Source organism: Sorex fumeus, unplaced genomic scaffold, assembly GCF_029834395.1.
Source record: "Sorex fumeus unplaced genomic scaffold, SorFum_2.1 ptg000075l, whole genome shotgun sequence".
Lineage (NCBI taxonomy): Eukaryota > Metazoa > Chordata > Mammalia > Eulipotyphla > Soricidae > Sorex > Sorex fumeus.
Window position 1 is genome coordinate 17,496,117 of NW_026606132.1, and position 144,179 is coordinate 17,640,295.

Consider the following 144,179-nt stretch of genomic DNA (forward strand, 5'->3'; position numbering starts at 1 on the left):
CATTTATATTCATTATACCTCACAAAGTTATTTTTTTAAATAGTATGTCCTTTGACTTTTCGCTTTTTGTAACCCAAGGCTTTGATTTTGCAAAGCAGGTGACAAAGGTAATACCAATCTTTAAAACATGGTAGGTTTTTATTTAGATTGATACACTGAGAAAAGTCCTTATGATATAACAAACACTCAATAAATGCTGCTTATTATTACACTAGATATTGGAACAAGGTATTGTACTGAATCTCAATTTATCTAATATTTCTATAAGAAAGCCTTTCATATGTTCATTCGACAAGTGAGGTAACAGAAATTCAAAGACGTGATGTACAGTAACTCATTACACAGCTAACAATGGCAAAGGTACAACTGGAATACAACACACACACTCTCCCATTAGTATTTGGACTGCAAACTGATTTTTATGCCTTTTACATATTCGCTTTTATAGTATTTCTCAATATTTTAACTTGGAAATAGTTTAACATAAATAATTTCTCCAATTAACTTTAGCATAGGCAATTTTGCCTTACGTAAAACACATCATTAAAATTGGTTATTATTGAACTAATATTGGGCTGGAGCGATAGCACAGTGGGTAGGGCGTTCTCCTTACAAGCAGCCAACATGGCCGACCCGAGTTCGATTCCTCCACCCCTCTCGGAGAGCCTGGCAAGCTACCGAGAGTATTCGATATGCCAGACACAGTAACAACAAAGTCTCCAATGGAGACGTTACTGGGCCCGCTCGAGCAAATCGACGATCAACGGGAAGGCCTTATTGAACTACCATAGTTTACACTACTAATGATATTATTGTAGCACTGCACTGTAGCACAGTCCTCCCGTTATTTATGGATTTGCTCGAGAGGCCCAGTAACGTCTCCATTTTGAGACTTGTTGTTACTGTGTTTGGCATATTGAACACGTCACGGGGAGCTTGCCAGGCTTTGCTGTGAGGGCAAGATACTCTCGGTAGCTTGCTGGGCTCTCTGAGAAGGGTAGAGGAATCGAACCCGGCTCGACCAGGCTGTCTGTGTACAAGGCAAATGCCCTACTGCTGTGCTATCGCTCCAGCCCTATACAAGAGAATACAACTACAATAGAATACAGAGAAGAGGAAGCCTCCCTGGCGAGTGTGTACCAGGGAGTCAGGGAAACAGGCATAATCTAATAAAAACAAGAATTAGATAAAAGTACAAAAATATGACTGCTGCACAAAGAGAAAGGAGTTATTAAATGGGTTAGAGAGGACAAAGATACAAAGTGTAAATAGGACCTGGCAACTGCCAACCTGGAAAAATGAGATGCCCAAGGGGCACCAAGCAAGATTACTTTACCCAATGGGAAGATCTGGGCAACCTCACTTTCTTTAATAAACCACATGGGTTCTGAGAGATAGAAGAGAGATATCTTGCTTTGCATGTTACTAACCCTGGTTCAATCCCCAGCACCACATATGATCTCCTGTGCACCACCACGAGTACCCTTGAGCTATTTCCAGTATCACAAAAAAGGAAAAAAACACAATAATTATAAAAATAAAATGAATAACACTGAGGAATCAATCCCTTGCCTAGATAGAATGTTATAAGGATGAAGTTTCTTTATCTATCATCTTTTATGAAAGGTTATAAGAGGGTTTAGAGAACCTATGCCCTCTGGTCTGGCTTCGTTTCTGTGATATTACTATTATTACTATTTCCTGTTTGCAGTGTTTCCTGTTTGCAGCGTTTGCAAACGCTGTTTGCAGCATTTTTGCATGGCGTACATGCCCAGCACTGAATGTCAGGATCTCTCTATCATTATCCCAAGGACCCTACATTTTCTCTTTAGCAGCTTCAATTTACAGTTTTAATAACCCTAAGGGTCTGTTTCCAATCACTTGCTTCTAATCACTTACTTGCTTCGTTGCTTTATACACTGTATATGAGAAAGATCACCTGGTATTTGTCACAAAATATTACTATGGCCAAAAGATTCAAGTCCCACAATTCCATAGTTGCCATAAGCAGCCTTTGGTGAGGACCAGAAATAAAGTACGGAGGTTAAGGCTGACCCTGGTTTGGTCCTTGCATAGCATATGTCCCTGTGAGCACCACCGGGAGTAATACTTGAACATAGATCCAGGAATAAACAATAAGCATCACTGGGTGTAGCTTTAAACTTCACGGCACAGCTCCTCCACCACCCTACCCTTGTACTCCAAAAAAAAAAATTCCTTTTGTCCTAGACCCATACCACAGATTCTCTTTCCTCCAAAACTGAGGCAAGGAATGACAATGTCAGGACTAAAACTGGCCTCGAACTCCTGATAATTCTACTCCAAATGTTTCAAAGGCTTAAAATCAAGTTTCATTTCTCCTCTCAAGCTTCTCTTTGTTGTGATTTTGGTTCTTGGAGATGGCACACTTCACTGTGGTGCTTACATGAGGTTGCACCCTGACTGTGGTGCATCATGGAGGTCACAGGCATGAGTTGGGAGTGTTTGCACACATTTGCTTTAGGATCCAGGTTATTACAAACAGCAGAGCTACGGGTATCATACACTGCATGAAGAGTCCTGCGACAAATAAACTCATGATGCAATCATGCCTGCAAAGAAGCTGTCCACTACTAAGATAACTCTGTTTAAATTATTTTCCTAAAATGATTTCATAGACCTTAACCATCCCTGTAAGGTGAGTTCATAACCCTTCAGAGGAGACATGCAATCCTAGGCATTTTCTTGCTCAGATAAACAGTATTCATTCTTTTGCACAAAGGCATAAATCTGTCTTACATGAACAACGGTATCCATGTAGTGTGTGCAGGGATACCAGGGCTGGAAAGGTCCTGCATCAAATCAATACTAACATCCTGCCAGCCTCGGTAATGGAGGAGCCATCAAGCCGCATCTTGGACTCACTTCATCTGCACGAGGTGGAAGCGGCTTCCTGCCCCAGGCATGTTCAGAGAGCCCCAGGGATGTTCAGAGAGCCCGGGTTGTCAAGCGGATCACAGGCAAAGCAGACATTGGTTCCGAAATTCCAACGTGTTGAAGACTTTTGTCTTCATTGTGAAACATCAGACGTTTTGGAAGAAAACAGACAATGAAGCAGAAAAGTGTTTATTCATGAAGAAACAAAACGTTTTAAGAACGAACTTGGGATTATCCATAGAGATGTGAGAATCAATCCAATGGAAAAGAGAGAGACACCGACAAGGAAGGGCCAGGCAAAGACAGAATAGAGAGCCATCCAGAAGAAAGAGAGATTAAGTACCCCTAGCAGGGCATCTCGGAAGATGAAGAGCCCTGTGTTGCTCTGGGAAGTTGATTACTATGGGTCTCTTCCAAGCTGCTCCAACTTGGGCATTCTGTGTTGATAAGAGCTAGTGCCAGGGCAAGGAATCCGGGAGGTCCTCTCTTTCACTCAACAAGGCCTTTGCTCCTCCCTTTGAATTTTCTTCAAAGGGGTCTGGACTGTGCCACCAAGCTGACTCCTTAGAGTTTTGAGCTGGCAGCAGAATTAATCCTTTTCAGAGCGTATTTTGTCTCTCATTTCTTGATTTTATAGCTTCCCGAGGTTCATTGCCAAAGGGTGTCTCGTAACTGATTGTCTACCTCAGCAGGTAACATTTATATTTCCAGATCAACTGTAACTCAGTGTTCTTTTGTAACTAGGTAGTAACTAATAATCTTCACTCATTCAATTATTCACCCGACAAATAATAAAACACCTAACCATTGAACAAGACATATTCCCTATTCTCAAAGAGCTTATAGCCTAGAGCAATACATTTGATTTAAAGACTTCTAATGCAATAGTTACTCAAAATGCCTGTTGCAAAGTAGGATCCTGGGCCAGAGCAATAGTACAGGAGTAGGTCCTTGCCTTGCATGTGATCTATCTGGTTTTGATTCCTGACATCCCGTATGGTCCCACAAGCCCCACCAGGAGGGATCTCTGAACCAGGAATAAGCTTAGAGCAAGCTTAGAGTAAGCTTAGGAGGAAACTGTGTGTTTCCCCTTTCAAAAATAATGTAGTCTACTGATTCTCACCAAGATTTACATGACTAAAATCTCTAGATACGGGCCTCACGAATCTACAGATATTAATATGTTGATAAGATCTCTCTACAAAGTATAAAATACACAGATTGATGTCAAACTCATCAAATATCATCAATAGATCATATATTGGCTCTTATAGCTGAAATATAATTTAATCATCATCTAGTATGTCATGGGCTAGAGTGATAGCACAGCAGCTAGGGCATTTGCCTTGCATGTGGCCGACCCAGGTTTGATTCCTCTGTCCCTCTTGGAGAGCCCAGCAAGCTACTGAGAGTATCCTGCCTGCATGGTCGAGCCTGGCAAGCTCCCCATGGCATATTCGATATGCCAAAAACAGTAACAAGTCTCACAATGGAGATATTACTGGCACCAGCTCCAGCAAATCAATGAACAATGGGACGATAGTGCTACAGTGCTAGTATATCATAAGTTTTCCTTTTCTTCAAATGAGAAAACTGAGATCCAGAAAGTATTTTGTCTACAGTAATTCGATAGGAATGTTCACAGTGGAAAACAAATCTCCTCATTATCTTAGCTTGACCACATAATTTATTCTCCAAAGTGGTATAATTGTGAAAAGAAAGGAAAACACATTAACAGGTATACCTGGGCAAGGTATAGAACCTAACTTTCCTGGGAAAACAAGTCCTTTGACTACCATACCAAATTCCCAATTAATGTTTCATAGCCCTGTATTCACTGGGTAATCTAGCACTGAATGTTTTTCTTCATTTAAAACCAATTTCTTATTAACTAGTTGGCAACTATGGTTCACTTGAATTTAGTGAAAATATATGCCCACATTCTAGCTAAAGAGGCATTTAACTTTCACCTCTCACATCACTTTTATAATATCAAAGTAGAAATAAATAGGCCCAAGAAGGCCAAGAGGTAAGCCCTATGAAATCATCACAGATTCAGATAGCAAGAAAACACAGAAGTAACCACATGATTCCCATGTTTTGTCCCATAGAGCAAGTGTATATGAGTAGCCAGCCAACAATTCTGACATGGTGTTTGTGTGAGAAATATTGCAACAGTAAGAATATTGGAAGCTCCCAAGTTGATGGAGGGACAAAACCAAAACATGGATCATATCCAGGACAAAGCAGTGGCAAGCTGAAAATCCACCAATAGCCTTATGAATTTCCACCTGCTCAAAGACTGAGACAGAGCAGGAAGCTAGGACTGGCATGCAGGATCCCAAGGTGGCATTTGTAGCAGGGCACTTATCTGTTGCCCAAGGCAGAGAAGTAATCCTGCCGCATTCCAGGCCAAAGAAGAGAGCTGCTTTCTCTAGGTGAAGGAGAATATTCCTCCTCCCGTGAGCATCTGAGTCCAGACATTCATTCAGACACAGAGTAGAGACTTAATCCAGAAAATAAAGAAAGGTGGTTATGTTGTACATGGTCACTCAATCTCAAAGACAGAGATAATGATGCAAGGTGAGGTATTGGGAACTGTCAACACCAAGGTAGTATTAGTCTGTAGAGGTAAGTTTGAGGGGTGGCTAGAAGCAGCACACTCATCCCATAGACATTTTAACCGTCACGTGAATGGAATGGCTGCCCCAATCTTCACCAAACCAGACCTTTGCACAAGTCCTCAAGGAGCATCAGACGCAAAGTACAGGCAGAGAATACTAACACAATGAATGAAGACAAAATCCCAGAAAGATTCCCAAATACACAAGATCTTGCTTACCCCTCAGGTGAAGACTTCAGAGTGGCAATAGTAAGAATGCGCAATGCACTTAAAGAAGACAATAGAAAACAGCTACGCCAACAAATAAAGTAAACTAATGAGAGGCAGTCTGAGAAACTGCAATCAGATGTCACTGAATTGAAGAGCATGGTCGATGAACTAAAATATTCATTGCAAGGACTCAGCAGGAGAGTAACAAATGCCAAAGAACAAATCGGTGTGTTGGCAGTTAAGATACATGATGGCATCAATAAAGAACAGATGAAAAAAGAGAAAAGTAATGAATATAACATCATAGAACTATTGGATACTGTTAAGAAGAATGATATTCAAATTATGGACTTTCAGTGGGAGAGGCAAGGGAAAATATGGAAAAACTATTGGTCAAAGAAATTATAGTTGAGAGCTTTCCCAGTCTGAAGATTCAGTTATATACACAGATCCAAATAGCCCAAAGGGTTTCTAACCAAATAAACCCAAATTGGAGAGCTCCAAGAAAAGTTGTAATTAAAATGACAAAAGCCAAAAAAAGAATCTTGAGAGCAGCAAGATCAAAGAAGAAGCTTATAAATAAAGAATTTCCGAATACACATCTGACAAGGGGTTGATATCAAGGATATACAAAATACTGGTTGAACTCCACAAGAAGAAAACATCCAACCCCATCAAAAAATGGGGCAATGAAATGAACAGAAACTTTCTCAAAGAAGAAATCCGAATGGCAAAAAAGCACATGAGAAAATGCTCTACATCATTAATCATCAGGGAGATGCAGATCAAAACCACAATGAGATACCATCTCACACCTCAGAGACTGGCCCACATTCAAAAGAACAAAAGCAACCGTTGCTGGCGCGGATGTGGCGAGAAAGGGACACTCCTTCACTGTTGGTGGGAATGTCCACTGGTTCAGCCCTTCTGGAAAACAGTATGGACGTTCCTCAAAAAATTAGAAATTGAGCTCCCATTTGACCCAGCGATACCACTCCTGGGAATATATCCCAGAGAGGCAAAAACGTGTAGCCGAAGTGACATCTGCACTTGTTTGTTCATTGCAGCACTCTTTACAGTAGCCAGAAACTGGAAGAGACCTGAGTGCCCAAGAACAGATGACTGGTTAAAGAAACTTTGGTACATCTACACAATGGAGTACTATGTGGCTCTTAGAAAAGATGAAATCACGAACTTTACATACAAGTGGTACAATATGGAAAGTATCATGCTAAGCGAAATGAGTCAGAAAGAGAGGGATAGACATAGAAAGATAGCATTCATCTGGGGGATATAAAATAATAAAATATGAGATTAATACCCAAGAATAGCTGAGAGCAACACCAGGAGAATTACTCCATAACTTAGAGGCCAGCTGAGTATTCTAGGGGAAAGGACAATTCAGATAGAAAGGGGAACACCAAGTGGAGGGTGTTTGGAGGATCCTCCCAGGAGGGGAGATGCAGGTTGAAAGTAGACTGGACTGAACATGTTCGCCACTCAATGCCTCTTTGGCTGATCACAGCGCCCAGGGGGAGAGAGAGAACAGGGGGGAATGCCCTGCCACAGTGGCAGGGGGGGATGGGGGGATGGGAGGATGGGGGGGAAGGATATTATCCTGGTGGTGGAAAATGGGCACTGGTGGAGGGATGGGTATTTGATCGTGGTATGACCGAGATCCAAGCACAAAATTTGTAAATCTACAACTGTACCTCATGTTGTTTCACTAATAAAAAAGAAAAAAAAAAGAATTTCCAATAAGACTCACACAGGATCCATCAAATAAACTGTGTACCCCAAAAGGAGTGGTTTGATCTAGTAAACAGGTTGGAAGAGATAAATATCCCAACCAGAATACTCTATCCAGAATACCCTATGAAATCAGAGTGAGTGATGAAAAGTTTTATGGATAAACAATGGTTTAAAAAGTTCTTGACCATTAGTTCAGCTTTTCAAGAAGATCCAAATAGTCTACATGAAAAGTCCAAGAAACCCTACTTGGGAATAGTAAGATACTAAAAAAAAGTTGGAGGAAGAATGAGAGAACTATCAGAGTTCTATACAATTTCATTCACTTACTTTGATTTGAGGGGAAGGAATTTAAAATCTTAGCGTCATGGCACTCTCCTTTGTTCATTGCAGTGTCTACATGGCACTCTCCTTTGTTCATTGCAGTGCTATTTACAGTAGCCAAGATCTGGAAGTAACCAAAATGCCCAAGAGCTTATGAATGAATAAGAAGTTGTAATATACACAATGGCATTCTACTCAGCTCTAAAAAAAGATGAAACCCAGGAGTTCACTGCTATTTGAATGGAACTGCAGTCTCATCTGGATGAAGAGAATCAAAGGGAGGACAAATATCAAATGATCTCACTAGTATGTAACATCTAGAAACATTGTTGGAGGAATGCTGAGTTTCCAGTGGTGGGTGTGGAAAAGCAACATCATGGTCCTGAAATATTGATACTAACACTATTGGAAATCATGGTGCCCATACTTAAAATAATAGTAATGAACTAAATCATTAAAATAAAGATGTCTGGGCTAGACAGCTTGTACGGTCAGTGAGAGGTTTGCCTTGCATGGTGCTGACCCCGATTTGTATACCGGTACCATATATAAGGCACCCTGAGCGTTTCCACTTTCCTTGGACAGAGTTGGGAGTAATCATTGAGCACTGACAGGTGTAGCCTCCTCCAAAATAAGAAAAACAACAAATATTTCATCATAATGTTTTAAGAATTTAGTCATTTTTGCTGAACTAGATGTTACATGTGCAACCTAAAGTAGAAACTGGCTTAAATTACTGTGACTTCATGTTCCTTGGCCATCCCTGCAAAACGAAATCGTAAGAATTTTAAATAAGTGAATGCTAGTAAGGTGAGTACCTGCAAAGCAATCAGAAGGGCCTGTGTCATACACAGTAAGGACGTCTTTGTTATTATCACTATTAATAAAATTTGGCACACTGAACTTTTAAAACATTTTGCAGACCAGAAATAAATGTAGGAAGATTAATTAGAGCATTGGACACTTTAGAACAAAGGTCATTATTCGTATTCTCTCAGTGGCTTCAAATCAGGTCAGCCTATGTTTGAATCCTGTTTGAACAATTACCTATATGTCCTTAGGCAAGTTACTTCCCTGCTTTAAAACACCAGTTCTTTAACACTGAAACAAAAAATTGCTACTATCCTACAGTCAGTTATAATTTTTAAAAAACATCAGCACAAGTGAATTCCACAGATCTTTGAACAGTAGACACCTAATAAATATCAAATCATGTGACTTTCAAATTTTTCATTAAAACACCATAATTTGCAAATTTATCTGTACTGGAATTTTAGACTCTATGTTCTGGTACCAATCTCTCCACCAGTGTTCCCAGGATTTTCCTTTGCCTGTCCCCACAGCCTACCTTCTTGGAAGGCAAAATTTTAGATTTGGTGATCATAGTTTGGATCTTATATTTACAGTGGTGTTGGATACACACACATACACACATATGCATGCATATATATATGTGTGTGTGTGTGTGTGTGTGTGTGTATGCCACTTCACTATATCATTGATCTACCCAAAACCCTTGACCCTGCCTCCATTAATTCTCTCCAGTTTCATATTTCACCTCTCAATTTCAAACCTTATCTATCCTTCCCCTCCTCATAATCAAGGGCCATGGATGACCTAGGAACTCCCTCTTTTCTACATTGCATTTCCTTGTCCAGTCATTCTATATACCACAGATAAGTGAGATCATCCTTGTGTTGGTCCTTCTGCTTCTGACTTAATTCACTTACATATCTTCCAGTTCCATCCATGTTGCAGCAAACTAAATGGTTTCATCATTTCTTATGCTGCATAGTATTTCATTGTTTATACGTACCACATCTTCAAAATCCACTTATCTATTGTTGGACACCTAGGTTGATTCTATATCTTAGAAATTGTAGTAAGTGCTGCAATGAATAATGGTGTGCATATATTCTTTTCAATGGAACTTTTTGGGTCCCAAGGGTAGATACCCACAGGTCAGATTACTGGGTAATATGAAAACTCAGTTCTTAGTTTAGTAAGAATCTCACAGTATTTTCCTTAGGAGTTAAATCAGACTGAATCCCAACAGCATATAAGAGTTTCTTTTTTACCACATCTCTGCCAACATAAATGTCCCTGGTATTTTTGATATGTGCCATTCTAACTTGTATGAAATAATAGCTCATTCTGATCTTGATTTTGATTTCCCTAATCAAAAGTGATGATTTTTTTCATGTTCTGTTGGTCACTCGTGATCTTTCTCAGAGAACTACCTATTCATTAACTCTCCCTGTTTTTGATAGGACTTTTGGATTTCATTTTGTTGACTTTTTGATTACTTTATTTATCCTGGATATCAACAATTTGTCTGATGTGTTGAGTGCAAATATTGTCTACCACTCAGTTAGCTGTCTTTTATTTCTAGTCTATGTTTCCTTTTTTTGCTATGCAGAAGTTCTTAAATTTGATGTAATATATTTGTTTATTCAGTTGCATTTGCCAATGGTACCATATCATTGAAGACAACTTTGAAGTCCAAATCTTAGAGGATTTTTTCCTATATTTTCCTCAATGTGCTTTATAGATTCTGATCTGATCTCCAGGTCTTTTATCCACTTTGAATTGAATTTCTGTGAGGTGAAATATGGATTCAGCTTTAATCTTTTAGATGTGATTATCAAATTTGTTCATCAACGCTGGTTGAAGATACTGTCATATATGTGTGTGTGTTTATATATAATTTTATATCTATAAATCCATATATGTATATATATGGACTTGCCTTTGGATATTCATTTCCCATTGGCTTGAGAATCTATTTTTATTCCAGTATCACACTATTTTGATCACTATAGCTTTATTGTATAGTTTTAAAATGAGTAATAAGATGCCTCCCAATTTGTTATTTTAAAGCATGGCTTCAGGTATTTGGGGGTCTTCAAGATTCCATGCAAACATTGATATTGACTGTTATAATTCTTTGAAGAATGTCCTCTGAATATGGTTGGAAATTATCTTGAATCTACATAGTCATTTAGGTAGGATGGGCTGGTGTTTTCTTTTTTTGCTTTTTGGGTCACACCTGGCGATGCACAGGCATCACTCCTGGCTCTGCACTCAGGAATTATTCCTGGTGGTGCTCAGGGGACCATATGGGATGCTGGGAATCGAACCCGGGTCATCCACGTGCAAGACAAACACCCTACCCGCTGTGCTATCACTCCAGCCCCAGGATGGTAATTTTTAACAATGTTTATTCTTCCAATATAAGAGTATGGAATATTTTTCCATTTCCTAAGGTCTTCTCCTATATAGTTCTTAAGCGATTTAAAGTTTTCAAGGGATAGATCTTCTACCTCTTTTGTTAGGTTCATTCCTAGGTATTTTATGTCTTTAACACAATATAAAAAAATCCTTAACAAAATCTTAGCAAACTGAATCCAAAAGCACATCAGAGGAATCATACACCAGAGTAAAGTGGATTTGTGGCAGGGCAGGGTTGCCAGTATGGTTCCAATAAGCAATCAATTTCTAGATCACATCAGTACAAGGAAATATAAAAATCATATGATTACATAAATTGATGCAGGGAAAGCTTTTGACAAGATCCACCCTCCATCCAAAATACTAATACTAATACTAATAGTAATACTAATAAAACCCTGAACGAAATAGGGGTGGAGTGAACTTTGCTCAAGGGAATAATGACTATCAATATCAAACCCATGGCTAATATCCTCTTTAAGGGTGCAAATCTGAAAGCAGCATGTAAACAGCTGGCCCAGTGACCAATCTTGGAGAGAAGGAGCTGCCACGCTGCCCTGGTAGACCTGCTCTCTGAGCAGAGATCACTGGAGCTTTCTCAGCATGAAGAAGACCAAGGCCCTGCCCTGTTGCAGTGCCCGGCATGACCCTCCCCCACACCCACATTTAAACAACCCTGTCACACAACAATCTGGACCAATGTCAAAGAGAAGTAGAATCTGTGTGGAACCTTGAAGGCCCAAGACACCATGCTGCTGAATAATCCTAGTGACTCAGTTATGGGCCACAGTACATCTCCAAGGTTCTCGGTGCTTACAGCCCAGTAGGAGCAAAGAAAATTACTTGGAATAGTTGTGCAGAAGCCCACTGAGCTCAATTACAAACACAATAGCACAGAAGGATCAACTAACACCTACTGACTCAGCAAATTCTCAGATGCTGACTTTAGCAACACCATAATGAGATATACGTTGTAACAAGCAGTGTAAATAAAATGTTTTGTGCCTGTTAAGTGGGCAGGCTGTGGAGGTGGATGGTTAATTTGGACACTGGTGGAGGGAAGATCACACTGGTGGTGGGAATGATGTTGGAATATTAAATATTTGAAATTACTTTATTATGAACAACTTTGTAAGTCAGGGTGTTTTAATAAAGTTTCAAACGGGGAAAAACAAGATAATGAGAAATAAAGGAAAAACTGAAAGCATTCCCACCAAGATTAAGCACAAGAGAAGGACGTCCCCTGTATCTCGTATTTATTCAGTATAATATAAGAAGTCCTAGCATCAGTAATCAGGCAAGAAAAAGGGAAATCAATGGGACCTAAATTGGAAAAGATGTCAAATTATGACTTTGCAAATGACATAAAATACCTAGAAAACCCTAAGTAAAGTAAAGTAAAGGCCCTCCCGTTGATCATCGATTTGCTCAAGTGGGCCCAGTAACGTCTCCATTGGAGACTTTGTTGTAGGTGTGTCTGGCATATCGAATACATCACGGGGAGCTTGCCAGGCCCTGCCGTGCGGGCGAGATACTCTGGGCAGCTTGCCGGACTCTCCGAGAGGGGCAGAGGAATCGAACTTAGGTGGGCCATGTTGGCTGCCTACAAGGCAAACGCCCTACCTCTGTGCTATCACTCTAGAGTGTACAAAAAATTCTACTAGAAAAAACAAACCAATACAGCAAAGTGGCTGAATACAAAGTTAGCACACAAAAATTGGTCACATTTCTATGTACAAGTAGTGAATCAGAGGAGAAGTTATCAAATCATGTGAATTATAGTATCTTTATTACTATAGATCATTAATACCCATTTGATGGCTTTTTAAAATGAGGACTAATGTGGAAAGTTTAGAATTTTGATATTTTTCTTATTTATTTATTTCATTTTTCTTTTTCTTTTTTTTTTTTTTCGTATTTAAACCTAACCCTTAGAGAGGTTCAGAGATAGCACAGCAGGTCGGACTTGCACACATCTGAATGAGGTTCAATCACAGATATCTCATATGGTCCCCTGAGCCCACCAGGAATGATTCCTGAGTACAGATCCAGGAGTAAGCCCAGAGCACTACCAGGTGTGGCCTGCACTGTGGCACTGTCCTCCCATTGTTCATTGATTTGCTCGAGTAAGCCCAGTACCGTTTCCATCGTGAGACTTGTTGTTACTGTGTTTGGCATATTGAATACTTCATGGGTAGTTTACCAGGCTTTGCTGTGTGGATGAGATACTCTCAGTAGCTTGCCTGACTCTCCAAGAGGGGCGAGGAATCGAACTTGGGTCAGCCAGGTCAGCTGCGTGCAAGGCAAACGCCCTACCCACTGTGCTATTGCTCCCAAAAAGCAAAGTTAAGAAACCTGACTCAGACTGACAGTTTTATACCTATACTTTACACAGTTTTATATTTATTTGTACTACCATATTTAAAAAAATATAACTCCTAGCTTACCCATTTCAATATTTTAAACAAGTGAAATCGGACAAATATGAAGATCAGAATGCATTATAAGATAAAAATTTTTGCCTCATAGATACAATAAATTTTGTTTTTTTTCTTTCTTTTTTGGATCAGGTTGATGTAAAATTTAAAATTCATTTTAGAATTACACACCAAAAATGCTCCCAAGAAGATTAATAATCATATTCTAACACTGGATGTTAAAATAATTCTCTTGCAACCAACTTTCTAACCTCTTAATATTTCAGCCACACGAGTGAGATAATGAAAACTAAAGTGGAACTTATAAATTTTAGAAATATGCATTTTTTTGAAATTTGACCACAACCAAAGTCAATGAATAAGATCATTAACAAGCCCTCATTATCTAGCAGTGACCTCTAATGATACTCAGTTTAAATTTGCCTTTTGGGGTTTTAATTGTCCTCATGTGGTGGTGGCTTGCCATTATTTGAATATCATATATGTCATTGTAAACATTAAAAGTCTCATTCAGAGGAAGATTTCAAGAGTGACATTTAAATGAGATCTGACCTTCAAAACCACATACCTTGAAACTAGGGGCATTGAGAAAGTAAACTGCTTATTAAAAGAAAAAAAGACTGACTGTAACTATATGCAATGGTCTGTCAATGGCTATATATGCCCAATTGTGATATTTTGTCAGCGGTGGGATAGTACATCACCTGATCGTGTAGAACTCTGGGTTTACTCCTGGCTCTGTGTTCGGGGATCACACCTCAAAGTGCTCAGGGCACCGAATATAGTGCCGGCGATTACCAACAGGGTTGGTCTCATGCAAAGCAAGCTTCTTAATCCCCGCCATATCTCTCTGACACAGAAAACACATTTTATTATTATTACCACGTTGATATATAAAAAATCCAACTGCTTGTACATTCTCAGGAATTGTGAAGTCAAAGTTGTTTTGCCAAGGATAGAGATGTGTTTGCCCAGCAAATCCAGGGCTTCTGGCATAAACCCTTTATGGAAGATATATTTTTTTCAAAGCATCAGACTCAGGTTAAATATTCTGTACCTGGCTCCAGATCGGTGCTCCACTTAGAAGATGGAAAAATGGTACATACGGAAATAAACCAACTACCGTGATAGAACCCAAGGTTCGGACTTCACTGGCCCTAATTCTTACAAACAGAGGAATTAAACAATGGCAGTATGAGCATTAGGATTTATCTATGAGGATTTGTTTCCAGTTATTTTATGCCCACATTTAGGTATTGTTAAATTATGTCTTAGTAATGAGACAGCTCCCCAAGAGTGATATCTTCTAATGATTACTTGTATATTTAAGTGAGTTCTTATAATAATACTATGTGTCAATGTGGGATAAAAATTCTTATCTCAAAGAGTGTCTATATGTTTGTGCCTATTTACACAACCAAATACATGCTGTATGGAGAACATGCAGAGCTGTGAGTCTTTGCCAAGTCTGCTCTGCTTAAGACGATCTTGGAGACATTCATGAATATTTCATAGGAGCATACAGTCTTAGAAATTTCTAATTGCCAACATAATTTCTTGTAAGTTAGAATATAGAAGTGATACATGAGAGGTCGGAGGCATTTATAGAGGTTGCTATAGAATATATCTGGAGTTTTCAATTTCTGTCCTTAAACCATTACTAGAGTAAGTAGGTTGCCATGCCATCAAAAACTTCCTGAAAACTCACTGTGTGCCAGACACTGTCCCAAGTGGAAATTGTTGAAAAACTAGAATTAAATAATATACTCAGAAGCACGTAGTTATAGAATTTATGGTTATATTAGAATTCATATCTTATTCATTTTAAATAATATCTGGGGACAGAGAGCTAATGGATCCCTAGCAATACCCAAGTACCGCCAGGAGTCACTCTTGAGCACATAGCCAGGAATAGACCCTAAGCCTCCCAAAATGCGACCCATGAAAGAAAAAAATAAATATTTTCATTCTTTTGATATAAGCAAAACTGGAGCGATAGCACAGCGGTAGGGCGTTTGCCTTGCACGCAGCCAACATGGCCGACCCGAGTTTGATTCCTCCGCCCCTCTCGGAGAGCCCGGCAAGCTACCGAGAGTATCTCGCCGACACGGCAGAGCCTGGCAAGCTACCCCTGATGTATTCGATATGCCAAACACAGTAACAACAAAAGTCTCCAATGGAGACATTACTGAGCCCACTCAAGCAAATCGATGAACAACGGGAGGACAGTGACAGTGACAGTGATATAAGCAAAAATTTTTCAAGTCATATCAATATGTTCATGCACTTCCCCCTTGAATGTGCCTGGAAAATCATCTTCACAGAAACAACTGAGTAATGGCATGGACTTACTTTCCATTTATAAGTTTTCAAAATTTGGGGAAGATTGAAAATTGTGTTTCTTCCTCTGACTTCTGTGCTCTGCCAGGTCATGCCTTGATCTTATTCCAAGAGCTCTCTGGTCCTTCTCCCTCTATCACTTGTACTGGTATAAACATGGCTTCTAGCCAAATAGCTTTGGCATGCTTTCCTTGTTCTTGAGAATTCCAAGTTGGCCAGATGTTTTCTCAGCTTGTCTTTTGGACTCTGCGCTGGAGTTCAATCCAGATTTCACATGGAGTAATGTCATACAGAAAATATGCTAGTACCCTATTATAAAAATAATCAGCAGGTTTTATCATTAGAAAGAACACAGGATGGTATTGACAAGTCATCTCACATATCTTAAAGGAATTTTCAAATTTTATTACATTTTATAAATTCTTGGATCCTACGCAACAAGCAACACTTTGTATCTGGATTAGTCCTGAGTGAAATTTTCAGCAAACTAGTATCATCACCTCACTCGGTTAATGCATTTATATTATTTGGTCAGAGATATTTAAATATTAGAAACAGCCTCATGCTCCATAGTGAATAAATATCAAGAGGTAATAAAAGTTGCAGTCAAGAGAAAATTGATGATATGGTTCCATGCACCGAAACAATATATAGATAAGTTATTTAATCCTTTGAAACTATTTAAATAAGGACAAATTAAACTTCATTTGTTTTAAAAATGCTTGATCCAGAAAATAGTTCCAGCCTGAAAATCCAATCATATTCACTTCAGTTCTAAAATAAAAATGAGGATAAATCAGTGTGACATATTACCCATAGAATAAGAAGTCTAAATGGTTGATGGTGAATGTAAGAGAACACTTAGGTAAAAAGACAACCCTCATTTTTGTGTATATCTATTCCTTACAAGATGGTTGAGTTTCTTTAGTAGGAGTAAGATGTTTGCAATGATTCTCTAGGCCACTGTATACAACAAGAGATTTTTAGAGCTGGGAAAGTAGCTCAAGTGGCAAAGCATATATGTTTGGGGATCACACAGGTTCCCAATCACCGCTGTCCTTAAGAAAAAAAATAAAACAAAGAAAAGGGGGAAAAAAAGGTAATTTCCATTCACTAGTTTGGCAAACGTTTTTTTTTTTAAATGGACAAAATATAAAACAGATCTTTTGGTAGTACAAAAACAAGTCTATTTAACCAGTGGTTAAACAGGAAAATTGGAGGTCAATTTTCAATATTCATGTTATTTAAAATTTGTATATACTATGACAAGGGTGCCAAGTTCATTAATTTTAGGCTGCTAATTTGAACACAGAAGACTGTTGGCTAAAATATTAGTGGACACCATTAAAAATATCATTAAGTTACAAAGAGGACAGAAGCAAGAGAAAGGAATAGACTTTTTTTTTGTCACACCCGGTGATGCACAGTGGTTACTCCTGGCTCATGAACTCAGCAATTATTCTTATTCCTGGTGGTGCTCAGGGGACCATATGGGATGCTGGGAATCGAACACAGGTCAATGGGTACATAATTCTTTGTACTTTTTTTGTGAGACAAGAAATTTTTTATACAAACTTATTTAGAAAGATGTGGAGATAAAGAGAGAAGTAAAAATTTGAGTGAGAATACAGGTTTGAAGAACAAGCTTTTAAAGCAAAACAATGTGCTACTGGCTTAACAACAGACACACGGGCCAGTGGTACAGAATGGAGAGCACAGAAATAGAGCCACACATTTATTCTTGAGTAGCCAAGAATATTCAGTGACTAAATGACTATCCAATTAGTGATGGTAGTGGTGGCTCGGGATGAATCAGACACTTACATGCAAAGAATGAAGTGTGTCCCTGATTTTATACTACTTATTAAAAGCAGACAGTGTTAGGACTTCAGTATAAAACCCAAATCACAAAACTCCTACAAGTAAAGCTTAGGAAACAAGCTCCATGAAGTGACCCATATAATGATAGATGATAGATAGACTAGATAGATAGATAGATAGATAGATAGATAGATAGATATTTAAAAACACCCAACAGAAATAAGAGAGATAATACAAGTAAGCACCATCTTTGCACACAACTGCATTCAGTTTAAATCCCAGAAGCAAATATGATTCCCAAAGAAGCCTTCATCAGTAGTGAACCCTGAACACAGAACCAGGAACTAAGCTACAGCTGTATCTGGCCCTTAAACCCTCCCCTCCCCCAAAGAAAAACAACTACAAAACTTAAAGAACACATCAAGTTAAAATGCCTTTACACAGTAAAAGAACAAAATCAATAGGGATTTTGTTCTCTTTATTATCCCATATTATCTCATATTATCAACAAGAGATAATAAAATATATTTGGAAATCATAATTACAGAGGAATTAACATGTAAGGAACTTATACAAACCAATAGTCAAAAATGGGTAAAAAAAACCCCAACTTTCTGTAAATACATTTTCTATTTTCTAAAGAATATGCCTGAAAACAGGCTGGGTTGTGGCTTGGTGGTACAGAACATACCTTGCATGTGTGAGAGAGACGACCCTAGGTTTAATCTAGGACACCAAAGAAAAAGTGTAAAATGAACATATGTAAATGAACAATGGGTACATGAAGTAAAACCAATGTCCACTCATCATTTGAGAAAGGTATTTCAAAATGACAGTGAAGTTATAACCTCAAACCTGTCAGAATTGCTGGTGTTCATAAGACAAGGTAAAAAATGTGGAGAACAGTGAATTCTAGTTCACTATTGGTTAAAATGTAAATTAGTGTCAGTCATGGAAAATACCAATGGAACAGTTTGCAAGGTCTTCAAAATATAAAAAGTAGAACTACCCTTGATCCAGAAATACTTCTTTGTATATATTCCAATGAAATGAAGTCAATACTTCAAAAAGATATCTACACTTCCATATGTACTCAAGTATTATTTATAACAGTTAAGCTATTAAAATCAAATAAGTATCCAACAGTGGATGAATAGATAAAGAAAATGTGAAATTTCTATGACAGTCACACACACGTGCACACACTGAAATATTATTCATCCTTAGGAGAAATATTGCCTTTGGAACAACATTGAATGAGCCAGGAAGACATTATACTAAATGAAATAAGTCTGATACAGAAAGGTAGCAACTGCATATTCTCACTTATCTGTGAAATCTAAAATTAATTAAGCTTGTAGAAATATCGGATAGAATCACTGCTGCCAGCCCAGGCAGTGTGGGAGTAAATTAGTAAAGGTGGTCAAAGGGCACAGATTTCCACACAGATATGTAAGATCTGAGTAAGTTCCAGGTAAACGTAATGTACAGGACAGTGACTATAGGAAACAATACTGTAGTGTGTATTTGAAAACTCCAAATAGAGGGGCTATAGTGATGTCACAGCAGGTAGGGCATTTGCCTTGTACGCGGCCGTGCTGGGTTTGATTCCCAGCATCCCATATGGTCCCCCGAGCAGTGTCAGGAGTAATTCCTGAGTGCAGAACCAGGAGTAACCCCTGTGCATTGCCGGATGTGACCCAAAAAGCAAAGAAAAAAAAATAAAACCGCTAGTAGAGACCTTAAAAGGTCTCACTTGAAGAAGAGGCAGAAGAGGTGATGTAAGTTATCTAAACTTATTGTGGCAATTATTTAACAATATAGACAATTCATTTTATAAAAACTTCATTTCAAATATACACAATCTTATGTCAACTATCTCAATAAATATTTAAAAATTATATTTCAAAGAAAAATTTTGACTGCCCAACCAGTAACTCTGATGTTTAAGTCTTTAATCGATTTTGGTCTGATTTTTGAGCATGGTGTTAGATAGTGATCTAAGTTCATTTTTTTACATGTAGCTGTCCAGTTTTCCCAGCATCAGTTGTTAGAGATACTTTTCTTACTCCACTTCATACTTCTTACTCCCTTATCAAAGATTATATGATCACATTTTTGAGGGTGTATATTAGGATATTAGATATTCAACTCTGTTCCATGGTTCTGCAGATCTGTCTTTATTCCAATGCCATGCTGTTTTAATCATTACCACTTTGTAGTACAGTTTGAAGTTAATGAAGGCAATGCCTCCTATCTTCTTTTTCCCCTGTATTGTCTTAGCTATTCTTGGGGGTTTATTGTTCCCTATGGATTTTAGGACAATTTGGTCAATTTCTTTGAAAAATGTCATTGGTATCCTTATAAAAACCACGTTGGATCTGTATAATGTTTTGGGCAATACTGCCATTTTGACAATATTAATTGTCCCAATTCATTTTTCATTATTTTTTCTCATGCTTCTTTGATTGTATCTCCAACCTCTGAAGAACCCCAGATAGTTATGGGACGATGCTCTTACAGCAGGTAAGGGGCTTACTGTGCACAGGGCAAACTAAGGTTTCATGAGCTGAGTGTTGACCCAAAACCAAACCAAGAATAACAAAAAGAATAAGAGATCCAATTCCAATAAAATGCATTTAGAAGCAAAGCCTAAGAATAACTAGCAATATACTGGAAAATTTAGGATATTCAAGATTACTTTCTTCAGTGATCTATGGAATATTAGGACTGTGCATTTTTCACTATTTTGTGGTAAAACAATTATGTTAATATTAAAAAAAAGACTAAGCTAATAGCATGTTGTCAATTATTGTGATAGAGATGTGCACTGTTAAATAAACTAAGTCTCCACTGACATTCAATCTGATAGTATGGTGAAATAAATAGTGCTTTCAGCCAACATATTACACAAAGATTTGGGTCAATTGTACATCATTTAACACTTTGGATATAAAGTCCTTGTTAAATTGAAAGTGATAAATTCAGTTTGTAATAATTACACATAGATCATATAATTAAAATGTAATAACATTTCAACCCTTTTAAAATGGATTCCATCTGGGATTTAACATTATAGTAACTTGGTGATAGCTTGAAGTATAAACTTATTTTTAACAATTTTCTAAAAATTCTAATTATAGGAAAAACATGGTTCAGAAGTTAAATTATATCAATAATGCAACAGAAATCTCAGATAACTGCCTAACATATATATAAAAGGGAGATACAAGATTTTTTAATACCACCAGAATGTCTTTCTTATCTCAATTACCTCTATATTACATAAAGGGGAAGAGCTACATAAAATATAGATCTTTCAAAGCTGCAGCTAATCCAAAAATAATTCACACTTACTCCGGGAATTCACAACTATTCAAGAAAGTAGTATACTATAACTTCAAAAAATGCTTTCAGAAGAATGTCGTTTTATTTTAACATTCGCTGAACACCCACTAGAAGCTAGTATGTTCCAGATGTATACTGAACAGTAAAATTACTTCTTTTGACTTGCCCCTGATAATGGCTGTCATGAAGGAGTCAGACATGAAAATAAGTCATTTTAGAAAATAGGATGATGGCTATACTCTTCATATACACATAATGACATAGAGTTCAAGGTTAGAAACTAATTCTATATGGTTTGAGGGTGTTGAAAGTGTTGAGGGTTTGAGGGTATTCAGTATAATCTGCCACTTCAAAGTTCATCTTTGACAGTGTCATGGAAGAATGTTAAGGTAGAGTTTGAAATACATTTACATGTAAATATATCCCTTAAGATCATCTAGGGAAAACCCAATACAAAGACAAAGGAGAAGCTTATAGAGTCATTTTATTTTTTTCTTATTTAGTCAACATAATTACCACACCATATTTGATGGGGTTCATACAGTAGGCAACAAATCATAGAGGGATATATATATATATATATATATATATATATATATATATATATGTCGGAGAGTCCGGCAAGATACTGAAAGTATCCTGTCCACAAGGCAGAGCCTGGCAAGCTCCCCATGGTGTATTTGATATGCCAAAAACAGTAAAAAAAAATGGGTCTCATTCCCCTGACCCTGAAAGAGCCTCCAATACATCAGTGTTGGGAAAGACAAGTAAGTAGAGGCTTATAAAATCTCAGGGCTGGGACAAATGGAGACATTACTGATGCCTGCTCAAGTAAATTGATGAACAACAGGATGACAGTGATAAAGTGATACAGTGATATTTAGTCACTGTGAAATTACAAAGTTCTTCATGGTTGGGTTTCAGACATACAATGCTACAACACCAATTCCTTAACCAGTATCTACTTCCCTCCACCAATCCCACCCCCCTCACCCCTCCAACCCCTTCCCCTGTCCCCTCACCCTGCCTTTGCTTTTTGCCTACCAGTCTGCCTCTGAGAGACACTTTTAAAAATAAATTTTGGCTCTATGATTTGCAGTGCTGCTGCTGATAGAAATTCATAAATAACACTTTATCACTTTCAGCACTATGTCCTCCTCCCAGTTGAATGTTTCCCTCCACCATAAATGTTACTGCCTCCCTGCAAGTGGCATGTTTCCTACGGAAGACCAGTTCTCACTATCTTTGAGTATTTGATATTCTACCATTACATTTCTTTATATCACACATCTGAGAGAGATCGTTTTGCATTGGTCTCTCTCCCTCTGACTGATTTCACTCAGCATGACACTCTCCAGATCCATTGATGCAGCAGCAAATTGCATGGTTTTATCTTCTCTTATGATATACCATTGTGTATATGTGCCATATTTCTTTTCCAGTAATCTATTCTTAGACATCTGGGTTGTTTCCAGATTTTTTTGTGAATAGGGCTGCAAGGAACTTAGGGTGCAAACGTCTTTTTTTTTTCCATTTTGTTTTTGGGCCCTTGGAGTATATTACAAGAAGTGGAATTGCTGGGTCAAATGGAAGCTCAATTCCTAGTTTTTGGAGGGATGTCCACATTGCTTTCCAGAAAGGTTGGACCAGTCGGCAGTCCCACCAGCAATGAATGAGTGTCCCATTTTCCTGTATCCTAGTCAACACTGGTTGTCCTAGTTCTTTTTGATGTGTGTCATTCTCTATGGTGTGAGTTGTTATCTTATTGTTGTTTCAATTTGCATCTCCCTGACGATTAGTGATGCACTATACTTTTTCATGTGCCTTTTGGCCATTTGTATTTCTTTGATAAAGTATCTGTTCATCTCGTCCCCCCATTTTTGATGGGGTTGGATCTATTTTTCTTATAAAGTTCTACCAGGGCTTTAGTATCTTGGAAATCTGCCCTTTTTTAAATGAGGGATGAGCAAATAATTTTCTTCGTCTGTGGGATTTCTTTGTATTTTGGTCACCACTTTCCTTGAGCTACAGAAGCTTTTTAATTTAACATAGACCCATTTGTTTACCATCTTTGTTTCTGTTTCCATGGCCAATGGCATGCACTCCTTAAAGATGCTTCTAGCTTCAATGTCATGAAGGGTTATGCCTATATTTCCTTCAATGCGACTTATGGTACCAGATCTGATCAAGGTCTTTAATGAATTTTGACTTGACTTTTGTGCATGAAGTTAGAAAGGGGTAGCACTGTAGCAATGTCCTCCCATTTTTTATCGATTTGCTCGAGCGGGCCCAGTAACGTCTCCATTGTGAGACTTGTTGTTACTGTGTTTGGCATATTGAATATGCCATGGGTAGCTTGCCAGGCTTTGCCATGCGGGCAAGATACTCTCAGTAGCTTTCCGGGCTCTCCGAGAGGGGCAGAGGAATCAAACCCGGGCCACATGCAAGGCAAAAGACCTACCTGCTGTGCTATAGCTCCAGCCCGAGTTCATATTGTTTTGCAAGTGATCAGCCAGTTTTCCCAACACTATCTGTTGAAGAGGCTTTCCTTGGTCCACCTCATACTCAAAGTCATTTTAGTGAATTTTCCTTGCCTAACTGACACGTCCCTTTTACCTCAAATTCTATGCTATTTAAAGATGCCACCTAAAACCACTGGGTGAGTTATTCAGTTTTTCTGGGCCTCTCTCGTGCATACATGAGGCAATGGTGTTATTTATATATTTATTGTTACTTTTCCTCTTATCCACCTGCCTTACAATTGTTTATTTGTCCACCTTGTGAAGAACCCATAGGGGTAGCAGATAGTTTATTTTGTGGCTCATCAGTGTGAAGGAAAGGTAAAGAAACATCTGAGATCAGACTTCAGAGATGAATTTACCATATGGATTGTGGCTCACATTGCAAGGAATAGTTGGGGTGCAGCTAAGGGTAAGGATAGAGCCCCTGAGACTTGACCCAAATGAGAAAAATGGTAGGCGGTCCCTCCCCCGAAGATCCCTCCTTTGGTTTCCAATCAACGATCCCCCTTCCTTCCTGTAAATGTAAGCTCAGTCAAACAATACCAGAGGATTTTTGAGTGATCAGGGCTCCAGACAAAATGAGTGAACATCCTGTTTTACCTAGTTCTCTGCTTTGTGCAAGTGTGTTCTTTACAGTGTGCAAATATGTTCTGGAAGTTCCTCTAAGATGTTTGTTTCTTGCTCCTTAGAGTACGTAATGTTGACCCTGCTGGCAACAAATGAGCTGTCTTTCAGAGGCGCTACTGCAGTGCGTGTCTTTTTTCTGGATTCCCGTACTCACCCATCCCACTCACCTCTGAGTCAGCTTGCCTGCTCCACAGTGGTATACAAGGAACGGAGCAAGGAGAGCTGCCATGGCTGGCCTCTGGGTCAGCCCGGTGACACCTGTGAAGGAAAGGACATTCTGGCTATTGTTGATGTCGGTGGACCTCACAGGTGGCTTATATGAAGTGGGGAGGAGAAAGACGGTCACTTTCTCCTGATTCGCCTCTGCCACCCACGAATCCAGGGTTACTGGATTCTTGTCTAGCCTCACAGAAAATAATTTCAGGAGTAGATGAGCAGTGAAGTCAAACAGATTTTATTTGGAGGTTTTTATAGAGAAGGAGGGAGAGAAAGTGGAAGAGAGTGGAGTGTAATGCGCTCAAGAGAGAACCAAGGCTTCTCCAAGGGTGTAGAGAGCTCCTAAACACACCCTCGCATTAGACATGAAAGCATGAAAGCCCACACCTCAAGAGTGGAGATGCGGGTGACACACGTGCTCGGGCACCACATGTGCTCAGCCATGTGGCCACAAGCAGCACCTGGGCTCAGGCAGCATATGCACATCCTTCCTTCCTTTGTTCAAGGTGCCTTTATAGGGCTTCTCCAACCTTCCCTTAGGTGGGGCTTCTACCTAGGTCACAGTCCATCGCTAAGGAGGTTACCAAGGGAGTTGGGAATGGTGATGGTCTTCTTTGAACTTCGTTTCCTGGCCTTTTGTTTCTTCTGGGGCTTCTCCAGATATATGCTGGAGATAGGTGATTGTCTTATCAGACCTTAGTTCCTGTTTTTTGCTTTTTTATGCTGAAGGTCTTATCAGGCTTTGACAACTTCAAAGTTATTACTTCCGAGGAATTTACTGTCATTGTCTTAGCAGGGGGCCCTTCCCTATCTGGTTGTCTGTCTACATCATTGTGAACAGTGCTGCAATGAACATAGGGGTGCAGATGGTGTTTCTGCTTTGTGAGTGCACAAGAATAGGTGAATGGATAAAGAAACTATGGCACATCTACACAATGGAATACTATGCAGTGTTAGGAAAAATGAAGTGATGAAATTTGCCTATAAATGGATGGACATGGAGAATATCATGCTGAGTGAAATGAGTCAGAAGGAGAGGGACAGATATAGAATGACTGCATTCATTTGTAGTATATAAAAATTTATAGTAGAGGACTAATACCCGTGGCCAAGGAAAATAGTCGCTAGGAGGCGTGAATTGTTGGAATCAACCATCACGTGTGTGGGGGAGAGAGGGTAGGTAAGATAAAGAAGAGACCAGTATGATAACAATAGCTGGGACTTATCATGATGGACAAGATCTGAGGGTTAAAAGTAGGTAAAGGGATATTCTTGATAATCTCTCAGTGTCAATATTGCAAACCACAATGCCCAAAATGAAAGAGAGACAGAGAGAGAGAGAGAGAGAAGAAAGAAAAGTCCCTGGCATAGAGGTAGGCTGGAGGGTAGGGAAGGATGGGGGTGATGGGAGGAAACTTGGGGACACTGGTGCTAGGATATGTATATTGGTGGAGGGATAGGTGTTGGAATATTGTGTGACTAAAATCTAATCACTGTTGCACAGTAATACAATTTAAAAAATTTTTTAAAGGACATTCTGGGAATTTCATGATCAAAGTCATGAAAGAATATAGTATTTGGAGAAAATCCTGTAAACAACTGACAATTCAAATAAGAAATGCATGTGCATCTAAACTTCCATGGAGTTAAGTAAAAATAAGTTTCTTGGTACCACTTGTAAATGATTCTGGTTCATTAGGTATTGCTCAAGAAATGCTTACAAATTATACTAGCTGATTTTGTTGCCGAGTATGTTTGATTCAGTGTATCACAATGATTCCATGACCAGCTTATAAAGTCAACATCTTTTTTTAAAATTTTTATTAGTGTAACACCATGAGGTACAGTTGTAGACTTACAAATTTTTGTGCTTGGGTTTCAGTTATACAATGATCCAGTACCCATCCCTCCACCAGTGCCCATTCTCCATCATTTACATTTTTTTTTTAATTTTTTTCTTTTTTTATTAGTGAAACACCATGAGGTACAGTTATAGGCTTACAAATTTTGTGCTTGGGTTTCAGTTATACAATGATCAAGTGCCCATCCCTCCACCAGTGCCCGTCATCTAAAAGTAGTCGATAGACCAAACATGATTGCCACTCAAAGCCTCTCTTGCAAAACACAGTACCCAAAAGAAGAGAGAGAGAACAAGGGGGAATACCCTGCCACAGAGGCAGGATGGGACGGGGGTGGGGGGGATGAGGGGTGGGAGGGGATGCTGGGACCCGTGGTAAAGTCAACATCTTACAGTGCTGAAGGTGTGATACAGGGGTGGGGGGAGGGGCTGTGCTTGGGAAAAGACATGGCAACTGCCTCTGAAAACCAATCAAAATATTTAAGATTTTTAAATAATTTCAAAGGAATTAGCAACAGTCAACTATCATACAATAACAGTTTCCCTTGTTTTACTCTTTCCCACATCCTTAAAATCACCTATAGACAAGGAAAATGTTCCTTATTTTGTTCCAGATGCCAAACCCTTACTTTGTTTAGGTCAGCAGATAAGATGAGGTATGCCTCAGGAGATCAGCCCAGGGAGGAATTTATTATTCGTTCTGCAGCCCACAAGTCTACAGTTCACCTCTTCTCACCTGTTATATTCCTAGTTAAAAAAAAGTTCTTAACTTTTGTTGATCATGTTGTCTTAAGAACAACAACTACAAAAGTATAAATCCAGTTTTTGTGATGTACAGGCAAGATGGTTGCCTAGAGAACATGAATCCACCATCTTAGGAACTATCAGCTGCTTGTCTAATGATTCTTAATCCATCACCATGTCTCTCTTTTGGTTGGCCCTCAAGTACCAGTGGAACCACACCTCTTTGACTGTAGCACTTTGGAACTGTCCCCCCGTTGTTCATTGATTTTCTAGAGTGGGTCCAGTAATGTCTTCATTGTGAGACCTGTAACTGTGTTTGGCATATTGAATATGACACGGAGAGCTTGCTAGGCTTTGCTGTGCAGGCAAGGTACTCTTGATAGCTTGCCAGGCTCTCTGAGAGGGGCGGAGGAATCGAATTCGGGTTGGCCACATGCAAGGCAAATGTGCTACTCGCTGTACTATTGCTCCAGCCCACCTTTGTGATTACAATTTTATGACTACAATTTTACACCTTTGTGACTACAATTTAATAATTTGCACTGAGAAAAAATTTTCTTTATTTGTTAGAGCATGGCAAGGCACAAAAGAAACTGTGACAAATGGCCTGTTCCATATAAACTCATAATTCTGATTGATTGTCCCAGTTGAATGTTTCTTCTCATCTTGACCAGGCATGCTCATGTATAGGTGGCCAGATACTAAGTTAGGTAAACAGCACCATGGATCTCCTGGGATCTCCAGTTTTTTATTTTCCTCCTATTTTTTATCATTTGTTTTACAATAATGGTTTCTCCAGGACCTATGTTTAACATCACCACCCATCACCAATTTCTGACTAGGACCAGTAGGCTGACTGAGTTGTGCCTCACGCTCTCTCATTTTTTTTTGTCAGCTATTCTTGGGTGTTAGTCTCCTATTTTGTTACTTTATGTTCCCCAGATGAATGCAGTATTTCTCTGTCTGTCCCTCTCTTTCTGATTCATTTATCTTAGCATGATATTTTCCATGTAGTACCACTTGTATGTAAATTTCATGACTTATCCTTTCTAACAGCTACATAGTACTCCATTGTGTAGATGTACCAAAGTTTCTTTAACCAATCATCTGTTCTCTGGCTCTCAGGTTTTTTCCAGATTCTAGCTATTGTAAACAGTGCTGCAATGAACAAACAAGTGCAGATGTCACTTCGACTATACCTTTTTGCCTCTAGTCTAGTCTTCATCCTGAAATAGAAACTGAATTCCAAAACAATAAGTTAAAGCACTCAAGGTCTCTTAAGAAACAGGTTCGCAATTCAAATAGCATTCAATCTGTTTTTGTTGGTCAAAATGAGGCACAAGTCTCTATAAGATATAAAAGGTAAGATGCTAAATTACCACATAATGGGACCTAGAAGGGAACTGAACTTGCTATCCTCAAACATACTCCTTTTGAATAAGGATTATCTTGAGTTGATTATATTTCTTAAACAATAGATGCAAAGCATGGAGAACATTGCATGTGGATATTACCCTTCAAAAAGAACTATTTACATTTATAGAATAAATCTCCATTTCTAAGGGTGTCTACCACTCTGTACAAGGAAGAGGTACTTTCAACCCTCTAGAAAAACTTATCTGGGGACAGGAGATGATACAATGATCATGGCATGTTCCTAGCATACACCTGACATAGATTAAGCGCTAGACACTACATGGAGCCCTTGAACATTGTCCGATGAAACTGTGGCAGACACCAAGCACAACAGGGGTGGCACAGCTAATACCCAGCTCTGCAGGACCTGAGCAGTACTACATTTTCAGGTCCTTGTACTGAAAGACAGGTGGAGTTGGCCAGAAATCTCTGGTGGGGACACCAGGGCATCCTGGGCATTGTTTGGAAGACATCCCTAAAAAAGAAAGAATTAACAAAAATAAATAAAACCTTGTCTTTTCAGAAGACAGACTTAAATCTACATGATTAAATCCTCCTCTATAGTGCTTTACCTGGAACCCTCCTATAACTATGTTCCTACCCCTAAAAGCTTTTCTCATCAGCTGAAAATGGCATTGTAAATAGTGGCTTGGGGTGAGGAAGATTTTATGACAATTTTATAAAACGTTTTCATCTATAAAAATGCACTCAATATATTCTTGAGCTGCTCCTACATATAATTATTTTATTTAAATAAATTTCTTATTGATTATTTATGCTAGTGTTAACAATCTATCTATTACTACTGGCAGAGGGTTCCAGCATATAATGTAGAAAGGCAGAAGGAAATATCCTTTTCTTCACCTAAAGATAGAACTGCAAAGTTATACTGTAGAAGAGCACTGGCCAGGCTAGTGATAGATTAGGGCATTGTTTGCCTATCCATTCACTTCATCACCTGAGTCAGCACAATCCTTTTTTTTTTTGATTCTTCATTTTCATAGATACAGAACCTAGAAAAGCCTCTGGCACAAGTCAAAAATTCTGTAGATGGCTGGCACTTTTTTCTTCTTTTTAAACAGGGTTATGTTAGCATAACAATGTTTCAGAAAGATTCCACTGACAATGCAGTTGAAAATCAATCAGAAGTGGTGGAGATACAAAAAAAATGAATTTAACATGTTAGCAAAGATAGATGAGAAAGATAAGAATGCAGAGTGAAGCAATGTTAATGAAAGAGGGGAGAGTGAACTGGGATTATATTCCACTTGTCATGTAACAACTATGGTCTGGTTTCACGGGTGTTCCGAAGACATGATTTTAGGTCAAATGAGAGCTTTATTATCAACAAGCCTGGAGGTAGGAAGTTGGTGGACTCAAATCTTCAAAGTAACCCTCTTGTCTACACAGTCACAAGTAAGGTTTTTTTATAGGAAAGAAAATTATTTAAGCTGGTACGTAGAAGGGGTCCCCATGACAATGAAATTCCTCAGAAGTAATAAAACCAGTAACACTAAGGCTGCCAAGAAGCCCACCTTGCTAAGACAGGAATTTATACCTGATAAGACTTCACCTGGTGCCAGAGAAGGCTGGATACCCGTCTGAGAGAAGCTTCAGTGGGAACAAAGGCCCCAAGAATGGAATTTTAAAGATCAACTGCTCCCAAGTCTACTCCCTTGGCAACCACCTTTGTAAAGGTCTTTTATCTAGCTACAAAGCCCCACATGGGGCAGCATGCAAAAACCCTTTAAAATTCAACTTGAACAAAGGAATGACAATGCATATGCTGCCCAAGCCTATGTGCTGTTTTCGTTCATATAGCCAAGCACATGTGGTGCCCAAGCACACGTAAGGCCTGGATCTCCCCTATTGAGATATGTACGGGGGCTCGCTGCCTTTGGAGAAGCTCATGTTCTTTCTTGAATACATAAATCTCTCTCTCTGTCTCAATATTTATCTCTCCCTTTCTCTCCCTCTTTACCTTAACTCAAAAAGTCTCCAAATAAATCTGTTTTTACTTCACTGCTCATCTACTCCTGAAGTTCTTTTCTGTGAGAAAGACAAGGACCCAGAAAATCTGAGTATGGTCTAGGATTGGCTTTCCTTTCCTGCAAAGAGCAGTTCCTCACACTAGACTGAGCCCAAGGATTCCAGAGAAATTGAGTGGTGGGGATTAACTCCTGTGCTGAGAAGGACAAGTAGATGTCAGGTATGGCTGCATGGCTACCTAGTAGGGCTGGCAGGACATGTGGTCCGTGCTGAGAAGGGACTCATTGCACACTTTATCAGTCCTAGTCTTCCCAACCGACTCTGGGTGGCAGACATTGATCAGGAGAATGTGAAAATCTCTATCCTCTCCTCATCACATAAGTCACCTGGGGGAGGGGGTCCATCAACTTGACAATCATGGAAGAATATTTTTAGGAATGTTTGGTTGCAGAATGTTGTGCATCAGAATAATCAATACATTCAGCTGAATTGAGCTTTTCAGGAGTTTATATCCTGATCTCAAATCGAACTGCAAAAGATTTCTGATTTTGGTCCTCTTACCCTTTAGGAAAAGATGAGGGGGGAATTCTTAATATCCCTAAACAGAGAGTATTTATGGTTTCTAGTATGAATTAAATTCTTAATGTCTTGAGCCAGCTTTAGTCAAAGTGTTAGAGAATGTCAGTTTAGAACTTAAGGTAAAGGTTCCCATAATACCTTTGAAGTAAGAAGTCAAGTAGGATGGGGGACTTAGGAGTAAGCTTTTGGAAGTTACAAAATCAGAAATCTATCTGAAAATAAGCCAGTCTGTAACCAGCACCAAAGTGCTAAGGTTGGGCCTCCATCTATGGGAGATGACTGTATAGGAACTGAAACCTGATTAAGATTTTGAATGATGGCAGTTCAAAGGCTGGAGCTCTTTAAAAGAGGAGAAGCTTCAACTCTACCATTTGAGGTCTCTCAGCAGCCCAAGGTATATTTTTATTTTTGTATTAATATTTTCTACTCCAACTGCAAAACTTTAAAATATTAATTTTCAAGATTTGAGATGTTCTTAAATCCCATGCTTCCTAAAATCTATTCAGACTGATAACAGACTCTGCATCTCTGCCTTGCATGTTCATAAACAAATACAACTCTGCTGAGAATAGTCAAACATTCTTCCTCTCTTGAAAGAAATAAGCAGCAATTCTTTAGAAAGGACAGAGGTGACATCCACAAGAGTAGAAATAACGATGATCACTTTGAGATGGAGGAGGGAAAAAAATCACTTTACAAGCTAAGGCAGGACTGTGTTCTAATCTCATGGCATTCCCCCTTCAAAAAAAAATAAAAAGAGGGGCTGGAGTGATAGCACAGTTGGTAGGGCATTTGCCTTGCATGTGGCCGAACCGAGTTCGATTCCCAGCATCCCATATGGTCCCCTGAGCGCCACCAGGAGTTATTCCTGAGTGTAGAGCCAGGAGTAACCCCTGTGCACCGCCGGGTGTGATCCAAAAAGCAAAAAAAAAAAAAAAAACCAGAAAAGAAACAGTATGGTCTGAGAACTAATCATTAAACTGTAAAAGTAGCTGTATCTTAGACCTGGAGTGTCAAAAACGTGGCAGCAATTCAGTAGAGTACCCATGGAACTCTCATGATCTAGATCAAGGATTTGTTAGCAGTAATCAGGTCTGGGCAGAAATCACAGCTCTATCATCCATGTTCTCATGACTATACAATTCTCCTGGACCCTAAATGAACACAGAGATAAAAATGGGACTCCTCCAGCATGTCATCATTTCAATAAAAGACAAGCCCACTGTATCAGTGGCAAGTGAGAGTTCAGAATCCAGAGTAAAAATATTGCAAGTTAGAGGCAGCTGGTATGAGTCTTAAATAATATTATGTCATCACAGATCAACAGCCATCACTATTACCATATTTGGGAGATTGCAAGGACATTGCATGTTCCACTCAATCTCTTGGAGAAGGGTTTTATAGAATGTTGATACCAGGAAGCAGAATTCAATGGAGCACATCACAAATCTCCCCACCACACTAGGCACTATCATTTTCTTTTCACAAATGTAGCATAAGTAAAGTTAAGTAAAGTAAAGGCCCTCCCTTTGATCATCGATTTGCTTGAGCGGGCCCAGTAACGTCTCCATTGGAGACTTTGTTGTTACTGAGTTTGGCATATCGAATATGACACGGGGAGCTTGCCAGGCTCTGCCGTGCGGGCGAGATACTCTCGGTAGCTTGCCGGGCTCTCCGAGAGGGTCAGAGGAATCGAAATCGGGTCGGCCATGTTGGCTGCGTGAAAGGCAAACGCCCTACCGCTGTGCTATTGCTCCAGCCTGGGTATAGGGGCGAAAGACTAATCGAACCATCTAGTAGCTGATTCCCTCCGAATTTTCCCTCAGGATAGCTGGCGCTCTCACACGACCACCCACGCAGTTTTATCCGGTAAAGCTAATGATTAGAGGTCTTGGGGCCGAAACAAATGTAGCATATATTGTTATTTTCATTTGCAATTTAATTTTCAGTCATAGCACTCTGATAATTAAGATAAATTTTAAAGGAAAAAGGTATCAACAACGGCATGATGCTTAGAAAAAACAACAAAGGAAGTTCACAGCTCTAGCAGAAATTTAACCATAAATTATCTAGAGCTCTCTCTGCACTGACTCTGAAGTGACCTGACTTCAAACTAATATCAAGGGAAGGAGGCATTCATAACGCTTATGAGAATACGCTATGACACTAAAGTATCTGAATATGAATACTAGCTTTATTATTTACAAGTTATGAAGCTGTTGGCCAATGATGTAGCTTCTCTCAGTTTCAAGTATTCTTATCACTACCATTTGATAAGGGCTCAAATATACTGAGAATTTTCTATTTTCCATGCTCATAAGCACAAATAAGGATTACCTCATTTAATTCTCACAGTAATTTTCTGTCTAGAAGTCCAATGCACTATCCTTTGCACAACAGAGCCAGTAATTTTCTGAAATTGAAATTTGAAGTGTATTTTTCCAAGAGTATGATAAGAACTAGATCAGTTAATTTAAAAGTGAAGGCATTAGAACAGTGCTTGGTACATAATGATAAATTCCAGTTATCATTCTTATGTTATCCACGGCACTATGCTATGTTCATGTCTAGTGCATTGGGTGGCAAAAAGAATACGAGCTAATGCCAAACCTACACACTATTGAGAACATAAGACATTCACAGAAAAATTGTGACAGCAATATTCTATTTCAGAAATAAATATAATTAAGTGTGTTATTGCAAAGTCCAAAAAAAATATCTGGGAACTTCTTGGTCCTAAGGAAAAGTGAGAGTGGAATAGTACAAATAAATAGAATTGTTTCCAACTTCAAGAAAAGGAAATGGTCAAAATTGGCCTTGTCTAGTGAATGAAAGTGATAACTCTAGTAGAAAACCAGGAGTTGAGCATAGAAATAGGGCAAGGCTTGACAGGAAAGTTGACAATAGATTCCAATGGCCTTGATGCGCTGTATTATTCTGTATTATTCTGCAAATATATATTCATCAGTATATCATTTTGATCATTTGTTCAGTGAACAAAATAGTGCCTTGCCAAAATGAAGATGATAACAATATCAGATGCAATGCTAAACTTCCTTTCCTTTTGAGGAAAGAATCAAGTGAATGCTCTCAAACTTTCATTGCCTTTCATTTACTGCTGAATCATCCCCTAAAAATTCATCTAATACACCAAGATTCCTCAGATATCATTTATAAACTTCTGGAAAATCTAGTATCATTTATCAAAAGAAGACAAAATACCTTATGTTGGTAGATAACTACCAACTGTACTGTAGAAATTGTGAATTTACTTTTGCTAAAATTGGAGAAGGGGGGATGGTCCCCTAGCAGTACTCAGAGATCCAAGAGTCACTGTGATACCTAGATTGGTGATGCCCAAGGCTATAGTTAGAGGCACTCATATTGCATCCTTCAGTTTTGTAGTTTTTTATTTGCTTTTTTTTTTTTTGGCACCAGGGAATAAACCCTGCACCTTACATATTCAAGGCAGGAGTTCTACTACTAAGCAACTTGGCTAACTCCGAAGTTGTGACTTTAAATATGTAGAACCTGTATCTGCAGAGTCCATAATTTCTGGCAGTCATGATATTTATTGCGCATCTAGTGTATTACAAGAAGCAGGCAAAGTATATTTACATTTAGTGGCACCACAATGAGAAGCCTAAGCCCAGAATCAAGTTTTACTGCTAAGCTAATTAGAACTATTTGAGGGCGAGAGCAACAGAAGAGCAGGCAGGACATTGGCCTTGTATACTAATACCTGTGTTCAGTCCTTGACAACCCCTATAGTCCCCCAAGTCCTCCATGAGTGGTCCCTGAGCATAGAGCCAGGCTCAAACCCTGAGCATTGCTGAGTGTGGTCCCAAAACAAAACAAAAGGAATGATGAAATAGACATAGTCTCCCTTCTTCATCTCAAATTATGAACACAAATACTAGATGTACAACTCATAGTAGTTCTTCATACAAATCCAAAACAGACAACAGCACCCCTTACTGATGATTTGAAACCTTGAAACCACAGTGATGCGAAATTAAAAAAAAAATAGAAATGTGGCAGAGAGAATGGACATTATTCTAAAAATGAGGGAACATGATTCTTCTACTATCCAAGGAGCTTCCCCTAGTTGGCCCTTATGTCAGTTATTATTAATAATAATAGGCATTATTATTTAGTGGCAATTTCTTTGAGGCACATCAATGAACTCATTTGTTTATTTCATTTATTTAGGGGGTCTCGGGAGGGGGCTTCATTCAAGGCTTAGTTCTGATTTTGCACTCAAGAATCACTCCTGGTGGTGCTCAAGGGACCATATGGGGTATCAGGGATCAAACCCAAGCTGACCACATGCAAGACAATCTTCCTACCTGCTGTACTATAGCTCTGACTGTATGAACTGTATGAACTAATTTAATCTTCACACTCAATTCACATTGATCAACGTCCTATTACCTGAGGAAAATAATATTAAAACTTCACTTGAAACATGAAAATATTTGTAGGTGACAGATCTAAGACTTTTCACTCTAGCTCCATCTCTCCATTTCTACCTGCCCTCTCCAACCCACTCACCTTCCCTTTCCCTTAGTTCTCTGAACACCAATAATCAAATTATAGAAAGTGTTGTGTTTTTTCGAAGAGCCCAGCAAGCTACTGAGAGTAACTCGCCCACATGGCAAAGCTTGGCAAGCTACTCGTGATGTATTCCATATGCCAAACACAGTCACAACAAGTCTCAAAATGGAGACGTTACTGGGCCAACTCGAGCCAATCAATGAACGATGGGAGGACAGTGTTTGTTTGTGTTGTGTTTTTTCAACCTGAATTTTTTTGTTTGTTTGTTTGCTTCAGAAGTAGAACCAACAGTACTCCAGAGTACAATACTCAGTGACCAATCTTGGTGGTGTTTGCCTTGACACATAAAGCTGGAGGTCAAACCTGGGACTCCCATATGCCAAGGATGTGCTCTAGCCCTTTGGCCTAGGTCCACATCCCTCAGTGTCCACGTTTTGTGCATAGTAAATGTGCTTATCTTCTTTTTTTAATCAAAGTTATTCATATAAGACTGATGGACAGTGGCTGGTTACAAAGCATTAGAAATAACACCCAACTCTTTGCCCCTCAACCTCAAAAATCTGTTATCAGTTCAACTCTATCTGCTTCTACCTTCAAGAGGATAGCAACTCTAAAGTTACATTGTCACTATACAACCATGTAAAGAAATTTAAATTTCTCAACGTGTAGAAGGATTAATCAACTACAATACTTGGTAATGGCAAAACAACTTCTCCTGAGTGCCTTTACTTGTTTTCTTTGTAATCTATTCACCTAAGATATATATATATATATATATATATATATATAGAGAGAGAGAGAGAGAGAGAGAGAGAGAGAGAGATGCCTATCTCTTTTGTACTGCCACTGTAGCAGGAGGAAGGAACCTTCTCTGCTTTCCTTTATTTGGGTCTTTCTGCTTCTCTGCTCTTTGATAATAATTAGTTCTGGGAAAGCAAGATTGCTTTTGTTGCTATTCATATTCATTAAATGAGCAGCCACAGAAAACATGGAAAAACAAGGAGAAAGTGGGATTTTGCAAACAGGCAAATTAATGTTGCTATTATAGCACAGCAGAAAGCTGAAAATCAAGCAAAGGAAGGCCTTAGAAGAGAACCAGGACAGACCCTCTTGGTACCCAGTGTCCTAGAGTACTCTCTGCAACACCAATGACAGAGCCAAAGTTAAGTCAGCATAAAGTCAAACATTCCGGAAACTCAAGTTTCACAGTAGGGAGCAATTATTCTAGGTGATTGCGCACTCAAGCTGCTGTAACTTAAAAAGTTGTTTTTGACTACAGACTACTTCACTCTGTTTTCCAAATTTACAGGCTATAATTAGGTATACGTGGACCAAGTACCTGCACAGAATATTAAAAATAATGAGTCATCATGTTTCTTCATAAAGAAATATTCCTTTGTATACTGATGGATCTTCTGCATCAAAGCACCTTTTTCTTCCAAGATACCAACTGTCTTTCTTTGAAACGTATCAATAAGACAGACAGTGCTGGGGGGAGGAGGGAGCACGAAGTTCAATATAAGCCTGGAGGTTTGTTTTCTTCCTTCAAACCCAGGTAGCCTGAGATCTAAACATTGCACTTAAAGACTTCCATTCTTAGAACTATATGAACTTCACGCATGGCTTCTAAAATAACTGCAAGAGTTTCACCCCAGGGATGAAATGGCTTTAGGTGAGGTTCAACATGTATAGAATTCAAGCTTCAAAATGAGGATGCACATTTTGAAGATATCAAAACAGCCGTTCAGGTTCTCTGAAGAATCTTCCCTAGTGGTATAGAGATAACGTCAAGACTGAAGTTGTTGAATCGTGCCTTAGGTTCTAAAGTTTGGGTCCCTTTTGTTATTGTTTCCTGTCAGAAAAAAATAGAAACATGTCCCACAGACATAAAACAACAACTGAAGGGATGAATGATAAGAAATTCTTTGTTGTTTGGGGGTCACAATTAAAAGTGCTTGGGGGATACTCCAGTCTAGTGCTCATGGGTTACTCCCAACAGTGCTCAGGGAGCATGAAACATCAGGGACCAAGCCTGGGGTTTCCACATGCACATCATGCACAGAAGCCCTTTGAAAGATCTCCCTGATGCCTCACAAGAAATTCTTAAAGAATCTGGTACTATTCATGACTAAAAAAAGTTGACAAGAAGCAACATCAATATTCCAAAAGGCAAATTGTACTTCCTTATAACTTCTTATTTTAAGGATTAAGATTTAAAGGATGATAGGAGTGCTGCAAGAGCTTAAAACCTACTTATTGTTGGAGTGCCGAAGACTTAGAGAAAGGGACACACTGAACTATGTATTCCTAAAGTATGTTAGGCAACGCAGTGACAGCATCATTGTGTAAACTCAAGAAGGGGCACGGCACACAGCAGCGGTGGCTCTATCTCTCCCGCCGCCCTGGTTTGGTAGTCTCACCCTTCTTCCCCCACCCCGGGGAGGTCGATGGCGATGGGCAGGCAAAGGAAGGAACGAGGGCCAGACTGGTTGGTCTTAGTCGCAGTTTATTCCAATCGTCTCTCCATCCACACCAGTCTCTCTTCTCTGCCTCTGCGTCCCGCTTCTTCCTCCCCCATGCTACTTCATGCTCCTTCTCTATCCCCCTTCATCCTCCTTCTCTGGAGTCTGGATTCTGCTCCTCCTTCTGATCCCCCAGCCCACTCTTACAGTACAGTTAAATCCCAAAGCATGAGGGGTTGGGGTAATAATTACACATAGGTGTGATCACAATCAATAGGGGTAGAATTCTTTCCCTCAGGGAAAGCTGCTCCTAGGACAGATCCTTGCTCAGCAGGACGACCCACCCTAGAGCAGAATCCCATGGGTGTGTTTCTCCTCTCCTTGTCCGACAAGCATATAAGCATAGATAATATAAATCATTTTGCATGGATACAGTAAGAAATATCTTAAACTTATAGAATTGCCCTCCTAGGGCCATCTCGATCTCAGACTACAGTGCTCAGGCCAGTCTTTCCCGCCCCTAGCAGGATCCTAGTCTCGTCGTTACTATGGATCATGACAACATTTGTCTATGATCAAACTCTTAACTTATAGTTAAGGATCGTGGACTTTGGCCTGGCCCATTTCTATGCCAGGGTAGCTCACCGCTTGCCCTGGGTCCATTCAGTCCCTCGTCAGGACACTGCTTTGGGGTGCTAGGAACTAAGGGCAAATGAGGCTTAAGTTGAGAAAGCAGATGCCTGGGAGTGAATAATATTCAAAGCCAATCAAATCCTAAGTTACAAAGCATAATGTTAACGGTCTTCCTGTATCTATACAAAAAGGGCATTGCTTTAAAGTAAACTGTTCATAAGGCATAAGGAGAAGAGAAAGGCAATATTTCACTCAAACATATAAAATCATAGATTTCTCAGGAATCTGACCTTACAAGTTAACAGAGTCTGATTAGGGGGAAAGCTGATTAACTGGTTGGGGAGGAGAGCATGGGGAGGAGAATTTTTACAGAAAAACGCAATGGAATGGAAGTGCCTCAGGAGCACTGTGATGGGTATAACCAGTTAAACCTAAGCTCCTTGTGGAGGAAGGACAAAGCAATGTCATCCTACACATAGTCATCTTTAACATACCTGGAAAGAGGTCCATAGCTGTAGGATAACACTCTTTTGTCCTTCCTCAGGTAGCTTAGGTTTGTCAGGTCACACCCATCTAAGAACACTGAACTTGTAAGAAATGTCCTTTCTGTGTGGACACAGGAAGACAGTAAATATTATGCTTTGTAACTTGGGAGTTGATTGACTCCAAATAATATTTATTCCTGGGCATCTGATTTCTTGACTCAGTTGCCCTTAGTTCCTAGCACCCCAAAAGCAGGGTCCTGACGAGGGACTGAATGGACCCAGGGCAAGCAGTGAGCTACCCTGGCATTGAAATGGGCCAGGCCAAAGAGCCACGATACTCAACTATAAGTTGAGGACATGATCATGGACAAATGCTGTCATGATCCAAAAGTAAGTAACGACGAGACTAGGACCCTGCTGGAGCTAGGAAGATTAACCTGGCCTGAGGACTGCGAAATGTATAGTGAGATGTTCTCAGGAAGAACCAAACTAAATTTATATCTCTTACTGTGCTCATACAGAATGACATTGCTAGAAATATTAGAAGTAGATTTATTGCAACTATTTAAGTAGATTACTAACTGAGGGAAGAACACACCCTTGTTGGGATCCCACCCTTGGGTGGATCTCCTAGTAATCTGAAGTAATCTCTACAGATGAGATTTTATCCTTGAGTTAATCTCCTGGAGGAGTGGTCTTACCTCTCTTTGTTGATTCGTCAGTATTCAACCCACCTTTATGTCACCGCCTTATATGACTTATATGACTTATATGACTTATATGACTGCTATATAAACTAAGACATAAACTCGGAAAGGGAGTCAGAAGCGAGAGAGCTCGGGCTTCAGAGATCCAGAGTCAGAGCCAGAAGGAGAGAGGTTCTAAGATTGGGGCCCAGGAGAGAAGGAGGCAGAGAAAGACAGGAGTGAAGAGGATTGGAATAAACTACTATTGATATAGACCGGCCTGGCCCTCGTTTCTTCTTCCGTCTGCCCTTGGCCAACAGCCGTTCCGATCCAGGCCACACACAGCGGCTCAAGACCACCGAACGCAGGCGGTGAGACAGTGCCATCCAGTGAGCCCTTGAACACACAACCTTCGGCGTGATAAGATTTTACACATAGCTACAGAGCTGGAAAGTGGCTCCCTATGACCTTTTCTGATTTGGGATCTCATGATTCTATTACTTATATTCTGCACTGAAAAAAGTCTACAGCGCTGTATGATATCTCCATTTGTCCCTGATAAAAGGGTAGGGAGTCGGTAGCATAAAATCCCTTGCCTTTTATGCACAGTTATTATTAGTACAGAATAATGAAACAGGGCCTGATGATCCTATTTTGATTTAGGAGCTCTGGAAATGAATTAAGGTGTGTTCAAGCAGCAAGGGTGCAACTTATTTTTCTCCTAAATGTCAGGTAGTTAAGAACGAGCCCATGTAGACACACTCATTTATATAATCCTTCACCCAAGCCTCACACCCATAGTCATCAGAGATGAATGCGTAATGGTTTCATGAACCAAGATTTCCCTCAAGTCATAGGTCACAAGAAGGAACATAAATAAAAATATTTCACTAATTAAAAATATCTTCTCCTGCAATAGCACCATTTTGGCAGTATTTGCCCTAGTCAGCTCTATTCAATAGCATTAGTTTATACTGAGCTATTTACTCCCCGTTCAGTCCACTTAATCTGTTGGCGAGAGTTTCGCTTGCTTTTCAAAGTTCTGCGCTTACTCAACAAACTCAGCTGCTCTCCTGAATCAAGATTTCTCATTCCTAAAAAGCCTAAAATACTGATGAATGTTTGTGTGTGTGTGTGTCACACCCGGCGATGTGCAGGGGTTTCTCCTGGCTCTAGCACTCAGGAATTACTCCTGGCAGTGCTGGGGGACCATATGGGATGCTGGGAATCAAATGCAGCTTGGCCGCTTGCAAGGCAAACGCCCTGCCCACTGTGTTATCAATCCAGCCCCTGATGAACGTTTTCACAGGCCAAGGGTTTTGAAATTCGGTGTTATTCTTAGAACAAATATATGCTTTCTACAAGAATAAAGTGGGCCCTGAGAGTTTGACCTTTTGCTTTACATGCAGTGGACTTGGGTTCAATCCCCAGAATATCACACAATCCCATGAGTCCAGCCAGGAGTGACCCTTAAAAACAGCACCATGAGTAAGCCCTGAGCACTGCCAGATGTGCCTTTCCACCCCCCAAAAAACAAACAAACAAACAAACAAACATAAAGAATGAAATAAAGAGCTAATGAAAAGCACAGTTAGGGCTGGAGCGATAGTACAATGGGTAACGCATTTGCCTTGCACATCACAATCACAATCACAACCATCCTGTTATTCGTCGATTGCCTCGAGCAGGCACCAGTAATGTCTCCTTCATCCTAGCTCTGAGATTTTTTTAAAAAGTGCCATATTCAGGGCTCTTTCAGAGTTAGGAGAATGAGAGCCTTCATTGTTACTGGTATTTGGCATATTGGGTACCCCACGGGGAGTTTGCCAGACTCTGCCATGTGGGCAGATTACATTCGGTAGCCTGCCAGTTTGTCCAAAGTAAGAATGAGATGATAAGATGTTGCACGGCCGCAATGCAGCCACGTGCTTCCGGGAGCTGGGTTTTATAGTCTCTGAGTCTTGGCCGTTGATGGGATTACATGGCGCCAGGGGGCCAGTTGGTAGGTGTGACCCCCGCCTACTGGAATTTGGAGGATCTAGGTGAAGGATGCTCAGCCCCGATCCAAGAAGACTTGGAGATCTCAGCCCCAGGACCCACGTGCCTTTGTTCCTCTGCTGGTACCTTCATGTGTGCAGAGAGTGGTCTCAGCATGGTGGTGGCTGGTTCTGGAGGTTTTCGGCTGCTGGAGCCCTGTTCGGGGCGGGGAGGAAACCTCAACCCACTCCCCTCCAAGGGGCCCCAGCGAGGACAGCCAGGCGTGGGGGCAGGAGACTCTTTCTGTTCTCTTCCGGGAGCTGGATTTTATAGTCCCTTGCACATGGCCTACACAAGTTCAATCTCCAGCATCCCTTATGGTCCACCAAGCAACACCAGGAGTAACCCCTGAGCATCTGAGCATCACTGGGTGTGACCCAAACAGCAATATATATATATATATATATATATATATATATATATATACAAACAAACAAAAATCCAGTACAGCTAAACTACATAACGACAATCTTTGGATTTTGTTGGGTTTTGTTCTGGGCCAGAGATGTCAGTGGCTTCCTCCCAGCTCTTTGACTATGATTCACTCCCAGTTGTCCTCCAGGGACCAAGTCTCTAGCACAGATCAGTGGTGTGCAAAGCAAACGCCCTGTACCATCAATCTGCCTCAAAGTTTATATGTCATAACGTACATGCATTTGAAAAAAAATCAGCGGCACGTGAAAAAATACAGTGTAAGAACTTTGAGGAAATCAGATGACACAAGTAAATAATTTTTGAGACTCCCTCCACTTTATTCCAGAATCTGACCTGGCACTGGAATGTAGAAGTAAGGAACACCTGCCTCAGGATCGGAGAAAAAGAAAAGCACTATCATTCACTGAACAAAAACCCCCAAGTGAAATTCCACATTTCAGAGGTGAAATGGAATATTTAAATGATCATAGATTATTTGATGATGAATCCTAAAGAACAGGCCATGCACTACCCCCCCCACACACACACACACGCACACATACACACACAGGCCTGGGGGTTCTTGGACAGGGAATGAGCTGAAAGACTGGATCTAAGAAAAATGGTCTGAGGAAAAATTCATTGTTAACAAAAATGATAAACATGTAGCACAAAATAAGGAGATTTGCAAACTCTGAGAGAGGATCTGAGCATTGAAAAATTTTTTGAAATTTTTTTCTAGGAAACATCACTGTGTTTTAGCCATTATCTAAGAAATTCCATCAGATAAAGCAAACAAACTAAGGGCAAGCAAAACACCAGGGCATAATCTGAAATCCTTCTAGAACTAAGGAAAACAAAGCCAATTGCTGCAGAATATGAATCCGCTATACAGCAATCAGTCTCTATGACGCTTCTCAGCTGGTATTTCTGTGGAAGACAGAATAATCATAACAAAAGTAATTTATGAACATACATGACAACAAAGCTTCCTTAATTCAATTCAGTTTCATAAATTGAAAGGACAACACTAGCAAAGACAGAGCAATTTCTATACGTGAAGTTTCTGAACTTTGGGGTTGGAGGGATAGTATAGTTGGTAGGGCACTTGCCTTGCACACAGCTGACCAGGGTTCGAATTCAGTGACCCCCATTTGATCTTCCAGATACCACCAGAACTGATCCCGGAGTGCAAAGTCAGGAATACGCCTTGAGAACCACCATCTAGGGCAAAAAACAAAAACATTTCTTTCCTGAAATTTAAACTCAATGAATCTTGTAAGAAAGAAGTCAGGGGAAAAATTTAATATGAGATCACAGAGACAAATAAAGCAGGCTCTGGTCTAAGAATCTGATCATATATTTATTATGTACATATGAAACTTAGTAATCATTCTACCCTAACATCTTCAACAAAAAAAATATATATGAAATATATAATCTTAAAATCCTGAATAAAGTACCTTGAAAGCATCAAAAAATATTTTTTCTTTTGGGGTTATACTCAGAGATGCTCAGGGGATACTTCTGATTCTGCACTCAGGAATTACTTCTGATGGTGCTCAGGGACCATATGAAATGACCAGGATCAAACCTGGGTCAGCCACATGCAAGGCAAACGCCCTACCCACTGTACTATGGCTCTAGCACCAGGCATCCAACTTTAAAAGCATAGCAACCATTTATTTCTGGAACCTAATCAATTGGTGAGCTTTTTCCCCTCATTACCTCTTTTAGGCCCTTAAAATAGAAAGTCTTTCAAATTATGACTTCTCCTGACATTTTGATTTATTCTTTCAATCATTTCTTTTTCTCTCTCTAGGAAAAGGTATTTTTTTATCTTAAGAAAGATTCAAGTTTAGTTAGGCATTACTTATGGACAGCGATACACATTCAGGGAAATGCTGCATTAGGCGATTTTTTCTTAGAGATTCCAGAAAGCAAATACACAAACCTGGACAATACAGCCTACAATCGCCTAATATATGGTTGACTTCAATTCACAGCATTGTATATGCGGTCTGCCTTGGACCAAAATATCAATCCACCCATTAATTGTACTTCATGTCCTGTAGGATAATATTGGTTTGTCCTTTCTGTCTTGCCACAGGGAGCTTAGGTTTATTGGTTTACTCCCATCACAGTGCTCCCATTCCTCCGTGTTTACTTGTAAGTTCATTCTTTGTGCTCTGCTTCCCCAACTGATCAATCACCTTTATCTCCTAATTAGACTCCATTAACTTAATGTCACTTTTCTCTTCTCCTTAAGTCCTTTGCATAGTTAATTCAGAGCAATGTCCTTTTTGTATAGATATAGGGAGACAGTTAATGCTATGTTTTTGTAACTTGAGAGTTAATTGACGCCAAATGATATTCACTCCTGGGCATCTGTTCTCTTGACTTAAGCCTCAGTTGCCCTTACTTCCTAACACCCCAAAAGCAGGGTCCCGACGAGGGACTGGACTCACCCAGGGCAAGTTGTGAGCTACCATGGCAACAAAATGAGCCAGACCAAAGTGCCATAATACTTAACTATAAGTTAAGAGCATGGTCATAGATAAATTCTATCATGATCAAAAAAGTAATAGCTGGATTAGGACCCTACTAGGGTTAGAAAAGATTAATCTAGCCTGAGCACTATAGTCTGAGTTCTATAGCAAAATGTCCCCAGGAAAGTAACGCTTTCCTTAATGTATCTCTTACTATGTTCATACAAAATAACTAATATTAAGAAGTAGAATTAAGTTGTTAAATAAGATGTTAATTAAGTTATTGGACAAAGGAAAGGAGAAATGCCCTTAAATGGTATTTTGCCCTTGAAAGGCTTTCATATACTGATTTTGCTACTGGACTGGTTGTGGTGGCTACCCTTGATGCGGGGAGTTGGTGAGAGACTAGAGAGAGACCAGGGCTGAGAGTGGGAGCCCGGAGAGATGGAACACGGAGAGATGGAGTGAGGAGAGATGAGCAGGAGAGACAGGAGGAAACAGGAATGATGGGCAGTGTCAGACTAGAATGGGGAGCTTAGTGACACTGGAACAGATACATGGGGAGAATGGAATAAACAGCAACTGACCACCAACCATCTTGGCCCTCACTTCCTCCTTTATCTTTCCATGGCATCGGCCATCCCGGGCGGGGAAATGGCCCCAATTCATGGAACACAGACAAAGAGAGAGAGAGACATAGAGAGAGAGACAGAGAGACATACAGACAGAGACAGAGAGAGACAGAGGGAGACAGAGACAGAGAGGCAGACAGGCAGAGAGACAGAGAGACAGACAGGCAGAGAGACAGAGAGATAGAGAGACAGAGAGGCAGAGACACAGAGATACAGAGAGACAGAGAGCTGCTGGCTTTCCTAGCCACATGGAGATTACACAATGTCCTGCTATTTCTACGTCGCTTATTACTTGCTGGTCTACCAGTTTTTTTCCTAACATTAGTCGATGTGAAATTTCATTCGTTCTAAAAACATATGAAAAGCAAAGAAATAAAATATCTTCTAAACATAACATCTTTTTCAAGAGCCACATTATTCCTCCCCCTTCAAGTTTTATGAGACTTTCTTTGCACGGCTGTCTCCCTCTCCCTACACTTGTGGTTAAGTTTCTTTCTCACCCATCACTGTCTTGCAGCGAGCCGACTTTATGAGTAAACTTGTAAGGACTTTGTACACTTTGGACTTCTCTCCTCAGTGACATTTAGTCTGACTGTAGCTTGGTTCCAAAATTGTCATCCTTTGGGCTAGAAAGATAGTACAGAGGGTAGGGTGTTTGCCTTGCATATAGCTGACCCAGGTTCAATTCCCAGCACCCCATATGATTCCCTGAGCACCTCGAGGAGTAATTCCTGAGTGCATATCCAGGAGTAACCTCTGTGCATCGCAGGATGTGATCAAAAAAGAAAAAAATGTCATCTTTCCTCATCATTCCCAATGACCCACTCCTGGTTTTCTTCCAATTTCTCTGAAAATGAGCTCAGTCCTCATTGTCAGACTCCACACTCTGATCTATTCTTTAAATGCTAGTCTCTAGAGCAGAGCATCTTAAACTTCTTTTCCATCCGTGACCCCTTTTCACCAGAGAAATGTAACCTGGGAGAGAGCTGTCAGAAATATCTCAGATTCATAACACACTCAATTTTGAATCCATTTTTGGGTGCTGTGCGTTCAGACAACTTCTAGGGCTGCCAAATCCGTCACACGCCCCACATTCAGTTCCGTGACCCTATGTGGGTTGCAAGCCACAGTTTCAGAAGTCAGGGTTTGATGGCTGGATAAACAGCTCAAGACTTTGCACCTGCTTTCCACTGAGAGGGTCTGGTTTGATACTCAGCACTGTATGTCCCTCAAACACTGACTGGAGCATCTCCAAAGCACAGAGTGACCCCCAAACCATCACACCCCCTCAAATAGAGAAGCAGATAGCATCTAGAGCACTGCTTTCTCAAGTAGGCGATTCATGGGAACACTGCAGTGATAAAGACCACAATAGTAACCTAGGATACAGTGGGGTGCCTTATCATTGCTTGCTTCAAGAAGTCAAATTTCAACTAAGTTTTTCATAATGGACCCTCATCTATCTTAACTACCCTCTACTCCCCACACCCTTGTGGTAATGTCCACCCATTAAGCAGTCCTCCTGACCCATTTTCCCTGGCCTTTGATAATATATAAAATAATATATATCTATAGATAGATATAGATATATATCTATAGCACAGCAGGTTAGGACATTTGCCTTGCACGCAGCCAACATGGCCGACCCGAGTTCGATTCCTCCGCCCCTCTTGGAGAGCCCTGCAAGCTACAGAGAGTATCTCGTCCGCACTGCAAAGCCTGGCAAGCTACCTGTGATGTATTTGATATGCCAAACACAGTAACAACAAGTCTCACGATGGAGACGTTATGGGCCTACTCGAGCAAATCGATGAACAATGGGAGGACAGTGATAGTAATATCTATCTATCTATCTATCTATCTATCTATCTATCTATCTATCTAGCCTAAAATGAAAGAGAAAGGAAGAGAAGAGAGGTGCCTGCCATAGAGGTAGACGAGGGTTGGGGGTGGCTTGGAGGGGTGGGAGATAAACTGGGGACACTAGTGCTGGGAAATTATACTGGTGGAGGGATGGGTGTTGGAACATTGTATGACTGAAACCCAGTTATAAATAGCCTTGTAAAAATAAATAAATAAATAAATAAATATTAAAAAATAAAGAATAGATGTTAAAAAAAAGAAGGAAACTTTCCAAGGGAGTCATGAGATAGCTTTTATTTTTTTTTTTGAAAAGGGGGTCAGCAGGTTCAGTAATTTGGTAATCCTTAGTCCAGAGCACTGTTTCTCAAACTTCTTTCACCCTGACACTTTGCCAACGTTCTTTCCTTCCTGTGGACCCACTGCTCTACTGGCTACCTTTTAGTCTTATGCCAGGGACTTACCTGTATATGATTTTCATCTATGGCCCCCTTGGGATATACTGGAAGGCGGGAACCTTATGTTCCCTCGCTGAGTTATGCTGATCTAGAGTTTCTCAACAATACCCCTTTCTCTATGTTGTTCATATATGATCTCATCTATTTCATGTCTTCGGTGATCATGTGTATGCTTGGTGACTCCCAGATCCACCCCACTCCCCGTTGTCTCATTTATATCATTTCATCTAAACTATGAATATTATACATCCACTAGTTCTTGCACTTTTCAAAATATGATTCACTTTACTAACAAACTAAAATGTGTTTTTTATATTTGGGGGGTTAGGCCACAACCCACAGTGCTCAGAGGTTGTTCTTACCTCAGTGCTCAGGAGTGACTCTGGGTAGTGCTTACGGAACCTGATGCAATGTCAAGGAATTGAACCAAAGTCACCATATGCAAGACAAGGACTTTATTTCCTGTGCTATGTCTCTGATCCCTGAAATATTTTATTTAATATGCCAAACACTTTGTTACTGTATATATGATATGGCATTCTTTTATATATTATTATTAAATACATATCCAAGCATATATAACATGCATAGAATTTATAAAGAAGAATGAGAAAATAATTTGTCACCTCCAGGAAAACAAATTACATTATAAACCACATATGGAATATTTTAGAGTGAAAAAATGATTTCGTTAAGATTCTTAACTTTTGGGGTCATAGTAGCAGTACAGTGGGGATGGTATTTGCCTTGCATGCGGCCAACCCTGGTTTGATCCCCAGCATCCCATGTGATTCCCAGAGCACTTCCAGAAGTAATTCCTGAGTGAAAAGCCAGGAGTAACCACTGAACATCACCAGGTGTTACCCAAAAAAGCCAAAAAAAAAGAAGAGCAATTCTCGCCTTTGCTGGATTTTGTTAAACTTTATTCACTGTAGAATACTCTACAACAGTGCGTTGGATGGTCATATTTGCAATTTGTTTTCCTGTTGGTTACAAACGTTTCTCCAGTTTTTTGTTCTTTTCTAATTATAGTTCTTTAAATATAATATATGTTATATATGCTTGCAAATGTATTTGGTGATGAATTACAAAAACATGCCTCACTATTATTCTTTAAATCCAGTATATGTTATATATGCTTGCATGTGTATTTGATAGTAAATTATAAAAGTGTGCCACATAATATATTTCACAATCTAAGGTGTGTTTCATATTAAATGAAAAAATGTGGGCAATAAAGTGTATGCATTGATTCACATTCTGAAGAACATCTACTAATACACAAAAGCACAGTGGACTTATGATACTGAGTATATAGGAAACCTGTGGAGAAATGAGTCTGACAGAATCAACACGGGAGCCATCAGCATATATTTTGGTCACTAAAACTCTTGCAGCAGTTCTGCCTTTGGATTTTTATGAAGGGTGTGAAATTAGCATGCGAACCATGGGATGTCTTAGCTCTTTTATCGTACAGCTCGCATCCCTACATCTCTGCTGGCTGACTCTTAGAAGTAAGCCTCGGTAGTAACAGCATCAGCAAGCTGTAAGTTGGAGATAGCATTTCCACTATCACATCTCCCCCTTCTTCTTTTTTTCTTATTTTTTCCTCCTCCCTTCTTCCACCCTCCCTATGCAGTGACATGGGCCTGTATAGAGATTTGAAACTGTCCCTTTGCTGTTTCTGCTGCCTGATTACTTAGGAACCAATCGAACTGTATATGCCCTATGACCAATTGACTATCATGTGTAGGATGAACTTACCAAAAATCCAAACTGCCATAACTGTTATACCTCTCACACCTGAGATCTCAACCCTTAAATATCTCTGCTTGGTTACACACAACTCAAGCCACGTATGATGTGGGTTTGGGGGGCAGACCCATCAGCCCCTCTATATAAGTGAGCAACTAACTAGAGGTTTTGCTGGCCCAGTCTCACCCTCAATATTTCTTCCTTATCTAGCCTCTCCTGCTATGACATCACATTTCAACAACACAGAACAAAGGGCTTAGGTGTGAAGCCTTGGATGGCTGTTTCTCAGTCAGGCTACATAGGGTCACTTGTGGGAACCCAGGAACCAGAACCAAGGGGCATGGTTGAAAATTGGGTAAATTGAGAGCCGTGGTGAAGAAGAAAGTGACAATTGGTAGGACATCGGACCCATTGGAGGGAAAAACGGTTGGAAGGGGAGTCATGATGGAAAAGTATTTTGAAATACTGCTCTAGACCACAGGTTCCCAAATTATTGGTCTATTCAACCCCTTTTTATAAAAAATAAATTACTCTAACCCACAGAAATCCACCTTTTGAAAGAGAGCATTTATAGAGTGCAGCCATTGGACCAGAAGATACCAGAGCCCCCACCCCAATTATTTCAGTGGCAAGAGTTGATATTTTGTTAAATATATTTATATATTTCCCTCTCAGAGAGCCCGGCAAGCTACCAAGCATATCCTGCCCACACGGTTGAGCCTGGAAAACTCCCCATGACATATTCAATATGCCAAAAACAGTAACAATAACTGGTCTCATTCACCTGACCCTGAAAGAGCCTTCAATACCGCACTGTTGGGAAGGACGAGTAAGGAAAGGTTGCTAAAATCTCAGGGCTGGGAGGAATGGAGACGTTACTGGCACCCGCTCGAGCAAATCGATAAACAATGGGATGACAGTGATATAGTGATACAGTGATATTTGCCTTTACTTCTTAATATTTGATGTACTCTTTGGGTGGAAGGGTGCGAATCGCCACTGGTGTTCAGAGAGGGTAGGGTGGGGGCTGAAGCAATTCTTGGCCAGACTGTATGTGCGCCTAATGTTTCATGGTTCAGCTGGAAGCTCTGGTACCGTCAGGTGTGCCAATGTTAGGGGTTGGGGTTGGAGAAGCAGACACTCTATCAGCCAGGGACCAAACTTAGGGCCTCTATATTCCAGGCTCACTGATTCCATTGTCAACGATTTTTTTGGGGGGAGGGGCAGATCTAACAGTGCTCAGGAGCTAGTCCCAGCTTGATAGTTTGGGATCACTCCTGGCAGTGCTCCTGGAGCTGCATGTAGGCTGAGCATTAAATCTCTACCTCCTGCATGACGAGCCTGTGATCAGACCATTGAGTTCTCTCTCTCGCCCTCCATTAAGGTTAAGCATTTCCTAGAGATTTTTAAGTGAATATGTGGGTGAGAGCAAGGGTCACCTTTGTTTAACAGCTGTGTGAACCTGAACAAATCTCTCCCTTTTCAACCATCTGTATTCTCATCTGTAAAACAGGGTCATTGAACCTTTCTCACATGCCATCACAAAGGTGGAAATCTAAGTAGAGTTTCCGGCTCTGGATAATTGCGTCTGAGAGGAAAGTAACTAATTTGATTCACCAACTTATTCACAATTTTACTCACCATGATGTATTTGTAGTCTAACTCTGTTTAGAAGACAGGCTTCATTTTTTTTTAGAAGACTCAGTTAAGGGAATCAACAGAGGAATTAAAGTACATTTCATTCACATTTCAAAACAAGGAATTGTGAAGATTCCCCACACGGTTTCAAAGTAATTTTTACAAGAGAGTAGTGTGGTAATAGAGTCATAAATAGTCTAGTGATTGCAAGAGAGTATTCTTCATTCTCCTGACAATTCCAGAGCAACAGCCTGGTAAAGGCCACATACTTAGTTCTAATAGTTGCAAGACTTCCTTTATTTTAAAAGCATTCAATCAGCCAAAACCTCCCTTTCACTAACGATTTCCAATCACAAAACTCTCTCCATTTCTCATTATGATGCTTTCTGTACTATGTTGCTTGTAGCTCTGCCATCCCAACTATTTTATTTCCGATTAGAAATACACTACCTCTATTTTTTGACCTTAAGAGAAAACAAAATAACTCTAGTCTGTACAGAACATCAAACCACCTCGCAGTATAATTTATCAAAAGACTATGGGCTGTTAGAAAGTTGGTTTGGGCTGCTTATTTTTTTAAAGAGAAAGAGCTGTTTTAATGCTTGCATGAGAATATTTGAAGTCTTATTACCTTTTTTTTTATTTTCCCCGAAGAATTAGAACCTCTGAACTACCTCCGCAGATGGTTTTGAACAATCTCCACCAAGTGGAAGCAAAGCTATTTGAACTTCTCCATTGTAGAATCCGGTGTGTTGCCTAATGGGCTTTCAATTAGCAACTGGATATTCTTAAATGGCCCCATAGGACGTGATCTAATTTTAAACTCCTACCTTCATTAGTGCCCCATACTCAACACCCTTAATCTCCTGCCTAATTTCATCCTCGTCACCTGTTCTCCTACAATGACCTTTATAAAAAGGACCTTAAGGGCGTCTGCACCTTTGTAAATACCCTGCCTTGAGAAGCATCGCTGCCGATTTCAGTCACCCAGAGGACAAAATGTCTGTTCCTCCCCCAAAAGTGACACACACACAAGCCTCTAGCCTGCAGGCCATTATTTTTCTACTCTATCAGCTTTCTTTCCTTCTTTCATTTGGAAAACCAATATTTATCTTTTGCCTGAAGCTTTTTCTGACTCTCTTTCCCGCAGAAATTGTCTTATGTGTTGTTTTCATTTGTTCCTTCCTAGGCCAAAAATATTTCAAGGGTAAAGACCTACGTTCTTTTTTTACTTCTCCACTATTCTACACATCAAGAAAAGGGTTGGTTGGGGACGACAGAAAGATTTGCTTAAATGACATCGTTCTGGATCACGAAGGAGAGTTGAGAAATGTACACACCTCAGTGGGATCACAATTCCTAATGCCTGTCACTTCCCTCTTGAATGATTTGAAAGGTGCCCTCATCCTCCCTTTCGGCACACAGTAGTATGCACTTCTGCTACGCCTCTGTCATTTTCCTTCAAATGTCAAATCTCCTTTTTCTAAAAAAAAAAAAAACTTGAATCACTGTGAGATACACAGTTACAAAGTTGTTCATGATTGAGTTTCAGTCACAAAATGTTTGACACCTGCCCCTTCACCAGTGTACATTTTCCACCACCAATGTCCCAAATTTCTGTACTTCCACCACCCCATTCCTCATTCCCTCTCCAATCCTGACTCTATGACAGGCTCTATCTCTACTCTAACTCTATCTCCATCTCCATCTCCATCTCTATCTCCATCTCCATCTCCATCTCCATCTCTATCTCTATCTCTATCTCTATCTCTATCTCTATCTCTATCTCTATCTCTCTCTCATACAATGATCCAATACCACCCCTTCACCAGTGCAGATTTCCCACTACCAATGTCCCCAGTTTTCCTCCCATCCCCCATCACTCAACCCCTGCATCCTGTCTCTATGACAATCTCTCTCTGTGTGTCTGTCTCTCTCTCCATCACACAATGGTCCCATCCCATCACCAGGGTAGATTTCCCATTACTAATGCAGTTTTCCTCCCACCCTTCTTTACCTAGACCTGAACCCCGCCTCTATGCCTCTATGAAAATCTCTCTCTCTCTCTCTCTCTCTCTCTCTCTTTCTCTCTCTCCCTCCCTCCCTCTCCCTCTCCCTCTCCCTTTGCATTATGCTTTGCTAGACAGGTACTGAAAGTCTATCATGTAAATCCCTTTCCCTACTCTCAGAACTCAGCTCTTGTCCAGAGTGGTCATTTCCAACTATTATTGTCATAGTGGTCCTTTCTCTCTCCTTTACTTGTGGCAGCTTCCAACAGTGAACCGGTCCTCCTCTCCTTGTTTCTACCTTCCTTAGATATTGGTCTCATACTGTTTTTCTTTTTTCTTTCTTCTATCCCACAACTGAGTGCAATCATTCTATATCTGTCCCTCTCCTTTTGACTCCCTTCACTCAGCTGCTAGCTGTTCTGCCTCCTTGGCACTAGGTCATTTCAGAGATTCTGGTGTGTCTGATGAGTCTCATTCTCCTAACCCTGAAAGAGCCTTGAAAATGGCACTTTAATAAAAATATCAGGGATAGGACGAAGGAGACATTACTGGGTCTGCTCTAAGCAATCGACGAACAGGATGGTCATGATTGTGATCGTGGTGTGTCTGGAGTAAGATAAAAGTTCAGCTCTGCTTCTTTATACTAGTCACGTGTTCATGGGCAAACACATGACCTCCACTTCTTAGGTGATTTGCTGTAGGATAACATTGGTTGGTCCTTTGTCCCTTGCCACAGGGAGCTTAGGCTTATTGGGTTATTCCCATCACAGTGCTCTCCCATTCTTCTGTGTTTATTTGTAAGCTCTTTCTTTGTACTCTCCTTGCCCGACCTGTCTATTACCTTTGCCTCCTGATCAGACTCTGTTGACTTGTAAGTGCTGTTTTTCTTTTCTCCTTAAGTCCTTTGCATAGTTAATTCAGAGCAATGTCCTCTTTTGTATAGACACAGGAAGACAGTTAATGTGATGCTTTTGTAACTTGGGAGTTAATTGACTCTAGATAATATTACCTCCTGAACATCTGTTCTCTCAACCTAAGCCTCATTTGCCCTTACTTCCTAGCACACCAAAACCAGGGTCCCAATAAGGGACTGGATGGACACAGGGTAAGTTGTGAGCTACCCTAGCATTGAAATGAGCCTGGCCAAAGTACCATAATACTTAACTATAAGTTAAGAGCATGGTCATGGACAAATTCTGTCATTATCCAAAAAAGTAAAAACTAGATTCAGACCCTGCTGTGGTTAGGAATGATTAATCTGGACTGAGCACTGTAGTCTGAGATCTATAGCAAGATATCCCCAGGAGAGCCACCCTACAAACTCAATGTCTTTCTTAATGTGTCCATACAAAATAACTAATATTAAGAAATAGAATTAAGTTGTTAATAAGGATGTTGATTAAGGTATTGGATTACAGAGAGGAGAAACATCCCTAGGTGTTATTTATTTCTGCCCTTGTGCCTGATGGGCAATCAGGTAAAGCCTTTGATATGTTGAATGTGATACCAGATGGGGTGTGGTGTCTACCCCCCAATACTGGGAAGTTGGAGAGAGACAGAGAGAGAGAGAGACAGAGAGAGAGCAGGGAAGCAAGGGGGAGGATGGAGAGACTAGCTAGGGAAACAGAGGGAGAAGAATGTAGGGGAAGAATGCAGGGGCAGGCATGCAGAGATATAAGAGATGGGATTGTGAGAGGGAGCATGGAAAGATGAGCAGGAGAGACAGGAGGAGACGGGAATGAGGGGCAGTGTGAGACTAGAATGAGGGCTTAGAGAGATTGGAACAGGGACATAGGGAGAACAGAATAAACGGCAACTAATCATCAATCAACCAGCTGGGCCCTCGTTTCCTCCATCCACCCTGGCATTGGCTGTCCAGAGTTGGGGAGTAGCCTGAGTTCACTGATAGTGGACAGCGAGCAAGCGAGAGAGAGAGAGACAGACAGACAGACAGAGACGGAGTGAGTGCTGCACAGGGCTCTCGCTAGCCGCCTGGAGATTATACAATTTTCCTTTCAATTTCCACTAAAATATTTCTTTCATGCGTATATAAAGCCACAATTGTTACATTCTCCAAAACATGGATAGAGATTTCATTTAAGTCCCAACATCTGGCATGATGTTTGATATTAGGAAGGTGATTTTGAAATATTCATTGAAAAAGGGAATACACTTAGCGTGCCAGAAGCAATAAATAAGTGAATAAATGAAATTCAGTCACCCCTTGGTTGAGGACACTATGTTTCTACTTCTTTTGTAGTATTTTGAAGGGTGGCCATCATCCTGGATTTGAATTCTGATTTTGTTTACCTGTACCATTTCATATAAAATATTTTACATGTTCAACTTTCTACCTGGTTATAAGTCTCGGAGGATCAGTGAATTTTTAGTCCTCTTTAAGTTAAACCCCTTTAAAGGTTATCATGATTACATACAATGTGAGTTCCATAAAATGATATTTAATGAAATAAAACTGTGGAAAACAAGCATAACTTGTTTTAGGGGGAAATATTTTCATGATCATTGTGCTGGCGACCTCTTTATAGCTGTTTCAGTGGAAGTACTTCTATGGGCAATGGTCACTGTCACTGTCACTGTCCTCCCATTGTTCATCGATTTGCTCAAGTGGGTCCAGTAACATCTCCATTGTGAGGCTTGTTGTTACTGTGTTTGGCATATTGAATACGTCACAGGTAGCTTGCCAGGCTTTGCCGTGTGGGTGAGATACTCTCAATAGCTTGCTTGGCTCTTCAAGAGGGGCAGAGGAATCGAACCCGGCTTGCCTGGCCTGGCTGTGCACAAGGTAAATGCCGTACCACTGTGCTATCGCTCCAGCCCATGGGCAATGGTACAAATGTGATAATAAGAAAAATCTCTTTCACTTCCTAATCTATGTTTTCCCTTCAACAAGTCACTGACAATTATTGACATTTATGTGCTTTAAGTTAATGGACATGAGACTAGACAACTCACAGTAGATAATGAATGTTTATTACCTTTTTCTATTTTGATACAAAGGGTGCTGTAAGACGATATGTCCTTATTAAAAAAAACTCATTTGGAATAAACTTGTTTTTGTTCTCCAGACTTCATTCCAATAATGAAATTCATTATGAATGCTTAATGGTCATTCCAGGTTGAATTCTTCTAAGGAAAATGTGGTGGAAAAAACCAGCATGAGAAAAAATAAGATAAAATAACTCAGGCTGTTTATTAACTGATATAAAGGAAATTGGTCTAACTATCTTCCCACTAGTTACAGTAATAATATCTAGTACTTATTTGCATATAAGTATTTATATTTATTTATACTTTATTTACATATAAATATTTATAAACAAATATTTGCCATGTTCTAGGTATTGACTAACTAGAACCTTTGCAGAAGATATTTTATTTAATCGTCAAAAATCTTTATATTTGGTGCAGAGACTCAGAGCTTATTCTTTGCAAACAAAGTCCAGGTTAGATCCGAAGTTCCATATGATTTCCCTAATCACAGAGCCAGGAGTAACACCTCAGCAAATACCAGTTATGTCGGGATAATAAAACAGGGAGGAAGAGGAGGAAGAGGAGAGGGAAGGGGAGATAAAGCCAGAGAGAGATCAAAAGGGATAAGGTATTTCCCTTGCATACAGTCTACCCCAGTGTGATTCCCAGCACCATGTGTGGTTGTCAAAGCCCTGACAAGAATGATCCCTGTGCAGAGGCAAAAGTAAGTTTTGAGCACTACAAGTTCGGGCCACTCCTCAGGTTGACCCAACCATTCCCTACACCAAAAATAAAACATTCTACAGAAAGAAGAAGAAGGAGGAGGAGGAGGAGGAGGAGGAGGAGGAGGAGGAGGAGGAGAAGTAGGAGGAGGAGGAGGAGGAGGAGGAAGAGGAGGAAGAGGAGGAGGAGGAGGAGGAGGAGGAGGAGGAGGAGGAAAGATGGAATGAGGTAGCTGAGAGACAGTACAGCAGAGGTAGGGCGATTTCCTTGCACACTGCTGATTCAGCTTTAACCATCAGCATCCCATCTGGTCCTCTGAGCCATCTAGGAGTGATTCCTGAGCTCATAGTAGAGGCAGCCCTGAGCACAGCTGCATATGGCTCAAAATCAAACAGAAAAAGAAGATGGGATAAATTTTAAGCCTAATGAACAATTTAATTAAACAAGAGAATTATTTTTATTCACCCAGTAATAATACGGTTTTTTGGCTCAGTTCTCTCTTCATCCTATAATACACAGCTTACTAGTTACTTCCCACAGAATTCTTGACAGAAGTTCAAAGATTAAAGTTAAACATTCACCCTGTGCCTCACAGCACCCTAACTTTTAGGGCAATTATAATATTTCATTCCTGATCACTTAGAACCTCACCTAGTACATGGTACAAAGATCAAGAAAATTTTATTAAAGGAAGTTTTATGAGTGAGCACTCATTCAAACTCTACAACAAGGAGATACTTCCAACCCGCGTCCCCAAAACACAGTTATTCTTCTTTGTTCACTAGTGTGTGCACATCCCTTAGAGTTCAATGTTCTGAAGTTCCAGGCCAAGGCTGAGTCCTTGTGTTCTAAACCGAAGGTGTCGCAGGATTCAGGATGTAAACCACACTGTTCTTTTGGGGAATGGACTTATTTATTTATTTATTTATTTATTTATTTATACATACTGTATGTGTATGTATTGGTTAAGTGTATCCACTTTTGTGAGAGAAAGAGGATAAGCATTCAGTGAGCATATATTAGATTATGTCCGGCTCAATTAAAGCCCATTATATCATATAAGGCTCACAACCACCATACACACTACACACCTTTGCTCTAACAAGTGTTCATACGAGGAAACTAGAGAGAGAGACTGTAAGTGACTTGGTATCATATCAGACAGTGAACAAGAGACATAATCAGCATTGAAATTCTGACTTTAGATCTTGTATTTCTTCCTGTATGATATTGGCTACAAAACTATCTAGAAAATATTTCCAGTTTTCTGGTCTATAGAATATATATCTAACCACTTATCATCAGAGCTGTGAAATCAAGGTAGCCGGATACAGTATAGAAATGAATGAACCTGATTGTATTGCAATACAACTATAAGAGCTATAAGAGTAGGTAATGACAAGATTTGACCCTTGAATAATAGAGACCTACCCAATGGTGGGCTGGAGCGATAGCGCAACAGGTAGGGTGTTTGCCTTGCACATGGCCGACCTGGGTTTTTATTCCTCTGTCCCTCTTGGAGAAACCAGCAAGCTACCGAGAGTATCCCACCCACATGGCAGATCTTGGCAAGCTCTTTTGGTGTGTTCGATATTCCAAATATAGTAACAACAAGTCTTACTTCGTGTTCCTGGAGCAAGCAGATGTCATTGGGCTACATTAGCACACGATGTGGATGAATGGAGACGTTACTGGTGCCTGCTTGGGCAAATTGATGAACAACAGGACAACAGTGCTACAGTGCTACTCAATGTTAACCTTTCTTCACCCTGGCAACACAAAAGGGTAATGTGAGCAGTTGTGAAAACACTAGATCACACTCCAGAACAAGAGATCCTGAAAAGGCTTCTAACATAGTGAGCTATATCCACGTTTAAAGCTGTTTGACTATTCTTAACCTACCGCTGGAAAAAAAATTGAAGTCCAAAGAGGGAAATTGAGGTTCAAAGACATTCAGTTGTTCACAGTTATATGTCTTAAATGGAAGGGGCAGCGGTCACCTATATTGTCTGCGAGATTTCACCACCATGCTTTCTATATTCTGTTCCCACAATGCCTAGTGGCGTGTCAATTGTAAAAGGTTTCATCATGTTAATTAGACTGATCACTAATATGCCCTTTACCAGTGAGAAACGAATTGATTCCATGCATATTATGTCCCCTTTTGTTCATGGAAGAAAAATATTGCCATTAAGGAAAGTTTCACTTAAGTAATCCATTTTGTCTGACATGTCAAACACCCCATTTATTATTCTGAAGCAAAATGATATCCAGTTAACATTTTCTTGTAAGTTGTTGGGGCTTTGGAATTTTCAACTCTTTATATCACTCTAAAAACTTCAATCAACGGTAACAGTTTTGGCCAGAAATAAACATATCACCACCTCTCAAATAGAAAATCAGTTATTTTTCACATAAATTCAGTGACAGCAGATGAAAAGACTATTTTGTTTTACTTGAGACTTGAGACCACCTTAGGTCGAGAAACCTGCAAAGAATGCTATAAGTCAAAGAATATTAGTATAAATTGGATGGATGCAAAATTTCTATTAAAGTAAAACACTTTAGGGCCCTATTTAAAAGTTGGAGTGTGCTCATCATATTTAAATTCACAGTAAAGAGAACCTGACAGGCTGAGATATTCTAAAATCTACAATAGTCAAATACATGTCTAGGGGAAAAAAATTTAATTTAAAAAAAAAAACCTGTAACTTTTTACTAATGTTCCTATCTGCCTCAAATTCCATCTGAAATTAAATACAGAATAGCTCAAAATTGTTCTTGTATAACCTCCGAGCCTGTGAAAATGGGAAAGTCTTCTAACATGGTTTTACAAAAATCTTTTTTCAGCCCAAATTGAAGCTAGAGTGGTAACATATAAATGTGTTCGTGGGGTGTTTTTCATCTCTTAACAATTTTTAACCAGTTCTTATCTTTGCATTTTGATTGCATGCAAATATCAATTTTCAAAATGATGCAGCATTTTACCAATTCGCAAAATAAGACAAGACCTTTACCGGTTCCTCAGAGCTCTAAGGAATAATCAGCAGGCCTTAGACAGTCTGGGCCCAGCTCTAAATCCCACTTACCTGCTGCAGTTCCTTGCAAACAAGAGGCTATTTGTTTAGCACTTCTGAGTGACTGGTTCTGTCACTCAGATAATTAAAGAGAGTAGAGACATTAGCACACTTGCACAATCAACCAGATCTATGAGTTGTCAGAAGTCTTTAGACCCTTCCTCCCTCAATTGGTCAGGAAGTTAAGAGAAACAGGGGTAAAAGTATCCGAGCTTGGCTCTTGCAATATTTATTTTCACCTCTCTCTTTTTTTAATATTTATTAGTGAAACACCATGAGGTACAGTTGTAGACTTACAAATCTTTGTGCTTGGGTTTCAGTTATACAATGATCAAGTACCCATCCCTCCACCAGTACCCATTCTCCACCACCACTGATCCCAGTATCCCTCCCACCCCCCATCACCCCCATCTCACTCTGCCTCTGTGGCAGGGCATTCACTTTCTAAGGCCCCAGTGGATACAAAGTATTTGAGAAACTGGTGGCCAAAAATGTGTGTCTGGGACAGGAAGATTGCTCCATAGCTGGAAGCCTGCCTCATAAGCAAAGGGAAGAAGGCAGCTGGAATAGAATGGGATCACTAAGAAAATGATGGGTTGAGGAACCAGTCAGGATGGGAGATGTGTGCTGAAAGTAGATAAAGGACTAAATATGATAACCTCTCAGTGTCTGTATTGCAAACCATAATGCCCAAAGGTAGAGAGAGATTATAGGGAATCATGTCTGCCATGGAGGCAGGGGGAGGGTGGGAAAGGGGGGGTGTACTGGGGGTATTGGTGGTGTGGAATGTGCACTGGTGGAGGGATGGGTGTTTGATCATTGTGTGATTGTAACCCAAACATGAAAGCTTGTAACTATCTCATGGTGATGCAATAAAATTTAAAATAAATAAATAAATAAAAAGGTGTGACAATTATACAGAGATTTTTCACTCCTACATCCTATTTCAATTGTTATCTTTCATAATAGATAGAAATTATCATTCTGTACTATGTAGCTATTAGAAAAAATGAAGCCATGAAATTTACATACAAGTGGTACTACATGGAAAATATCATGCTAAGCAAAATGAGCCAGAAAGAGAGGGATAGACACAGAAAGATTGCATTCATTTGGGTAACACAAAGTAACAAAATAAGAGACTAACACCCGAGAACAGCTGTGATAAATACCAGGAGGTTCACTCTATGGCTTCGAGGCCAGCCGCACACTCTAGGGGTAAAGGCAGCTCAGATGGAGAAGGGAGCACCAAATAAAGGGTGCTGGGAAGATCCGCCTAGGACAAGAGATGCATGCTGAAAGTAGACTCTAGACCAAACATGATTGCCACCCAATGCCTCTTCTGCAAACCACAGCACCCAAAAGGAGAGAACAAAAGGGAGTGCCCTGCCACAGAGGCAGGGCGGGATGGGGTATGGGGAGGGGGCAGTGGGAGGGATACTGGGATTGGTAGGGATGGAGAATGGGCACTGTTGGTGGGATGGGTACTCAATCATTGTATAACTGAAACCCAAGCACAAAAACTTGTAAGTCTAAAAAAAAAAAGAGAAAGCCATGGAAATAAATCAGAATATGGGGATGGGTAATAAAAAAAAACAAACACACACACACAAAAAAAAAAAATCATTCATAGTCTAAGGTAATATTCAAAAGAAAAAATTATAAAATATCTCTTCAGATATTTTTATCCTTTATGTTTATATTTTACATATCCCTTTATATTTTGTAATGACTCAAATAATAAATATTTATCTTGGTGTGAAAAAAAATAAATGATCACTATGGAAAAGAACTGAGTGTTGAAAATAGGTAAAGAGATATACATGATAACCTCAGTATTTTTATTGCTAACCACAATGCCCAAAAAGGAGAAAGAGAGAGAGAGGGAGAGAGAGAGGGAGAGAGAGAGAGAGAGAGAGAGAGAGAGAGAGAGAGAGAGAGAGAGAGAGAAAGAAATTGTCTGTCACAGAGGCCAAGGAATGGAGGTGGGAGGAAAACTGTGTATTTTGGTGCTGGGAATAGGACAGGGGGTTGGAACATTATATGACTGAAACAGAATCATGAACAACTGTGTATCTCTGTGGTTCAATTAAAAATTAGTCAAAAATGAGTAAATAAAATAAAAACAAAAAAATTAAAAACTAAAATATAATTCAGACAAATTTAGACAAAGACAAATACATCAATAAATGTTGTCTTTTGAAAGGCACCCCAAGGAAACCTTCTCAAAGAAGAGAAAATCTGCCGATGAACAAACTAACATATATATAGCCCCTGACTTGCCAATAAATATTCAAGGTTACTGGACCATTTGAGAATATAACTAAAGTTAAGGAACTTCTTGCAGGGGATGGGGGGTTGGGATGACAGATGAAGAACACTTGACATAGAACTTTAAGTTCTAAGACCCATCCCCAAAGTCTCAGCTTTTTGAGTGGATTTCTGTTTAACTCCTCACCCCTGGAAGGTATAAAAGCTTAAGGTAGAGGCCAGAGCGATAGCACAGCGGGTAGGGCATTTGCCTTGCACGCAGCCAACCTGGATTCAACCCCTGACGTCCCATATGGTCCCCCAAGCACTTCCAGGAGTAATTCATGAGCACAGAGCCAGGAGTAACTCACGAGCATCGCTGGGTGTGACCCCAAAAGAGCAAATAAATAAATAACTCACTGTCACTGTCACTGTCCTCCCATTGTTCATCAATTTTCTCAAGCGGGCACCAGTAACATCTTCATTGTGACACTTATTGTTACTGTTTTTGACATATCAGATACTTCACGGGGAGCTTGCCAGGCTTTGCCATGCGGGCAGAATACTCTCGGTAGCTTGCAGGGCTCTCCAAGAGGGGTGGAGGAATTGAACCCAGGTCAAAACAAACGCCCTACCTGCTATGCTATTGCTCTGGCCCAAACAAACAAACAAACAAATAAATAAATAAATAAATAAATAAAAGCTTAAGGCAGCAAAAGTGAAGCCCTGGCTATCAGCATAAAAATACCATAGAACCTCTTCAATGGTACCATTTGATTTGTTCTTTTCATTCATTTATTGAGTCCATGTTATTCCGTATGTGCTATTATGTCCTTGCTGTGGGTGATGACGAGCACAAACTCTAGATACCAAGTTTTCGTGACGTTCATATGCTGGAGTGTGCCTCACTTAAGCAATACCAGTATTACTTTTAATCTGTGATTCTCAGTGTAAGCAGTCTACTAGAGCCATATGGAGAAATGTTTTTAAAATCTCCATGACTGAGTCACAGAGCTGCTGTTCCCTCCCTTCCTCTGCACTTTCTGGAAAGTTGCAAGTAGGGTGGATAATGGCTCATCCATCAATAGGACAGATTGGTGGGGAGAAACATCTTGGAGTAAGAGGTGAGTCGGAGTACTGATACTATTGGGAAAACATGAGCAAGCCTTTTAGAAGTCATGGAATTCTCTGTAGTACTGTAGCACTGTCCTCCCATTGTTCATTGATTTGCTCGAGCGGGCACCAATAATGTCTCCATTGTGAGACTTGTTACTGTTTTTGGCATATCTACTCCATCACGGGGAGCTTGCCAACCTCTGCCATGTGGTTGGGATACTCTCAGTAGCTTTCCGGGCTTTCTAAGAAGGATGGAGGAATCAAACCTGGGCTGGCCGCGTACAAGGTAAATGCCCTACCTGCTGTGCTATCACTCAGCCTGTGGATTCTCTAGAGTGCTTAAAATCAGAAAGACCCCAACGGGCATCAGGATTACAATAGTGCTGTGGTAAGAGGTATGCGGATAGAATACTGTAAACTTTTCATTTGTTTTTAGTACAACTAAAACAAAGAAATGAGTGATTGCACTTTGAGACGATTCCCCTGGATAGGAATTCAATGAAATGTTTTTGAGATGATAAGTTATGCCGTATTGATCTTCCACTGTCTCTGCCCATTTGTCTCCCCACTCCTCCTCTGCTAAGCCCCCTACCTCTCTGAATGTCTCTCTTTCCACGAACTGTATAAGCTGTTCTTACAGGGATACTATTTACTCAACCTATGGTCAGTAAACCTTGCAACTAGGCAAAAACGCTTTAATTCAGATATGTACGTTATAAAGGAAACTCAGTTCTCAGCAGTTTCTCAACTCTGATGTTCTCAGCAACTTTTCAACTCTAAATAGAATTTGGGCTGAGAAGCCACGTTCTCACCTGGCTACAAGTATGACACAAATAACAACCAACTCATTCGTGGATCTTCCTGAATGGAAAATAATTGGTTTCCTATGCTCTCCAGAGTTCTAAATTTAGTTTGAAGAATTATATTCACAGCTTTTAACACTACAAGCCCAAGTGATTTACATGCTGAAAAAATTGGTAGAACTGCGTGAGTTTTGTATGTTGTTATGACGTTCTTTTATATTTTGGACTTTTACAGCCTAAAATATGCATATAAATATATACATATATACATATATATTTCACACATAAGCCCTCACACACTCACACACATACACACACACACACACACACATACCTTTTGGGCCATTTGATGCACATTATTTCAGTGTTAGCTGACAGTACATCCCCAAGTTTCAAATTTCACAATTTTGATTGGTTTATTAATTTATACTCTACATGGTGGTTTCTAATTCTCAGCACTACTAGTAACGTACTGTGACAGAAAATGCTTTGCTGTGAGAATGAAGTTGAGGACCTTGTTGGGTGTTTAACACCATGCCTCATGTCTACCCGCTAGATAATAGGTCAAATAAGCATAAATGTTTACACACATTTCCATTTGTTCCCAGCTGGACAAAATCATCTTCGCTTGCGAAGCACAGGTACACACTAGTTCATAGATAAAACACACACTATCAAACGAAGATAAAACATAAGAGGCAAATATCATTTCCAAATACAGAGGAATCAACATACAAATACATGAGGCCTGGGTGATAGTATGGAACATGCAACGCATGAGGCCAATTTGGGTTTTATCCTCCGGTGCCTCATACAGTCTCTCTAGCATGCCAGGAGTAAGCCCTGGGCACAGGCAGATATGACCCCCAAAACAAAAAAAAATGTACATACACATAAAAAAGGTCATAAGAACTAAATAATATGATGTTGTTGAGTCTCACCCATTTTTTTCTGAGATTGTTGGCAGTCAAAGGAGCGTGGGTGATGAAGGAAATAGGAGAAAAAGTCATAAACAGAGGCAGAAACTTACCTGACATACATAAATTGAATTCTAGATATCCAAAAAAGTTTATTTCCTCAGAAAGCTACAAAAACACACAAGCACACAAAACTACCTACCTCTCAGTAATAACCCCATCATTTACATCTTTCCAATTATTCAGAAATCTTAACCCTAAATGAGTGGGCCTTTTTTTTTTATACCTAGCTCTCCTCACACTGAATCTTCTAGCAAATGCAGGCAATTAGAAAATAAGAGTAAATATGAATTCCATCTCTTCTGATCAATCTCTTTTATCATTCCCCCCATCCAAAATTGCACCCTTTTAATTTGTCTCTACATTTTATTCTGTCGCTTTCAATCTTTTCTCAGAGAATTCTTCTGTAATGTAAATCAAATCAAATCACTTTGCTCCTTAAATATCCTGATGGCCTGTTTATGTTCTGACTAATATTACTTCAAGTCCTGCCACACATTGAACTTCCCCAGCATCCAACAGTGTGCACCTTAATTCTAAACTATTGGTAATAACATGCATGGTTTTCTTCTTTTCAGCTATAATTACATCATACATACATATGCCTTGATATGAATTATTAATGCTCACATTTATATAGTCGATATTTATAATTACACATTTGATTACTTAAATTTTAATATTTCTTGCTATTTAGTATTATTTATTGTGCAGCTGAGAGCAGCAGAGATACATACGTCCCTTCCATCAACTTTCTTCTGCATCCCTGGACTCCTTCCTTAAAACTACTAAGAGCATGCAACCGTTATTTTCTTTACAATTTCCTTCACAATTTTCTTGCTAATAAGCCTGCCTCATGAGTGGGGAGAAAAGGCAGCTGGAATAGAGAAGGGGTCACTAAGAAAATGATGGTTGGAAGGATCGGTTGGAATGGGAGATGTGTGCTGAGAGTTGATAAAGGAACAAAAGTGATGGCCTCTCAGTATCTGTGTTGCAAACCATAATTCCCAAAAGCAGAGAGAAAGAGTATGGGGGAAATTGTCTGCCTTGAAGGCTAGGGGAAGGGTCGGAAGTAGGGGGAGGATACTGGGGAGATTGGTGATGGGGAATGTGCACTGGTGGAGGGATAGGTGTTTGAATAGTGCATGATTATAAATAAAACATGAAGGCTTGTAACTGTATCTCACATTGATTCGATAAAATAGTATCTATATCTATCTATCTATCTATCTATCTATCTATCTATCTATCTATCTATATCCACCATAGCCATGCTCACTATGTATCCTTGCTGGCCACCAGTAGACTTGTATGAATAAAGACCAGATTATTCTATGGCTTCTGAGTTAGTTTTTCACTTAATCACTTAATCACTTAACTTCCCATTAATCGTCGATTTGCTCGAGTGGGCACCAGTAACGTCTCCATTTGTCCCTGTCGCGTGCTAGTGTAGCCCATTGGCGTCTGTTTGCTCTAGGAATATGAAGAGCCTCAAACCGATGGTTCATGATCTTGATGAAGAAGTCTGACCATCTGGTAGGTGGGCGGCCACGCGGTCTTTTGACATCCCGTGGAATCCAGTCGGTAACAGTTCTAGTTCAGCGGTCGTCTGGAGAAGAATGGTTCCTCGGAACATGCGATTTAGTTTTTCAGTATCAATAAATCTATTGAGACACATAACAGCTGTATGGGTTGATGCCATCTACAAAAAAAATTAATATTTTGGGGGCTTGAGTAATAGCATAGCAGGTAGGGTGTTTACCTTGCATGCGGCCGGCCCAGGATCGATTCCCAGCATCTCATATGGTTCCCTGAGCTACCGCCAGGAGTAATTCCTGAGTACAGAGTCAGGAGTAACTCTTATGCACCACCAGTTATGACCCAAAAAGTCAAAAAATTTTATATTTTTGAAAGGTAATTCCATGTTGAGTAAGGTAAAATGTCAACTATTTAGTATTTATATAAATAGAGGCAAACAGGGAAGCTAAATAAACAGTTTTTGTAATGTTGTTGCCCTCACAAGGGATGACAAGGAAGGAAGTCATAAAGGGAAGATGTCATGTCTGGGTGAGTAAGACAAGGTAGAATCTACAAACATCAGCTACAGCTGGGGCAGGACACTAAGAAGATGACACATTGCATGGAGAGATATGACAAGTCAGTATGTGATCAAATGAATGATGAAACTCTGGCATAGAGATATGTGTTGATTTGATACTAATGGTAGCAAAATTTAATAGACATCCATGGAGAAAAACATGACACACATTATTTAGGTTGATTCATCAATAGTTCTTCAGAGACTCATTAATTTCTAAAATGAGATTAATCATGGACAGAAAACATGTCTAAGGGATCATACTGAGGTCTTTGCTGTAACTATTATGCAATATCAGTATATTCACAAATGTATTAGCATCAATGTTAGACTTGACATGCTTTGTTTATATGAATACTAATTTTTTAAATTTTGAAAACCCATGGTCCCCTATCTGAATTGTTAGACTACTGGTGATTTTATGGACGTAAATATGAATTGTGCAAACAGAAATAATTGGTGCATTCTGAAAAACTAAGAGGAGAGATCAAAATGTATTGGCTCCATGAGTAGAATTACCACCCTTTCTGAATACATTTCTGCTTTCTCAGTTATTTCATTTGAAATACTGTCTTTACTGTAATATTGGACTCCTCCACAGATGTTCATTGTCTTCACATTTGTATTTCACCAGAAAATAAATTGAATTTTCTATTCAATTAGGTGTATTAATGCCACGTATATTTTTGTGAACAACTCCAGAGGGGGTTAACAGGATTTTTGTAATTTTTATAATTTTTATTTTAGGCTCCAATACTGTTAACGATAGGGTGTCATGCATAACATATATCAGACCCATACCCTCCCCAGGAGTGTCTACTTCCCTCCACTCATATCCCAGTGTTCTCCATATTGTATTAGGACTCCCAGAAAACCCTCCACCATGGTAAGTTGAAGACCAGTTATCTGTTTCTGCTGCTTCTGTTGCCTTAGGGATTTTGTTTTACCCCTACTTTATTTCTTTATAAAGAAAAAGGCTGGAGGGCTGGAGTGATAGCATAGCAGTAGGGCGTTTGCCTTGCACGCAGCCAACATGGCTGACCCGAGTTCGATTCCTCCGCCCCTCTCGGAGAGCCTGGCAAGCCACCGAGAGTATCTCGCTCGCACAGCAGAGCCCGGCAAGCTCCCTGTGACGTATTCGATATGCCAGACACAGTAACAACAAAGTCTCCAATGGAGACGTTACTGGGCCCGCTTGAGCAAATCGATGATCAACGGGAGGGCCTTTACTTTACTTTTTATTTCTTTATATCGCACATATGAAAGGAATCATTCTGCATTTAGCCCTCTCCTTCTTACTGACTTCACTCAACACGATATTCTCTGGATACATCTATGTAGTAGTGAATTGCAGGATTTTATCTTCTCTTATGACCAAGTAGGACTCCCCTATGTGTATGAATCGCAGTTTCTTTATCCAGTCATCTGTTCTGGAACACTTCGGTTGTTTCCAGATTTAGGCTACTGTGAATAGCCTTGCCATGAACATAGGAGTGCAAATGCATTTTCTGAATAAAGTTTTAGGGGCCTTGGGCTATCTAGATGCCAAGTGAAATTGCTAGATCATATGGAAACTCACATATTTTTTAATATTTTATACAGTTTTCAACTTCTAAAGTGAACTTACTTCTAAAACTTTCTAAAGTGCTATTTACTATTTCTATGATACCATAATCTTTCAAAATTCTTACAGTGTGCCTATCAATTTGGAGTATTACTAAATGATGCTATTATTATCATAAACTCACTTTTTTGTTGTTTTAGGGTCACACCTGGTAATGCTCAGGTGTCACTCCTGGTAGTGTTCAGGGAACAATATGAATTTCTAGGGGCTGGATTGAATCCAGGTCCACTGTGTTCAAGGCAAGCACTTTATCCATTGTACTATCTCTTCTGGCCTGGCAAGCTACCTGTGGCATATTCAAAATGCCAAAAACAGTAACAACAAGTCTCACAATGGAGACGTTACTGGTGCCTGCTCGATCAAATTGATGAACAACGGGAGGACAGTGCTACAGTGCTACTATCTCTTCAGTCCCTAAACTCATTTTTTATCTGAAGTAACCGGGAGCACCAAGGGGAGTTTGCCAGACTCTGCCATGTGGGCAGGTTTCATTCGGTAGCCTGCCAGGTTGTCCAAAATAAGAATGAGATAATAACTCCCCGTGGTGTACCAAATATGCCAAATACCAGTAACAATGATGGGTCTCATTCTCCTAACACTGAAAGAGCGTTGAATATGGTGCTTTTTAAAATCTCAGGGCTAGGGTGAAGGAGACGTTACTGGTGCCTGCTCAAGGCAATCGACGAACAACAGGGTGATCGTGATCGTGATTTGAGAGCACTGACAGAAAGTTCAACACTTACATTTACAAACATACTGTTTGTTAATGGAACCAATGCATTATCAATTATCTTGTTTGTACAAATATTTTGAAATTGAAAATGAGCACAATTGACTTAAAACAGTGATTCGATCTACAAGAAAAGTCATACTTCAGACAGTACCAGGTAAACATAACTTTTCCTGCTGCCTGTGTTGGGAATAAATAATCAGCCTCTGCCATGTCCTTCTAATATTAATATAAACATTTGGAGTGGTTGATGCTGTTGCTTCAGCAGTTCTGTGGTTTCAAGTTTTCACAAATAGTAGTTCCACTACAATCTCAAAGAGAAGGAATTGATATTAATGAAGAAGTTGCATTTCAAGTCTGTTTTCTTTCTTTGCTTAGGTGGTAGGTAAGTTGGGGGTCTACCCAGTGTAATTAAAAGGTTATTTGTGGCTCTATGCTTAGGAGAAATCCCTGGAAGTGCTAGGGGGAATCATTTGTAGGTGCAGGAATCAAACCAGGGTTGGTTACATGTAAGGCTGTGTCTCTCTTTTTTTATTTTTCGGGGAGTGTCACATCTGGCGATGCTCAGGAATCACTCCTGGATCTGCACTAGGGGAACCATATGGGATGCCAGGGATCAAACCCTGGTCGGCTGCATGCAAGGTAAACTCCCTCCCCATTGCCCTATCTCTCTGGCCCCATAGGCAGTTAGGCAGTGTTTTACACCCTGGACTATCTCTGGCCCTTCTCTCATCAATTTTCTTGAAACAAATATTGAGTACTTAAAATCTTAATGTTAAATTTTCCCTTTCATTCGGCAATGCATAGCTATAGAAAAATCCCACTGCCCAATTTTTCTTTAAAATGCTAAAAAAATGTCAAATTACACTTTTACGAAAATAAGAATCTAGGGGGACTGGAAAGGTCATACAGAGGGTAATACACTTACCTTGTACAGGATTGACTCAGGTTCGATTCCCAGGACCCCAGGAGGTTTCCTGAGCCCACCAGGAATGATGCCTGAATGCAGAGTCTGGAGAATGCCCTGATCATAGCTGGCTATGCTCCAAAACCACTTTTTTTTAAATGAGAAGACACAAGAGGTAAATATTTGGATTGTTCTCAATATAGAATAATAGAATATGACAAAAGGAAAATATTTCGAGTGTTCCTTATATAGAATATGCCATTAGGGTCCAGCCTCCTCTGCTTTTCTCATATACATATATATTCATATATATATGGAGAGAGGGGAAGAGAGAGAGAGAGAGAGAGAGAGAGAGAGAGAGAGAGAGAGAGAGAGAGAGAGAGAAGGAACACAGACCATAATTGCTAAAGTCACCCGTTAACCCTGACAAGTGATTGGAATGCGGCAGCTTCACATATTTCACAGTTCATCTTATAAATCAAGGAACAAGTAACAGGGGCAGAAGAATCATACTTTTTACATCACTACTTGAGACTACGAGGAAATACTCATCCCAAGTACCATGTGTCAGCTAGTCCATTTTATCTGCAAACATCTTGCATACTGTCTTTGAAAATAAAGGTCAACGAACAACAACTGGGCAACGAGTCTTCACTATACAAGTATCTTACACAGGGTTAGATTGGGGGCAGAGTCAGAAAATGGAAATATAAATGACAATCTGCCAAAGTTAGTCTGAAATAGTTTAATGCAACTATAAATATTAATACTTTATTAAAAACGAAATACCCAGGACAAATATGAAACCACACTGGATTTGGAAGTACAGGCATAAAAAGGGACTCTGCAAGCAAACTATGATGTCTAATTCACTGTCAGTATGATGTCTGATACAAAGACACTGCACATCTCTTAAACTCTTGAATCTGCTACCCAGAAGAGTAAGTAGGTACTTGGACTTTCTTTCACTCTTCATTAAACATCATCTCCTTGTAGTAGCCAAAGGTGGCCAGACTTTTAAATGAGCTCAAAGAATTCTCATCTCCTGCTAGTCACATCATTTGTGGTCCCTTGTCATGGTGAAAAAAGTCTGGCCCTGTGTAAACAGGAAATTGCAGAATTGATGGTATGATAACCTCCCCTTTCTTTCTATTAGATAATTAGCTCTTTACAAAGCCAACTTTCTTGTAGCTAAGAACAACCAAGAAAGAAGTATATGCGGATAAGATCTAAAGTTTCCTTCTGATAACCAACAAGGATTTGAGACTTCAAACTAAGTCAGAGAGCTAAGAAGTAATAAACCATTTCCAAAGTCACTCTTGAGGCTTCAGTCAAGCCTTCACATCATCGCACACCTTAGCCAGCTGACATCTGACTGCAGCCTCCTGAAATAGCTCCAACCAGATCTACCTAACTAAGCAACTTCTGAAATGCTTGCCTACAAACTTGTGAGCGATCCGTCTTTGTTGTAGACAACATACTACATTGGGAGTCTCTTTGTTCTGGAGTAATCAATAGCAGCTACGGACCTCTTCAGAGTTGTGACGGAAGAGAGAAAGCAATAAGGCCATGCATTGGTTGCTGTATTTCTAAGTCAAGTCCTTAAAGACACCACTTTATAATGTGTCTGTGTACTGGCTTCTTGTTGGCCTCATTAGGCGTTCTTTGGAGTATTGGCCTTTGATCTCACTCAGGCAGTACATTTGTGGATGACTCTCTAACACACCATATAAACTCCTGGCTGCAGTATGTCTACATAGCTTTCTCTTGTTTGAGTTCTTTCTATAACAACCAGCTTTTATTTTCTGGGCACTGGTCTCATGGTGACTCAAGTTTCCTGCTTTCTGTGGTGTCCAGTTCGCACAAGAAAAATCAGTTGTGACACAGGTAAAGGTGACATTGAAGTTCACCCAACTGCTGTTCTTTCTCTCCTGTGTAACTACTCCACCCACTCTTAATTTCTCTCTTTTTGCACCCCAGGCTCCTCAGAATAGTATTCTTCCAAGAACACCTTCACTATATTTCATCTGAGCATATGAGTAGAATTTTAGATTGGGCATTTGGTTTTCTACAGTTGGGAGATATTTCTATCCACAGAATATAAATCTTCTCTTAAATACATTCTCAATCTCTATACGTGTTTCTTATGGAATCATATTCCAATTCAAGGTCAGTAGTAAGCCTTAAAATGTCATCCTAAAACTTCTAACAATCCCCTTCAAAATGTTCGGTATTTTTATACATAGATATGGGAAAGGTGAACTAGCCCAATTTTACTAGCTTTCAGTATGTTTTGTAAAGATCTCTCTAGCACTATTGTTCTCAGATTTGGAATTTTATTTACAATTCCCAGAAAATGGAAAAGGAACGATTCATTATCCTGTAACATTCTAAATGGAAGGTTTTTCTTTCTGGTCATGTAGGGATTGGGAGATGAACAATTTATATTTCTGAATAGATAAAACAACAAAATATTTTCAGAGAAGTAGACAAGGTAATCAACCTAGAGATACATAGTGATCTAAAATGAAAAAAAAATAGAGCACCATTAATAGGCCAAGAGAGCATAGAAAACTTTCCAACTCTAAAGATCTTTTTATCAACAATTAAATGTACCCAAACTGCTTTTACGAAAGTGAATAAAATTAATTCCACACCTACACTTCTCTTAGTGTATTTCTTTTTCTTAGTGGCATTTCCACATTTCAATTATAAAGAAAGAATCTCATGAATATCCATTAAATAATACAAAGGAATAATAATAAAAGCCTTCTACAAAAGAATCCAGCTGAGGTTGACCCCTGTCTCCTCCATATCACTAAACCCCTGAAGAATATGGAAACAAATCTGTGGCAGTTTTACTCAGCATAAATTGTTGTTCATGTGTGAATACATTTGTAGCATGCTATCACGAAGGAATTATGCCAACCTAGTACTCTCATGAATAAAATATTTGAAGGTCTTTCTGAATTAAACAACTTGAAAGTATGTGATTAAATAAGAAAATATCGAGAGAAACAATTAAAATTCAAAGACTGAAAGAACAGACCTCTGTACAAATCTATATTCTAAATAACTAATAGAAGCTTTAATTGATTTTAGCGTAATTACTAAATTAATTTTATAGTTAATTAGTAATAACAAAATGATATTATATCACCACCCCAAGTTAAAGGAATTACTATTGGCGAGCCCCACTGGAGCTAAGGGTCCAGGGTCCTCTGTAAGCACTATTCTACCCTGCAGTGTGGAGTTCTGATCTGGCCTTTCAGCATTGTGTGTTATACCAGTTATACTTCCGGTCATAGGGCTGTACCAGATACTGTTCAGAAGGACATGTGGTGTCATGGATCATCAAACTCGGGGTCTCATAAATACAAATCATCTGCTTTATACTTAGGAGCTCCTTCCAGTACAAAAGTACTGCACTGTAGCACTGTCCTCCCATTGTTCATGGATTTGCTCGAGTGAGCACCAGTAACGTATCCATTGTGAGACTTTTTGTGACCGTTTTTGGCATGTGAAATACACCACGGGGAGCTTGCCAGGCTCTGCCGTGCAGGTGAGCAGAATACTCACGGTAGCTTGCCAGGCTCTCTGAGAGGGGTGGAGGAATCGAACCCGGGTCAGCCACATGCAAGGCAAACACGCTACCCTCTGTGCTATCACTACAGCACTGATCTAGCAAATCGATGAACAACGGAAGGACAGTGCCAATCCAAAAGTAAATTGTGAAAATAAATTCTACAGTCTTGGGATGTATTTGTAAAGATTTAGAGGGACAATAGACTGGAAAAATCAAACAGTCTGAGCACATGTTTTCCATGTGGGAGACTTTAGTTTGAGAGCCAGTATCCTGTGACCGCCCCAGCAACAAATTCAACATTTCATAAAAAGAGTAAAACTATGTTCAGGTAATTCACGGTGTAAAAGTTGTCACTGTCACTTCACTGTCGTCCTGCTGTTCATCAATTTGCTGGAGTGGGCCCAGTAACATTGTGAGATGTGTTACTGTGTTTGGCATAGCGGGTACATCACGGGTAGCTTGCCAGGCTTTGCTGTGTAGGTGAGATACTCTCAGTAGCTTGCCGGGTTCTCCGAGAGGGGCGGAGAAATTGAACTCCGGTCGGCTGTGTTGGCTGCGTGCACGGCAAACGCCCTACCCACTCTGCTATCGCTCCAGTTCATAATACTGAAATAATGCATTTGCACCCATTTAAATCATGAGGATTGAAAAATACTATCATCATTATTGTTTAACTTAACATTACTTTGGAAGTTCCTGCCAATCTATTAAAAGAGAGAAAAAAAAAGATACTGGTGACAATGGTGATGATTTTTTTAAAAGAAACTTTACTATTGCAAAATATTTAACTATAGACAGGAAAAATGAAATAAAACACTATCAGATGTAGGGGCACAGATATAGTACAGCAGGTAAGCTGCTTGCCATGCATACAGCTGACCTGGATTCAATTCCTGGCACCACATATGGTCAGAAGAGCACAGTCAAGGATAAGCCCTGAGCATCACTGAGTGAATCCCTAAAACAACAGAAACAGCAAAATGCTGACAGAAATAAAATACTTTTTACTAGACATTAAAGTCAAAAAATTAATAGTTTCCTATATATGAACAATAGTCATTCATAAATGATAGGAGGAATATCCCATTCCTAGTATCAGTTCAAAAATAAAATGCTTAGGAATGACCTTTGATTGTAGGAAGGTTGCATACCCAGAAGTGCTCATGGATTATTCCTGACTGTATTCTCAGGGAACAGGACTACAGTACTCAGGGTACTGTACGCTTGATCAGGGTAAATCACATGCAAGGCAAATGCCCTAACCCCTGTACTATCTTTTCTGCTCCCAAGGAATAATATTACAACGCAAAAGATATACTTGAAGAGATTTTTTTAAGAAACCAAAGAAAAAAAGTCCACATAAATGAAATTATGTCATGGTTTGGCCGAGAATATAAATATCATAAATCATTCAGCCCAAAGATGTATATATTTTGACATAAACTCAATCAAAATCCTCATATACTTTATATAGCAATGATTAAAATTAATTCTGAAGTCGAAGTTGAATACTTTATGAGAAGTTGTAATATTTTTAATATAGAGAGAATTTTACACTTTTACATGACATACAGTTCCAGATTCCATATATTAAGACATTAGAGGTTAGGAAAGCAGTAAATAAATGGCACAGGAATCAAACTCTAATTGTTTTATGATTAATTGTAAAATACTAAAGAAGTACTCTAATATACATTAGTTTACTTCATACACTGTAGTACAGAAGCCCCCCCCAAGTTCAAATGGAAATATTGCTTTAAAATAGTAATGAGAGCGCATAGCTATACTAGGGGGTAAGGTGTTTGCCTTGCTTACAACTGACCTGGGTTCAATCCCTGGCATCCCAAAGGGTCTCCTGAGCATAGCCAGGATTGATTCCTGAGTGCAGAGCCAGGACTCAGCCTTGAGCACCGCCAGGTGTGGCCCAAAAAAAAACAAAAGAAGCTTCCAAATTCAAAATGATACTGAACTCTTGGCACAGAACTGAAAAAGAGGAATATGTTAAGAAATTCTACAAGTTCCTGGATATCAACCCCTTGTCAGATGTGTATTCGGTGAATATCATTTCCCATTCTGTAGACTGTCTTTGTATTTTGGTCACTGTTTCTTTGGAGGTGCAGAAGCTTCTTAGTTTAAGATAGTCCCATTTATCTATCTGTGTTTTCACTTGCTCGGCCAGTGGTGTGGCATCTTTGAAGATACCATTAGCTTCAATGTCATGGAGGGTTTTGCCAACGTTATCTTCAATGTACCTTATGGTTTCTGGTCTGATGTTGAGGTCTTTAATCCATTTTGATCTTACTTTTGTACATGGTGTTAGGCAGAGTTCTGAGCCTATTTTTTTGCATGTACCCGTCCAGTGATGCCAACAAATTTATTAAAGAGGCTTTCCTTACTCCACTTCACATTACTTGCACCTTTATCAAAGATTAGATGAGCATATGATTGAGGAGAGATGTCAGTGTATTCAACCCTGTTCCATTGGTCTGCAGTTCTGCCTTTGTTCCAGTACCATGCTGTTTTACTTATTACTGCTTTGTAGTACAGTTTGAAGTTCGGGAGGTTGATTCCTCCCATTTTCTTTTTCCCAAGAATTGCTTTAGCTATTCGTGGGGGCTTATTGTTCCATATAAATTTCAAGAGTGTTTGCTCCATTTCTTTGAAGAATGTCATGGGTATCCTTATAGGGATTGCATTGAATTTATACAATGCTTTAGGTAGTATTGCCATTTTGACAATGTTAAGTCTCCCGACCCATGAGCAGGGGATATCTTTCCATTTCCTCATGTCCTCTTTTATTTCCTGAAGTAGCGTTTTGTAGTTTTCTTTGTACAGGTCCTTTACTTCCTTAGTTAAGCTGATTCCTAGGTACTTGATTTTCTGGGGCACAATTGTGAATGGGATTGTTTTTTTTCATGTTGCTTTCTTCTCTCTCACTGTTTGCGTATAGGAAAGCCATGGACTTTTGGGTATTGATTTTATAACCTGCAACTTTACTATACGAGTCTATTGTTTCTAGGAGTTTTTTGGTGGAAGTTATTGGGTTCTCTAAGTAGAGTATCATATCATCTGCGAATAGTGAGAGCTTGATTTCTTCCTTTCCTACCTGAATGCCCTTAATATCTTTTTCCTGCCTAATCGCTATTGCAAGTACTTCTAGTACTATATTGAACAGCAGTGGAGAGAGTGGGCATCCCTGTCTCGTCCCTGATCTTAGAGGGAAGGCTCTCAGTTTTTCCCCATTGAGGATGATGCTTGCTGTAGGCTTGTGGTAGATGGCTTTAATTATGTTGAGGAAGGTCCCCTCTATACCCATTTTGGCTAGGGTTTTCATCATAAAGGGGTGCTGGATCTTATCAAATGCTTTCTCTGCATCTATTGATATGATCATATGCTTTTTATCTTTTCTTTTGTTGATATGGTGGATTATGTTGATTGATTTCCGAATGTTAAACCATCCTTGCATCCCTGGGATGAATCCTACTTGGTCATGGTATATGATCTTTTGGATGAGTAGTTGGATTCTATTTGCTAGTAGTTTGTTGAGGATCTTTGCATCTGTGTTCATCAGGGATATCGGCCTGTAATTCTCTTTCTTTGTGGTATCTCTGTCTGCTTTTGGTATCAGTGTGATATTTGCTTCGTAGAAACTGTTCGGAAGTGTTTTTGATATTTCAATTTCGTGGAAAAGCTTAAAGAGCATCGGGAGTAAGTCCTCTTTAAAGATTTGGAAGAATTCACTAGTGAATCCATCTGGACCAGGACTTTTGTGCTTGGGGAGACTTTTTATTACCATTTCAATTTCCTTGATGGTGATAGGTCTGTTCAGGTATTCCAGGTCTTCTTGGTTCAGCCTTGGGAGTCTGTAGGAGTCTAGGAATTTATCCATTTCCTCGAGGTTTTGATGTTCCGTGGCATAAAGCTTCTCAAAGTACTCCCTGAGGATCCTCTGAATTTCTGTGGTTTCTGTTGTAATGACCCCCTTTTCATTTCTGATTCGGTTTATTAGTGTTTTCTCTCTCCCTTTCTTTGTGAGTTTTGCTAGAGGCTTATCGATCTTGTTAATTTTCTCGAAGAACCAGCTTTTGGTTTCATTGATCTTTCGGATTGTTTTTTGGGTTTCCATCTCATTAATCTCTGCTCTGAGTTTTATTATTTCCTTTCTCCTGTTCGGGTTGTGCTCCTGTTTTTGGTCCTTCTTTTAATCATCAGGGAGATGCAGATCAAAACCACAATGAGATACCATCTCACACCTCAGAGACTGGCCCACATTCAAAAGAACAAAAGCAACCGATGCTGGCGTGGATGTGGCGAGAAAGGGACACTCCTTCACTGTTGGTGGGAATGTCCACTGGTTCAGCCCTTCTGGAAAACAGTATGGACGATTCTCAAAAAATTAGAAATTGAGCTCCCATTTGACCCAGCAATACCACTCCTGGGAATATATCCCAGAGAGTCAAAAATGTGTAGTCAAAGTGACATCTGCACTTGTTTGTTCATTGCAGCACTCTTTACAATAGCCAGAAACTGGAAGAAACCTGAATGCCCAAGAACAGATGACTGGTTAAAGAAACTTTGGTACATCTACACAATGGAGTACTATGTAGCTCTTAGAAAAGATGAAGTCATGAAATTTACATACAAGTGGTACAATATGGAAAGTATCATGCTAAGCGAAATGAGTCAGAAAGAGAGGGATAGACATAGAAAAATTGCATTCATCTGGGGGATATAAATTAACAAAGTATGAGATTAATACCCAAGAATAGCTGAGATCAGCACCAGGAGGATTACTCCATAACTTAGAGGCCAGCCGGGTATCCTAGAGGAAAGGGCAGTTCAGATAGAGAATGGAGCACCAAATAAAGGATGTTTGGCGGATCCTCCCAGGAGGGGAGATGCATGTCGAAAGTAGACTATGGACTGAACATGTTTGCCACTCAATGCCTCTTTTGCAGACCACAACACCCAAAAGTTGAGAGAGAACACAGGGGATTGCCCTGCCACAGAGACAGGGGGGATGGGGGGATGGGGGTGGGAGGGATATTATCCATGGTGGTGGAAAATGGGCACTGGTGGAGGGATGGGTATCTGATCATTGTATAATTGAAACCAAAGCACAAAAAATTGTAAATCTGCAACTTTAAAAAAATAAAATAAAATAAAGGGAAAAAAAAAGAAATTCTACAAGTTCCAGAGGAATTTAAAGTGTTAAATATTTATAAACCATATATTTTTAGAAAAAATATTGAATACGTATCTTACTTTGGGGGAAATTTTCTGTCCTTAGATGGAATCCAAGAAACTGCAAAGTGGTAAAATTGAGCTTTGAAAATGGAGTCATTTGGGGCCAGAGAGAAAGTCCAGTGTGCAGAGCTGTTCCCTTGCATGTGGCCAACCAGGTTTCCATCATAAAGCTCCCAAGCCATACCCGAAATCATCGTTACTAATAGATTTGCTCGAGTGGGCACCAGTAATATCTTCATTAGTCCCTGTCACGTACTAGTGTAGCCCAATGACGTCTGCTCATTCTAGGAACATGAAGAGCCTCAAATCGATCATTCAGGGTCTTGACGAAGAAGTCTGACTATCTCGTAGGTGAGTGGCCACGTGATCCTTTGACTTCCCGTGGCATGCTGTCGGTAATGGCTCTAGTCCAGTGGTCATCTCCAAATCTCATTACATGTCCAACCCATCTGATTTTCGATGCCTTGGCAAACAAGACAGCGTTCCTGATTCTTGATTTTTGATGGAGGTGAGAACTCTGGATTCTTTCCCTCATTTGAGTGAAGCATGATACCCCAAGCAAAGCTCTCTTGATTCCTTTTTGGGAGACCCGAATAGCATTCTCATCCTGTTTTCATAGGGCCCAGGTCTCTGAGGCATATGTTAATGCAGGAAGAACAGTGAAATTGAAGAGATGTGCCCATAGCTGGAGGTTTTTCGTCCTCTTAGCTATTTCTTCGATGCTCTTGAAGGCGTTACAAGCTGCCCTCTTTCTCCTGTGCAACTCAGGTGCCAGGTCATTTGTCAAGTTGAGTTCTCGACCTAGGTACAAATAAATGTTGCATTCGGAGATGTTTGTTTGGTTGAGAGTGAATGGAACGTCAGGAATGAAACCGTTTCTCATAAAAACTGTCTTCGTGAGATTTAGCTATAGTTCGACCTTTCCACACTCATGGTCAAAGTCAGCCAGCATTTGTGCTACTTGGCTAATGTTTGGTGTTATTAGAATAATGTCGTCAGTGAAGCAGAGGTGGTATAGTTGCCGACCGTCTATCTTCACTCTCATTCCTTCTCATTCCAGTCATCACATGATGTTCTCGAGGGTGGCACTGAAGAGTTTCGGTGAAATGGTATCACCCTGCCAAACCCCTCTCTTGACATGGATGATCATGATCACTACCTTGTAGAATTGTGAGATCCTGGTAGTGAATCCCTAGTAGAGCTCACAGAGGATCCTGATGTATTGAGTTTGAATGCCCTGTTGGGCTAGGATTTCAATGACATCTTCAATCTCAACAGAATCAAAGACCTTCTTTAAATCAATGAACGTTAGACAGAGCAGCATCTTGAACTCCCAAGAAACCTCAATGAACTTGGTTATCATGTGTATATGGTTGATCATGATGATTCCATTTTGGAAGCAAAGCTTGTTCTCACGGTTGTCCTTCATCTAGTGTTCTGCCAATCCTTTTCAGGATGACTCGAGTGAACAGCTTGTAGATGACAGACAACAGGCAGATCAGGTGATAGTTGCCAATGTCGTGGATGTCTCCCTTCTTGTACAGTAGCACAGTCCTGCTGGTTTTCCACTGGGATGGAACCTTGCATTCAGACAGATAGCATGTGAAGAGCCGAGCCAGTGTATTGATGAGTACTTACGGCAGGTTCTTCAGGTGTTCGGGTCTGACTTGTCTGGGCCAGGTGCTTTTCGCTTCTTTACCGATGAAATGGCGTGTTGGATTTCAGAGGAGAGAACATTGGGAATGACATATCCATCCTGCGGAATTTGGTATATGGGCAGGTGGAGGTGACTGTCAAAAGATCCGAGTAGAAGTCACGCCCTTCTCGAAGATGTGATAGATTCCTCAGGACGTCAGAGGACAGTCATCTTGGTCTTGTAGTTGGTGAAGGACACACGGGTTGTGCGAATGCTTTTCCTGGTTTCTGCCACATCTGCAAGCACTGCTGCTCTTCTCTCATTGAGGTCTTCCTTGATCACTTCTCTGCACTGCTTTGTTAGCTTGAACGTTGGCTTGTGGTTGCCTGAGGCTTGTGCCAAGCCATGTTGGCGAATGAGCTCAAGAGTTTTTGAAGACAGGCTTTTTTTGTGGCTAGGTCTCTCTCAGCGTTCCTCACACAATCATGGAGGTGCTGAACCAGTTGATCACATTCCTCGTCAATGTTGTCAATGACGACATCTCCCCATGTTGCTGCAATAGTGACAGAGAGCTCCCAGTTGGTGGTCGTTCTGGTAGTTATCTTCTTAAAATTTGCAGCCATTTCTCTGCTCTCTGTGAATTAGAATTTTGCCAAGATGGTGGTCCGATCCCCTTTGGAATTTGGGGACAATAGCAACATTAAAGGTAAAAGGTAAAGGCCCTCCCTTTGATCATCAATTTGCTCGAGCGGGCCCAGTAACGTCTCCATTGGAGACTTTGTTGTTACTGTGTTTGGCATATAGAATGCATCACGGGGAGCTTGCCAGGCTCTGACGTGCGGGCGAGATACTCTCGGTAGCTTGCCGGGCTCTCCGAGAGGGGTAAAGGAATCGAACTCGGGTCGGCCATGTTGGCTGCGTGCAAGGCAAACGCCCTACCGCTGTGCTATCGCTCCATTGGTCAGGCAAAAACCAATGATTGAATATGATGTGGTCAGTTTCATTGTGGAACCGCCCACCGTGAAAATCCCATGTCCAACGTTTAGATTTGGCCTTCTGAAACTCTGAGTTACCATGGATGGTCTTGGTCGACATGATGAACTCAGAGAGTCTCTCACCCTGTTCGTTCTATTCTAGGCCATGGGTCCCAATGTGGAGTTCTTCGGATGATCTTCTTAGACTTATTTTGGCATTAAAACCACCAACAATAATCTTGGAGAAGCTGTGTTCTTTTTTTTATAGAACTTCTCCATCTTCATGTAGAACTTCTCAATTTCTCCTTCATCATAATTGGATGTTGGTGCATAGACAACTAAGATAGAAACTGCTGGCAGTGAGCCACTTCTATTCAAGTGTAATCATACGATTCGGGTTGTTAGGCATTCAAATGAGTCAATGCTCATGGCCAAGTTCATGTTGACAAGGACAACGACACCCCGATGCCTCTTTTGTCACATGTTCTGAGGAACAGTTCTTCTTCAGTGTCGAAAACAGCATGATGTGATTGATGTCTTCTCGTGTAGGTTAGACCAATGATGATGTTGTACTTGATCTTTGACCCTTGTACCATCATGTTCTCAATGGATACATCTGATGCCAGCGTACATGCATTTAAAGTACAGACAGTCATTTTTGTCCTTCATTTTTTTTTCTTTTTTTATATTTATTTATTGGATCACTGTGGGAAAAGTTACAAAGCTTTCAGGTTTAAGTCTCGGTCATACAATGATCAAACACCTTCCCCTTCACTGGTACTTATTTTTCACCACCAAGAACTCCAATATACCCCCCTCCCAACCCTCCCAATGACTGTGAGGCAGATGATTTCTACTTAACTCTCTCTCTCTCTCTCTCTCTCTCTCTCTCTCTCTCTCTCCCTCTCCCTCCTTTGATTACATTAATTATTTCGACAAAAGATGCACCATTATTGTTTAGAATTTTTCCCCAACAATCAGAATTGCTTCAAGGGCACTGTGAAATAATTTGATTTCCATAGCTGGTTATGAGAAACATACAATGTCACGTGGACGCTATCATGGCCGCCTGATTTTGGATTTCTGATATTTTAGTAGGTAAGTCTGGAGGGACTTCTGCAAAACGACAGATAATTACAAGACTGGTTTCTGTGCATCTGGTGTTATGGCTGTGCCGGAGAGCTGCTCGTGGGGTCAAATCGTGACCTCAGTAGGGCGTGAAGGATGAACTGGTACTGCACCTCTTCCCATGAGACTGCAGTTGCCCCATCACTGCCGGATCATACCTGGCTTTCCAATAAGCTCTGAGGCGGAGGCCACCTTGCTGCCAGTGTGTGGGGGGGGGGGGGGTTGGGGTGGGAGGCAGAAGGGAGCAACACCCTTTCCCTCCAGGGAATCCATGGTGCCCTAGGTTAACACATGGTTCATTCACTTTGCTGCCACAAGGTGCTGGGCTCTGGATTAAGTCCTTTTGTGTCTGGAGCCATGGCCGTGCTGGAGAGCCACTAGTGGGGGGCAACTTGTGACCTCAGTAGGGTGTGAAGGACGAGCCAGTACCACACCTCTTCCCATGAGACTTCAGTTGCCCTGTCACCGCCAGGTCATACCTGGGTTTCCAATAACCTCTGAGATGGCAGCCACCTTGCTGCCAGTGGGTGGGGAGGAGGCGGAAGGGAGCATCACCCTTTTCCTCCTGTGGAGGCATGGTGCCGTGTCCTTCATTTTGGCAGCCTATTTCGACCTTGAGATTTTATCAGCCACTCCTTCCTCATCCTTCTCAATGCTGCCATATTGGTGACACCTTCAGGGTCAGGGGAATGAGACCCATTGAATTTATTGGTTTTGGCATATCGAATATGCCACGGATATCTTGCCAGGATCTGCTGTGCAGGCGGGATATTCTCGGTAGCTTGCCAGGCTCTCTGAGAGGGATATAGGCTTTTAGGAGCGATAGCACAGTGAGTAAGGTGTTTGCCTTGCATGCGGCAAACCCAGTTAGCCCATGTTCAATTTCTCCATCCCTCTCGAAGAGTCCGGCAAGCTACCAAGAGTATCTCGCCTGCAAGGCAAAGCCTGGCAAGCTACCAGTGACGTATCCGATATGCCGATATGCCAAACACAGTAATAACAAGTCTCACAATGGAGGCGTTAATGGGCCCGCTCAAGCAAATAGATGAACAACAGGAGGACAGTGCAGTGCTACAGGGTGGCATCTAATTGCCCTTGCAGGTGTTCACATGGTTCAAACCATATTTGAACCCTATCAAATATGGTGCGGTAATCTTGGAAGATGGGCATTAATTGTCTTATGATGTGTCTTATGATGTGTTTTTAATTAAATGGAAGAATATAAAACATGAACAGAAAGTAAATCATCCAATGTTTTGCCCTGAAAATCAGGCTTAACTCTTTTACAAACCACAACATCCAATAGGAGAGAAAGAACAAAAGGGAATGCCCTGGCACAGAGGGAGGGTGGGAGGGATACTGCGATCCGTGGTGGTGGGAAATGGTCACTGGTGGAGAGATGGGTATTCAAACGAAATTAATTAATTAATAAAAAAAAACATCAGAATGAAAATGGCAAAACCAGTAAATCCACAATCAACTTGAAAACTAGCCCAAAATTTGACTCACATATAGCATGTAAATAAAGCAGGCACGGAGCCAGGAGTAAGCCCAGAGTACTTCTGGATGTGACTCCAAAATCACAAAGAAAAAAATTCCAAAACTTGGTGAATATATATGAACAAACAAAATATGTAAGTAGTACACGAGAGAGGGCATGCAAATATCTATCAGAAGTGCTGGGGCACCCTATCCCAATAGTTGAATAAACAAGTTAAAAATTTGGAATTTTTCCTCCTAATGTAATGAACCAGATTAATAACGTTTTTGAAATTATGACGGTGATATTGATAAGTGTGTCATGAAACTGCCTTTCTCTCATACACACCGAGTGAGGAAGATGAGCTAGCTATCAGATATCACAAAGTCGAAATTGTTCATATTTTAGCTGATAGTGTATCTGATAGAATGTTGATGGGACTATTATAAGTTATGAATACATTTTTCCTTATTTTGTCTTTCCCAAAGGGAAGTTTGAGTCATAATTTCATCCACAGAATGCTCATTTGCATAGGTTTTTGTATTATCAACTTTGTGAATAATATGTAGATAAAAAGACCGCAGGCATACGACGCACAGAGATGATAAGGAAATGTTCCTGTCTTCCGCTCCCTTTGGGTGTCAGACAGCGGGACTGTCAATATTGTCTTGGTGAAAGCAGCTGAACGCTTGCTGTGTGAGCACTCTAAGCCACTGAGCCCTCTTCTGGGCCCAAAATTAGCTTATCTTTTCATAGCTCTGCTGTTGCCATGGGGGCCACACTCAGCAGTATGCAGGGGTCAAACATAGTCCTCCACTGATGCTATATCTTCAGCCAGAATATTAAAATTTCAATACTTCTCTGTACATAAGCAATTTAAAAATGAGGCCTTAAATATTTTTAAAATACTATTTAAATAAACATGTGTTCACAAGTTTATACACCAGTAAAAAATATTCCAAGGTACTGGAGAGATAGACCAGGGGCTAGGCACTTGCCTTGCATGCAGCCATTTCCAGTTCAATCCCCAGCACCACTTATGGGTCCCTGAGCACTGTCAGGAATGATCCCTTAGCACAGTGCCAGGAGAAAGCCCTAGCACTACTGGAAGTGACCCCCAAAGCATAAAAGAAAAAAATTTCCAAAATTCAATCAATAAATAATCTTTCAGTATCAATATTGCAAACCACAATGCCCAAAAGGAGAGAAAGAGAGGGAGAGAGAGAGAAAAGAGGGAAAAAGAGCGAGAAAGACATAGAGACAGAGAGGCAGAGATACAGAGAGAAGAAAAACGCCTGCCATAGAGGCAGGCAGGGGGTGGGGGGTAGCTGGTGTTGGCACGGTACCTGGGGACACTGGTACTGGGAAATGTACACTGGTGGAGGGATGGATGTTGGAACATTGTATGACTGAAATTCAATCATTAACAACTTTGTAAGGATCTACAACTCAGTGGTTTAATTAAAAAAAGGTTCAATCAATGAAAATGGACAAAAAAGTAGATGTTTCGCAAAGGAAGACACACAAATATCTATCAAATCTATGGAGTGCCCTCTCCAGTATTTGAATAAAAAAATCCAAATTTTCGATTTTTTCCAACTCAAATTAATGACAGTTCTAAAATGATTATGGTGATACTGGGGAGCATAGCATGAAACAGATTTTTTATCATAAAGAGTTCATAGGGAGAATGATAACTCTTTTGCAATCAGCTATCAAGGAGTGTAAAATTGTTCAAACCCTTTGGCACTCAGGTTGATTTCTGATAATCTTTCATGTGGTAAATAGAATGGGTCCCCCAAAAGTTCATGCCCTAATCCCTGTCATTTGTAAAATATTGCTTTCCATGGCAAAAAGAGGCTCTGCAAGTATCATTAAAGTTTTATCTCTTAAAGGGAATTACTCTCAGTTACCTAGGTGACATCAATTTAATGATTACAACCTTTAGAACATAAAGCTTCTCCCTACTGGCATGAGAAGAGATAGAGCAAAAGAAAGTCAAAGATTCTAAGCATGAGGACTTGATACACTTGAAATATGTTGAAAGGGAACACACACTTTTTAAAATGGGATGTATATTGAGAAATTAAGGACTCCAGCCAAAAGTCAGCAAGAATCTCCTTGGTTAACAAAAACCTCAAGGATCAGAGTTCTGCCAAGAGTCTAGAGAGTTCGAAACCCCATTTTCTCCCTTAGTCTCCAAAAAGTAGTGAAGTTCAGCTGCCACCTTCTCTGTAGCTCAGAGAGACCTGAGTTAAGTGTGTGACCTACAAAACTGGCAGATAAATAAACGGTGCTCTATGTTGGTAAATTTTGGCAATTGGTTATGCTTGCAATTAACCTGCTATGTGACCTTAAGGAAATGAATTTTTATTTCTGGCTACAATTTTTTCAAACATAAAACAATTTTAGGTCCATACTTGCTATTACTGAGGTCTGGGCCAAAGGTCAAAGTGGAGATTATATGTGATGTCTCTAATTATTTAATTTTTGTGAATCAGCATATTAAAAATATGTATCCTATCCTTCTATCTTGACAAACATATTCTTAAACTCAAAGCTGAAATATGAAAAACTGTGGTTTGTATTTTATTATACCTGAAAGCAAAATATCAAAGAACTCTATGCACACTTTCTTACAGGTAAGAGTTCCATTGATATGCTGAACATTTTCAAAGAAGCTAGAAATTAAATACTAAAAATAACTATTTATTTTATAACCTTTGTTGCCTTGTTCTTATTCAGAGAAATTACAAAACATGACATAACATACTTATCATATAATCTATTCTTCCTTGATAACATTATCAGACTGAACAACCGTCTGTAGTAACTTTAAAAATTTGCATTTGGAGAAACTTCATAATTCTAAGATGGGAGCTTCTAGAATTATCAATAATATGTATACAACAAGTACTTCTTAGATTTGAAAATTTGCCTTATTCATTTCTCTATTTAGCACAAAGTATTGAACTCAGGATTTCACACATGCAAAGCATGTACTATTTTGCCACAGTACCTCTCTGTCATAAGATAATAAAAAATCTAAATTTTAGCTATGGTATCTGAATATTTTAATAATGGTAAACATAAAAAATCATTATCAATAATAAGCATAAAATGTTAATTTTACCATATAAACTTCTACAACAGTATAATTTCTGCAAACTAAGGAATATCTATACCAATTTTGTATTTCTGAACCTCTTGCTTCAACTTTTATATTTTCAACTGGCTCATTTATTAAAATGCAAAAGTGACAGTGTATACTTCAATTGATTCCGTTCTCTCATAAGGTGAAATTATTCTCTGTCAGAAAATAATATTTTTAGAAATTACTTTGGGGATTATTTTTACCTGAAGCTTCTTCAGAGAATGGCAAACATATTTATTCCATTGTTCTAATTCCCTTGTGCAATATTGAAATGCCACTTTTGTTTTAAATATTTCATGCAGTTTATTTCAATTAATTTTTTCAAAAACTTTTATAATCTAATCAATCCTTCAAAATGTTTGCGAGCTTTTAACATTATTAATAGTAAGCACTGTTCATATCAAAATATCCGAGTAACATAAATTCAAAATAATTCCATTTTCTACCAGAGATACCAGTTTGTTCTTTATTTGAGAAAATGAACCCTGTTCTAATGTATCTTGTACTATGCTTAAATTAAATGTAATTGCTTTGATGGCAATTAGTCACCATTCCTAGTGTGAGTTTTAATAGTTTTAAGAACAAATCTGATGCACTCCTCATCAAGATATTACATTTGGGGACAGGTCCATAAATACGACATATAGGTTTTGAGTTGGTGCAAAACTTTTATCACTTTCAATGCAGTTCAGACCTGTTTTCCAAGAACAAGCTTAAAATATGCATCATAAGTTAACACAAAAAGTGCTTCTAGAGTTTGGCCAAAATTTCCATTTAGTTACCCTCTCCTTCGGAGTTGTTAGAAAAGTTCAAGAGGGATGCCCTCATTTACATGTCATAAATTTTACAGATAATGCTGAACCAAATGGAGTGCTGGGGATTGAACCAGACTGGCACCCTGCAAGGCAAGTGCCCTACCCACTGTGCGGTTTCTCTAGGCTCTGTGTCTTTCTTCTCACCAAAACACCTCATATGCAGACATTTTCCTCATTCTGAAATAGTGAACCTTATGACGGACAGAAAAGACCCCAACGGGAATATTTCCCTGAAGACTCCGGTGCTGGTGTGATCCACACAGTGCGTATCTGAACCGCAGGAACCACTAGTGACTTAGATATTGATTGCAGTATCTGGGGAACTGTTTGATAAGGTACTAATGACTGGAAATTCAAACTGTGTCTGAAAATACACTGTAGGCTGAAGAAAATTGCCTGCCATAGAGGCAGGCTGGGGAAGGGGGTGGTGGCGGGGGGGGGGGGGGGGGGGGGGGAACTGAGGTTATTGGTGGTGGGAAATGGACACTGGTAGAGGGATGGGTGTTGGGGCATTGCATGACTGAAACCTGGGCTCCTGGCGGGGGGGGGGGGATTTTGTTCCCCACATCTCCCACTCCAAGCCTTCTCACCCCCCCACCTCCAGCAAGGCCCTGTGAGTTGAACAACTGGTTCCTTCCAAAGGAGTCCTTAGGGGCTGAAGCACTAGTACAGTAGCGAAGGAGTTTGCCTTGCACTCCGCCACCTCGGTTCAATTCCCGGCACCCCGGAACACAGCCAGGAGTGATTCCTGAGTGCAGGGCCAGGAATCAGCCCCAAGCACCGCTCCAAGGCCAGAAAGAAAACGAAGGGGCCCTTCTGCCACCCCAATGACTCACTTGCCCAGTGAGCCTCAGGGGCAGGGTGGGGTGTGTGGAGGTCAGGCTGGGAAAAACAAAACCAGAAACAAAAAGCTGAGCGCTGCAGGCTGCAGAGTGTGTACCCCCAAACACAATTTTGTTTTTTTTTAAAAAACTAACTAAATAAACTAAAGCTTCTCCTTATTTTTGAATAAATTCAAATGGAATGGAAAGGGGTGGCAGTGAAGTGCCGTATGGGTGTCCCTGCTGTCATCAGTGGCCTGATAAAAGCACCACCTGTGTGCAGGCTGGCCAAGGCATGGCAGAGCACCCTGAGGGAAGGCATTTCTTTGTATTGACCCAGTCTGGTACTTTCCTTTTCCTGCCACCGCTGGCCTATGTGGACATCATTTTCTACCAGCAGGATCTAGCTATAACCTTTTGTTCCCCCCCACCCCCCTCCGTGCAGAAGCATGACCTGACTTTGCTTTCTATTTCAAACTCTGGGCTCAGACAACACCGTGGTCTGTGGTACAACAAGGAGAGGATGAGATATTCCTGTCTTTTTTTTTCAAATTGTAGTTAAATTTATTTACGATTCATGGTTACTGGTTTGAATGTTTAGCTGAATCACAGACATTTTGGAAGACATTATGCAAATAGATTGACCAAGTCTTGGTATTTTACTGGTGAGTTATTTTGATATAGTCTACATTTATTTTCATTCTTTTTTCTTCTTTTTTTAGTGAATCACCGTGAGGTACAGTTACAAACCACAACATCCATAAGGAGAGAGAGAGCAAAAGGGAATGCCCTGCCACAGATGTGGGGTGGGGTGGGGTGGGGGGATGGGAGTGGTGGGAGGGATACTGGGATCATTGGTGGTAGAGAATGGGCATTGGTGAAGGGATGGGTACTAGATTATTGATCATTGTATGACTGAAACATGAGCTCGAAAGTTTGTAAGTCTATTCCTGTCTTTCGTACAGAAGCTTGAGTCATCTTAGATATGGGTGTGGCAGCGACCTGGAAAGATGGCAGTTTGATATTTCCTATGACAAGTCTGCAAAAGATGATGATGCCCCAGAGAAGACTGTCATAAATCTACCGAAGAAAAAGATCTGTTGAGTGACACAGACGTATTACATGTCCGGTGACATTTTTGCCACTACTGGAAGCTTCTGATAGAGGATGGAATCAGCCCACCAACCTCTGATTCTTGCAAAATCTTTAACCATCCCTGATCTCTAAATTCGCTCTCACAGGCATCAGTGGAACTGTGAAAACCTCAGATATTCTCTTTGAAGGCTAAGGAGAGTCATCAGACTCCTGAACAACCCCACAGAAAGGGACTTCATGCTTACTCATTCTCGTTTCTTAGTTTAAAGAGGTTGGGGTTGGGGTGGAAATAGACTATTTTAGCCACAGACTCTGGTCATGGAAGTTGACTGATGTACATGTTAAACAGTGAGGGGGAAGGATGCTAACACCTGGGTCCTTAATGGCAATTCCTCTAGAATAAAAAAATATCCCAAACTCAATTTGGTATCATAAAGAGACAAGAGTAAGATAGAGAATGAGCAGCGCCCAAAGAGAGTTTTCCAATGCTGCTGATGCCCGATTATGCTAGAAGGCAAGTATGAAGAAATACTAACTGAAGCCTTCATCAAAATCCAAAAGACATGTTTCAAAATAATAGATCCATTTTTTTTTTTGCTTTTTGTGTCACACCTGACAGTGCTCAGGGTTTACTCCTGGCTCATGCACTCAGAAATTACTCCTGACAGTGCTCAAGAGACTATATGGGATTTTGGGAATTGAACGTGGATTGGCCGCATGCCAGGCAAATGCCCAACCTGCTGTGCTATCGCTCCAGCCCCTAGATCCAAACTTTTAAAATACATATAATCATGAAAAACTATAAAAAGTTCAATAAATTCAGAGAACAACAGAATGGAAAATGGATGATGCACTGAGTCCACCTTCAAACTATATTCCACAGTGAGAGTAAAACTGAAAATTGGGTAAACACACACACACACACACACACACACACATGCACAGACACCAAAATAATAGTCTCCAGTATATAAATAAACCCACAAATACCTTATAGACTTAATTTTTTACTTAAATCAAGGAATTACAATTGAGAGGCCAGAGAGACAGTAAAGGCAAACACTTTACCAGTAAAGTAAAACACTTTACCTCAAAGCACCTAACCCTGTTTCAATGGTAACACAGTATATGACCCCTGGAACACTGCCAGAAGTGTTTCCTAAGCACAGAACAAAGATTAAGCCCATATTACCACTGGATATGGCCTAGCACCCTTGCTCTGACCAAAAAATAACAAGGAAAGTGTCTTTAACAAAATCTACTGAGAAAAATACACAGCCACCTGTAAAATAATAAATGTAGACTGTGCTCTTATAACATAGACAAAAATTGAGTAGGCAAATTAAGGACTTGAAGACAAGACCTAACACCATAAACTACATGAAAGTAAATGTGTGTAGTAAGCTCCTTAACTAAGGCTGTAGTGAATCCTTCTTTTGAATTCTTCTTTCAATGGCAAGGGAAATTGAAACAAAACAAGATTAGATTGCATTTTGAAAATTAGCTTTACACAGTGAAATAAACCAAAGCACAAAGGGAACCTACTCAACTAGAAATGATTTCCACAAATCATATGTCCAAAGGGTTTTAATATCCAAAATCAATTTAAAAAAACCCTCATACAATTCTATAACATCACACAACCCACACTACTAAAAAGTAAGCGTATGCAGAACAGAAAGACAGTACGGCATTTAAGGTTCAGGCATTGCATGTAACAAACTGGGTTCCATCCTCAGCACTGCAGGGCCACCTGAGCATGAACGTTTGCACCCAGAAGCCCATCAGCACCACCAGAGTAGCCCAGGATAACCCTGGCACCACAGGTCATGAGTGCCAACTCTTCCAAGCCTTTGCGTGCATGCCAGTTCAGAGTTGCCAGGAAGGGTTATCATTCCCAGATATTATTGTCATACTGGTCTCTAATTGTGATGGACAAGATCTGAGAGTTAACAGTAGGTAAAGGGATATTTTTGATAGCCTTTTGGTATCAATATTGCAAACCATAATGCCCAAAAGTGGAGAGAGAAGAAGGAGAAGGAGGAGGAGGAGGAGGAGGAGGAAGAGGAAGGAGAGGAAGGAGAGGAATAAGAAGAGGAAGAAAGGAGGTGGTGGTGGAGGATGAAGGGAGGAGGAGAAGAAAGAAGGAGAAGGAGAAGGAGAAGGAGAAAGAGAAGGAGAAGGAGAAGGAGGAGGAAGAGGAGGAGGAGGAGGAGGAGGAGAAGGAGAAGAAGAAGAAGAAGAAGAAGAAGAAGAAGAAGAAGAAGAAGAAGAAGAAGAAGAAGAAGAAGAAGAAGAAGAAGAAGAAGAAGAAGAAGGTGCCTGCTATAGAAGTAGGTGGGGTGGAGTGGGGTTCGGGTGATGGAGGAAACCTGTGTACACTGGTTGGTGCTGGGAAATGTACACTGGTAGAGGGATGGATGTTGAAATACCATATAACTAAAATCCAATCATGAACAGCTTTATAAGTGTCTATCTCACAGTGATTCAATTAAAGTTTTTTTTTTTTTCAAAAAAAGAATTGCCAGGAAGGGTCTCCTGAGAACTGCTTCTTCTGGACACTCTTTGCCTACTAAGAAAGAATCAATACCCTACAAAGATATTTCACCAAAGAAGACATACAGACAAAGAAAGGTGTATAGGGACTGGAGAGAGAATAGATGTTTGCATCCTCTTGACTCCTTGTCCTTGACATTATATTCTTTAAGTTTAAATTTATCTCAAGGAGACTCTACTCATGATTTCCGCATAATTGGGTCCACTGTCTCTCCGCATTCCCAGCTCAGATGGCTCCATCTCAGGAAAAGGCGGGATTGTCTGTCCCTCCCTAACCACAACTGTCACTGTCACTGTCCTCCCGTTGTTCATCGATTTGCTCGAGCAGGCCCAGTAACGTCTCCATTTTGAGACTTGTTGTTACTGTGTTTTCCATATTGAATATGTCATGGGTAGCTTGCTAGGCTTTGCCATGCGGGCAAGCTACTCTCGGTAGCTTGCCGGGCTCTCCGAGAGGGGTGGAGGAATAGAACTCGGGTCAGCCATGTTGGCTGCATGCAAGGCAAACGCCCTACTGCTATGCTATTGCTCCAGCCCAACCACAACAGTGAATATTAATTTATAATAATAATACACTTCTGTCCAGCATTGACTTCTTTAATCTCCCATGTGGGCTGCCTTTTCTACATTGTAAATGAAAGGGGGTATGACCCCAGCCCCACACCCACCCCACACCCAGGAAACAATTCATTCTCCTATTTGGGTTAAAACTGACAAAGCATTTAGCAGGAAATTTCCTCCCTAGGAGAAAAACGCTAGGTCTATGTTTCAGCACATGGTAACCCCACCAAGAAACTTTGGCTTCTTCTTCGCTTCATCAGGAGTTGAATTCATGCACACAATTAAGCCTTCAGATGGCCAGAGACCCTACAACCCTCCAAACTCCAGCCCTGAACCATCTCCAAACCCATCTCTGCTCATAGTTTGCCCCCTGCTGTATTCAGGGCCAAAAAAACGATCTCCAGCTGGTAGATGAGGAACGGATGGTAGACAGATGGGCAGACAATAATCAACAACCTTTATTGGATATTGAACAGACTTAATACAGGGAAGAGGAACTGCTAGAGAGTGTGGGGGGTGGGCGTTAGTAATAGACTGGGCAACAATGCCGAGGAAGTGTCACAGAAAGGAGAAGTTTAAGGATGTGCAGCAAAGCACTATAATAAAAGGGGTGGCAGGTAACTCGACCAACATACCCTAGTGAAGAACAGGAGTAGATCTGAGCCAAGGCCAACTGCTCGTTATAGAGGAACAGTGATTAACCACAGCAAGTTACAAGTAATGAGGAAACTGTGCCCCTTTTGGAAGTGCCCTTTACCATTCATGTCTCCGAAGCCCTCTCACCTCAACTGAGAAGAAGCCCCTGGGTGTTTAATCAACAGGGCAGCAATATTCAGATGGCTTGCAGGCAGTGCCAGCAAGGGATCCACCAGAGCAAGTTAAGGTGCTTGCCTTGCACAGGGTTAACCCTCCTTCAGTTCCTGGCACTGCACAAGATCTCTCAAGCCCTCCAGGAGTGAACCCTGCCTGAACGTCATCAAGTATGAGACCAGAACTGAAGGAATAAGAAAATAGTGCAGAGCAATAGCACAGTGGGTAGGGTGTTTGCCTTGCAGGCGGCCTACACAGGCAACCTGAGTTCGATTCCTCTGCTCTTCTCGGAGAGCGCAGCAAGCTACCGAGATTATCTTGCCCACGCAGCAAAGCCTGGCAAGCTACCCGTGGCATATTCAATCTGCCAGACACAGTAACAAAAAGACTCATGATGGAGATTTTACTGGGCCGGCTCGAGCAAATAGATGAACAATGGGAGGACAGTGCTACAGTGCTACAGGGTGACACTTATTAGAAAGACAAGAAAGGGAAGTCGTAGAGAAAGGGAAACCCTCACCACTGTTGATGGGAAGGGAAATTGGTGCCATCACAATGGGAAAAAGCTTGGAGAGTCCTCAAAACACAGACAGCAATAGCATATGTTCTATACATTCCAGTTTCAAATACTGATCCCAAAATTACCAAAACATGAATTGAAAAATACATGGAATTTCTATATTTATTACATATTTATTTACAATCACCAAGATTTGGAAAATACCAGTGTCCACCAACTGAACGGATAAACATGTACCTATATAAATAAAATACTATAAAGCTTTTGAAAAATACTATAAAGAATATATATATTCTTTCATATATATATATATATATATGAATGAAACTTCCTACTTGAAATAACATGGTAGCACCTTGAGAACACACTAAGGGAAATGTGTCAGATGGACACAGAGAAACACCAAACAAACAATGCAACAGAAAAGCCAACTCTTGGATGCAGAAGACCGATTGGAGATTACCAAAAGAGAAGGGAAATGAGGGGCCGGGTGAGCATCTAAATGGTTTCAGCTGGAAAGCGATGGCAGGATTAGAGTTACAGCAGTGAACATAATGCGATTTGTATCCGAGTGTCAAAGTATAGTGCTGCACATTTAAAATGGAATTAAGGGCAAATAAATACTTTAGCTAAATAGACTTTAACTCTAGCTCCCGCAAGCAGTGGCACATCATGGGGCCCAAGCATCTGACTGTGATGCCAAGCTTCCAAGCACTATTGTAATGCCCCCCCCAAAAAATGAAAATATGATTTAAAATCTGAACAGAATATTGTAATTTCTTTTTTTTTTCTTTTTGAGTCACACCTAGCGTTGCACAGGAGTTACTCCTGGATTATGCACTCAGGAATTACTCCTGGCAGTACTCGGGGGACCATATGTGATGGTGGTATCATACCTGGGTCAGCCACATGCAAGGCAAAGGCAATACATGCTGTGCTATCACTCCAGCCCCAGAATATTTTAAATTGACTTGCTAACCTTCCTCAATCATTATATTGGAAAACTATAGCCCAGAGAAGTGACTCTTGTCCAGGATCTCAGATATCAACAGTAACAAAGCAGGATTTTTTTACTGGTCCTCTGACTTGTGCACTCCTCCATGTATAATGATCACAGAGAGATATAACAGACTAGCAAGAAGTGAGGTATTCAGGAAAATGCAGAATTCATTATGAAATTTCAAGAAACAGGACTTGAAGCAAAGGGATTTTCTACAATTTCTGTTCTCTGTTTCTGAGTTTCAATGTGCTCTTAATCTGAGGAAACAGTATACCACAGGGATGAATTTAGTAAAAAATTTTAATGAATGGATGTAGACTCCAATAAAACACAAAATGAAGTAAAGTCATATAATGGCTTCAAATGTTGAAAAGTGCTTAGATAAAAGAGGAAATTTAGAGCTAATTTTTATAGAATTTCAATTAAGTTTGACAGCTGTTTCATTACCAGATTTGATACGCTCTAATAATACACTGTAAAATGATAATCATTTTATCAGCAAAAGAGGTTCCTATAATTTAGGTAATAAGATCCTCATAGAAAATATTAAAAATTAATATCATTATTTCCTTGCTTATGCAGTGACTTTCATAGAAATGTTAAGTGAAAATACATAGCTAAAATATGGGATGAATAAGATAATTCAACTGTAATAAATAACCAAATTATATAATGACATGTAGGAGAAGTCTAAATTTGGGGTATTCATTCTAATTTGAGTTCATTTATTGAAACACAAAGGTTTTCCAAGGTAAAAGGCAAGTCGTCTAAATAGTCATAATATTCAAACTGAATCTGATTCAAGAAAAGGCCTGAAGAAACAATATTGATAGCACAGACCAGTGATTGGATGGAAATTATTAGAATAAATGCACAGAATTATACTACTGAATAAAATTGTTGTGCCAGAACCACAGAAGTTTATATATAGAAAAACCCAGCCACAATTTCATAGAACCAGAACAGTAAAAGTAAACAATACAAGATTAAGCACAAAAACAATAACAAAACTAGGGACCTGAAACACCAATTAAGTAAAAATAATAACATGAATTCTTACCCACAAACATTAACATAATTGTCAAGTGTACCATGTTCAAATCCTTCCTTTATGATTTTTATCATAATTAGCAACCAAAACTAAGGTAACTGAACATCACAATTTATCTGGAGATGACTTTTAAAGCTTAGTTATCAATAATTTCTGATTCATACCTGACGCTTTACACTCAAAATATTTTTCTAATAATTTGTCAAAACTCCCTATTCCAGGCATAATTCTTACATAAGTTTCCACATCTTCATTTTGCTCAGAGTATTGTCAATTTCCTGATATGAGAGTTCTTTTTCTTGCCTACTTGTGATTCCAAGATAGCCTGAAGAAGGCCATTCCTGTATTTTATCTTTGGGGCCAGAACAATAACCAACATTGGTTCAAAACAAAGAGAGCTCTCTTTCTGACATAATGCAATGAAAGAACTAAATTAATGTCTCTACTCTTGGTTCAGACTTGATATTTCAGCTGGTTCTGTGATATTTTAATCCAAAGCTCCATGATTATTAATGGTCAATAATTCTTGGCCATTATCACTTTTTCTCTACGTGTTTCACTGTATATCATTGCCATCCTGTTGTTCATCGATTTCCTCGAGCAGGCACCAGTAACGTCTCCTTCATCCTAGCCTGAGATTTTAGAAAGTGCCACATTTCAGGGTCAGGGGAATGAGACCCATCATTGTTACTGGTTTTTGGCATATCAAATACGCCATGGGGAGTTTGCCAGACTGCCATGCGAGCAGGATACTTTCGGTAGCTCTCCGTGTTTATTCAATTATATTAAAATATTATATACAAGGCAGAGAGATAGTACAGGGCTTAAGGTGTATGCATGCCTGTCATGCAGATAACCCAAATTTAATCTCTGGCCACATGCCCCATCAGTCCTGGAGGCAACTATATAAAATACATGCATGTAAAATGTCTTCATTTCTTAAACAGTAGAAATTAAAAAGGGATGTACTGACAGTAAAGAACCAGACTAGGTCTCATTCTTTAATGAGATGAATAGAAAAAAATCATTATACTTGAGAAAAACTGTGATCTTGCAGTTTTAGATTCCTAGTAAATTTGATTTTTGATTTGGTTTTGTTTTGGGGTCACACCCATTGATGCTCAGGGATTTCTCCTGGCTCTGTACTCAGGAGTTACTTCTGGAGGTACTCTGGATATTATATGGGATGCCGGGGATCAAAGAGAAGTTGGTTGCATGCAAGGCCATCAATCTACCTGCTGTTCTATCAGTCCAGCCCCATGACGTAGTAAATTTAGAAATGGAAAGGAGTGGGTATAGAGAACAAGAAAAAAATCTAATACCTTGCATAAAAATTAGTATAAAGTAAATATAATAGAAATATATTTAAATGTAAAACTAAACATAAATGTGAAAATAGATTTTAACTAAAAGTTCTAGAAAATCATGGAAGAAAATATGGATTAGGTGATAAGTTTTTATTTATTTTATTTTATTTTTTAATTTTTATTAGTGAAACACCATGAGGTACAATTGTTGACTTACACGTTTTTGTGCATGGGTTTCAGTTATCCAATGATCGAGTACCCATCCCTGAACCAGTGCCCACTCTCCACTCCCAATGATCCCAGTATCCCTCCCCCCCGACCCCTCCCCATCCCACCCCGCCTCTGTGGAAGGGCATTCCCTTTGTTCTCTCTTTCATTTTGGGTGCTGTGGTTTGCAAAAGAGGCATTAAGAGGCAATGATTTTAGTATATAGTCTACTTTCAGCATGTATCTCCCATCCTGGGAGGATCCTCCCAAAACCCTTTACTTGGTGCTCTCCTCTCTGTATGAGCTGCCTTTTCCCCTAGCATGTGTGTCTGGCCTTCAAGCCATGGAGTGAACCTCCTGGTGCTTATCTCGACTATTCTTGGATATTAGTCTATTTTGTTTCTTTATATTCCGCAGATGAATGCAATCTTTCTATGACTGTCCCTCTCTTTCTGATTCAGTTCACTTAGCATGATACTTTCCATGTAGTACCACTTGTATGTAAATTTCATGACTTCATCTTTTCTAACAGCTGCATAGTACTCCATTATGTAGATGTACCAAAGTTTCTTTAACCTGCCATCTGTTCTCGGGCTCTCAGGTTTTTTTACAGATTTTGGCTATTGTGAACAGTGCAGCAATGTGCATAGAAGTGCAGATGTCATTTATACTAAACTTTTTTGGCACTCTGGGATATATTCGCAGGAGTGGTATTGCTAGGTCAAATGGGAGCTCAATTTCTAATTTTTTGAGAATCGTCCATACCATTTTCCAAGAAACTACTAGAAACAATAAACTTGTACAGTAAATCACAGGCTATAAAATTATTGCCCCCAAATCATGGCCTTCTAAGTAAGTAAAGTAAAGGCCCTCCCATTGTTCATCGATTTGCTCGAGCGGGCCCAGTAACGTCTCCATTGGAGAGTGGAGAATGGGAAAGGATATTCACCCAATACCCAACTGATAAGGGGTTGATACCAAGGATATACAAAACGCTTTTTCAACTCCACAAGAAGAGAACATCCAACCCCATCAAAATATGGAGTGATGAAATGAACAGAAACTTTCTCAAAGAAGAAATTCGAATGGCTAAAATGCACATGAGAAAATGCTCTACATCACTAATCATCAGGGAGATGCAGATCAAAAACAACAATGAGATATCATCTCATACCACAGAGACTTACCCAGATCCAAAAGCAACCGGTGTTGGTGCAGATATGGCGAGAAAGGGACACTCCTTCACTGCTGGTAGCCATGCCGACTGGTTCAGCCTTTTGAAAAACAGTAAGGTGATGAGTTTTTAGACACACGACCAAAAGCATATGAAGAATGGAAAATTATAAAAGTTGGATTTTATTAAATATTTTCCTTTCTGGCATAGCAGGTAGGGTGTTTGCCTTGCACGCTGCCGACCCAGGTTTGATTCCTTCTCCCTCTCAGAGAGCGTGGCAAACTACAGAGAGTATCCTGCTCGCACAGCAGAGCCTGGAAAGCTCCCCATGACATATTCGATATGCCAAAAACAGTAACAAGTTGCACAATGAAGACATTACTGCTGCCTGCTCGAGCAAATTGATGAACAATGGGAGGACAGTACTACAGTGCAACAGTGCATTTTCCTTTCCGGGTACTAACACCCAGAGATGCTCAGAGGCTACTACTGACTCTTTGCTTAGGAATCACTCCTAGCAGTTCTCAGGGAGTCGTATGTTCCTGAGGATTGAACCTTGGTCTCCCACAGGTAAAGTATATGCCTAGCGCCCCTTGAGAACACTCTCTAGCTCCTATTAAACATCTTACTTTGAAAATTAAAAAGCTGATGAATGAAATAGTTTATTAAAAGAATGAAAAGTCAAGTCAGGCTAACAGAAAATATTTGCAAAGGATCTCACTACTAATGGACTCGTAAAAAATATACAAGAAATCTTAAAACAACAGTAAGGGAAACAATACAAAAGATATATAAAAAATACAAAAGTAAGAAAACAACCCAACTAGAAAGAAGCAATTCATATTAAATATTTACAAAAGAGTCCAGAAACATCTCACACTGGGTATGACCTTTGCCTTGCATGTGGCCGACCATGGGTTTAAACCCTGGCACCACATATGGTTCTCCGAGTCCTCCAGGAGTGATCCCTGAGCACAGAACCAAGAGTAAGCACTGAGTACCACCTGGTGTGGGCTCAAAATGAAAAAAAAATGAGAAAACGAAAAGACAGAGTCCAAAGAGGTAGTTCACATTTTAAGGATCTTTCCTTGCTGCATGCAGCTAGAGTCAAGGAGGTAATTGAGAAATTAAGAATTTTCCTTCACTTGTGCAGTTGACACTGATTCCATCCCGTGAACTGCACATGGTTCTCCATGTACTAGCAGGAGCAGTCCCTGAGCACAGAGATGGAGTAAGCCTCAAGCGCTACGTGGTCTGGTCCAAATTTCTCCACCCCATAAAAAGGTAAAAAGGCAAATTTTAAAATTAACCAAATTAAAAGACAGACGCAGAAACAATTAGAAAAATGAATGATGGGTGTCATCAAATATAAGAAATCAGTGGTGTGGGAACTGCCAGACAGTTGGTAAGGCACTTGCCTTGCACGTGACCTACCAGGTTCAATTCTGGGCATCTCCATTTTTCTCCAAAGCCTCTTAGGAATGATCCCAAGCAGAGAGTGAGGGGTAAACCCTGAGAACACCTGGTGTGGCCCAAAAAGAAGCAAAAATGATTCTTACTTTTATTTTAGGTACTGTGGTTTACAATACCGTTCACAATATAGCTTCATGTGTGTCACATTCTAGCACCACATGCTCTGCCAGAGTGTCTGCTGATGTGTGTGGAACAGAAAGCAACAATAAAGAGAAACAAAAATAAAATTAATCAACGATGACTTCAAAAGGCTAATTTTGCCAAAATAGTGGAAATTAAAAATCTTTAAAAGTTATATGACTCAGTGGAAAAATATGCAATGTTCCTGAATTTTATGACTTAATATTATAACTATGATAACCTCTTCCTCAAGCTAACCAACAAATTCCATGCAGTTCTAATAAGAATTCTAGCTGGCTTTACGGAGGAATGAACAAACTCATTTCTTTCTCTTTGCTGTTCCGTATTTTGTTAATATTCATATGCAGTAATAGTAATACTATACTATATAATACCTGCTTGGTATAAGGATAAAATGGGGATGTAGGTTTCTATTAATGGTAAAGAACTTTGGCTCTGAAATTAAACTACCTGGGTTTAAATCTAAATTCTACCATTTTCTAGCTGAATGAACTTGTGTAAGGTACTTAACCTCTTGCCTCAGAATGCATCCCATTTTCTGGGGAAATTAACAGTAGCTTTCTCACAGATTACTATGAGTACTAAAAGAGTTTAGGTAAATTACTTGGATTGTTACCTGGTATATATTAAGAATCAACTACTATTGAGCTAGCACTGTTGTACACTAAAAAAAGAAAAAAGGCATAATAACCTGGCATAACCCTGGCATAAATACATATAATAACAGAAAACAGATGGAAGGAAGGAAAATATAGAGATCAGAAACTGTTTCATGGTAAGGTAGAACCTTGTATCAATTTAAAAAAAAGGATGTCTAAGAAATGGTTTTGAGGAAATGAAGTCAAGAGACTACAAAACCCAGCTCCCAGAAGAGAACAGCACAGAGTGCTCTGCCCCCGCGCCTGGCTGTCCTCGCCAGGGCCCCTGGGAAGGGGTGGGTTGAGTTTCCATCCCCGTCCCGAGCAGAGCCCCAGCAGCCAAAGACCTCCAGATCCAGCCACAACCATGCTGAGACCACTCTCCACATGCATGAAGCTACCAGCAGAGGAACAAAGGCATGTGGGTCCCGGGACTGAGATCTCCAAGCCTGTTCAGATTGGGGCTGAGAATCCTCCACCCAGATCCTCCATCTTCCAGTAGGCAGGGGTCATACCCACCAACTGACCCCCTGGCTTCGTGTAATCCCATCAATGACCAAGACCCAGAGACTATAAAACCCATCTCCCGGACATCTTATTATCTCATTCTTGGAGGAGCGATAGCACAGCGGTAGGACGTTTGCCTTGCACTCAGCCAACATGGCCGACCCGAGTTTGATTCCTTCGCCCCTCTTGGAGAGCCCTGCAAGCTACCGAGAGTATCTCTCCTGCACGGCAGAGCCTGGCAAGCTCCCCGTGACGTATTCGATATGCCAAACACAGTAACAACAAAGTCTCCAATGGAGACGTTACTGGGCCGGCTCGAGCAAATCAATCAACAACGGGAGGGCCTTTATTCATTTACTTTGGACAACCTGGCAGGCTACCAAATGTAACCTGCCCACACGGCGGAGTCTGGCAAACTCCTTGTGGCATACCCAATATGCCAAATACCAGTAACAATGATGGGTCTCATTCTCCTAATCCTGAAAGAGCCTTGAATATGGCACTTTAAAATCTCAGGGCTAGGACGAGGGAGACGTTACTGGTGCCTGCTCGAGGCAATCGACGAACAACAGGATGATGGTGATTGTGATAGAACTCATATATGAATTGATATTATGAAGGTAAAAGGGACTTTAGAAGAAGGAAACAAATTAAGTTCTTTTACCTTATAATAAAGACTTCTTAAACGAGACCTCCACCCCCCACCACCACCAACAACAACAAAAAACAAATATAATGTTTGCAAATAAAACCTTTACACCAAGATGAAGAATTTCTTCTCACTGAAGAAAACAAAGACAGATTTACCAGATGGTTGACAGACCGAAATGAGATATCTGTAGCATAATAAACTGATGAGGAATTAATATTGAAGGCATACAGGACCCTCATGTAAAGCAACAAGAAAGAGTCATCAGATGGGTAAGAAAGATAAGAGAAAACTCATGGATAGGGAAAGTTGAATGACTAAAAGATCCTTGGAGAGTTACTCAACTTCATGTAAAGCCATCAGAACATCAAGTTAGTACATAGAGAAAACCAACAAAACATCGAGACAATAGCAGGTCTGTACAGTACAGTGAACTTTCCTTGTACACAGAAGACCCAGGTTGAATCTGTGACACTACTTATGGTTCCTAGCCCATCCCGGAGTAATCTCTGAGCACAGAGTAAGGAGTATGCCCTGAGCACCACCAGGTGTGGCTAAGAAGAAAAAAAATCCTCCAGAACCAGTGGGATAATGCTGTATCTTATTTTTTTAATTTGTTTATTTTTTTGTTTTGTTTCATTACTTAATCACTTAATCACTTAACTTCCCGTTAGTCGTCGATTTGCTCGAGCGGGCGCCAGTAACGTCTCCATTTGTCCCTGTCGCGTGCTAGTGTAGCCCAATGGCATCTCTTCACTCCGGGAACATGGAGGGCCTCAAACCGATCGTTCATGATCTTGACAAAGAAGTCTGACCATCTGGTAGGTGGGCGGCCACGCGGTCTCTTGACATCCCGTGGAATCCAATCAGTAACAGCTCTAGTCCAACGGTCATCTTTAAATCTCATTACGTGACCAGCCCATCTGATTTTCGACACCTTGGCATATGAGACAGCGTCCCTGATCCTTGATCGTCAACGGATGTCAGAACTCCAGATTCGTTCTCTCATTTGAGTGAAACGTATTATTCCAAGCATAGCTCTTTCTATTCTTCTTTGGGAGACCTGAATGGTGTTCTCATCTAGTTTGCGTAGGGCCCAGGTCTCTGAGGCATATGTTAATGCAGGAAGAACAGTGGAATCAAAGAGATGTGCCCGGAGCCGGAGGTTCTTCGTCCTCTTAGCTATTTCTTCGACGTTCTTGAAGGCGTTCCAAGCCGCTCTCTTCCTCCTGCGCAGCTCGGGTGCCAGGTCATTTGTCATGTTGACCTCTCGACCTAGGTAGACATAGCTATTGCATTCGGAGATGGTCGTTCCATTGAGAGCGAATGGGGCGTCAGGAACAAGGCTGTTTCTCATAAACATTGTCTTCGTAAGATTCAGCTGTAGTCCTACCTTTCCACACTCACGGTCAAAGTCGGCCAGCATTTGTGCCGCTTGGCTGATGTTTGGTGTTATTAAAACAATGTCATCAGCAAAGCGGAGGTGGTGTAGTTGCCGACCATCTATCTTCACTCCCATTCCTTCCCATTCCAGTCGTCGCATGATGTTCTCGAGGGTGGCACTGAAGAGTTTTGGTGAAATGGTATCACCCTGCCACACCCCTCTCTTGACATCAACGATCACTTCTTTGTAGAATGGTGAGATCCTGGTAGTGAATCCGCAATACAGCTCATGGAGGATCCTGATGTATTGGGCTTGAATGCCCTGATTGGATAGGGCTTCAATGACCGCTTCCGTCTCAACAGAATCAAAGGCCTTCTTTAAATCAATGAACGTTAAGCAGAGCAGCATCTTGAACTCCCGAGAAACCTCAATGAGCTTGGTTACCGTGTGGATATGGTCGATGGTGCTGAATCCTTTGCGGAACCCTGCTTGCTCGCATGGTTGTCCTTCATCTAGTGTTCTGCCAATCCTATTTAGGATGACTCGAGTGAACAGCTTGTAGATGACAGACAATAGGCAGATGGGGCGATAGTTGCCAATGTCATGGATGTCTCCCTTCTTGAACAGTAGTACGGTCCTGCTGGTTTTCCATTGGGACGGAACCTTGCATTCAGACAGGTAGCGAGTGAAGAGCCGAGCCAGTGTATTGATGAGTACTGACGGCAGGTTCTTCAGGTGTTCAGGTCTGACCTTGTCTGGGCCGGGTGCTGTTTGCTTCTTTACCAACGAAATGGCGTGTCGGATTTCGGAAGGGAGAACGTTAGGAACGATATACCCATCCTGTGGAATTTGGTATGTCGGCAAGTGGACATGGCTATCGAAGAGATTTGAGTAGAAGTCATGGATAATCTTCTCCATTGCCGTTCTGGAGGATGTGATGGATCCATCAGGACGTCGGAGGGCAGTCATCTTGCTCTTATAGTTGGCGAAGGACAGGCGGGCGTTACGAATACTTTTCCCGGCTTCTGCCGCATCTATCAGTACTTCTGCTCTTCTCTCTTTGAGGTCTTCCTTGATCGCATCTCTGCACTGCTTTGCAAGCTCGGACGTTAGCTTGCGGTTGCCTGAGGCATGCACCAAACCACGCCGGCGAATTAGCTCAAGAGTTTTCGAAGATAGGCGACTTTTTGTGGCTATCTCTCTCTTGGCGTTCCTCGCACATTCATGGAGGTGCTGAACCAGTCGATCGTATTCCTCGTCAATGTTGTCAACAATGGCATCTTCCCATGTTGCCGCAATAGTACCAAAGAGTTCCCAGTTGGTGGTCATTCTGGGAGTTCTCTTTTTGAACTTTGCAGCCCTTTCTCCCCGCTCTGTGAAGTAGAATTTTGCACGAAGGAGACGGTGGTCCGATCCCGTTCGAAATTTTGGGACAACAGCGACATCAGTCAGGCAAAACCGTCGATTTTTGGTTCATTACATTTTTTTTTATTTTTTAATTTTTATTAGTGAAACACCATAGGGTACAGTTGTAGACTTAGAAATTTTTGTGCTTGGGTTTCAATTATACAATGTTTGAGTATCTATCCCTCCACCAGTGCCCATTTTCCACCACCACGGGTCCCAGTATCCCTTCCACCCCCCATCCCCACCATCCCACCATGCCTCTGTGGCAGGGCATTCCCTTTTGTTCTCTCTCTCCTTTTGGGTGTTGTGGTTTGCAAAAGAGATGTTGAGTGACAATCATGTTTGGTCTATAGTCTACTTTCAGCATACTTCTCCCATCCTGGGAGGATCCTCCCAACACCCTTTATTTGGTGCTCCCTTCTCTATCTGAGCTCCCTTTTGCCCTAGCATGTGTGGCTGGCCTCCAGGCTATGGAGAAAAATTCCTGGACCTAATCTCGGCCACTCTACACGTGCAGACAATTGCAAACCAGTTCACATCACTTAAAGGATGCAAGCTCCAGCAGTCGCGCTGCAAACTAAGCATGCAGAGTTCGGATAGGGGCAACAGAAAGTGACAGAGCAAGATTAGGAATACTATGCAGCTGTCAGGAGAGATGAAGTCATGAACTTTGCTTATAAATGGTTAGACATGAAGAGTATCATGCTAAGTGAAATGAGTCAGAAAGAGAGGGACAGACATAGAAGGACTGCACTCATTTTTGGAGTATAAAACAATATAACATGAACAGGTAGATTGTTCCATAACTGGAAGCCTGTCTCATGAGCAAAGGGGAGAAGGCAGCTGGAATAGAGAAGGGGTCACTTAGAAAATGACTGCGGGAAGAACCGGTAGGGATGGCAGATGTGTGCAGAAAGTAGATAAAGGACCAAACATGATGATCTCTCAGGGTCTGTATTGCAAACCATAATTCCCAAAAGTAGAGAGGGAGTATGGGGAATATTGTCTCCCATGGAGGAAGGAGAAGGGTGGGAAAGGGGGGTATACCAGGGATATTGGTTGTGGGGAATGTGCACTGGTGGAGGGATGGGTGTTTGATCATTGTGTGATTGTAACCCAAACATGAACGCCTGTAACTTTCTCATGGTGACTCAATAAAAAATTTAAAAAAAAAGATTAGGGATATGGCTCTGAAGAAGGAGAATTTTCTGCTATGGAAAAACACATCAGAGGTAACCTCGGTGGGTCCCAATAACAGATGAACTCAGCCCTGCTGACTTGCCTTGGCCTGCTCTGTCCTGTTTAATGACCCGCATGCTTGGAACATAGTAAAGAAGCACTTGCCAACCTGTCTTTGATAGAGATTCTAAAAGGGAGAAGACTTCTGCCCTTTTCGGATGTTCTTCTTCAGGAGACCGCTCCTAGAATCTGGGAGCTTCCCTACATACCTTTCTCTTCCCGTTAATGAAATGCCTCCTGAATTAGCACATTGACTCAGTGACTTTCAATCTTGACAGCTTGAGGACCAGAACCAGAGTGTTGGGGCCCACAATGACAGGCCAGCGGGAGGGCGTTTTCCTTGCACTCAACCTGAGTTCTATTCCGGGCAACTGTATAGTTCCAAGAGCACTGGAGAAGTAATTCCTAAATGCAGAGCCAGGAGTAATCCTGAGCATCACTGGGTATGGCAAAAGAAAGGAAGGAAGGGAGGAAGGAAGGAGAGAAAGAGAGAAAAAGAGAAATAGAGAAAGAAAGGGAGAGAAAGAGAGAAAGAAAGAAACAGAGAGAAAGAAAGAGAGAGGGAGAAAGAAAGAGAGAAAGAGAGAGAAAGAGAGAGGGAGGGAAGAAGGAAGGAAGGAAGACAGACAGACAGACAGACAGATAGAAAGAAAAAGAAAGAAAGAAAGAAAGAAAGAAAGAAAGAAAGAAAGAAAGAAAGAAAGAAAGAAAGAAAGAGAATATGAGTGTCTGAGTCCTCTCCAACAGTTTGGTCCAATTAAATGAGCAGCTATCATGCTTTATCAATCCTATTGATAGTGATAAACTCCACCTCTGCCAGCAATGGAGTGGGGTTCTCCTGGTGGCCTGTGTGAAGTGGGAAGCAGGGAGGCAGCAGCCTGGAGACAGAAATCTACTGCATCCCTCTCTACCCTCTACCCTCTAGCCCCCCCCCCCCCGGCCCCCTCGCCAACACACACAGAAAGTGCCTGGGAAAGCTGGAACTGCTGAGAGTCTAATAAGCCCTGGAAGGAATGGCCCTCAAGCTGGAACTGAAGCCTCCGTCCCTTCACTTGGGAGCTGACCTTCACCATCCAGTTTCTAGGGCTGCCTTGAACTGGGGCTGGAGAGAGGAATTGCTCTTTGCAGGAAAGAAAAGCCAGTTCTAGACCTCAGGAGGCTTTCTGGTCCCTCCCCAAGGCAAAAAGAATTTCAAAAGGAGACAATAGTGGATTCCAATGCATTCTTTGAGGAAATAAAGGGAGCAGAGGAGCAGGTTGACAAGATGTCCAGGTAGATAAGATCTGGAGAGAAGAATCACAGCTTCTCCAAATGGAAAAAGCCCAGGTATGGATATTTTCCAGAGCAGACTTGTTCCAATACTCCACACAAGCAGGATTTAATGGGGCATCCCCTGAGGGAGAGCTCTAAGCTACTGGTGGTCCATTCTGGAGTTCCCATTACAGACTTTGTCCCTGAAATTCTTTTTTTTTTCTGTATTCAAAATATTAACGGTTTATTTTCCATTACTGTGCGTCTTATCAATGATAAAATCTTACATTAAAATATTTAAAATAAGTTTTTGTAACTGTAGTTATGGGCTGGAGCGATAGCACAGTGGTAGGGCATTTTCCTTGCATGAGGCCAACCCAGATTCGATTCCTCCATCCCTCTCAGAGAGCCCGGCAAGCTACAGAGAGTATCCCCCCAGACGGCAGAGCCTGGCAAGCTCCCCGTGGCGTATTCAATATGCCAAAAACAGTAACAAGTCTCGCAATGGAGACGTTACTGGTGCCCGCTAGAGCAAATGGATGAACATGAAAAATGGGGGGACAGTGTTACAGTGCTACTGTATTTATGTTTTCCAACTTTAACAGTGCATTGAACTCTATTAATTAAACCTCATGTTTTAAGGTTTGCAAAGAGAAACAAAACCTGATACAAATGTAAAGGTAAAGGTAAAGGCCCTCCCGTTGATCGTCGATTTGCTCGAGCGGGCCCAGTAACGTCTCCATTGGAGATTTTGTTGTTACTGTGTCTGGCATATCGAATACTCTCGGTAGCTTGCCAGGCTCTCCGAGAGGGGCGGAGGAATCGAACTCAGGTCGGCCATGTTGGCCGCTTGTAAGGCAAACGCCCTACCCGCTGTGCTATATATACTATAAGAAGAGGTTTTTAACTTTGTGACTGTTATTTAAATACATGTGTCTTACAAAGGAAAGAGGTGGTATCTGTATTTTTTTATCTGTATAATTTTTCTGAGATAAAATGCATGGATCACTCATGTTGGAATAATCCTGAGTATTTACAAAGTCAGATTTCCAGAATTTATTTATTTATTTTTTTTCCCTTTATTTTATTTTATTTTTTTTTAAGTTGTAGATTTACAATTTTTTGTGCTTTGGTTTCAATTATACAATGATCAGATACCCATCCCTCCACCAGTGCCCATTTTCCACCACCATGGATAATATCCCTCCCACCCCCATCCCCCCATCCCCCCTGTCTCTGTGGCAGGGCAATCCCCTGTGTTCTCTCTCAACTTTTGGGTGTTGTGGTCTGCAAAAGAGGCATTGAGTGGCAAACATGTTCAGTCCATAGTCTACTTTCGACATGCATCTCCCCTCCTGGGAGGATCCGCCAAACATCCTTTATTTGGTGCTCCCTTCTCTATCTGAACTGCCCTTTCCTCTAGGATACCTGGCTGGCCTCTAAGTTATGGAGTAATCCTCCTGGTGCTGATCTCAGCTATTCTTGGGTATTAATCTCATACTTTGTTACTTTATATCCCCCAGATGAATGCAATCTTTCTATGTCTATCCCTCTCTTTCTGACTCATTTCGCTTAGCATGATACTTTCCATATTGTACCACTTGTATGTAAATTTCATGACTTCATCTTTTCTAAGAGCTACATAGTACTCCATTGTGTAGATGTACCAAAGTCAGAATTTATTTTTTATCCGTATAGTTTTTCTCAGATAAAATGCATGGATTACTCATGTTGAAATAATCCTGAGTGTTTACAAATTCAGATTCCCAGAATTTAACAGAGATCCATATTTTTAGCAATCGCAAAATAATATAAATTTTTTATATACTTCCTCTTTGTTTTGGGCTGGATTCATAGCATAGCGGGTAGGGAGTTTGCCTTGCACATGGCCGACCTGGGTTTGATTCCTTTGTCCCTCTCGGAGAGCCTGGCAAGCAACCAAGAGTATCCCGCCTGCATGGCAGAGCCTGGCAAAGCTACCCGTGACGTATTCAATATGCCAAACACAGTAACAATAAGTCTCACGATGGAGACGTTACTGGTGCCCGCTCGAGCAAATGGATGAACAACGGGAGGACAGTGCTACAGTTCCTCTTTTTTTTTAATTTTGCAAGTAGTAAATGCTGGCTCTCTTTATTTTTTAGCTATTTATTTTTTATGTATGTGTATAATGCCTCTGTCCAGATGATCTAACCATGTAGCAGTGGGGATTCAGCATCTCAAAGGCTTTTGGAAAGGCCTCCATGCCCTCAGCCTGTTCTAGGGTTCTGACCAGGTTTTTCCTACATCTTTTACCAGGGCCCACTATCTTCCTGCCTGCAAGAGTTATGTGCCCTGGCTTTCTGGGCTTTCTTACCTGGTTGTTGCAGTATAGGAATGAGCATTTTTTTGAAAGAAGAAGCCTCAGTTTACCTGTACCAGGTGCTGTGAGAAGTCCTTTTTTGTTGTTGTTGCCCCATCCTACATTTTTAGCCTCCTCCAAATTCCTGAGCTTTTCTGATTAATAGGGAGTTAACAATTGCCCATAAAATTCTGCAGGGAGACTAAGATAATGGACAATGCCTGAGGCAGATGCCAGAAAGACTCCAACCAGCCCAACCCCCTGGAGATTCCCAGATTTCTCTTTTATACTTGTCCATGGATAAGAAATACACAGGGCACTTAAACAGGCCTATACAAAATTTACTTTTAACTTGGTCCTATAGTGAAAGAGGAAGCCTCAGTTTACCTTTGCCAGCTACTATGAACCATCCTATTTTTTTTTAATTTTTATTAGTGAAACACCATGAGGTACAGTTGTAGATTTACAGTTTTTTGTGCTTGGGCTTCGATTATACAATGATCAAATATCCATCCCTCCACCAGTGCCCATTTTCCACCACCATGGATAATATCCCTCCCACTCCCATCCCCACCCCCCCCCCCCCCGAACCATCCTATTTTTTGGCTGACCCATGCTGCAGTTTTTTTTTTTCATTTTTTTTATTTTATTTTTTTTTAAATTTTTATTTATTTATTTGTTTACAGTTGTAGATTTACAATTTTTTTTGTGCTTGGGTTTCAATTATACAATGATCAGATACCCATCCCTCCACCAGTGCCCGTTTTTCACCACCATGGATAATATCCCTCCCACCCCCATCCCCCCATCCCCCCTGTCTCTGTGGCAGGGCAATCCCCTGTGTTCTCTCTCTCCTTTTGGGTGTTGTGGTCTGCAAAAGAGGCATTGAATGGCAAACGTGTTCAGTCCATAGTCTACTTTCGACATGCATTTCCCCTCCTGGGAGGATCCTCCAAACACCCTTTATTTGGTGCTCCCTTCTCTATCTGAACTGCCCTTTCCTCTAGGATACCCAGCTGGCCTCTAAGTTATGGAGTAATCCTCCTGGTGCTGATCTCAGCTATTCTTGGGTATTAATCTCATACTTTGTTACTTTATATCCCCCAGATGAATGCAATCTTTCTATGTCTATCCCTCTCTTTCTGACTCATTTCGCTTACATGCTGCAGTTTTGACTTCCTGCAAAATCCTGAACTTTTCCGGACAAGCATGAAATTAACAGTTGTGCATCATAAAATTCTGCCCCAGTATTTAGGTTCAACAGGAGGTTTGGATAATGCATAGTAGCTGAGGCAGATGACCAGACTAGGGTTTGTCAGATCCTTGCATCCTCTGCACCACTTACCAAGAGCCTAATTTTAATTTGAAAGGGTCCAGAGGAAAACCCTGATCTTTAACTTTGCTGCATTTTCTGTAAGCACAGAGGCTCAGTTTTCCTATAAAAGCGAGCCTTAGTTAACTTTGTCCCATAGGAGTTCCTCCCCACACCCCAAGGGCAGTTCCTTTTCCATTCTCTTCTACTGTCCAATAAAATATTCTACTTTCTAATTCCGAGTCTGAGCATCTTTATTATTCATTATTTTCATCCTTGACAAAACATCCAGGGCATCACCAAGGAACATGGACCTGCCATTAATGCCCCAGCATCATGTTCACTGTATTTGCAAAAGCAGCAACATCTGGGGTCCGATGCAGGACCTCTGAGGATGCTTGCACTGGAACAAACTCTCTGCAGCACTTTAAGCAGTGAATTTAACCTTATACATAGATCTCAAATTGGTAACTTTAAGTGAACAAAAAAAAAATAGAAAAAAGCTCTACAGCACAACTGCATTTGCATTAGGATTCTGCAGAGAAACAAACCCAACAGGATACATATAAGAGAAGTCTATGAATTGGTCCATATGATACTGAAGGTTAGAAAGTTTCATTGAAGTCAGTGGGCCCCCTAGGATGGCTTATGTAAGGCAGGGAGTAAAGAGACTGTCATTTTCTCTCCATTCACCTCTGCCACCCCAGGACCCAGGGTTAGATGGTTCTTGTCTAGCCTCACAGAAAAGATTTCAGGTTAGATGAGCAGTGAAGTAAAACAGACTTTATTTGGAGGCTTTTAGAAAGGGTAAGGAGGAAGAGAAAGTGAGAGAGTAACATGCTCAAGAGAGAACGTGGGCTTCTCCAAAAGGCAGAAGGAGCCCCTACACACACCCCAGCATTAAATATGGAAGCATGAAAGTCCACATCCCAAGAGGGGAGATGTAAGCACCACATGTGCTCAGCCATGTGGGTACAAGGAGAACGTGGACTCGGGCAGCCAGCATATGTGCGCCCTTCCCTTGTTCAAGGTGTCTTCTCAACCTGTCCCTATGTGGGGCTTCTACCTAGGTAAAAGTTCCTTGCTAGGTGGTTGCCAAGGGTTTGAGTTGGGAGTGACTGATCTTTTTGAAATTCCTTTTCTGGCCTTTTGTTCCTGCTGGAGCTTCTCTTGGGGAGGGGGTGGTTCAGACTTCTCTGGGCCTGTTGCTGGTGCCAGGTGAAAGTCTTATTAGACCTTAGTTCCTTTGCTCACAAGGTAAGCCCTGATGGCCTTAAGGCTAGGCCATAGTACAGGGAGGAGAGCATTTGCCTTGCAAGTAGCAGACCCAAGTTCGATTCCCTGAATCCTATATGGTTCCCTCAAAACCACCAGGAGTGATTCTTGAATGCAGAGCCAGGAGTAACCCCTGAACATCTCTGGGTGTGACCCAAAAAGCCGAAAAAAAAAAAAAAAAGAAAAAAGGCTAGGAAGTTCTAATAAATCCTAGAAATTCTGTGTCTACTTACCATCACCTTGACCAACCATCTTGTGGAACAACCTGGAAATGCAACTGTGTAAGTTAATTTAAATCTGAAGGCCGAGAAGCAGGAGAAGAGTCGGCTCAAGTGGAAAGTGAATGTTTTTATTTTTGCTTTCTGTTGATTCAAGTCCCCTCCTGATTGGATGATGTCCCCTTCCATGTGTTTTCCAACCGGATCTACCACATCAGATATTAATCTCTTTCTGAGAACCCCTAATTGACATGCCAGAGATGTCATTTTTCCAGCCACCTGCATATCCCTTTAACTCTGTCATATTAGCTCATGGAATTAAAGCATCATACTACGTAGAGAAAAAAGAGTTTAAAATCAACAATAACAATGTATCAAACAATTCAAAATGACCACCTATGTGGAAGAAGGGAATGAATGAAGTGAATCAAGGACAAAGAAGAAAGAATAGATTGAAAGAAGGGCTGAAATCAATTCTGCACCTCTGAGAAGTGTAATTAGTGGTACTACATAGAGGTATTTAAATTTCTGAGTATACTTATACGTGCACACACAGAGTTTTTGGTTACTCTCTGTGCATGGAAGCTGAATCTTGATAGTATCAGGAAGTGTTCCTATGTTTCTTTAGCTACACTCCTCCTATATAAGGCTCCTTAGCCTTTGGGGTTCTTTATTTGCTTTTTTGGGTAACACCCTACAATGTTCATGGGTTATTCCTGGCTTTTCACTCAGAAATTACTCCTGGCAGTGCTCAGGGGACCATATGGGATTCTGGGAATTGAACCCGGGTTGGCCACGTGCAAGGTAAATGTCCTACCTGCTGTACTATGGCTCCAACTCTTAAGCCTTTGTTTTTATTATAGTTGGGTAACATGGTTATGAGAGGGAAACTGGTGGAAATTCACAGGCATTGGGGGCTGTGAAGAAAAGTGGTGATGGATTGCATGCACAGTGAGGTCAGAACCACCAGAGCAAGACATTCTGGACAAAAACATTGGGAAAAATAACATTTGGGTCATTTCTAGGCAAAACACTTTGTTCTCCATAACCATGGCAGTATGGTTTAGTTTGTGGTACCCCGCTTGCTTGTTTGCTTGCTTTCTGGTTATGCAGATGATGCTGGAATAGTGGTTGCAGGTCTCTGTTCATTTGTGGTTCTCAGGTTCTCAGGCCATAAAGATGCTCAGTCTCAGAGATGGAAAGTAGAAAATTTTACTGGAAAGGAGAATACAAAGGAAAAGGAATTCCGCATTTGGTGAAGAACTTAGTATAGGACTAAATCAACTATGGCTCTTTTTGTGGGGGGTTTATAGGAAATCCAGGTTTTGGTGTTATAGGGAATGCAGGGAAGTTAAAGATCAGGGTTTTCCTATACACATTTTAAATGAAAATTGGGCTCTTGGCAAGTTTTACAGAGAATGCAAGGACCTGACATCCTTGTCCTGCCCTCTGCCTCAGGTATTGTCCATTATCTGAGCCTCCTGGTGACCCTAAGCTCTGGGGCAGGATTTTATGAAGGACAATAAACTCCCTCTTTTTTTTAATTGTGATGAATCACCATGAGATGACTGGTTAAAGAAACTTTGGTATATCAACACAGTGGAATATTATATAGCTGTTAGAAAAGGTGAAATTCGCATATAAGTGGACCAGCGTGGAGAGTATCATGCTAAATGAAGTGAGTTAGAAAGAGAGGGACAGATATAGAATGACTGCACTCATTTGTGGAATATAAAGTAACATAATAGGAGAATAACACATAATGATATTAGAGATCAGGACCACGAGGATAGCTCCATGGTTTAGAAGCCTATTAACTCCCTCTTTATCAGAGTCCAGGAATTCTCAGGAAGTCAAAAATGTAGGAAGGGGCAGTCAAAAATGGGACTGCTCACTGAAGCTGGCAAGGGGAAATTGAAGCTTCCTCTTTTACTGGCCACCTTACTTTCACATTTTAAGACAGAACAGAGTAGACATGTTGTTTGACCCGGAGTTGTCAGGGTTCCCTGAATTCTTGGTCCACATGAATAAATTCCACTTTCTCTTCCACCCACCTTGGACTATATTCACAACTGCTTATACTTCTCCCACTGGTTACAATATACTAACATTTTTAGTTATAATTAAAATGTCCACAACATTCCACCACTGTCTTTTAAAAAACTTCATTATTATACTTATGATCATAACACCACTGTTAACAGTGATGGTTTTGGGATTCACAGTTACTTCACCTTACCACCACGAAGTGTCCAAAACCATCTACCAAAACTTTTCTGTTACTTCCACCTTATTCTTCCCAATTCCTATTCTATTTTTAATGAGAATGAAAAAGGTGAAGAAACCAGGTTGTGGTCTCCTAGGGACAAAGTGACCCTCCAGGGAATGATCTTTTATTCAATTTTGGAAGTTTGACTTCCAGTGATTTTTAACAGGCATATTTATAAACTTAACTGAGCTCACGTTCGATATCTTTCTTTCATAACTACTTGTTGAAATGGGTAACACTGTAGCACTGTCCTCCCATTGGTCATCGATTTGCTTGAGCCGGCACCAGTAAGGTCTCCACTGTGAGACTTGTTGTTACTGTTTTTGCACATCAACTACGTCCCGGGGAGCTTTCCAGGCTTTTCCATGTGGGTGGGATATTCTCAGTAGCTTGCTGTGCTCTCCAAGAGTGATGGAGAAATCGAATCCGGGTCAGCCTTGTGCAAGGCAAACGCCCTACCCACTGTGCTATCGCTCCATCCCATTGAAATGGGTAAAGTTCATTTTTTTTGTTTGTTTTACATTGTCTTCTGTTTTTGGTCATACTCAAATGATGCTCTGTTAGGGATTACTCCTGGCTATGCACTCAGGCATTACTCCTGCTGGTACTCAGGGGTCACACAAGATGCCAGGGATAAAACTCTGTTTTAAAACTGATAAAACTCTCTGCATGCAAGGCAAGAAGGCAAATGCCTTGCCCCAAAATCAACCTTCTTAAATTCTTATGTAATGGTCAAGGAAACTACTACTTAGATGTGAAAGGATTAGGAATAATTCTAAATTCTGAGTCTTGATCAAGAAAGTCAGTAACAAGTAATGCTTTCAAAAACAAAACATTTGCTGGAGCCTAGCAATTTATATGCATATTTTACAGAAGATGTTCAAGCTAACTCATTTTCTCCTTTTATTTGTTAAATTCGATAAATGTGTTGCTTTGTATCCCTAGGGAATACCAGAACGAGCCAGACAGTGAACATTTGATCAGTACTGCTAGATCCATACCTATAATCTGCCTGTTCTTCAGATCAGCAGCTTCCAATCAAGTTTAATTGTCAAATATAATTCATATGCTACTTTTAGGTTTATTTCTCTTCAAATAAATTTCAAGAAGTGTTTTCTGGGGAGACCAATTGTCCTTTGCAGAATTGCCCTCTTGAAAGATATCATTACACAAGCAATTTTATCAGGAACTACTAACATTTGGGCAGTTAACATTTTCTCTGCTTAAATATGTACATTTTTTCAATATTTTATTACATACAGTCAGTCAATAAAAAAGAGAAATGAACATGTTTGGCTTTTTTGTACTTCTGGATCTTATTGACATCTGCATGAGATTCACTCCCATAAATTGTAGTAGAACAAGATATTAATATCACCCAGATTGCCTGAACACTTAATTATAATAAGGCAAACTGAAAAATAAGAATGAGAATTACTCAAGAAAATGTATAATATGTAAAGGGTAGCGTGAGCTTTGTGAAGATAATCCTACAACTAATTACATTGTCATTTTTTTTCACTTTTTTATTGAATCACTGTGAGATAGACCCTTACAAAACTTTTCATGATTAGGTGATTAGAATTCAGTCATATAATATTCCAACACCCATTTTTCCACCAGAGTACATTTCCAAGCACCAGTGTCCCCAGTTTCCCTTCCATCACCCCCCACCCCCACCACCTGTCTGCCTCTATGGCAAGGGCTTTGCTTGTCTCTCTGTCTCTGTCTGTCTCTCTGTCTGTCTCTCTGTCTCTCTCTCTCTCTGTCTCTGTCTCTCTCTATTTCTCCTTTTGGGCAGTGTGATCTGCAATATTGATACTGAAAGACTAGCAAGAATTCATTTTCATTCATTCATCATCCTGTTAATCGTCGATTGCCTCGAGCAGGCCCCAGTAACGTCTCTTTCATCCTAGCCCTGAGATTATATTCAAGGCTTTTTAGGAGAATGAGACCCATCATTGTTACTGGTATTTGGCATATTTGGTGCGCCACGGGGAGTTTGCCAGACTCTGCCCTGTGGGCAGGCTACATTCGATAGCCTGCAAGTTTGTCCAGAGTAGGAATGAGATAATGAGATATCATAAAAAGATGTTCAGATAAGATGTCGCGCGGCCGCGAATGCGGCTGCGCGGTTCCGGGATCTGGATTTTGTAGTCTCTGAGTCTTGGCCGCTGATGGGATTACACGGCGCCAGGGGGCCAGGTGGTGGGTGTGACCCCCGCCTACTGGAATTTGGAGGATCTGAGTGGAGGATGCTCGACTCCAATTCGAGTAGGCTTGGAGATCTCGGCCCCGGAACCCGCGTGGCTTTGTCCCTCTGCCAGTACCTTCATGTGTGCGGAGAGTGGTCTCAGCATGGTGGTGGCTGGTCCTGGAGGTCTTCGGCTGCCGGAGCCCTGGTCGGGGTGGGGAGGAAAGCTCAACCCGCTCCCCTCCAAGGGACCCCGGCAAGGAACAGCCAGGCGCAGGGGCAGGAGACTGACTGCAAGAATATTCCTTTTTAATATATTCACCACCAATATAACTAAGGACATTCACAAATATGTGAGCAGATCTCTATTAAATACATGTAAATTAACCCCTGTGCATTGCTGGTGTGACACAAAAAGAAAAAAAATTACATGTAAATTAAATTGAGACAAGATTAGCTATGTAGGCAACTCAGTTGAGGACTAGAGGGAGTATCATAAAGTATTAGGAATTTCATAAGTTCGATGAGCTAAGGTTCACAGCAGCCAATGTCAGAAGGGAATAAATTATGCATGATAGTCTCACTGTACACCAGGTAAAAGCTTGTTTTTCAGAAGGAAATACAACCAAGGATCCTCAAAGAAGGTACTATGTTGCTAGTGATTATGTTTTTGCATGTATACATAAATCTTACCAGCTAACTTTGGAGATGTCAATAGCTGTTGCTGTTTAAGTGCTGCCTTTCTGTACTTGTTGGAATTATCTGGTAAAGAATTTTTAAAAATTAAAACATATTGCAAATGTATTAAATATATTGCAAATATGTTTATTACAGAATACTTCATTGATCACATTATATTTGATATAATGCATGATCATATAACAAAAAAGCAAAAACCAACTGAATATATAACTTTAACAGAGTAATCAGTTTTATTCATATCCTAGAATATTTCCAGCCAATTGAAAGTGTTACAGCAAAAATATTGATTTTTTTTTGCTTTTGGGGTCACACCTGACAATGCACAGGGGTTACTCCTGGCTCATACACTCAGGAATTACTCCTGACGGTGCTCGAGAGACCATATGGTATGCTTGGAATCAAACCGGGGTCGGCTGCATGCAAGGCAAAAGTCCTACCCGCTGTGCTATCACTCCAGCCCCCCCTCAAAATTATTTATCTTTCAGGGACTGAAAATAATAGAAAGGCAGACAAGGCACTTACCTCCAAACAACACGGGTTTGATCTCTGGCACCACATATGGTTCCCAGAGTACTGTCAGGGGTGATCTCTGAATGCAGAGCCAAAAGTAAGTTCTGAGCAGAGCCAGGTATACCCCCATAAACAAACAAAAAAAATCTGATTTGAAAACTTTCTCAAAATAAGTAAAAATATACAATATAAACCAGTATGTATTTTATGGCCTTTGTTTGTTTGTTTGTTTGTTTTAATTATGTCCATGCTGGGGGTGGAACGATAGTACAACGGACTGCTGCATTTGCCCTGCAAGCGGGCTCACCTAGGTTTGATTCCCAACATCCCATATGGTCCCCTGAGCACCGCCAGGAGTAATTTCTGAGTTCAAAGCCAGGAGTAACCCCTGTGCATTGCTGGTGTGACACAAAAAGAAAAAATATATATATCCATGCCTATGTATTGATAAACAACAAAAGCGATCTAAACCAAAAACTGTAAAGTATATCTGTCTGTACTATATGAAAACAGGTAATTTTTTATTTTCAAAATATTTTATTTTCCTTAAAATTGCTTTATTTCATGATATTCTATGAAATCATTTATGTAATAAAAAATTGTAACTCAAAGATCTGGGAATAAACATCAGGGGTACAACATTTGCCTAGCATGTAGGGAACCTGAGTTTAATTCTGAGCACCTCATATGGTTCTCTGACACCAAGCACAGCTGTATCCCTGTTCCCCAAACCTTTTCAAAGTCCCTTTCACCGACTTTCTTTTGGTTTCCAGGGTGCACACGTGGCAGCGCTCAGGGACTAATTCTGACTGTGTTCAGTGGTGTGGTCTGACAGTGCTTGGGGGCCATGCTGTATAAAGAAGCGAACCTACAACTCCTACATGAGAAGTAGAGACTCTAGTTCTTTGAATTGTCTCCTAAATATCTAAAATCTGCACCCCCAGAATTGGTTAAATCAAATGAGGAAAACAATATAGAACAGCAGTTAGCAATCTTTTCTTCAACTGGCCAGAGGTAAATATTTTCGGCTTTGTAGGTACTGTGGAACCTGCTGTTATAGCCTGAACATCACTGTCACTGTCACTGTCCTCCCGTTGTTCATCGATTTGCTCAAGCGGGCTCAGTAACGTCTCCACCGTGAGACTTGTTGTTACCGTGTTTGGCATATGAAATACATCACGAGGAGCTTGCCATTGCGTGTGGGCGAGATACTCTAGGTAGCTTGCCGGGCTCTCCAAGAGGGGCGGAGGAATCGAACTCGGGTCGGCCATGTCGGCCGCATGCAAGGCAAACACCCTACCCGCTGTGCTATCACTCCAGCCCAGCATGAACATAATGATTAGCTAATGCATAAACACACAGGCTGAGTTCCTACAGAAGCTCTCTTACAATACAGATGACAACCCACATGACCTGTGGGCCATAATTTGCTAAATTTTGATACAAACCATCAAAATAACATGGTTAATATTTATAAATGAATATTGAACAATAATGCTCACCTACTTTCCAGAATGTAAATGTAATATTGGTATTAATAAAAATATGTTTTTCATGAAAGCATCTATGATACAATTAGATCAATCATTAATAGGACTCACCAAATTTCTCAGCACATTAAAGCAGTGGAAAAATGGATAGGTCACATCATTTTAATGTGTTGTGGTCGACATTCAAACAGCCCCTTTTAAAGGAACCTATCTATATATTTTGGGAAATGCTATTAGTAATATTTGGCCAGGTTGAACAAATACTTCCAGGAGAATGAGAATGGCCTCTGGATCACAAGAACACTACCTAGAAGATAAAATATATCTTAACATAAATATTGTCATAAACAAAAAATGTTAAGATTATTTTATATACATCAAAGTATAAATATCATTCTCTTGTTCCCATGACAGTGATTGTGTACGTTAATCCTTTTTGTATTTTTGCTAAATTATTGGTAAAAACATATCTGTTATTACTTTAATTCACATTGCTTTATTTATTCACCAAGTTCAACATCTTTTATGTGCTCATTATTGCATGCATATTATCACTATCACTATCACTATCCTCCCGTTGTTCATCGATTTGCTCGAGCAGGCCCAGTTACATCTCCATTGGAGACTTTGTTGTTACTGTGTTTGGCATATCTAATACATCACGGGTAGCTTGCCAGGCTCTGCCGGCCGGCGAGATACTCTCGGTAGCTTGCTGGGCTCTCCGGGAGGGGCGGAAGAATCGAACTCGGGTTGGCCATGTTGGCTGCGTGCAAGGCAAATGCCCTACCGCTGTGCTGTCGCTCCAGCCCTGATGCATATTATAAAAGTGTATAACTGTATTACTTGATTTTAACCTCATGCTAAATGGTGAAAAGTACATTAAGAGCAACAGTATTGCTTTGAAAATTTAACCAAGGAGATTTAACATAGTAAATAGTTAAAACACACATAAAACTATTAGAAAAGAATGTGAACTTTAATTTATAGAGCTTATGATAGTAATTAGAAATTAAATAATTACTTCATACTCATGTATTTGTGAAAATGACTAGAAAACTGCCCAACAAGATAAAAATATTGTACATCTGATCAAAATTGAAATAGAAGAAAACAGATGACCCTCAAATATATCAAACTACTCAGTCATTCCACCCTCTTTCATGTACTATATTTTAGCTTTACTGGCCTCTTCCCTTCTTTCTATCATGGAGTACACACAAACACAGTCAAATCGATACAGTTTTTTTTACTTTCCTTTGCTCTATCAAAACCTCTTCTTTATTGTCTGGCTTTTTGCTTTTTATGGCTCAGTTCATCTCTTCAGAATTCTTATTTGACAAGTCTACTTAAAATAGCTACCTACCACCATCATTCTTTTCTGTACCATTAATTCTCGATGTGCATCCAAGCATGAGAAACATGAGTTTTATTTGACAACTTATTAAAAATGTAAATTTTTAAAACCTACCACAATGCAATGAAATTTAAAAATTCGGAGTTTCAGATCCAGCAGTCTATGTTTTATCAAACCTTTGAAGTAATTCTTTATTTATTCATTTATTTATTTAATTTACTATCTCTTGGCCCCCCAAATCTTTTTGAAGTTTTATAGATTCGCAGTAGGTTGAATTATAACAAAAACTCTAAAGGATATCTCATTCACAAGATTTTCATGCTTTTTTGACAACAGCCTGCTATTTGTCTTAAATTTTCAAACACCTGCAATGTTAAACAGTTGCTGTTCTTGTATTAACTAAGACCCTACAAAGGGATTTATTTTTTATTACTGAGTGTCCCTTGAGTCAGGTCAGATAAAGACAAGCTCTGTAATTGTTTTTTATCCTCTGTGTAGCTGCTAGACAGTGCATACTTTCCAATTTTCAGAACCTCTGTTTTATTGTTTTCCCATTTTATTTTATAAAGAAAATAATAATCTTTATAATAATAAACAATATAATTGTATTATTAATGTAATATGTTAATATAAGTGCACTAACAATATATTTATATCTTATATATTTATATTATGCATTCATATATTGGGCTGGAGCAATAGCACAGTGGGTAGGACATTTGCTTTGTGTGCAGCCAGCCAGGCCGAGTCAGGTTCGATTCTTCCGCCCCTCTCGGAGAGCCCGGCAAGCTACGGAGAGTATCTTGCCCACACAGCAAAGCCTGTCAAGCTACCCGTGACGTATTCGATATGCCAAACACAGTAACAACAAGTCTCACAATGGAGATGTTACTGGGCCCACTTGAGCAAATCGATGAACAACAGGAGGACAGTGACAGTGATAATAATCTCAATGTGCCTTGTATTTGTGGGTCTGTGTCTCCTACCAAAAGATTAGATCTAGTGATAGAATCTGGAGAGATAATACAATGAGTAGGACATTTGCCTTACATGTGCCCAGCTGTTTGCATCCAACATGGCCCTCTGAGCAACACCAGGAGTAATTTCTGAGCACAGAACTAGGAGTAACCCCTGAGCATCAGTAGGTGTGTCTCGCATAAACAAGATTAGTTATGGGATATCCATTTCCCAACCCTGCCATCTCCTCTGCTGGTGCACCAGGTTAAACCACATGGCTCCTACCATATTTCTGAGGAAGTGTGGGTGGTGTTGGTGAGGCACAGGTTTAATGGATACTGGGAAGAACAACTGAGGTGGAACTGGTTCCAGCAAACTCTGTGCAATTACCCTTTGCAGAAGTTGAGGTCCAACATGCCCATGCCCCAGGAATATTCTATAAGTACTGACCAGAGCCAGTCCATGGAAAATACACAGAAGGTACTGATTTCCAGAACCACAAGAGCAGGACACTTCTTCTGCCTGCTAGAATAATCAGCAGGAATCAAGCAAGGATGAATCAATATCTGGAGAGCTTGTCCAAGAAGTGCCCACATATAAGGGAAGATGACCAAAGATGAATCTAGATCAAACTTATTTGAACCTTAGTCAACCCAGAAGAAAAATCACTCTTTTTCTAATACAAACAAAAAACACTGTCCTCCCGTTGTTCATCAATTTGCTCGAGCGGGCCCAGTAACGTCTCCATTTTGAGACTTGTTACTGTGTTTGGCATATTGAATACGTCACGGGTAGCTGGCCAGGCTTTGTCATGTGGGCAAGATACTCTCGGTAGCTTGCCAGGCTGGAGCGATAGCACAGCGGGTAAGGCGTTTACCTTGCACACAGCCAACATGGTTGACCCGAGTTTGATTCCTTCACCCCTCTCGGAGAGCCTGGCAAGCTACCGAGAGTATCTCACCCTCACGGCAAAGCCTGGCAAGCTACCTGTGACATATTTGATATGCCAAACACAGTAACATTTGTCACAATGGAGACGTTACTGGGCCTGCTAGAGCAAATCGATGAACAATGGGAGGACAATGACTTTCTAATAAAAGTAAAAAAATAAAGGTATTTTACCTTTATTTAAACACCATGATTGACAAAGTTTTTGCAGTACCGTTGTTTCAAGTATTCAATATTCCAACACCAGTCCCACCACACTGGATGTCCTTGCCTCTGCCAACATCCCTAGTTTCCCCCCATCCCCCAAGGCTGCTCCCTTATTAGGAACTCATTGATTTACATTCTATTGTTTGTTACAACATATATCTCATAACGACATTGCTAAAGTCATGGTCTGGGAATTTATTGAGCTGTTAGTTGTGAGTTGGGTCTCCTGTGTTGTTTTAACTCATTGAGCTTCATGACTTTTATTCAATTTTCTCATCTCATTCTCTTGTTTCTCCTGGACTATCAGCTTTGTGAAGCTTGGAGGTGTTGCACAGCCACACACAGGCTGCATTCTTCAGGGGCTTTGGAGCTGGGAAGATCAACCAAAGATATGTCTCTGGCGTCTCTGCCATTAGTCCTGAAGCTGGGACGTTTTGTCCAGCAATAGGTGGGAGCTGGATGTGGGTGGGTGGAGTGCTGGGACTTTGGCAGGGTGGGGATTCTCGTCTCACCTAGAGATCAATCATTCCTAAAAATTAAAGCAAATGACCCACGTGCAGAATAGTAATTGGACTCACCCAGGTTCCCTTTTTCCCAATTCTTTCCACTGGAGTGTTCCTTTTTTCAATAGACTTTCTTGAGTTAGTATTCACTTTTGTTTTCTCAGATAATTATTTTTTAACATAAAAATGCCCATGTTTGAGTCAGGGAAAGATATTCTGCCTATAGGAAAACACAGGCTCTTTGAATATCTTCATTTGTTCATGATTTTTGGTTTTGTTTCAAGTTTTTAGTTTTAGAATCATATAGAACAGTGTTCAGGGTTCACTCCTGGTGGTATTTACAGACCGTGAAGTGCTGGAGATTAAACCCAGGTCTCCTTCATAGAACAAACTCACTCCAGTCCTTTAAACGATGTTTTTTTGTCCTTATTTATTCATAGTTTTACCCGCATTTCCTAGAATAGTACCTGTTTGATTCGTGACAGGTACTGAAATGTACTTGTTGAAAGTTCAACAAAATATCAGCAATGCTTGCTTCTGAATGGTGCTATTCTAAACAAATTTTATTTTCTTTATAATGTGCATGCATTTTCTAAAATTTTAACCATAAGCATATATCTTTTTATGATTCCCAAAACAATTTACATCGTAAAATGATATGTACGTAGCTTTCAGTTCCTATATTGATGACAACAAAGCTGTCTATTTTATTAGCCTCTGTTGGAATCCCATAATCTCCATAGTAACAAAAGCTGCAAAATTATCTTAATATTGAATTTAAGCATTATTATGACAAGCTTTTGAATAGTATCACCATGGGTGAGTAATTTAAAATCTAAGCCCTTACTTCTAGTAGCAATTGCCCGTTTGACAAGCAAAAATTTTCGAAGAACACATTCTATCTAGAGATTATTAAAATGTCATGTTTTTAAGTTTGCTTTATCACTGACCTCAGTGTGGTTTTCACTGGAAGGATAAAAAGTCATAAGATTAAGAATACCAATATTTCTGTTTTGTATAGCTTCTTCTTATACTGAAACATAATAGTACAATTTTGAACTATCACCAAAGATTGCTGATTAACTGTTACAAAATTTGAAAACTTCTCCCAAGATATATTAGATGTAGTAAAGTGTACCTTGATTCATTCTCATAACCATAAATTTCTGCCTTGACTAGATTTCTCTTAAGTTAGTGTCATTTTGCGTAGGAAAACTCATTTTTCTCCAAACATTTTCTCCATCTTTCAGTAAGAGGTGGACCAGGTCTAATTCTTATTCTACTATTAATTTCATGACTTACCTTGGGTAAGTCACTTGCCATCTCTTATTTGCTTTCTCATCACTGTCAATGTCACTGTCATCGCATTGATCATCGATTTGCTCCAGTGGGCGCCAGTAATGTCTCCATTCATCCTAGCCCTGACATTGTAGCAGCCTCTCTTTACTCATTCTTCCCTGTGGTGTTGCATTAGAGAGTCTTTCAGGGTAAGGGGAATGAGACCCATCATTGTTACTGTATTTGTCATATCGTATATGCCATGGAGAGCTTGCCAGGCTCTGTTATGCAGGCAGGATGTTCTCGGTAGCTTGGCAGAAACTAGGCAATCTTGCTTTCTCATAAGGAAAGAAGGGTTATTTTATTAAATGATCTCTTTTTAAAAAAAAATTAGGGGTTACACCCGGCGATGCACAGGGGTTACTCCTGGCTTTGCACTCAGGAATTATTCCTGGCAGTGCTGGGGGGCTTGGGAACCACATGAGATGCTGGGAATTAGACCTGGGTCAGCCGAATGCAAGGGAAATGCCCTCCCCACTCTAAGATCACTCTAGCCCCTAAATAAGCTCTTAATCTTCTCCTGGCTCTAAAGTTTATTGACACCCATAACACTTAATCGTGTTTGGGACTTCACCACCCACTCTGGAAGGTGTCACTTGCTCATGTCATAATCAATTTAAAGAAAACTAAGGTTTAAAATGCAGTAAGGTGGCATTGCTGACCCTTTGTAAACATGACTGCATTTTACATCTTTGTATAAATAACTATTCAAGAATATGAGGGCAGCTGACTCTTCTAATAGGTTGTTCTAATGGACATATGGGCTAATATAGTCTAGCCAGCCTTTCCAAAACAGGATTTGGGAACTGCCAGCAGAAACAGTGTATGTCCTAGGTTTGGCCCAGTGGAAATGGGAGTGGGGGGATGACATCTGATTATTCACAACACACTTTTTCTATTTATTATGCAACATGCATCTAAGAGGAGCACAGAGTAACTGCACACAGACTTCCAAACTAAGGGTTCGAATAGATGATAAGTTTCAGTCCACGAACATCAAATATCAGCTCTATTCCAGGGAACATCATCAAACAGGGTCAATACACTGCCACTTGGCAAGCGTGAAACTAAATGCTCACTCCTACCTTCCACACAGTAACAGGCATGATAAAGCAGCATGGGACTACACTGTACTCTTGGCTGATGTTAAAAGTCAGGGAATATTCCCAAGCACAGAAGCCTGTGCTCTCCCTGATGGGGAATTCAAAGTGGAGATGGTTAGGCTATTCACTGAACTGAAGCAAACAATAGAGAGGCGTTTCAAAGGGGAAAGAGAAAGTATGAGAAAACTTCAATCAGAAAGCATTGGACTGGAGAGTGCAGGAGGAGAATTCGGAAACTGTGGAGGATAAAGCTGACGGACAGAAGCAGAGGAGTGAATCAGCGTGCTTGAGGACAAGATGCAGGAAATGATACTAAAAGAATATAAGAATAAAATAAAAGGATTCAAATCAATGAAAGAAGGCAGAGATTTAAAAAATAATTAGAAGAGAAACAATATGTGAGTTGTAGGGGATCCTGGAAAGGGAAGAAATAAGGAAGAAGGAAGAATCTTGATGAAAGATATTATAACTGTGAGCTTCTCTGATTTGAGGATGGATCTGTATGCCCAAATAGAGGAAACTCAGAATTCCCAACAGAATGAATCCAAACATAAAAATAACACTTATTCACCTAAATATTAAAATGACAAGAGCCAAAACAGATGAAGGTATTTTTGGTAGAATTACAGAATTATAAAAACAAAGCAAAAAAAGGGCTTTACAGGGAACAGATCTCTCAAATGAAACCCCCAAGGCTATAAAGGAATGAGTAGCACTGTAGCACTGTCCTCCCGTTGTTCATCGAATGTACTTAATACATTCAACATAATATGCATCCAACCAATAATATTCTATCTAGCCAGATTATCACTCCAGTTCAAAGGGAAAATACAAAATTTTACTGACATACAACAGACAAAGACATTTGATTTTGGGGTACTAAAACAATGATACAAAATGCAGTACATGGATGCAGATAAAGGACATTGAAACAAAGAATACACAAACATCAAGAACCCATACAAAAGGTGGTAAAATAATTTGATTTATTGTTAATTACCTGAGATCACCAATTAAGAGCCAGAATAATTTAATGAATCAGAAAATTGAAGCCAACTATCTGCAGTCTAGAGGAGACACTCTTGAAATTTCAGGATACGCACAGTAGAAAAAGGTTGGAAAATATAGATAAATGCAAAAAACAGAAATTCAAAGGCTGGGGTTGCCATAGTTATATGAAGTATAGTATAAATTTCAAACTGAAAATATAATAAAAGTTATAAATGGCATTATATAATATTTAACTGATCTATTCAAGAAAATTTAACATTTGTTAGCTCATGTGCACTAGACAATAGGTATAAAGATATATGAAACAATTATTAACAGCCCAAATGTTGGTAGTAATGCAAACAGCAGAAGACTTTAATAACACCTCCCACCATTGGATAGATAAACTAGACAGTGAATCAATGACAACACCAGACAATAAAGGAAAATATGTAAATGCTGGTTTTGAAAGACATTTACAGGTTTTTTCATGCCCCCAAATTCAAATATATGTCCTCCTCTAGTGTACATAGCACACTAGTTTCTAGACATTTCTATAGTGTCATTCTCTAAACTATATCACATTTTTGGGAACAAAATAAGTCTACAGAATAGCAAGAAAATAGGAATATTATCAACTATCCTCAGAGATGACACTGCTTTGAAGGTAAGGTCAATTATAAAAAGAAAGCTAGAAGATACTCAAACTCTTAGAAGCTGAACAATACACTAGGAAAGAAGGGAAATCAAATAATAAATAAAATATTTCAGGATGCAAATGAAAACAAAGACATGAGCTAGCAGTACCTATAGGACACAGTAAAACACACACTAAGAGGATTCTTCTAATAATAGAGACATTCATCAGGCAAATGAACATCCTAACCTGATAACTTAAGGAACTAGAAAAAGAACAAGAAAAAAACCTGAGTAGAAAGGGGGAAATAATAAAAACTTGAGCAAAAGTTAATGACTTAGCAACCAAAAGCACAATGCAAAGGGTCAATGAAACAAAGTGCTAGCTTTTTGAAAGAATTAATCAGACTTACAAGCCCTTTCCTCATCTCACGAAGAGAAAGGGAGAGAACATCCTGATAAATTGGATCAGAAATGAGAGGGGGAAAATTACAACTGATGTCTCAGAATTACAAAGATTAATGATGAATATTAACAACTCTATGCTGCTAATTTAGAGAATGTAAAAGAAGTAGCTGAGTTTCTACAATTGTACAACCTACTGAAACTGACCCAGGGGGAAATAGACCTATTTCTATTGAAAAAGATGAGACATTAATTTAAAATGTCCCTCTCAAAGAACAAGAATCTGGGACTATACTAGTTCACCAGTGAGTTTTACCAAACTTTCAAAGATCTATTATCCATCCTTTTTAAACACTTCCTGGAATTGGAAAAAAAATAGGTATCCTCCTGAGAAGTTTCTATGAAACCCACACTATTAGCTCGATAACAAAAGCTGTTGGAAATATCACTATAGGAGAAAACTATAAATTTATCCCTTGAACATAGATACAACGACCCTGAATAAAATCCTAGTAAGTAAAATGCAACAATATATTATGCATTATACACCATCATTCCTGGGACAAAAGGATGGTTCAATGCAAAATATTGTGATTTACCACAATAATGGAATTAAAGACGAAAACCAAATGATGATTTCTACAGATGTGAAGAAAGTATTTGATAAGAATTAACACCCACTTAAAATAAAAAAAAATCCTCCACATAAGGGAATTGAAGATACCTATATCAATATAGTAAAGATCACGTAGGAAAAATCGCCACCAAAGTCATATTTAATGAGGAATAACTTAAAATATTTTCTCCAAATTTGGGCACATGACAAGGATGACTGCGGTCACCATTATTTAACTGTAGCACTGTAGCACTGTCCTCCTGTTGTTCATCGTTGTTCATCGATTTGCTCGAGTGGGCCCAGTAATGTCTCCATCATGAGACTTGTTGTTACTTTGTTTGGCATATTGAATACGCCATGGGTAGCTTGGCAGGGTTTGCCATGTGGGTGAGATACTCTCATTAGCTTGCTGGGCTCTCAGAGAGGGGTGGAAGAATCGAACCCGGCTCTGCCAAGCCGGCTGCGAGCAAGGTAAATGCCCTACCGTTGTGCTATCACTCCAGCCCTATTATTTACATAGTACTAAAATTCTTAGCCATAACAATATGATGATGGAGAAATTAAAAGACTATAAATTGGTGAATTCAGACTCATTCTCCACAGATGACATGATTTTGTGTGTAGTAAACCCTAATGGATTCATAAAAAAACCTTTTAGAAACAATAAATCTATATTGTAAAGTAGCAAACTATAAAATCTTTGCACAGAAATTTGTTGCATTCTGATATATAAACAACATAAAAGAGAGAACTTTTTAAAAGGCCCATTCACAATCATGCCCAAAATAAAAATCAACAAATGAGGTGAAAAACATATTTCATGAAAATAATAACATACTACTGAAAGTAAAAAAATACACAAATGTGGAAATACAGTTTTTGTTTGTGCGAAGGAAGCATCCATATAGTCAAAATGTCCATTCTTCCCAAAGCAATTTGTAGATTCAGCACAATATCCATCAACATTCCTATGGACATAAAATACACTTAAAATTTGTGTGAAAATATAAAAGTCCCATAACAGCCAAAATAATGCTGAAAAATAGATGGAAGACATTACATTCTCTGATTGCAAATTATATGACAAAGCTATAGTAACCCAAACTGAATGGAAATGAAGTAAAGAAAGAGACTCAGATCAATGGAATAGAATTGAAAGCTCAGGGTTAAATCTCTGGTGTGTGGACAGTTAATATACCAAAAAGGACTAAATATATAAAGTAGACAAGAAAATTATCTTCAACAAGTGGTGCTGGGGAAACTAAATAGCACCTTATGAAAATTTAAAGTGAGTGAGTGGGGAGTGGGGGAGATAAACTATCTCACTCCGTCCCAAAGGTTAATTCAAACTTGATTAATGACCTATATATCAGACCTGATTGCATTAAATATACTAAGGAGGGTTAACATATGTATAACCCTCCAGAATACTGAACATAGAGGATATCAAATGAGATGACTTTATCGACAAAAAAAAAAAAAGCAGAAATAAACCAATGGGTCGGTGTTCAACTTAAACAATTCTGCATGACCAAAAATATGATGACCAAAATAAATATCCACACATCAAACACTGGGTGAAGAGCTCATTTTCAAGATACATAATGCATTCACAAAATTCAACAACAGAGAAATAACCCATTAAAAATATGGAAATAAACTCAGCAGACAATTCTAAAAAAGTTGTAATAATAGTCAGCAGATATATGAAAAATAATGTTCATCACCACTGATTATCAGAAGAATGCAAAGCAAAATAATGATGAGATACAATCATGCTTGCAAGGATGGCTTACAACAAAAAAGAATAGATACAAGTAGTATTTGTGGAGATGCAGAAAAGGGACTATTTTGGCAACTGTTGTCTGGTGTTGTTTGTGTCTGTTGTCTGTTGTCCGTTTTTAAAAAATGGTGTGAGACTCCTCCAAATATTAAAAATAGAAATTCTTATGACTCATAAATCGCCTTCTTGATCATCTATCCCACGAGCACTGGGAACATAGTACAAAATCATACTCAGCTGAGAGGGGACTAAGTAGTATGTATACACAGTGATCAAGAAAAAGTATTTTCGGGGCTGGAGCGATAGCACAGCAAGTAGGGAGTTTGCCTTTCACGCAGCCAACATGGCCAACACAGGTTTGATTCCTAGCATCCCATATGGTCCCCCGAGCACTGCCAAGAGTGCTTCCTGAGTGCATGAGCCAGGAGCAACCCCTGAGCATAGCTGGGTGTGACCCAAAAAGAAAAAAATAGAAAAAGTATTTTGGAATCAGACAACACTTGGTTTAAATTCTGAAATATATATTTCAAATTATTTTAATAAGATATGATTTTCAATGTGACATACTGTTTGATCACTTTCTCCTCTGATTCATTATTTGCATATAAAATGTGACTCATTTTCGCATACTGACTTAGTATCTGGCCACTTTGATATAGTGATTTATTATTTCTAGGAGGTTTTTTTTTATTGGTGTATATACACACACCATTGCTCATGCAGCCCTGAGTAAAGTAGCTAATATATGCAATCAACCTAGTTCTCCAGTGACAGATGAGTGTATAATGAAGCTGTGGTATACATAAACAGTGGAATACTACGCCATGCAAGGAATAATGGAATCCTGAAATTCTCTGCAATTTGAATAGAACTGAAAGGTATGATCTTATGTGAAATAAGAAGGATTTATAAAGGATTTATTCTATTCTTATTAAGAAGGGCAAATACAGGATGATCTCATTCATCTGTGCTATATACAACAACTGAGTGAGGAAATGCAAGGTAGTAAAGGGGGGGATAGCTTGGTTACCCTTGATCCCAAAACATAGAAAGGAAAAAGATAAAAAGCAATTCAGTACATAACTGATAGCAATTCAGTTAAAGAAAATGGGGTGATGCATAACATGCTTATTAGAGGTGAGGGGAGTAAAGTTCCATGACTATTAAAGGTTTGAGGACAGGGTGAAGGGAAGACATGAGAATCAATTTACAGCCATATTAATAGTGATCTTGAAAACCATGATCAAAGATTTTGATCATGATTGGAACTTCAGTTTGTAGGAAATGGGGGGAAATGGAAAGACGGTAAATATAGATTGGAAAGATGACATGTCATCATGATCAAGGGGATGTAGCAGAAAGAATTTGATGGGAGGCAATGGGAGGAAGTAAAGTGGTATGGAGGAGTGGTATAGCTATGTATCTAAAGTGCAGAGTCATGAGGGAGAAGGCAGTTGGGATAGAAAAGGGACCATTATGACAATGATGGTTGGAAGTAATTGCTCTTGATGGAAGATGAGAGCAAAGGACCAAACATGATGGCCCCTCAGTCTTTGTATTGCGAACCATAATGCCCAAAAGGAGAGAGAGACAATAAAAGGAAAAGTGCCTGCCAAAGAGGCAGACTGGGAAGGGGAGGAGGAATATTAGAGACATTGGTGGTGGGAAACATCCACTGGTAGAGGGATGGGTGTTGGAACATTATAGAATAAAAATCTGATCATGAACAGCTTTGTAATTCTAGATCTCACGGTGATTCAATTTAGTTCAATTCAATAAAAAAAAAGTGCAGAATCAACAATACTGAAAGCAGGAGAGCTAAACCACAACAAGCAAACTTAAAAATGTGCTTGTCAAGGAGAAAGGCTATGCAGGAAAGGAAGGGTGTGGGAGGGAATCTGGGGACACTGGTGGAGGGAAATGGACACTGGTGGTGGGACTGATGTTATAACATAGTGGGATTAAAACTCAAGTATGAATCACTTAATCACTTAACTTCCCGTTAGTCGTCGATTTGCTCGAGCGGGCGCCAGTAACGTCTCCATTTGTCCCTGTCGCGTGCTAGTGTAGCCCAATGGCATCTCTTCGCTCCGGGAACATGGAGGGCCTCAAACCGATCGTTCATGATCTTGACAAAGAAGTCTGACCATCTGGTAGGTGGGCGGCCACGTGGTCTCTTGACATCCCGTGGAATCCAATCAGTAACAGCTCTAGTCCAACGGTCATCTTTAAATCTCATTACGTGACCAGCCCATCTGATTTTCGACACCTTGGCATATGAGACAGCGTCCCTGATCCTTGATCGTCGACGGATGTCAGAACTCCGGATTCGTTCTCTCATTTGAGTGAAACGTGATATTCCAAGCATAGCTCTTTCTATTCTTCTTTGGGAGACCTGAATGGCGTTCTCATCTTGTTTGCTTAGGGCCCAGGTCTCTGAGGCATATGTTAATGCAGGAAGAACAGTGAAATCAAAGAGATGTGCCCGGAGCCGGAGGTTCTTCGTCCTCTTAACTATTTCTTCGACGTTCTTGAAGGCGTTCCAAGCCGCTCTCTTCCTCCTGCGCAGCTCGGGTGCCAGGTCATTTCTCATGTTGACCTCTCGACCTAGGTACACATAGCTGTTGCATTCGGAGATGGTCGTTCCATTGAGAGCGAATGGGGAGTCAGGAACATTTAATCAAATTTACTTTTTAATAACACAATAAAACTTAATTTTTTTTTGCTTTTATTTATATATTTTTTTATTTGTTTTTTTTTCTTTTTTTATTAGTGAAAAACCATGAGGTACAGTTATAGGCTTACAAATTAGGGATGGGCACTTGATCATTGTATAACTGAAACCCAAGCACAAAATAAAACTTAATTTTTAATGCCTGATGAAGATTTAATACTAAAATAGTAGCTATTATGAGATAAATCTTGATGTAAAATTGTAGGGTGGCATTGGTTTTTCCTTTCTGCCTTGCCACAGGGAGCTTAGGTTTATCGGGATACTTCCATCACAGTGCTCCCATTCCTCTGTGTTTATTTGTAAGCTCTTTCTTTGCACTCTCCTTTGCCATCCGGTCAATCACATTTATCTCCTAATCAGACTCTTTTAAGTTATAAATATGGCTATTGTCTTCTCTTTAAGTCCTTTGCATAGTTAATTCAGAGCAATGTCCTTTTTGTATAGACACAGGAAGAGAGTTAATGCTATGCTTTTGTAACTTGGGAGTTAAGTGATTCTGTGAGATATTCACTCTTGGGCATCTGATCTCTCAACTTAAGCCTCAGTTGCCCTTACTTCTTAGCACCCCAAAACAGGGTCCCTATGAGGGACAGAATGGACCCAGGGCAAGTTGTGAGCTACCCTGGATTCAAAATGGGCCAGGCCAAAGTGCCATCATACTTAACTATAAGTTAAGAGCATGGTCATGGACAAATTCTGACATGATCCAAAAGTAACAACTAGATTAGGATCATTCTAGGTTTAAGAAGGATTAATCTGGCCTGAGCACTGTAGTCTGAGATCTATAGTGAGATGTCCCTAAGAGAGTCACCTTACAAGATTAATGTATCTCTTACTGTGTCCATACACACTAGCTAATATTAAGAAGTAGACCCACGAAAGAAAAAATAAATATTTTCATTCTTTTGATATAAGCAAAACTGGAGCAATAGCACAGCGGTAGGGCGTTTGCCTTGCATGCAGCCAACATGGCCCACCCGAGTTCGATTCCTCCGCCCCTCTCGGAGAGTCTGGCAAGCTACCGAGAGTATCTCGCCCGCACGGCAGACCCTGGCAAGCTCCCCGTGACGTATTCGATATGCCAGACACAGTAACAACAAAGTCTCCAATGGAGACGTTACTGGGCCCGCTCGAGCAAATCTATGATCAACGGGAGGGCCTTCACTTTACTTTACTTAATTAAGATGTTAATTAAGTTATTGGACTAAGAAAAGGAGAAAAACCCCTAAGAGGTATTTTGCTCCTGAACCTGATCAGTGATCAGGAAGGACTTTCATATGTTGATTGGCTACCAGGCCTGGGTTGGTTGGTACCCCCAATGCTGACTGTTGGTGAGAGACCAGAGAGAGACCAAGTCAGTGAGCAGGAGTGCGATTAGGCTAGCAAGGGAGACAGGAGATTGGAATGGGGAGCTTAGTGACACTGGAACAGGAGCGTGGGGAGAATGGAATCAATGGCAACTGATCATCAACCAGCCTGGCCCTTGTTTGCTCCTTCATCTGCTCCATGGCATGAGCCATCCTGGGTGGAGACATGGCCCAAGACCACCAAATGCAGGCAGCCAGAGAGAGAGAGAGAGAGAGAGAGAGAGAGAGAGCGCCACGGGCTTCTTAGTCCTCTCGTGAATACATACAAATGAATAGAGTTGAGGCAGCCCTTAAGAACTTGGATGGTTAAAGAGGGCAGCAATTCATTTGTAGAAAATAGTGTGATGTAGGGCATGTTTATAAGAGAAAGGGAAATAAAGTTCTATGACTATTATAGGTTTGAAGATAGAGTGAAGGAAAGACATGAGAATCAATCTACAGTCACATTAATGGTGGTCTTGAAAATCATGTTCAAAGGACTTGGAACTTCAGTTTGTAAGAAATGGGGGAAAATTGAAGGATGTTAAATATAGAGTGGAAAGATGACATGTCATCTCATCTATATTTTTAATGCCTCAGGAAATGAATGTTATCAGCCTTCAGATTACTTGGCTATCCCTGAGTAAATCTTTCAGCAAGCTTTTAATTCCAAGGAGGAAAAAACTGATGAGACAGCTTCCTACCAGTAATTATTAATTCAATCTACATTCTCTAATCACAATTCTCAAAATTGGTCAACAATACATTCTTTAAAATATTCAAAGTCCAGCAGAAAAAGTATTCTGATAAGTCAGCATTTTTATTCACTAGAAAGAGGAAATATTTAACTAGCTGCCCATCTTGAGGTTAGAAGTTGGATTGGATTTTTGTAACCTCAGAAAAGCCCCATTTCTCATTAATATAACCACCCCCAATTTTTTTTTCCTGAGAGGTTCCGAAAGGTTGCACAAACAACTCACATATCTAGGGGAAAGTCTATGCTGAAAACTCAATTTATTTTTGCATTTGCCTCTGCCACCCTTCACACCAGAGTCCCAAGAGTTTGGAACAATTTGTAAACTTTATTTCAAGGCATGTTAACAATTTTTTTTATCCCGGAGCGCATCAATCACAGTTTAAAAACTTTCATTACCCTTTTACCAAAATTTATTTTTCCCTTTAAACATGAAGTTTGGATTTTAACTCTAGATATTTTCCAGAGATAATGAGAAATATGATCAAATTTACCCAAGATACATGACACAATGCAACTAATGATCAGTGTAATCTGGATTCAGTATCTAGCTCCATCTTCCATTTTCACTTCTGCAAAGAAGGACCGTCTCATGCTAACATTCTCAGCTTCAGTTTATACACTTAACGTCCCATATTATTTTGGGAACAAAATATTTAATACTCTGAAAAGAACCCATAGCACCGAAGTAGTATATCATCATGACAGTTTCATGGATGGCTAATAGCCAACAGTTTCTGAGCATTTATTGTGTGTCAGTGTTATATGTTCTTGATATTGTAATGACCCTGATTGAAATGCTCAGTGTTTCAACAGTTTAATGATCCCAGTTGATTGAGAGGTGGAGGTAACTGAGATAAAGTACTAAGGTATAAATCAAAAAGCCACCACAAGCTCAAGAAGACACTGATAAACAGGCGTGAAAAGGCAAGAATAGATAAAACTCCACCTCAATTAAAAGGAGCAAGTGATCCTGATAATAAAACTCCAAGAGCAATAAAGACAAAGAAACTGATATAAAACTATCTTGACACACTAGACCGTGATTCTGAAGCTTTCTCAGAGGGTTGGGGAAAGTCACCAGGAACTTTTTATTAATTAATTAATCGATTAATTTAGTTTGGGTGATGTTAAGGACTTACTCCTGGCTGCGCACTCGGGGATCACACCTGACAAACCTCAGGACACACTATAAGGCACCAGATATCAAATCCAGATAGGTCTTATGCAAGGAAAATGCTCTGTGTGCTGGAATTTCGCTCCAAGCTCAGTCACCAGAAATTTTTCATCAGGAGAAGCAGCCTTTCCCACTCAGCTGAGTCTGCAAGGAACATTCATTTGGGTCCTAGCATTGCCCAAACTTTTGCCTGAATGTCAGTCTCCAAGGCCTCTTGCGGTCTATTTCTCCCTCTGATTACTTACCTATGAATTGCATGCTTATAAAACAGTGTGGATATCCCCCTCACCCCGCAAATCATACTATAATTATATGTTATTGGAGTAGGTCATTCAGAAGTCTCCATTCAGGCAGAAGTTAGGACTTTTGAGATTTGAACCTCATATTACAGTTAGATTCTCTTTGGTATGTTTGCAATAAACAAGTCACTCTTGCAGCCTCTTGGGCAGTGCAAACTAGAACTTATTTGGGACAAATTAAGCAAAGAAGCTCCTTGATGAGGAAAATCTTGATAGTTCTCCAATAGCTATGGTGCCAAAATTTTCTTGTAGAGCATTAAGATTTGCTTAGACAGTTGCTAAAGTTTAACGTACCCATCTCCAATGTCCCTGGGTATGGTCAGAAACAGTTTCCAAGGACCCAAATCCTCACAATCATGATTACTGGCAAATTAAATCAAGAAATGGTAGACTCCATGTTCAGAAATACTATTTAAAAAAACCTAGGAAATAACTTGAAGCAAATTTAATTGAGGATAAATCTGTGAGAGCACAAGGAAAGGTCATCTTTTCACTGCTTTCCACAGACCCACACACTAACTAGCAATCTAACTGCTGCACTAAATTAGAAATAACTTTTCACCTGAACACTGAAGACATGGGTTCTAGTTCTAACTCACTACTAAGAGCAATTATCTGTGTTGAATAGGTGAAAGACACATCAAATGTTTGGGCCTTAGTTTCTTCCTCATAATTTTAAAAAGGCAGGAGAATGTAATCTTCAATTTCTCTGGTTCTAACATTCTATGATTACAATGTCATCTCGTTCCTCTTCTTCTCAATGGATCGCTGATATTTATGTAACTCTCGGAAATGATTTCTTTTCCTTTAAAGCACGATCATTTAGAAGATGGAGACTTTTAATTAATCACAACAGTCAATGTACTAGTTTGACATCGACAAAGATGGACATAATTTCTCTCGCATCTATTTTTTGTTTAACTATTATGTAAAGCATTCCAAAGCTCATGGTCATGTGGGAAATGAGAGACACAAGCATGCATTAATGAACAACATATCAAGGAGTCTGGAGACTCTTCAATTAATCTGTTTTCCAGAGTGTTCTCCCAGCTTTCATTCTATTAAAAACCTGCCATCTTTCTTATGACAAGAAAACTTCCTCACACTTCACTAATAAATCACCAAAGCATTCTACCTTGGCTAAAAGAATAATTCCTATGAAATAAATAAAGGTTCTAGCTTGATAGATCCTGAATGATAAAATCTATTCTCATGATGTGTCAGGTAAATTAAGAGCAACTTTTTACATCGACATGTAGGCATATTTTATCTCCGTACTGAGTTTCCTATACCAACTAGAGAGAATACACTGTAAGTACTGTCCTTGGTTATATGACAAAACCACAGACCCCAGCTTTCATGATAACTTCAATTTTAATTATGTTTACTGTTACTTCCATCAGCTTTCAAAATATTTAATTCTATCATTCAAACTTACTGTACCAGTATCTATCTTGTTCTCAGAAATAAAATGTATGTCCTTTGTGCCACCGGTATATTTGATCCTACCACATTTGGACTCTATGCCTTAGGCTAGTTTGGTTTGAAAGTACAGTGACTTTTTAATGCACACTGCCAGGGCCCCCAGATCTGCCTGCTTCATAACCATGTGCGTAGCTCAAAGGATGATGTAAAATTTTACTCATCTGGTTACTTGTACTCAAAATGAAGACATCTCCAATGAGATCAAGGATTACTCTCTCCAAAGATGAAATCTTGAATTTCACTAAAACTTAGATGGAACTAGGAGTTATCAATGACTCAGAGGAGAAAGACAAATATCAAATGATTCTACAGATTTCTAAGATAGAAAGAAACATAGTCAGGGAATTAAAAAATAGCCAATGATAATACACTGAGAGATTGCCTATAGAAGCGAGTCTGCTAAAGAAATAATAGTATAAATAACATACTAAAGTGACACGTGTACTAAGACATAAATATAAACACTACTGTGAATCATGGAGCTGGGAAGATAATACAGTGGATATGGCATTTGCCTTTACACATGACCAACCAGGATTTGATCCCAAGCACCCCATAAGGTGGCCAAAGCCCCACCATGAGTTATCCCTGAGTGCAAAGAGAAGAAAAAGTCCCAAACCCCAATCAAAACAAACCAAATGAAATTATTGTAAACTATGATGCCAAAAATTGAAAAGTCCTTTTGCCTTGATGATTTCTTATTATATCCTTTTTCTTTCAGCCTCTCTTTCTTCCAAGGAGCCTATCTCAATAAGGACAGAGCAAGGGACATTCATTTTTAGCATCTTCACAAAATATTCTAATTCTTAGTCAGTAGGTCCTTATAGCCCTCTCCAGGATCAGGTTAGGACTTTTAGGGGTGAAAAGTGAACAATAACTCAGTTGTGACATGCTAGGCAGTACGCAATCATCTTACATTAGACATCTGCTTGTCACAGCAGCTTTCTGACTTGGCACTTATTACACAACTATTTGAAACAAAAAAAGCTGAAACAAAAATTATTTTCTTAAGTTTAAATAGCTTGTAAATTGTAAATGTATGTATTTTAATTAATTTTGGGGGGAAGGTGTAAATACCTAGAAGTAGGATAACTGGGTCAAATCGGAGCTCTACTCTTACTCTTTTTTTTTTTTTTTTCAGAAATTCCTGAAAAGTTTACCACTCAGGCTGGACCAGGTGACATTACCACCAGAAGTGAATGAGAGTTCCCTTTTCAACACACCCTCACCAGCATTTGTTGTTCACCATTTTCTTGATATATGCTATTCTCTCACTGGTGTGAAGTGGAACTTCATTGTCATTTTGATTTGTGTTTCTTTGACTCTAAGTGATAATGAACACTCTTTAATATGCTCACTTGCCATCCCTTATTCATTGTGTAGAACTGTCAATTTATGTCTTTCCCTTACCCCTATTTTGATGAGCCTATTGGAATTTTTTTCTTTCTGCTAAGTTTTGTGGGTACTTTACACACTTTCAATTCTAGTCCTTTATTTAATACACTATGGATGAATATATTCAGTAGGGTTTTCTATATTTTAACTGGATTTCTTTTACCATGCAAAAACCTTATAACTTTATATAGTCCCACTTATTTATTTTTGTTTTTGTTGTTCTTGCTAGTGAAATTAGATAATTGGAATACATCTGAGGTCTAGATCCTGAGAGTTTTACTATGTTACCCTCAATATACCTTGAATTTATTATTTAATAACTAAGTCTTTGAACCACTTTGAATTTAATTCTGTGTATGGTATGAGACAAGAATAGATATCCCATTTGATCCAGCTATCTCACTTGTAGGTATCTATATCCAAAACACAAAAGCATACATTCAAAAATTTTTATGAACACCTATGTTCATTTCAGCTATTAGTAAGGTAGCCAGGATATGGGAACAACCCAAATGTTCAAAAATTGATGATTGGGATAAAGAAGTTGCAATATATTTTCACAGTGGAATACCATGCAGCGATAGTAAAAATAGCCATGTAGTTTTCAACTACTTGGGTGAAATTGGAGTATGTTACGTAGAGGGAAACAAACCAGAATCTGAAGGAGAAAAAAATGGAATGATTTCATATGTGGTATAGAGAAACCAATCAAGATTATGGACTATATCAATGAATGAGAAAACATGGGTCCTGGGCTGCAGAACTCAACCCAGAATGCCAGGCTGTCGAGTGGGTGTTGGGGAGGCTGATGAGATTGACCAGAAGTGACACACAAAACTAGGTGGAAGTACGTGGGTTATATCTAAGGTAGGTAACAGTAGGTGCCAAATTCATTACTGTCAATCAACAAAGGAAGAGGAAATAGGTGGGAGCAGAAAGGTCAAAGCAGAGGTGACTCTGGTATAGGGATTGAAGGGTTGTGGGCACTTAAGTGATGGTGGTGGGTAGCAATTTTCTAATCAATACTATACACTGTAGCAGCCTTATTAAGTAAAGTATAATCATAAATTACAACAAAATTAATTAGAAACTCACAAAAAATCTATCAGTACATGGATTATTTTGCAACATTTGAATGTACTGAGTCATCACAGAGCCAGAAATTACAGTGTTCATATGCCAAAATCTCAATAAAGCTGGAAAAGTTGGTGGTGGGAAACCCAGGTGAATAAACAATAAAGTTACAGCCATATAATGGACACTACTAAGCAATCAAAAAGAGGGGTTCTCAGTCTTGGCTGAGATCTCAGAGGTGATCTCAAGAGGGGGACAGGTCAATTTCCTGCCCTACCCAAACCCCAGTAGCCACACTCACACAACAGCTTCCGCCATGCCTTGGGCCAGATTGCCCAGTTAAATATTTTAGATTTTCTGGAATAATATCTTCAAACTCTACAATGTTAACATCTGAGTAGGAGCATATAAGATTGAATGGAAGTGTAATGTAAAAGTCAACTAACCTTGACTAGCAAAAACATTAACACGGAAGACTTAACTTGCAACAAAAGCTTAGTAAACACCGAAGAGAGATGCAGTACACCTTCACAAATCTTCTTCTACTGAAATTTTTTTTATCATTTCATTAGCCATTTGGTGGTAACAAGCAGTATAAAAGAAATTACTGTGGGCCTGTTAAGTGGGCAGGCTTGAGAAGTGGTTGGGAAAATAGAGAAGGGAAGGTTACAGTGTAGGGATTGGTGATGAAATATTGAATGCCTATAACAAATCATCATGAACAACTTTGTAAAGTACAGTGTTTAAATAAAGGGGGGGGGAATTTTAAGTTATTTTAAATTAAAAGTTAAAAAAAGAGGGTGTTGGGCTGGGGAAATATTACAGTGGGTTAATAGTATACTTGTCTTGAACGAGATGTTCAGACATCAACCAGAGTTCAATCCTGGGAACCCTATGTGGTCCTCTGAGCCTTACCAAGAGTGATTCCTGGTTACAGAACGAGGAGTGAGACCTAATCACCAGCAGGTATGTGCCTTCTTCTGAAAAGTGTGGTCCTTTGATACATACAACACTCATAATAAATCTCAAGATAATCTCAATACACTTAAGATTATTGAGAAGATACTAAAGATCAATAACTATATTTTAATTGATATTAACACTAGGAAATGAATTTACTATGAGAAAAGTCAGATAGCTAATTTTGGGTTATATCACTATATTGAATGTAGTCATTGTTTTGTGAGAATTATATATGTTAAACCTTATAAAGTCACATGATTTGAGAATGTAAGGTCAACTATGTTGTAATAGAGCTCTATACTTTTTTAAATATAGTTAATTTGAGGGCAGGAGAAATAGTACAGCAGTTAGAACTCTTGCATGGCACTTGGTCAAATCAGGTTTGATCCCTGCCACCAAGTATGTTCCCGAGTTCTTCCAGGAATGATAACTGCATGTAAAGCCAGAAAAAAGCACTGCAAGGTGTGCCCAAAAACCAACACTAAATAAAACTTTTAAAAATGTCCTAGTAAACTTTGCCACCAAGAGTCAAACCTATGTAATCTGCTCCCGGACTCCAGGCTTATAACTACTGTGCTAATTTTCAAGACACAGATGAAAGCATTTTAAGAAAAACCAATTTCCTGTCAAGAGTGACTATCTCCTGCAAACTAATTTTAAGGTGTTATGGTGCTTAAAACAAAAATCTTTCCCACTAGACATGTAGAAAGATAGGAGCAAAGGAGGCTAATAGGACAAAAAATGCTTCCTTAACACGTTCACATATGTATTATTTGAGTCTGAAAAATTTGGTCAGTCTAGACTTTCTCCTCATGCCCTCAAGGATGATCGCTTCACAGGTACAGCTGGCTTAATTGACTCAGTAAACTACAGCAACGACCTTGAAGAGAGGGTGAGACACTGAGACGTCTAGGATGAATGCCTTGATAGAGTGAAAACAGAACTTGGAGTTCCTGTGGTAACCAGAATTACTTAGGTGGAAAGCTGTCAATAACACCATTTTTAAATACTTAGATAAACGCATACTTTCCTTTATATTTTTTTTACTTTTTTATTGCTTTACTTTATTTGTTTTTTTAATTTTTATTAGTGAAACACCATGAGGTACAGTTGTAGACTTACTTTCCTTTAAAGAAGCAATTTAAACTTGAAAAACATGGACTGACAGAACAGCAAGGCACTGATTTTCTTTTCTTTTTTCTTTTTCTGGCCACAACTAGCGATGATCACGAGTCACTCCTGGATCTGCACTTAGGAATCACTCCTGATGGTGCTTGGAGACCATAAGGGATGTTGAGGGTCAAAACAGGGTCCACCTCATGTGACGCAAGTTCCCTACTCTATACTATTGCTACAGCCCCAATATTTTCTAAGACTAGCTTTCTTTCTTTCTTTCTTTCTTTCTTTCTTTCTTTCTTTCTTTCTTTCTTTCTTTCTACTTTTAAAAAATCAAATAAAATATTTTCTTTTGTGTTGCATGAAGTGATATATCAGTCAGTCAGAGGTGCAGGGACAAGACAAGCGAGAGGAATGTAGAGAGCATGGAGAGCCAAGGCATCGATCTGGCTTGAGGCAAAGAGCAACTTCCAGAGGCCTCCTTTTAGTCTATTTTTTAAAATCAGTTACAT